Source organism: Anser anser (assembly GCF_964211835.1).
Source record: "Anser anser genome assembly, chromosome: 15".
Lineage (NCBI taxonomy): Eukaryota > Metazoa > Chordata > Aves > Anseriformes > Anatidae > Anser > Anser anser.
The window spans coordinates 16103813-16247991 of NC_139736.1; the positions used below are offsets into that span (position 1 = coordinate 16103813).

The following is a 144179-nucleotide window of genomic DNA, read 5'->3' on the forward strand; positions in this document are numbered from 1 at the left end:
AAGTCTGCATCACTGGCAGGAGGCTCAGCACTTTCTGCACTATGCATGAGCTACCTTTAACCCTCCTCAGAATAGTAGCAGACTCCCCTGACAAGCCCCAGCTCTAGGCTACTCTCAAAATATGAAGGGATGGCAGACACTAAGCTTGGCTGATCCTAGTTTTGCATTTCAAGTCTTTGCTCTTCCCCAGGTTTCCTGTGTGATACCAAGCAAGTTATTCACTCCTTCACTCATGTGAAGGGAATGATCACAATATTATTACACAATTTAATTTGAACAGAGACATTAAATTGCTGCTTTATTCAAAGAGAAATGCTTTGAGTAGATGTATCTTGACAACATTTTCTTAGGGAATGTTTTATTTCTTAGGGTCCACTGGTCATTTCTGTTGAAGGAGAAAGAAGATCACTCCCATGTGTATGGCTAAATACGGTAGGCAATGAAGGATGTTTGGATTTAATGGGAAGATGTATATGAGGTTAAATGTCAAGAGGTATATCTATAATGTATAACTACAATAGGTGGTGAAAAGGTGTTGAAGACGAAATCTGGGATAAGTAAAACTGTTATGGCCTGACTACAGTCCCCAATTCTTACTGCCCTGTGCCATTTGGGGTGGGGAGCAGGTAGATGGGTTGGGAGCAAAGGAGTGAAGTTAAGCTTGGGAAGGAGGAGCTGAGGGAATGAGTTTTAGCTTTGGTCTTTCTCACCATCCAACTCTATCTTAATTGGCAATATATTAAATTAGTTTTCCCCAGGTCACCTCTGTCTTGCACATGATGGTAACTGGCAAGTGATCTCCCCGTCTCTATCTCAGTCCATGAGCTTTTCTATCTTACCTCCTCCCCATGTCCTGTTGAGAAGGTGGAGTGAAAGAGCAGCTGGGTGGGGGCCTGGCAGCCAGCCCAGGTCACCCAGCGCAGAGATAAAGCATTGTTTGCACAGAAAGTCGAGCTCAGACACAAACCTAGTTACCTAGAAGATCATAGCTATAATGTCAATGTCTACCACCCGGCCCAGGTGTATTTGCCGATCTAGGCATAAACACTTTATCAGTCAGAAACCAAAACTGATCACTGACTACAAGAACAAAATGTCAGAGCCCCAGACCCAACAGTACCTATGACTTTTCATCATTCTGTGTGACAGTTTGGTATAAAAGTGTGACAAGTTAGGTTATCCTCTTCTCTCCATTGTCCTCCAGTTAACCCCATATTTCTTCTGATTATCCTCATGTAGGCTTCAAGATAGCATGAAATAAACTCAATCTGATATTTGAAAACTATCTGGGAAAAACTCTGGTGCAAGCCTGTCACGCAACATTCCTTTTCCTGCAAAGCAGGTGTGAGCTGTAGGCTGGGATAATTATATAGTGTCTACCAACCTGACTCGCTGGCTTCTTCAGCTCCATACACTGCTGAGGCATGACGGCAGGCCATGTCAGTGGTCATGTGTGCTACTTTCTTTCCTAGACACAGCTGCACTGGAAAGACGTGGATGAAGTGAACAACTTTTGAAGCATTTTCGCTCCAAAGACTTGCCAGAGCTACATAAAGGTAAGAGCTTTCAAATTACTTTGAATCAGTACTGTGTTTACTCCTTACAAATAAAGAGAGGGATGTGGCAAGGATACGACAGGGAGCTCAAGGAGTATGACAGCTGTGGCTCTGGGCTGTAAATGTTAACTCTTTATAATTACATTGTCAAGCTTCACCAAGCTTTGGAAATCTGGAGGCAAAGATTGTTCCTACAATAAGGATACTTCACATGAAGACGAGAAAAGTAATAAGAATAGAAAGTTAGACTAATGCGCCATAGGAAAGGGCTTAGCTCACACACAAAAGCAGGGCACAAACCTGCTTTCTACAAATTAATGTTTATCCATAACTTTGTAAGAGTTGCTAGTCCAGATGCTATGTCACGTTACTTAAGCTGTTCTATCAGTTTTCAAGTGAAGGACAAGTTCTGGACATTATTTTTACCTGGGTATAAATGAAATGCTGGCTACCCATGATTCAATGCTCTCAGTAGGGAATGTTAATCTGTAAAAGAATCAAATAAAAGATGCAAATACCAAATTTTAAGGTAATGATGAAGTGCTGAAAGCAATTGTGTAAGGCTGCGCTCAGTTCAGACAGCTAGAAGGGAATGTGACAGCCAAAACTGTGTCAAGACAGTACAAAGGCAGAGACTGAAGTTGGTATTTCCTATCTTCTGCTGCTTACTCAAATTTTAAGACAAGACATAACCACGTTTGGACCATGTTACTGCAGAATGGACATCGTGTCTCCTTGATACAGTATTTCTGTATAGAGCAGAGCTGAGCAAAACCAAGACTAATTTGCTCATCATCACTGCTGCAGAACAGGAACTGAACCCATCTTTTTTTCCCCTCAGCACAGGTTAATGCACAAACCACTGGACAGTGCTTCCTTTTGGCAGTTAGTACTCTATTTCTGGAACGGTAATTAGGGAGGGAGAAGGTCTAATGCAATCTCATGGCCCAATCCTCCTCATTCTTCACAACAAGGGCCCTTTAAATGTGAGGCTGGTCATCTGAGGAAGGCAAGGGATTATGCCTCAAACAGTAAATTAAGGAGCAGGTATTAAGAGAGACATCTTGTTTACATCAAAGGTTCACACAGAAATCAGTGACAGATCTTATTTAGTATTTTAATTAATAACCTTCACAGAAATATAGGAGTGACTAATAAAACGTATGAATGAAGACACAAAGTTGGGAAGCATAAAATCTGTTGCACACGGAATGAGAGAGCCTAGACAATTGCCGTGACAGAATTTTATCTGTTGTAATGCTACAAAGCTATACATTTAGAAAATACTATCAGGAATTTCAACTACAAATTCATTAGTAGGAAATTACATCAGAGGAGAAAGACCTACTACTGGTTGATGACAGCATAAATACAAGCCATCAGCACAATGTGACTGTAGAAGAGGAAAAAGTACTCTGGATTATACTATAGACAGCATTTCCACTAAATATAAAAAGACATTTATACCATTATATAGGTTGAGGACAGAGCTCATCTGGGCACTCATGTCCAAGAAGGATAAATTTACTGTACAGAAATGAGAAGGACGCAACAAACTGTGTAGTGCTGTGAAAGGCTGCAAAGAGATAGAAAAGCTCTCTGGGGGAGGACTTTTCTAAAAGGGTGATTCTGGCACAATAACAAGCAGGGATAAGCTCCCATGAATAAGTTTAGGCCAGAAGGTTTGTAAAAGTTTACAATATTTTGAACTGCTTTAGAGGTGAGAGCAGCAGGAGCAGATGCACTAAATTATAGACTTGAACTCCCTTCGAGGAGGAATAACCTAACTTAAACGTCTGACCTGGGACAGGACTGGAAAATCCAGGGAGTCCCTGCCTAGGCAGCAGCCTGGTGAGTCCACGTAGGCAGGGCCAGGCTGCCCTGCACACTGATTTGCATGCATGAATGCTGCAGCTGCCTGTGCAAGCCCAGCAACCAGGCGACCAGCCTTCCGGGTGCACATTACAGCAAGTGCACTGAAGGAAGACAAAAAAAAAGAAAAAAGAAAAAAAAAGAAAAGGTTTCAAATACGTTTGCATTTTTGTAACCATTTACAGTATCATGAAGGACAAAGGGCTTTCTGCAGATCGGTCCAAGAGCCAAGAGCTCTTTCTGAGGAGCTCAGCTCACCAGCATTTCACTCTTCAGTAAATGCTTCTTCCTAATTTTGTGAACAACAGTTATTCTCTTTGTGCTCTAAACTGCCATTTAAGCCACTGTGACTTGGATTACACATAAATATCTCCTTGTACACGAGGGAGAGGAGGAGCAACATCTATCTACACAATGACATTCTGGGTTCTTGCCCAGCTCTCTGGGTCAATAACAAAACCATTCCGATGGCTTCAACAGATGATCAACCTTCTTCCACTGACCACCTGAAGCAGGGCCCTTACATATTGGCTGGTGAGTCAATGCGGCCAACAGACAAGCCAATGGAACCAAGTGAAGAGCTTGCAACAAGCAACATGGTTCATACGCAGCTGAATCCCCCATAGCTCCATCCTCTCCACTTGAGAGAGGAAACTGGTAGCCTGGTACAGGCTTAAAAATCAGAATAACCATAGGATTAAAACTGCAATTCTAGAGTAAAGAACTTGAAAAGGCAGCAGGGTAGCACAGTACTTTCAGAGCATCCTTCATTGATTTCATTGACAGGATGTCTACATCAGACATGTTGAATATTTTTTTAATGTCCAACTTTTTATATGCTGCCTGCTGTCATGTCTTTAAGCTTCTATTTTAAGAATACAAATAAACATATACCTGAATGCTGCTCCCCAACTCTTTGTTTATCTGTATTAGAGCTGGAACTCTTCCTTCCTGAACATCTGAAAAGCCTCGGCACATTGTGAATGTTACCCTAAACAACAAATTCTGGGCTAATGGGAGAAGACCTCTCCACTGAGGAATTCAGTGTTTCATTGCTGGCTGAAAACTAGAATTAACTGCTTTAATAAAGTAAAACAGATGCACTCAATATTATTCAAGCCACAGATGCAACTGCATGCCAACAATGGTGTTTTAATGGTCACTCTTTAAAATAAGAGAAATTGAAATTGTTTCATAAATGCAGCTGGAAGGGCTAATTGCCCAAGGAAACATTAAACTAGCAATGAGAGGAGAGCAAGAACACATCACAGCAAAGTAGTCTTTGGACTAGTATTCTCCAAACCAAGAGATCCCTGGTGAAAACTGCTATACCTCCACACATCCATGAAACCTGCAGATCACTTCCTATAGGATTTTAATGTTAATATTCCAACACACAAAACTAAAGTCAATGTCAAATCCCACACTGACATCAGCTGGAGCTGGAACAGGGAGTAAATATTTTTCTCACAAAGCCTCTTGCTCCTGTCCTGCCTAAGATTCTGGATGCCATCCTGGTACACGACGTGACAGCCAGATAGGATAGCCTCGTGCTGGCTGCCATGATATGGATCCAGCTCTTAATGCCAGCTGTAGTACAGACAGGGTGCAGACAGCTCTTTGCAACTTTAGTCGCTCTCACATAACCACTTCTGCCTACATTTTCTCCTCTACTCGAGAAGAAGTGCTGGCTGTTTTGTGCTGCTATGTCCACAACTAGGTCCTGGGAGTAGCACCACTGCTTCAGTTGGAATAGAGGCAGGCCAATGTGAAGTGCTCTTGAAAACACTTTGGAAACCTCATTTGGAGTCTGCAGTACAAGACCAACAATTAACCTTCTTGCTAAAAAAAGACTCAGTAAAATATGAAAAGGATTAGAAAACTCTGACCAGTTTTCACCACTGTACCACATCATTTTTAATTAGACCAATCTACTTCTGACAGAGAACTGCCACAGAACAGAACAGAGAGGCAAAGGAAGTGTTACCTGGGCTCTGACACGCACACACACCTGCCAATCCCATCTGCCTCTTCTCCAGGCTATAGGTTCTGAATCTGAATGGAGAAGAATTAGTGCTGCAGTCAACTTCAGTTCCTCAAATGAAATCATAAATACGTCATTGGCACAGGCTCATAAGACTAAAACAAAGGTATCAGCATTCAGGCAATGAGATTTCGGAAATGACAGTTCAGTAACTCCCAGTTCATGTTCTGCTGAGCTACACTTCAGTCAAAATGGACACAAATCCCATGGGGTAGACACTCCAGTCTCATGAACACCTCCATTTCAAGTACCACAATGTCACCCTAGGAGAGGTGCTTGTGGGCAACGCGCATTCCCATCAAAATTGGAATCAAGCTGGAAAAAATGCTTTTGAAAAGTGAAAAAATGGTTGATTTTCATACACTTTCATATGACTGCACTTCTGTCCATCATTGCAAATACACAACAACTGAAAACCCCTTCTGCAAAAAATATAGTAAAGACAGGAGGAAAATCTTTGTTCTCTTTGCAACTACTTCACCTATAAATGGGAGGCCAAATGACAATTCCCTCAGGACTCCTGACAAGACTGTCCTCTGTGTGCCTTAGTTTCCCCTTTGTATAGCACAGATGACAGGGCCTGTGCCTCTCTGCAGGCACCTAGAAACGCATGTCAGACTAGTCTCATCTACGGGACTATTTAGCCATCGGGGATGCTCGGGAGGGGATGTGCAGAGGTGTGCGTGAATGCTGGAGAGTGCTCCCTGCCACGGAGTTCTGCATTTCACCAGCTTTGCTTGGCTGTGTGAGCACTGCTCTTCACACCAGAACACAAGGGCCTGGAGCAAACCCAGAGGAAGATGATAGAAACTGCCATTGCCTATTCTCCCCTAGGACATGTCCTTCCTGGAACATAAAGACTTTGCACCTTCCTTACTCTGAATCGGATCTTTGTATATATGCCTCAGGGCAGGATTTGCTTTCTCTCTCTCTTTCTTTTTTTTTTAATACTAATTTCCACGGGATGTAAAGTGAGTTTTAGTTTCCAGTGCAAAATCTGAACCTGCCCACATGTAGAAGAGACTGAGACTTCAGAGTAGAGAAGGCACAGACTTGTTTCTGTGCTCCTCGGCCTGCATGTTCCTGCCTGCAAGTTAGGTAGTTTGCAATTCCTTAAGCCAGTCTCAGGTGCTCCAGACAAACCAAGCCCCCATGTCAGGAGTGCACAGGGCTCTGCTCTGCCCTTGTGGAGAGCTTTTTGCCCAGCATGACTGCAGACAAGACACCTACACCACCTCCCTCTGTATTAAGTGTGGGCCTCCTACACGCTGCTGGGTTCTGGAGGACCCAGATGACCTAATGTTTACAATATGTTTATAGGACGTTTTCCTGTTCTTTCCTATTCCTCTTCAGGAGTTGTTGCCTGATAGTTCTCCTTACCATTTTTTTCTACAAGGTTCCTTAGTAACCCTGCCCATTCTCTGCTGTGCCTTCCTTGCCAGCAGACAATCACCTCCAAGAACGGAGAGGAAAGGCTCCAGCTATAACCCATGGCAGTAACACTTAGAGATTTGGGGGCTCACAGCCCCAGAGGGCTCTCAGACATCACAGGCCCAGTAGCAACCAAAAACTGAGAGTGACCACTTATGTGGTAAATAAAAGGGCCTCCTGAGTTGCATAGAGCACTCCAAGGAACGCTGTTCTGAGCCTCTGAGCTTGCAGTGCTCAGGCCCAGAAGTTAGCTAACCCCGGGGCGCTTCCTCCCAGGGAGGCTGAGGAAGCTCCTGCAGACGCTGGGCCCAGCTGCCCGTCCAGTTGGAATCGCAGAATATCCCGAGTCAGAAGGGACCCGCAGCTCCTGCCCATCTCTGGGGCAGGTGCTCCACCACAACACACGGGGCTACCGGCAGCACTACTAACTGCCTGACGAGACACTGAGGGCGATGCACGTTCAGGGCACCACCTTTATCAACACTTACAGCCTGTGGCTTCAGAGCTCAATGCCTCTGAAACATAGACAAGGTCTACCCTCCGTATTCCTGGCTGCTGCCGAGTCAGACGTCACTGGTTTGTCTCCTGCATCGCCTGCCCTATGCATTTAGCTGGTGCTGTTGTACCAATACCTTGCTGGGTGGAGTAAGCATTAGTCAGTGCTTGCTCGCATTCAGCTGTTAGCTTGCAATGTTCTCACTATGTTAACCATTATTATTATTATTCCCCCCTGCTCTGGGCTTCACGACAGGCCTTTTGCCTGGGCCTGCAGTCACTGGATGAAATTCAAAATCCCTTCCTTCTTTTTCCTGTTTTATGAGTGAGATGAATTGAACAGAAATGTCATCAGAACGGACACCACCCAGTATTTAGTGTATGATGTTTAAGTACCAAGATAGCAATAAGCCAAAAAAATTGAACATACTCCCTAAATTTTTGCCCACTGATCTTTGTCCTAAAGAAACAGCTCATGGGGCCTTCGACACTGGCTAATGCAACATTTGTCTATTATCGCACTTCTGAACCTGCAGTTACTGCTGAGACTCTTCTCCATTGATCATGGCCCTCCCTTGGCTCTCACTGCATCATCTTACCCAAGGCCTCTTGATTCTCAGCTGTTGTTTTTTCTTCTCAGTGAGATCCTCTTGAAGGTTCCCCGTCGGCCTATTGATACATCTGACATGCCCGGTCTGGTTTAGCTTCTCTACACCAAGTATACTGAGATACACTTTTCCCCATCCCTCCTCTCCAATCCATATATTAGCAATTTTCTCCAACTTGCTTGGCCTTAACATGGCCAATATTGTATTTCTGATGTTTTCTCTACACCATCCCACTTATTAGCTTTATTATTCATTCTGCTACCATTTTCACTTCCCTCTCATCCAGATCTGTGACAATTACAGCACTTCTTAGTGATTCTTTTAAATACCTTCTTTTCTTCCTCCCTAGGACTGGTATTTCATTTCATCATGCCAGACTCCCCCCCCCTTTTGCACTCCCCCCTACATCTTGCCCCCCAACACACACTGAAAGCAGGCCTGCTGAGATCATTTTGCCCTGTTCAGAAATTTCCATGCTCCTCCAGTTTGACCTCACATATTCATGCAGCTTGTGCTGGCTTGCCACATGTTACATTTCTCAGTCTCTACTTGCTTATCCAAATGTCTCTTAACATAATCCCTCATGACTGCGTCGGACGGCCACAGCCCCGACCCAAAACAGGGAAGGCACCTGCATGGTGACACAGGACACGTAGCTGGACCGCAAGGTGCTCCGTGGAGTTACCTAAGCCTCTGAGCAGCCAGTAACCCTGTGCCAGACTCATTCAGCAGCCCTCAGAAGCATCTGGTTGAGGAAGGTGATTCTCCCCCTCTACTATCTTGTGGTCTCACCTGCAGTGCTGCTGGGACCCCCGGCACAAGGGGGACAGGGACCTGTAGGAGTAGGTCTGGAGGAGGCCACAAAAATGATCAGAGAGCTGGGGCACCTCTCCTATGAAAAGTGGCTGAGATTGATGGGGCTGCTCAACCTGGGGAAGAGAAGGATCTGGGGAGACCTTAACGCAGCCTTTCAATATATAAAGGGGGCATGTAAGAAAGACAAACGAAAGACAAACTTTTTTTTTTAAAAAAAACAGTGCCTGTATGACAAGATAAGGGGCAATAGCTTTAAACTGAAAGAGTAGAGATTTAGATTGAATATGAGGAAGAAACATTTCACGATGAAGGTGGTGAGGCACTGGAACAGGTTGCCCAGAGAAGCTGTGCATGCCTCACAGGTGGGGCTTTGGGCAACCTGGTCTAGTGAAGGATGTCCCTGCTCATGGCAGGGAGGTGGACTACGTGATTTTTAAGGTCGCTTCCAACCCAGACCATTCTGTGATTCTATCTTTGGTGCTTTTTCCCGCATTAAGCTTTGGTGCTTAATGGAATAATTAACACCTTTCTATTCACAGTAATACAAACGCACATCTGTAGCTGTGTCCTCCTCCTCCCCCTCTCCTGTGTTGTGAACAGTCCCTGCTAACACCTGCAAAACACACATACTTTGTGGCCTGATCTTGTTCGGAGCCTCAGGTAGCACAGTCATATTTAATGACGATCTTGCCCAACAAAAGCATGTCACAGTAGTGATGAGACAATAGTTTCACGGTACAGAACTGGTCATAGCAATGGTGATGATAAGGTTGCACAATAAGCAGACGAAAGATCCAAATTGCCATTGGTTGCACAGTTGCATGCTCTGACTTAATGATACACGAAGGGCTTTTACAGGTGCTCTGAAGTGTGATATTCCCTTCCTTGATCATTTTGACAATCCATAGAAAAAAAATTACAACTTTTCTCTAAAGGTAACACTTTCAGTCCCACTGAACACTTTGCATAGTGTTTTCTGGGTGAACGGTTTTAGCTTTCCAACACAAAGAAATAAGTAAAGAAATATTGTAATTTCTGTTCCTCCTTCCCATCTTCCTCATGAGGAAGTGTAACAGTAACTGACCACACTTCAGTCTGTGAAACACACAGAACATTAGAAGTGCTGGTTTTCCTCTACATGAAATCCAAGTGTAAGAACTACAGAAGGAGGCACTGACAAGTGCAGGGCACTGAAAGTCACTTACAGGAGATGTTTTGTACTGCTTTTGGCAGGTGAACTACAGAGATGGCTAGTGAGAAGGGACGTGTGGAAATTCCCATGGTTATGTATGAACAGCAAGAACCCTACAGGCAAGAACCCTCTGCACCAGAGTACTGCAGCCAAGAGGGTAAGCAGCTTTTGCCAGGAGGGCGTTGGAAAGAGCGCGCTCTCTGTGGTTGTGGGGCAAACACTGATAGCTGTTTTCCAGAGCATAACTAAGCCACCTCGTGAAGGGCCCGGCTTTGCTAGGACATGATGGGTTTAGAAGGTGCCTGTGCCAATGTATAAAATGCAGCTTGGGGTAGGCAAGCTGGTATGATCTCCTAATGGGCACGCCCTTAAAATGGAAAACATACATTTGTGTTGGTTTAGTTACTCATTTTCCTAACAACAATTGCTTTATTGGAAAAGGAGTTGCAAACGTCTTTCTACAGTAATTCCATATTGCTAACAAGCAAGTGTTCAGCCAGCAAACTCTGTACACAGACTGGCTATGTCTTACTTAAACTGTGATCTAGTTTTCCAGAGGACTGGCCTATTCCCAAACACTCCTGTTGCCCGGAGCTGCCCTCCCTAGATGAGTCAGTTTTGTACCTGGGTTGCGTAGCGATGAGCAACCCTTCCCCGGTGCCATCTCACAGGGAACATCACGACTGAAGTGCTGGCATTTCAGCTCAATGACTGCAAGCAGGCACCGAGAGCTGCTGTACTGCTGGGTTGGCTTTTTGCTCTGAAATTAGGCATTGCTCTCATACTGACACTCCTTTGTCTTCTGCCTGTTGGAGCCCATGCCCATTGAAAGACACTCTGGTATCAGTGGTTTTACTTCTTCTGCCTTCCTGCTATTGAGGAAATCACCACTCACCAGACAGGAGTGGAGCAGAAACCAGAAGGGGAGGTCAGACGGTGGCTTATGAGGCTAAATGTGTAAGCACTGGGCCTCTGAACGTCACTCATTTCAGAGCACTTTACTCTGATCAGCACTTTGTACACATTTTTCTTTACAAAGATCTGTCTGGTCTCTTTCTAAACACTCAGAAGAACTTACAAGAGGTTGGGGACAAAAAGCCTCACTTCAGAACTACTCAGCCATCCAAGAGACAGGCACTGATGCACCTAACGCTGAGCTGCACTGTCCTGTCCCGGTGTGGAGAGCCACAGAGGAAGCAGATTCTTCACAAAACATCCCAAGTGATAATTCTCTTATACACAAAACATTCCTCTTTCAGATAGAGAGGAAATTCTTTACTTTGTAATTTCTTACAAATTTCTTTTTCTACAAATAAGCCTTCCGTCTCCCCCTCAAAAAAACAAAAACAACAGAAAAACTACAACAAAATTGAGGTGTCACTAACCAGGTACTTTTTTTTTTTTTTTTTTAAGAGCAAAAGGTATGATGGAATTCCTTGGCTGGAAACTGAAGCTGGATAAAATTTCAGACTAGAGAAAAGATTCCAAATATTAATAGTAAAGGTAGTAATCATTGAAACAACCTAGTTAGAGGTACTGTTGATTTTGTTTTTAAAATTAGACAAAGCGTCACTCTGATGCTATGCTGGAGTAGATGCAGTCAAAGCCTTCATGTTGAAAAAAGTATTTCATTTCTTGGCTTATGTTATACAGAAAATGAGAGCAGCTAGTCATTGTGGTCGCTTTTGGCTTTAAAAAATCTGTGAATCAAATCAATAGCATTTGTTCCCTATCCTGTACTTCACTGAGTCATGTCAACCTCCCCTGTGAGGCACCTTCCAATGCAGCTGCTTTGACTCCAAACAGGGCTTTTGGGAGGCATGAGCAGGATGTATTTTTGTGTTACTGTTTTTCTTTTCATAGGGGGTTATGAATATCCTCCTCCTCCACCTTACTCCTATCATGAAACAACCACCGTTGAGCAACCAGGTATGTGCCAGGGGACTCTGTTTCTGACAACGTTCATAATTCTACTGCTAACAAAAGCAAAATGGTTTTGGTTTTCAAGTCTACAAAGATGGAGTTTTCTGAACAATCACAATCTAAGAAGATAGAAAATTTCCCCAGAAATGTTGGAAGATAACCTAAGATGACAGACTCAGACTCATTTTCCAAAAGTTGCCAGTCTGCAGAAGCACTCTTTTTTTAAACCAGCTAGAACTTTCAGAACAATTATTTTAAGTCCAGATTATTTTATTGTTCCTTTTCTAGTAACCTTTATGTAAGCGGACAAGCTCAAAGGAGACACTGAGGAAAGGCTTCAAAGAAAGTTGAATACCATCTCTTATGGGAGGGAAGGAGATGCATTTGTTTTTTAAAATCCCTAAGACCAGGAGACAAACTCAGATATCATACATCCTACCCGTCTAACAGACACTACCTTCCCATGCCCAGATCTTTGTTTTAGGCTACAGTTTGAACGTACCCTGAATTTGTTTTAGGAGCCTTAAAATGGTATTTTTCACTGAAAATATTTCTGTAAAAAAATCTTTCCTGTAGCTACCAGGTGCACAATTCTCAAGGAGGTATAACATACTCAAATCCAGACTAAAAAGACATGAGGGAAGTTACAGACATTACTAACTGGAGTCATGCCGGCATCTGACTGATGACATTTGTATAATGGAATAATTACTTTTCTGAATTTCTTGTAGTTACTGAAAAGCCGATCCAGAAAGCTCCTCTATATCCTTCAAATCCTTTTCTTCAGGGAGAACACACTTTTTCACAATACGTTAAATATCAGAAGATAAACTCTCAGTGTCAACGCTGAGCAGTGGAGACTGCCTGACTGTAGAGATTTTCCTGTAAGCAGCTCCCTGCATATGTCTTTATCCATGCAGATACTGGCTGGTAGAAGGAATGTGTTGGGATACATAGAACAAACATTACAGTAGTTCTTGTGAATATGCCTTTAGTCGATACTAGTAACAGAAGTGGCTCTAGATTGGTCATTTTAAGAACCTACATTCTACAACTAAGAATCAATAATGTGTAAAATACTCCACATCCTCCTAATTTTGCTGCTTCTTGTTTCCTCTTAAACTCAGTTTACCTGGTGTCTCAGCCTCCGATCATAGTAGCAGGAATCTTCTCAAGCAGACCAACATCCACAATATGTCCTTCCTGCCGCCAGCACATCACCACACAGGTCACCTACAGGCTGGGCAGACTGTCTTACCTTCTGTGCACCAGCTTGTGTATGGTTGGGTAAGCTTTCATGTATACATTGGAGATTCTTCGTAGCAGAAGTTTAAAAAGATAGATCCATTAAAAAATAAAATTCTAGTTAATGCTTATATAGACAGTTAGCCCTTCTCTGTACATCCTAAGAAGTCAGTCTGTCCATACTAGACACAGTCATCATGGCTGCCAGGGATGCAATCTGTTGCTAAATTTAACCAAGTATGTTATTACTTTTCATAAGACAAGTAAAAATTAGTAGATTATTCACTTCCCTACCATAATTCAGAATCAGACTAATGCATAAGATGTTAGCGGTGAAGATGATTAGCCTTTAGGAAGACAATTTAAATATTAAGAAACCTGGGAGTCAAGTGGATTCATACTGTGAAATGGCAGACAGAGTAAGACAAAGAATAGAGGAAGCCAACAAAAAGAAAAGTTAGTAAATCACTTCATGTATGTCCATTTCCTCTTTGCCTGTAGGTGCTGTTTTGGATGCTGCTTTGTACCTTTCTTCGTGAAGATCTTCAAGGATGCAGACCATTACTGCCCATGCTGCCATTTTCATATTTATAGATACAAAAGACTATAAGGACAGAGTTTATGCAACCAGGTGATGCCAAGTTTCTGCTCCCTAATGGTGTAAGTTTCCACACGTAAAACTACTGCCAGGAAACCTAGGAGTAGGCTTTGGTTCTGCAGCTCCCTGGCTAAGTCATCTGGAGTTTACCATACCATGGTTAGACTGACTTTAAAATGGAAAGCCTTAAAGACTAATTTACATTTTCACTTATTTCATGCTCTGTTTGAATAGTTCTCTTGAGTTATAAAGTGACCAGCTAGTGAGTACTTCAGTGCTGCTACTACTACCCTCAGATCTCCAACCCAGCTGGGACACAGACTTTTCAACCCACCAGGCATGAAAAGCACATTTTAGAGAAGCACTTACCTTATATGCACTGAAACTGACTGGTTGGGATCTTCTCTCTGTTCTTTGTATGTGACCTACCCCTGCAGGGCTGTGAGTGGTACAGGGGTAGCTGATTATTCTTATTATTTATTGATGAAATGCCGTTATGAGATTGTCATTGCTGTGTTACATATGAGATACAACAAATATTCCCATTGCTGAAGGCACCCTGTTCATGCTCCGGAAGATCCGTAGAAACCATGTAGCTAGAAGAACCATAAAGCGTCCCATTTAGCCTGACGTTATTTGATGAAAATCTGTGTTTTAGTTCTTCAGGCAATTAAGCCACAGAAAGAAGGTTGTGTTGAGGGACTGGGGTAGAGGCAGCATCCCAGCACTCACCCACTCCACTTCCTAGAACCAGACCCAAGTGCTGACATGCTGACGTCTCCTGAATATCAGGGCGGCTGCAAGAGCCTCGTACCACTGGGGAACAGAGTCCGGCAAGCTGGGGAAACCACCAGCCCACATAGTGGTGTGGAGGAGGCCAGGCCAGAGGCAAGGCAAAAACTTCCCCAGCTGCGACACAGCTCGCAGGGAGCCCATGAGCACGAAGCGTGTTGGTGCAGAGCTGCTCCAACCGACCTGCGACGTGAGAAAACCTCTGGATTTTCCTTGGTCCGCACCAAGCTGTTCACGAGCCAAGCCTGCTTCTTGTGATTCTTTCAGCAGAACATTCGATCTACCCGTGCTCCTTCCCACAGCTTTTATACAAAATCATCACAAATTCAAACTTTCAGTAGTAAAACAGCCAGAACTTCCTAGTCAGCGTTCGCCGCTGGGCTACCGACCTGAGGGAATCCCCGGACAACACCGGTTCTCCTTTCCCGCCTCCCGCTCAGCCGCGCTCCCCAGGCACCTCACGGCCCCTCCTGCCCGGCCCGGCCTCCCCGCTGGGGCCCCGGCCCCGGCCCCGGCCGGCTCTCGACCGCCCCCTGGCGGACTCAGGCCCGCGGCGGGGCAGAGCTGCCCCCCGGGCGCCCGGGGCAGGCCCCGAGCCGAGCCCAGGCACAGCCACAGGGAGGAAGGAGGGACGGGGCTGGGCCCAGCTGGAGCAAGGGGATCAGAGGAGATACCAGGCAGCCTTCGGCTTCCATCAAACCCCGGCTCCTGGGCCCCGTTCAAAACCTGCTCTGCCCGAGCAGAACGCCATTCTACCTCATCGCACTCAGCCTTCTTCAGCTGTTTTACACAGGAGAGGCAGAACAACCCCACAGGCTCTTAGCAGGACTGCCTGAGGGTGCCAGGACTTCCACGAGTCTGTGTCCCACCAGCACCCCCATGGGGAGCTTCAGTCCCCCAAATACAGAGCTACTGCCAATGCCGAAACTGCTGCACTGACCGCACGCATGCAAGGGATCTCTTCTGGATTGAGACTCAGATTTGTTAATCAGCGATGCTGTGATTGCTATCACACAAGGACAGTAACAGCGTGATCATGCTTCTGCCTACTTTTTAGGAGAGCTAAGTAGAGATACTGCTTTCTTTGAGGTTGTGCTCGTTGTAGGAGAGCCACAGGTTTACAAGCAGACTAGAAATGAAGAACAGGGAAAACCAGGTGCAACCAATGCCCTATACACAGCAAGCACATCATTCAAAACTTTTTAGTTTCCTACACTTGTGTAGCTTCTTCCATTTGCTTTATCACCACAGCTTCTGAACAAGTCTTTCCACATCCCTCTCACATATCTGCAACTATATCGATCTGCAACCATGTAGAAGCAACCATAGTCTTTTCAAACAACTATTTTACTGCAGTTCTTAGTGTACTTACAGGTTACTGCATAGCCAGGTTGGACACGCTGTTGTATTTGAATGCAACACCCTCTCAGTCCTCGAACAATAACATCAACTGTGAAGCATTAAGGCTGTGGGGACAGACGGGGTAGGTCTGAACAGGAGCACCCTGTCCTCACTTCAGGCACAGAGACCATAGCCGAAGTGCGTTGTCAGCACTCGCTTACAGGAGCATCTTGACCTGGCTGAGAAAACCATGGGCTTCCTCAGACCTTCCGTGCCTCAGGAGAAAGGAACCGTGAGGCCTGCCCGCCCTCAGATTACACACCTCACCTCCTTTCTGCTGCCCGTGCAGACCGCACATGTCGAGATCACTGGCAGAGGGGAGGCAGCATATGAACACTGCTTTCATGAAGCTGAAAACAAGTAACTTGTGTGACAGAAGGAAAACCTTGAAGCCTGAATGCCTAACAGAACAACCCTGGCCTGCTTTGGAAATAGCAGCCCTCTTCCTTGTAGAAACACGGGTTCGTGTTTTTAACGAATTTTATAACTGCAGCTGCTTATGGGAAGGTTGAATAAAAAACTACCAAGGAATTGAGGCTTTAATTAATAATTTGCTCTCAAAAACTATAGAGTTGTTACAAAAAAAGAAAAAAAAAAAAAGAAAACAAACCCATACCCGGAGCCTGTATTTACTGACAGTCTTAACATCCAAAAAACTGCTAACTTGAAAAAGCCCAGAGAGGATTTAAATGTGACTACTGAGAAGATATTACTGCTACTAATAGAAGGAAGTTCAAAAAGTAAGTTCAAAAAGTGAGTGTTGGGATTTCTTGTTTTCTATAACTAGACCTCCCCACACCCTAAAATTTAGGGACTGTTTGCTTCCACTGGTTATGTACTCCAGATACACACAGGGAGGTCCTCTAAAAAAAAAAAGTGCATTTTTTTTCATAGACATTCAGTTTTGTCTGCGAATCTGATGAGAAAACTAAAACTGACTTTTTTTTAATATGTAAATAAATACCAGCCAGAGTTGGCCTACATGCGTGCATTGGCAATGCAGCTTACTCAATACCACACACATGACAGATAATCATAAGCTCTAGGTAGCATCGACTCCTGATTTTTCCTGAATTTGTGCCTGTTACAGCCTAACACTGCCCCAGTGGCACCCAGTAAGCATTTGCCAGCAGGACGCAGTTTGTACTGGCTGTACACGAGCCCCGATACCCGCGCTGTGCTGCCAGCGCTCCAGCGGGTGGCAGTGTTACAAGCAAAATCAGAATTCTGAAAAGTTAAAGATCTTGAAAGCTATAGGTTTGAAGAATGCATCAGAAATTAGTTCTCAGAGTGGCATTCCCCCTTGTGCAGTCATCTTAAACTACCTGGAGCTCGTCTTTATTACAAATAGCATCTATTTAGCTAGTAGCATATTTTTAAATGGCCACAGCTAAACTAGTGTAGATTTATGCATGCGCTTTTGCTTGAGGAGTATATATAAGAAGTATGAGAACTCCAGTGTTTAAACAGAGAATAATACAAGTGTACTTTTTTTGCTGTGGTGTATGAGTAAGTAAAAACCATTACACAACTATTTTCCAGACAAATCAAACTCGTGTAGCCCAAGCCAACGTCTGTGCTACAGCAAGCAGAGGCTGATGTTTCAGTCTGGCAGACACCACAAATTGAAAAGACACCTCACCTTTTTGATGAGAACAGCAAAAAACAAGAGGCACTGTTGAAAATTGTTGCTAGTAACAAAGCAGGTGTAATTCAGAGTTCCACAGATCATCACCTATCATGCTTAAATTGATGCAGCTGGGCATCAATTAGCCTAAGCTGTGATTTAGTGCCAGAATGATCCCATGCAACAAACCCGTCATTGATCTTCCTCAGGACTTGAGCACAGCAGGTGGTAAATTATGCTACCTGGAAACAAACTGTCCAAGATCTGTATTTGAATTGTTTTCACATTAAACAAAAGCTGATAGAAGTGTTTGGTACAGCCCTGAGGGCAGTAGTACATCTTGACCCCAATGCATTTCTCTTTGTCTATGGCTCCTATAAATGCTTTCATTAAACTGGCCTCTCCCATCCACTTGTTCCCTGTCCCCTGCATCACAGAAACACAGCATCATCTAGGCTGGAAAAGGCCTTCAATATCATCAGCCATCTCCCAGGCTGAACACATCGGTCACCTTGCTACAGTAGGATCTCTGCAGAACAGCACAAGGCTCCAGTCATAGGAATATAGCTAAAAAGGGGGCTCTAGACCACAAAGGGGTGGGTGGGTGTGTGGGTGTGGGTGTGATGGGGTGGCAGTGAATACCAAGCTATTAAACTAGGTGGATGCAGGGAATTTTACTGAAGAATACAAAGGCTCTTACAATATTGACATCGTTTAGAAACCTAGAAGCTCCGAGAGCAGTACAAGCTTGGTAGTAAAATTTCTCTGGTGAGCTATTTGCATACAGGAACCTTCATGGTGACTCCCAGGGACCTGCACGAAGACCAGACCCAGCTCCTCCGGCCTTCTCAACCCAGTGGCAGAAGTAATGGGGCAAGGAAGGCCATTCTAGGGGCTGCCCTGGCTTTCACATGATAACAAGGTCAGTAACTCTGCATCCTCTGGTGACCCAGCCTCCTTAATCACTTTGACCTAACAGGAAGTAACACCACGATGATAAAATCCACAAGCAGCCAGACAGACATCAGCCAGTTTTTTTCCACCATTTCAAATATTTTTAAATGTTAGGGTTTTTTTCTATCAATTTTAAAATCTGTCTGTGAAAGAGTAAGCTTCACCTTTAAATAACAGTGAATACACATCAATTTGGATAACATTTAGAAGGCAAGTGCAGAAACAAATAATCCTGAATATATACATAACAGAAAGAAATGATGCATATGATTTCAGATGTGCAGAGGATATTAGCAAAAGTAGTCAAAACATTTTTGCACCAATATCTGGAGGCACAATAGCTTATACAAGTATTTTATAAGAAAGGCAGACTCCAGCTGCTGCCTGGTGTAGCCCCTTTTTCAGATCCTAAAGGGCAGGCTCATTTAAAAGCAAAGGATAAATGACACCAGGCCACACACATGCTAAACCCTGACTCTCCCTATCTCAATATCCAAATGCTTGCTTAGATCCTCTGAGGAAAAACGGGAAGAGATAAAACCATAGGAATTGCTGCAGAACTCAGCATTTACCCTCTGGCCAAGTCTACTTACATTATGAATGTCATTCTTGACATGATTTAGTTGAATTTTGCAAAATTCATCTCCTCCGTCTAATCAAAATCACCTTGACTTCTGAGCAACGCTTTCACTTTTGTTTCTTTTTGAAAAAGGAACGGACAAGACACAAATCCAGTGTTTACCCTTATCTATTTTATTTACAATATATACAGTTCCTACAGGAAAAAAAAAAAGATTTCTCACAAAGGTTATCAAATAGCAAAACACAGCGTCGCTTAGATCTACGTACTGACGCCTGCAGCCAGCACAGAGCCCGCAGGACTGAGGGCGGTCCAAGCTCCAGGTCTGAGGCTCTAGGGAGCAGCAGGCTGGGTCCCAGCTCCGAGGGGCAGCAGCTGAGGTAGATACAGCACCGGGCACTGCACGTCCAGCGGCACGACATCGGCCTGATCCCTCTGACGTGTCTTGCAGCAGTACGAATTCGTCCTGGTGCTGCTAAGCAAGCCTTCTTGTATAAAGGGTGTTTTTGTTGGCTGTCACTCTCTAGTCAAACTATTTCACTGGTGTGATTTGCTTAGATTTCACAGAATGCTTTGGACTCCTTTAGAATAAAAGGCACTATGTAAATCTACAGGAACAATTCTTGCTATTTTCAAGAATTCAGACGGGCCGCTAACATCATGGTGCTCTGATCCTGTGTACCATGAATTTACATCCTTATTGCTTAACACTTATCATCATTAAGTTAATTTAATGCATTTGCTCTTATCCAGATAATTCCAATATCTGAATTAGAAATGGAAAGCACAGTAGCTTTGAAGACTGTACTCTTGTAAATTTTTAGAATGAGCTAAACAAAGATACTGCACCTGAGAAAACCTCCATTCTTCCTCTTCTCTACATAGCTGTGTGTGTTTCTACATTTGAGTAACAAGTTATTTGTGCTCCAATTTTTTTTTTCCATAAAAAACTTCAGTTACTGGAAATAGTGCATACGGAATGCCTTAATGTATTGTCTTTTCAAAATTGGTGTGGGAATTGCACAAATACTGAAGCATGTAAGAACTAGTCATCTAAAAATCAAAAGGCACCCAAAATTTACTTTGTTAGCAGTATTTTCTTCTGAAATAGGAAGTATTGCGATTTCATAAGATATTCCCTAGAAGCTGCCAGAATCCCATAAATTAGTCCTAAAAGTTAGTGACATTCAGATACAAACTCGATTTCATATCTGTCTACCATAACATTGAATTCACAAAATAGGGTGTACTACTGCTGATCAGAGTACCTAATTTTACGGAAGTATTTTGAATACAAACCCTGATATTTACTGAAAGCCTGTAGAGACAACCCAAGTACTACTAGTAAAAGTACCAGTTGTCTTGGATTGTGTTACCTTTCTCACCAGTTCAATGCAAATACAAGTCAAAGGAAATCTTGATCCATTTAAGGCATGCCATTTAAGCACTTCCCTCTACCTGTAACCTATGTACTCAGACGACAAAAGCAATGTAAACAACTAGTTTGCTTTGACTGGGAATTAGAGACTGTTAAAAGCACCACGGCATATAAATTAAAAAAACTCAGACACACCTAATATTGGAGATTAATGCATTTTTAAAGCTATATGAACAAAATATCTTAAAATTCAATTTAAAAATACTTGCTGGTGTTTTCAGTTATCACCAGCACCCACATCTCAGAAAAGAAAGTATAAAGGCCATCACATGTATACAACCCCTACTAAATGTTTATTGGTAGGTCTGAGAAAAGGAAGCTTCTAAGAACTTTGTTTTGGTTATGAATACAGGGAACACACTACAGAGGGAACCTATCACTCTATTAAGAGAGCTTACCTTTAGAGACTCCAGATTTTAATTTTACACCATGTATAATATTAGACTTGAGAATCTGGACAACAAAATTTTGTACAGGCAGGCAGAGTCAAGTCTACCACAAAAACTCTACTACAAGCTTTACAAACAAACTAGCAAAATAATTTTTCCATTCATTGTATTTGTACATGGTTCCTTCCAGGAAAACCCTTCTATTTGTTAAGCTCAAATGTAACTAGTTAGGAGGTAAAAAAACAAAACACCCAAAAACAGAACAAAACAAAACAAAAAAATGAAAAAAAAATCCCAAACCTAAAACAACTGAACAGAAAACCCCACAAATTTTCCCCCAAACTCCAAAACAACCAATATAAGGGTTATACAATTGTCAACACTGAAAACAAGAAAACACACCTTTAGCAAAACCTCACAAATAAAAGTACTTTCCCAGAACTCTATTTCCACGGAGAAGAGAAAATCTTCTTCAACTTCCATGTCATCACTCACTGAAGAAAAATTTTATAGAAAATTTTATTCAACATACAACATTTTCCAGCAAAAAAAGGCAATATACAGGAAGAGTTGTTGTACACTGCGGCTACAGAAACAAAATAAAATACTGGAAAAAAATGTAAAATTAAGTGTGAATTGCTGATTCTATCTTTACTGCACTCAAAACTAGACACGCGGCTGGCATTAGCTCCAAAATAAAAGGAAGCAGTCTGGGGACTGAAATAAAACTACACACAATGAATATCAACATCAGTGAAATTCACTTGCAGACTCACCCAACAAAATTAACCTCCAAGTGTTAAATTGTACATGTTCATTCATTAAATATACAATTTCAGTTTTTCTTTTTTTCTTTTTTCTTTTTTTTCCTCCTTTTTTATACAAAGTCAACAGCTTACTAAATACTAGTGAGCATGCCCCTCTGTGCTAAAAGGCTATTTCTTGTGTTTTCCCCATCTCTTCCCATGTTAACTAAATTAATGATATTTATAATCCTTTCACTTGCTTTTGCCAACTTTCAGTGTCATTCTATTTCCCAGAAGATGGCATAATAAATTGCAACTGTATTCAACAATGGTTGAAAATTTAATAAAAAGACCCAAATATCTCATTTTAGGAGTCAGGGCATCCACTTGGCAAAACAGGATGCAAAGTAGTGACTAAATTAAATGAAAACTAGTTTATTAAAAAAGATTCTATGCAGCTGGAGGAGACAAAAATCCCGAATAAGTGCCAACAATGTACACAATGAAGTAGAGATTGCTATTTATTGATGATGTGAGTTTTTTGCATTTACAAATGCACAAAAATGTCATTTAAAGTATAACTGAAGGAAATAAATCTGATGTGAGTCTAAACATAAGACTTACTAGCTGCAGTGATGGTGAATACCATACCAGGAAGGGCAGCCAGCCAGCTTATGCCATCTATAAACGTACTACAGACAAATATTTTGCCAATGTCAACTGTTCTACTAAACTCTTCCCTCATTATGCTGACAATTGCCTTGCATTACGTTTACCATAAAATAACTCTCATTGGCATCCAAGCTTTATAAAAACACCTTCATTTTGCTCAAAAAGGGCAGTCAATAGATACAGAGAAGCCAAACTGAACAGCCTCAACAAAATAAAATTAACATCAGCAGCAAATCCTCTTGCTGAAGACTTCAGATATAGTGCACGTGTACCAAAGTTCTACAGTTGTTAAAAAGGTGCACACACACACTTATTTTTGTCCCTTGCCTTGACAATCTGGTTACGTAAGTCAGTTATGGATTTTAATAGCTTTTTCAAGGTAAGTGTAGCGACTTCTCTTTGGGGCTTTATTGAAATGGTCAAGCCCTAGCCATGGCCTTGGATGAGACATGTTGCCTAGAAAAGAAAAGAGAAAAAAAATGAAGTTTTTAAGAGTAAGTTGAAAAGACTCCTTTACACAAACTACTCATGCGTGCCCTGTTCAGTTTGCTAGGAATCATACAGTATGGAAGAGGGCTGCAGAACACTCCTATAGTCCCCAGCCATGACAGCTGCTTTCCTGACCACAACTTTCCTCCCAGTAATATTTCTACAACTGTTTCTGCATCAGGTAGCTGGTTTTCCTCCTCTTCAGTCACTTACGAGAGTTTACAGCAGTGAAGTATGTGCTGAAGTTAAAAAACAAAAAACAACAACAACAACAACAAAAAAACCCCTTGCTTTTGCAATTTATGGCTAGAGGCATGTCAACTGAAGTACCACCTTTCACAGAACTGCTGGGCAGTGCTTGAAAGAGGAAATCATCATCTAAATATGATAACCTATAGTATTTGCCACAGTATAAGTGATTGCTGCTGTATTAAGTTATTCTTATCACCTCGTTATGTAGGAACATTCTTAAGTACATGTAAAATGCAAATCATGTGTTCATTAAGAAATCATGTAACCAACCTTGTATTTATTCTGAGAAAAAATTTAGTCATATTTGGACTATACAGAAAACATACAGAATTTTTCACTTGTTCAACCCCATATTGTTTTACCTGCTGCTAATTTTCATGAAAAATCACATTCCATGTACTTCTTGCAAATGGAAAATACTCCCTTTTAAGATGTCTTCAATGAAGAGCATCAAATGTTCTTTGAAGTGAAATGATAGCGGCACAAACTAAATAGCCCCCCAGCAAGAGAAGCACACTCCTACATTTCAGGACATCAACTGTAATCACTAAAGCATAAAACACTTGACCTTTCTGGTTGCCTGCATCTGCATTTTTGGATATATTTTCTTCAATCAAAATATTTTTTCTTTTTGACGTAATGGTCAATGTCCAATATAAAAGTACTGCCAATCTGGCTGAGATCACCTTAATGTCTTTTAAAGAAAGAAACTCAATCATATGCTGTTAGCACAATTGTCATTAGAGTGCATCTTTACAAAAGGAGAGGGACAGCATTGATCGACACCAACTATGTTGATAAAATTAGTGAAAGCCAAACCTTCAGTTCAGTCAGTCCAGCACATGTTAAAATCTGGTATTTATAGGAACTTGTGAGCCCTACACCTTGAAACACTATTTAGATAAGAAGGCATTAGAACATCATATTACCACCCAACAGGAGAATCTTGTGGGGAGTTAATTCTATCAAAGTCTATAATATCAAAAGGGCAACTCTCAAATGGAAACCCACTAGTCTCAGATTCCCTACAGCTGCTTCAAACACCAAGTTCTCCCCTTTCCAATTTCTTCTATGTTCTGTACTTTTGACCTAGTTACCTAGTCTTTCACATTGCCTCAGCAATACTGGCTCTAGGTTTGCTCAGGAAGTCCAATAACTCATTTTGGACTATTGCCTTCCCTTTCCCTGCACTCAGAAAGATGACTTAGAATAAAATCAGGACTCTGCCTGCTCTGAACACACAAGAGCGAGCTTATTTGCCCACTGACAAATGTCTACCTCTGAGTTAGTCATCCAGAGACCCCTCACAATGTGTGCAGAAAACCAGGTCCCCCCAGTGACACCAACCACACTTCCCTCTGCGCACTGATGGCCTGTTCACATGGAGACATCCAAAGTTTTGGCAAGTCCCCTCATATTCACAGCCGTTAGCCATAAACCTGGCTGTATAACATACCACAATGAGATGACTTCTTGCTAGGTCCCTGCAAAGTACTCATTAACACTACAGGCCTAATTCTCTATGGATTTTGAAATAAATGGACAGTTACAGGAATTCTTTACAATTGTTATGTAAGTCCAGAGCTTGAAAAACATCAGAGCAAATCTGGCAAATTTGGGGGGGAAGAGAACTCATGACTTTCAATACAGCCCTAACTGCAAGTTCAAGGGTGTCATTTCCAGCTAAAACTCCCAAAAGACGACTGTGGTGAGACTCCTCAATGACTAACCTGGTTTCTCCTATGTGTATATTCCTCAGAGAATAAAGCTTTAAATATCAGTTGAGTAAATAAGATGGTAGACCACCTCCACAGACAAATTCAGAGCAGAGCTGAATTTGTAGCTTGGTGAATCTTGTCTGAAGAATCTAAACAGCATCCTAGTCACATATGTAATATTCTTGTTTGATTCTATAGATTCATTGAAGATATCAAGAAAGAACAAGGAATGTCTTCAATGAATATGAGAAGTCAAATACCTCTTTGTGGCACACTTAAGGAGCTTATGAGGATGCACTTTCTTATGTTTTAGGAATAATATGAGCACCTACTCCAATAACAATGTGAGAATCAAATATACAAAGGAGCAGATGGGCAATACAGATACAGTGCAAGTAACATAACTCTCTTCTGTAAAGCATGCTGTATGGATATTTGACCCATTTGGTTGCTCAAATGCTGGTTGTTCAAATGCAAACTTTTAGCTCACAAGCAAACACTATGCAGTAATTCATATGTCTACAGAATATATATTCTCAAGACTAACAGTGAAGTGTGCATGCAAGTATAGGCAAATACTTGCTTAGTTACTATATTCAGTGTACTTGACGTACAAAGAACAACTAATCTGTTTCTGTGTTCTGAGTTAAGGATAACTGCCTTATAACAACTGGCAGACCTGACTTCAGGAGGTCAGAATAGTCAGATTGAGAACAACTCACCAGGTTGGGGCTCAAAATCTTTCAAGTTCACTTCATACTCATCTTCATTGAGATATTGGTGTCGGCCCATCATTACAATTGCAAATTTAAACTATGAAAAGGAAGAAAACTGTTAAGATACTGTACTAAAATAAAGTCTCCAAGTCTAACTTCATAATATAAAACACAGCTGGTTATGAGTGGTATTCTTCAGGGGTTGATACTGAAGTCAATCCTGTTTAAGATCTTCATCAACTACTTAGACAGCAGGATAAAAATGAACAGTCAGGAAATCTTGAGACTGCATCTGGAATATTGTGTCCAGGTTCAGGCCCTCCAATGAAAGCGCATTGGAAACAAACTGCAGGGGTTCCAGCAAAGGCCAGTAAGACAGGGGGCTGTAGCACGAGGCATAGAAGCAGCTAAGGGGAACTTGTTTATCTAGCTCAGAGAACAAAAGGCTAACAGGAACATCCAGTCTTCCACCAACTGAAGGGTGATACTGTGAAGACTGAGGCAGACTTTTCCAAGTGGTGCACAGCATAAGGACAAGAGGGCTACTATCAGAAGCTGCAAAATGACAAATTCTGATCTCAGGTAAGAAAAAGATCTTCACAATGAGTGATACAGCTCTAAAATAACTGTCCAGAACGTGGCAGAACTGCCATTCTTGGGAATATTTAAATTGCGACTAGGTAAAATCCTGAGCAACCTGACTTAACTTTAAGCTAGCTCTACTCTGAGCAGGAAACTGAAGTGCGTGCCCTCTTGAGCTTCTGTACCATCCAAACTTTTTCTAGGTTATTCTGCTATTTTACGGAGTATCTCATTTTACACAGTACAGAAGTACTAGTCCTACACATTTTACCTAATTATTCTCAGAAAGGTCAGTAGGGCAAGCAACTGTTCTACTGATCAACATCTGCACTTATCCCAAATTTACAGTTTTCAAACTTTTTGAAATAAACTTAGAGTCTGCAATCAGCAATAAAACTTCTTCCAACTTGCCATTACCTTTTCAAATTCTTTTTCTTGTATGTCCAGCATTGTCTGAATCCGCTTCATAACTTCTCTGAAGTGTTCACCCTAATGATTACGACATTTTTAACGTCAAAAAATAGGAAGCAAAAGGGGTGCCGTAAATATTTCCTACTTCAAGCTACATCAGAATACATTGCATATCTTAATCTCTCAGCTATTACCAAAATTACTGAAGTGTCAACACTATCTACTACAATAGAGTACGTACAATGTACAGCTTTCTATAAACTCGGCATCTGCAAGTCTTACTGATTCGTCTTTATGCAATCTCTCCCATAAATTGACTTGCTCAATATATACAAGTTAAGAAACAAAGTTAGAAATTAGCAGCAAAATAGGGATTTTAAAAATATACGTATTATTATTTTTAAGTGATCTTTCCTAAGTATATTGCTTCTTCAAACCTCTACAGCTGTGATGCTTCCCCTCAACTGGTAAATTTTATAGTATTTTTCTGCATGTTCTGTATATAAGCTGCTTGAAATATAATACCAGACAGTGTTAACTTAAAGATCAATAGAGCTATCTTAGGGAAATGCAGTGCAAATAGTCTCCACCAAAAATTAACACAAAGATCTTACTCTACATTGGTCAAAAACATGGAAATATGGTAAAATGACACAAAGATTCAGAGGTGTGGACATGTGTCTCACTCCAAAACTTCTATGAAACTATGTAATTTTCGTATAAACTAACAAACAAAAAACAGAAAAATAGTTTAAAAGCACAAGTGCTAACTGCCCTCATAAAAACACTTTTCTATTGAAAGAAATAGTGTGACACTTGGTTAGAGTAGCAATACATAAAAACTTAATATAAACTTTCAAAATTAGCTTTCATTCTTGTATTAACTTCCAGCCCTGGAAGATAAAGCACACCAAATTATTAAAGTTATGAAATAAATTATAAAATGCAGAGTCATCTTAGAAAATGTTCAAGAAAGCAAACTCACTCATTTGTCATAATCATTTGTCTCAATAAGAAGCCAAACAACAATGGCTTCGCCACTTTTGCCAATAAGTTTACCTCGTAATTGCTAACACAGTATTAGAAATCAGATTCTATTTTTATTTTAATATTACATATACAGCATGTCAATTACCAGTTTGATATTCATGACCTAAAAAGGCTCACTGAAACACTGAGCAATCTGTATATGCAAAGGAAAACCAAGACAGCAAGGGATTTAACCACAAAAATGCATATATGGGGCAGAACTTTTTTTTTCCCCTTTTTTAAACAGCAACAATTTTTACTAACTCTAATCACTTTCTTTTACAGTATTTTAAGAAACATCAAAAAGATTATTGCATAAGGAGAAAAGGGAGGCATATGTACCTGGTGTATCCTCAGCAAGAATGGAATTCCAAATGTCCCAAAAACCTCTTTGTGGAAATGTGCCACTGTGATTAGCATCTCATTTTCTTTATCTATATCTACCTGGTCCAGAGGAATTTCCTAGATCCAGACATAAAATTAAGACTGCAATCAGCTAAAGCTTCCACAAAAAAAACCCAACATATTAAGTAACTAAATGCATACTTAACGTATTATTACTGATGCAAAACAAGTCTATTTAAAAACAATTAAAGACAGACCTTTTTTTTGACATAGTGTCATCTCCCCACCCCCATTCATCTCTGTCACAACAATGCTTGAGCTTCCCCTATTCAGTAAAACACTCTCTTGGCTTCCCTGGATGGCTTTTTTGACATGAAATCTTCCATCAGCTGTAGTTACAAAAATATCACAGACCTTCTCTTGTCATCTTCTCATTACAGCTTTACATCGGAAGCTTACTATTCTTTTTTTATTTCTTATCTTTGAGGCAAGTTAACAGATTTGCAAGATGAAATGTTTAGAAAAAATCACACTAAGTAACAAGATTTGGCTCAAGAAGCTCTAACTTAAAAAGAAAAGGAAACAGTCTTCTAGAATACAATTCTGCATATCAATGTGGGTTCCAAGCATGAAAATTTGCATGATGAGTCCCCATACAAACCTTGGAATTAATTATTGCTAAGAAGGCAAATGTTCTCAGGACAGGCCCTTGCCAATTGTTCACGTTTTGTTATATAAACGTATGTAAAGATTGAAAGAATGGAACCATTACAGGGTAGGAGATGGAACAGAGATTTTTAGAAGGATTATCTTTAAAATATATATGTATAATCACGTATTCTTGCTTGCTGCAAGTATCACAGTATTTGAAAAACAGAATCTAGGAAAAGACAATAACCACCTGAAATACTTTCTTCTTTCAAAGGCAAGTTTTAAAGTTTCTTAAAGAAAGTAGTATTTACCTCTATTCGAAACGTTCGACTTGTTGCAGGTGACAAACACTCTAACAGCTCATCTTCCTGATGGACACCAATTATTTTGTAACTTACTATTTCTAGCAGCCTTAAAAACACATGAACAGAAAAAGCATTATAAGGGGAAGGATGGAGGGTGGTGGGGAAAAGACAAAAAACAATGCAACATTAGTTTCTCAAACCTGAAGAAGAATTAGTGTAGTCAGAATGTAAACAGATACTAGGATTGAATTTTCTGTTTTAGCAGTGCAAAGGTTTTAATTATTTTTAAACTCTCTTTAAATGACCTCACTTTTCTCTCCTGAAAAGCGAACAGCATGAATTGGAAACAATTATTAAGTTGTGAATTAATAACTGAGATTGATGAATCTTAAGCATCTCAAGAATTTATTATTTATTTCATAAACTTACATAGCTACGTAAGATTCCTATTTGTATTTAATAAGAACTCTCTTAATGAGACTCCTGAATCTTTTCATTTTTTAACACAGTATTAGACTTCATTTCATAATAATAGTTTTCACAGTATTTTAAGTTCTATGGATACTTTTCTGCATACAATCACATAGAAGAAATCCAAAATCTTCCAGCTTTACCTTAATTTCCCTGAACCTTTTTCAGAGAGTTCTACAACTTTTTTACATTCTTCTAACAGGTCCCGCACACACCCATGCTTATCTGGATATACTGTTATTTCCTAGGTAGTATTTAGAACAGAAAAGTGATTAGAAAACCTGAAAATGTAAACAACCATATTAAAGCACAGAAAACACTGGATTCTTCATCAAAAATCCATATTTAAAAAATAAAAATTACTGAAGTGAACAACCGCTTCAAATTTTTTTTTTTTTAAGAACTGGCATTGTTTTTCTATAAGGTACAGCTCTGTTCTAACTTGGTGTTCTTCAGAGACAGCAGAATGTACAAACTGTACCATAACCACAGCTGTACCAACTTCAACAAAGAAATTATAACAAATAACAGCCAACCTCACTCACCTCTTCCCTAAACTGGCTATTTAGCCATATGCATTTAAAACTTCTTCTGTTTTCAAAATCAGTTATTTTCATTTTGAGCTTAAAGAAGAAAAGAGAAACACTTTAGGCATACTTTGTACAGGGTAATTTTTTTTTTTTTATTATTCACACCAACAAAAACAAAAAACTCTTACCTGTTGATAGTAAAGTTTTTTAGGTTGCCTAGGCTTGAAGAACTGCAGAAGATCTCTTAAAGTACCTTCATAATTATGCCTAAGAGGATTGCCAGGGCCATCCCTATAACTACAGAAGAGAAAAAGAAAAAACACAAACATCTCTTTAGAATCCATTGCTGCTCAGTAAATCAAAGTACCAAGAACATTTTTATTCCTGGCTACTAGTTTCACGTAATTGCTAGTACAGGCTAAACAGCATTGCATCCAATGCTTTACTGATTTTTAAAAACAGGCAAGCACATGGGAACAGAAATACCATTTGCTGTACATGTTAACTCTCTCAGATGTTTAAGAGTTTACCTTTAATCCTGCAGAGTGGCAGACCTACATTCCTCTGAAACTACTAGTATAGCAGCACTAAAGTCACCTGATTCAGATTGTGAAAGGTTAATTTGTGGGGCCATATGACACAGCAAAATTCCAGAGTGACCGAAGCCCAGTAAGCTACACAGAGCTATCCAAACTGGGACAGGCTCCTTGATGAGGAAGGGAGAGACCTGCAGGTTAATGATTCAAGAGCACTCTACTTTTACATACCTACAAAAAGTTTATACAATTTGTGTGTGTGTTATTCCTGCGGCATATACCTATAACTACCAGTATGCTGTTTTCTGCTGCAGTTGCAGTTTCCTATAGATTCAAATCCAGTTTTACACAACTGTGCCCAAAACCACCACTTTAACCAGAAACATCCCTTTTAGCAGCTCTGTGGGATCCCAGTCATTGTATTGGGTCTGGACAGGATGGAGTTAACTTTCCTTATTTGCAGGCTTCCAGGAAATAAATAGTAAAAATAAAAGTCAGAGACAAGTAGCTCCTGCATTTAAAGCTTTAACAGCAGCAAGAATCCTGCTTTTACATATGCACTTATTTCTGGTCTCCTCCATTCTAGACATCTGCATATTCTGAAATAGCACTTCCATTAGTTTAATAACTTGACCCATACAGTAAAGGCTCTGAAACAATTAATCATTTCTGAAATGTTATTTAAACAACAATCCTTTAAAATGCTTGTTTTTTTTTTTTTTTTTTTTTTTAATTTTACTTACTACAATTCTTATAAAATGAACAATTCATGGGGTCTCTAGAGCCAGCCACTGTAATAGTTAGTAAACTGTCTATGCAACTTGCTGTGTGTGCCAGAACGCTAACATTATAATGATAAAAAATTAGCTCACAACATGGAAAAGCTACAAATTAACTGAAACCTACTTATTTTGGGGCTAAGTATTTTAAATAATACTTTAGACACAGAACACCAAACTAGAAAATTTGTCTTACCCTTGAGACTTGAAAAACTGTAATAGCATTGGATCCGTATTAAGTCTTTGTGCAACTGTCTTTGCAACCTGCAAACAAAAATTTGTGTAAGTTCTGATTTTTTTCAGACAGTTGTGGCACTGCTCTACAGTCATACAATCACAGAATGGTTAAGGTTGGAAGGTACCTCTAGAGGTCATTTGGTGCAACCCCAATCATTCATTATTCTACTTCAAAAATATTATGCTAGAGAAATAATGGGAGAGATCTACTATGTCTACTTCTCCAAGAAAAGAAGAAACTACTATCTCTAGCTTCTGAACAGGTGACCCAGAGTAAGAAGGAAAGGGAATGGGAGGGGAACATGTCTCTAATTACAATAAATCACTGTCACCAAAAGGCCACAACAATAGCTCTACTCCTCTTTTGTTTTTCATTATAATATTTATTTTTTTTTAGGAAACCTGTATTCTTTGTTCTTTGAAGATTCTCACTGTTCTTCAACTCACTCATAGGAAATTAGCTTGCTGGGTTATATCACCATGTTATTTCCATCAATATTTTCATGTCACAGCATGAAATCCAATTAATAAATTATTTTTTTTAAAGTATTTTCTTCTCAGAAGCATTAGTGGTTTTCTTATTTTTTTCCTTACCATAATGCAAGAAGCGTACAAGAACATATCTACTCTTCCCTAAAAATATTTATAACATGCTTATGAACTAATGCAGAAGTCACTTCCAGCACAAGGAAATAAATGCAAAGAAACAAATAGGGTACGTGCCTGAAAGTAGTTCATTCTATTGGATAAAGTAACAACAAAGCCAGGGTCATTGGGGATGGTTTTATCACAGAAAATGACATCCACTCGATGATAGAGGTCTCTGAAGTATTCTTTAGCTGTTGGTAGTTCGCTGTTATCATTTTCTGGATCATCCCTACAGGAGCAGACAAATGATAATACCATTACACATTACATTGTTATAGATACACGTAGCTAGGGCTCTTAAACAGGTTCTACAGTAAATCAGTGACAGTTGAGAAATACAGAAATAAAGTTAAGAAACCTTTTTAAAGAGCCACCACTTGTACACAGTAGAACTAATACAGTCAGTAGTGACTCACACCCTTGAATATTTCTGTGCAGTGCAAGAGTCAATGCACTTGCACACCGCGCTCTCTCATTTGGCAATCTGGCAATAGACAATTCCACTCATTTCACAGCAGCATTCTAACAGCTTTCTTCCCTCCCTCTCCACCCTGGCACATTAGTGTGTGTCTTTATTAATGCTGCCAAAACTTTCTGTATACCCCTGTATCAATTGCTTTGCACAGAGGCCAGATGTACAACAGCACTCCTTGAACCACAGAAGCAAAACAACCTGCACAGATGCTGGTTTGGGTCACTACTGACCAGTACCCCTATCTTCTCAGCAGAGAAATAGCACCAGGGTACAAGCTGTGCACTTACCCAAAACTCAGCAGCCAGCCAAAGGTGCATAACACCAACTGGGTCAACAGGGAATGCGAGTTCCAAGGCATGACATGAGAAATACATTCATCTCACATAATCTGGGGTAAGAGTGCTGAAGATAGACTAGCTGGCTTCCACCCACTGTCAGCCCATGGAGAGAAACAGAGCAACACAGTTGGGTGTGACCATCAGGAGTGAGAGCATTGAAATGCTGATTTATAGCCCTGACAAGCTTAGGAAAGATCCCTTTAATGGATAAAGAAGCAGGAGTTCTCCTGTTGCCTTGGAGAAAACTCCAGTCGAAGCACCAGTACACCCATGAGTTGTATACACTCAGGCAAACTGGAAGCATCTCATCACCGCAGACCAGTATGGAACTTAAAGTGAGCATGAATAAAAGGAAAAAGGGAGAGGAGTTCAGTTCTAAGTTGAAAGGAGCTCCAAGTCAAGAGCCTTGTACAGCACTGGTGGTACAGAACCCAAGATCTGAAATTCTGGTAGGCTCTTCACTGTTTGGGTTACAGTGGCTCCAAGTAAAAAGCTGCAGAACTCAGATGTATTGCTGAACCACGCTTTGGTAATAGTGAGACGTATTTCAGTATTTATGAGCATTAGTTTTCTAAACTAGGATGAATTTCCTTAAATTATGTGAAGTTATAATTAAAAAGCTATCAATATATTTTTAATTTCCCCTTTGAATGAACGAATGAGAACTGCTGAGAACATCTACTGCTGGAAAACTATACTTTGCTCCTGTTAGAGTACTAAATTAAAGGAAGTTCTGTTTTCAAAGTGAACCAGGTGATTTAATTGTAATGATAAGCCGGCCCCTTAAAATACATACTTCTGAAACACTATGATGTCACCATCCATGAGTTCATCAAGAGCTTTATCAAGAGATACATCATAGTCCTGAATCCTTTCTGTTAAATTGGGTTTAACTTCCTGCAACGAAAAAAGAAAATTGTTTATCACACAGAATAAACAAGAGACAAAAATAAAAGTCACAATAGTAAACGTAATCAGACAAGGTAACTTTTATTTTCTTTCAACTGAAAGAAGTGTGTGTGTATACTTTTTTTTTTTTAATTAAATGCAATCTTAGCTAAGGTTCACAGCCACCTCATTATTATGGATAAAAATGCTTATTTTACCAATACTTTACCTTAGGATTCTCACTCAAGTTATCTTAATTTTGAAGTATTTTATCATTCAGTATTATCATACCACTGAAATTTTGTAAATTTCAGATTAATTTTCTACTCGTGCAGCTTCCAGAAAGATTGGAGAATACTAAGTATGCTTACTGATTTAATAATGCAGAGCTTTTGTAAAGGAACACGCACAAAAAAGACAACAAAGCCCTATTAAAAATGCTTATACTATAAAATATATATATACATATTATTTTTACTTGTAGGATAACCTCCCGAGATAAAAAGCACCTGCCTATAACTAGAAACAAATGCAACCCTGACCCGTAAAGGAGTACAAATGTTTTGCATATTGCAAGGCACATGTGATTTTTGAAAATAAATACATACAGCAGTACCTGACAAGTCTGCGCTATAGCATGGAACTGCATGTGTGCCCCTGGAACCACCAGAGAGAACTGCAGGACTGCTAACAAAACACACAAAAAACAGTTCCTTGTTCTTACTATAGTAAGAACTTTGCCTTGGCAAGATCTGTACCTTCGGTGCTCAATAAATACAGCAGTTGCAAAGATTTACTATTTCTGTAATAGAAATATGTTAGCAGACAAAGTATTTTGTCTGCTGACTTTGAACTTGTAGAAGGAAGGAGATGATGCAACATTTTCTCAACTCATCTGTCTAAGAGGGGCACTGAAAATACAATGGCCGATAATGTTGGCAGCATAGCTCCTCTAACGCTGAGTTTCAGAGGGTATGCACAGATTTCATACTAGAAAAGCTGCACATGTAGGAGTTCATGTAGAGATTTTTTTGTTTTGTTTTTAAAGCCTCAGACTTCTAGTTTTCTCATTTTAAATCTGTTCCAAAGTTAACTATCTGCTGATACTCTCTTGCAGCACTGTAGACCTCAGTCCTACTAGTTAGAGTACTTATGACTTATAAATTATTGCCTTTTTTTTTTTTTAAACCAATAAAGCTTTTTTTTCCCACCCTCTAGCTACAGAATGTAAATGACAAAAATGTTAAATCATAATACTTTACCACCTTTACTTGATCAAGTCAAAATATTCATCCCTTCAGTTCTCAGGAAAAATGTATTGGTTTGACAGAACCTTGTTAACAGAATCATGCCTCACAGTGTATTATAACATACATGTAACATTATTAGTTGCTTTTATGCACCTTTTAAATATTGAACTTCAATTTGCAAGTAGAGTTTCACCATTTGGTTTCTTTAAAAGAGTTGGGAACACTAGTAATGTACTTAAGTATATAAGATAACAATGAAACAGATGTGTAATATCAAAAGTTCAGAGATACGCATTTTGAATCATGGAATAATTTTCATTTGAAGGAACCACTGGAGGCCTTTAGCTAAACCTCCTACTCTAGGCAGGGCTAACTTCCAGTTTAGAGCAGTTTGCTCAAGGCCTCATTCCTTCAGGTGCTGGAAATGTCCCAAAGATTGCAATTCCACAAACTCTCCAGATGCAAGTGTTCCCTTCTGTGTGAATGACTGGATTTACGAGTGACAGAACTGTGTCTGTGTTGTACATGAGAATGTTAGGTCACAACTGCCATGCTAAGCTTTGCATCTCAACCTACTTGGTTATTTATTATCCACAATTTAGAACATTATCAAACAGTGGTTCATCCTTAAATAAAAAAGACCCCAAAATTTGCTACTGGTACAGCAATAATGATTTTTACAATAAACAAGTCTATCGATCCAAACCTCATAGAGGATAAGGTTAGTTTCTTGTGGAAATCCTGCTCTCTCACACATAACTGGAAGCAAGTCACCTGTTGGAAAAGAAAAGGAGTGTGAAATGCATTGCACTGTAACTGCTTGCAAGACCTATCCGTAAAGTAACAGACAATCTATTTTCTTTTGTTCTGGTTAAATAGTTTTAAAATGCCTTTCTAAGGAATGGAACCTTCTAGGCTAAAGCTGCCCATATTGAGATTTAACCCAGAGAGAGACTTTAAGGTTTCCTTTCACTTCATCTGAACAACAAAAAAAATGTGCAAGGCCATCCAAGATCAAGGAAATTAAATTACAGTGTTCCTTCTTCAGAGATGGATTTTATTTTAATTTTATTTATTTATTTTTTTTGAAATCACATGGATAAAACACAAAAACATAAAGCATGTACAAATCAACAGAATGAGATATTCAAAATGATAAAGTATCTTAACTTGGTGGCCACTTGTTGAATTCCTTAAATGGATCCATATGAAAACCAAGGCTCACAGCTAAGTAAACCCAAGCAGCTATTCTCAGGCTACCAGTGTGAAAACGAGTACAAGAGTACTCAAATTGTATAAGACTACTTTAAGAGTGATTGCAAAGGTCCATTCTGAAAAATAACCTGAAATAAAAGAAAAAAACTGGGGAGCAATATCATATCACAAAACTTTACAGTAAGTCTGAAACAACTTTTTATGTTCAGCAACACCTGAAGAATACTGTAAAACTAAAAAAACACCTGACAGCCAATGCTGTGTTAAGGCAAAACTGTCAGCCTCGCAGAAAGTTTCACTGACAACATGGGAAAGAAAAGCGTACCAGAGAACCTGCACTGGTGTTGGGAGAAATCAAAATTTCACTGTGGCCTATTTTTGACTTCAATAGAACAACTAATTGTTAAAAATAAATTAGATATACAATACATTGTCTCTAAATTTTTTCAATTATAATAATGAAATTGAATTTTAGAACTCACGTATTTTACAGGATATAGGTGTGTAGATATGTCCACAATAATTCAAACTCCGAGTCTTCGGATCATACATTTTCAGGAACAACATTACATCATCTAGAAATTAAGACAAGATTTATTTTTTTTTCTAAGGAGTATTTGACTATGTCTGGAAATAGTCACCTAGGTACTTTTCTTTAAACAGCAAAGTAAGTGTCTTTCCTTTATTCATTTAATTAATGCCCTTAAAATATTCTTAAATACTGAATTTATATATATTTACCTGCATTTATGAAAAATTATTCAGTGATTCTAAAAGCATTTGAAACACACCTTGCACTTAAAAAAAGAAATGAAGGGAAAAAAAATGCACGAGACAAACTAATTTCAGCACTGTAGTTTGATGGGTACATCATTGACATCATCGAAAAACACAAGTACACAAGGTTTCTTGAGATAATAACCAAAGTATTTTGCATTTACTCGAGTTTTAGCATATATGCTTACGATCTTTATCAAACTTGGGTAATGTTGCTCCAGTAGCAGCCATCTCTGGATCTACTGTTTCCAAAAATATTGTCCATGGATTTTCATTGTCACTGAGCTCAATCATCTATGTAGATGTGGAAGAAGAAAAAAGTCTCTAGAGAACATAATACTAACATCTATATTTTCATCAGATATGAGAACTTTCTGACATACTTTCTGAGTGGGATTTTTTTTTTTTTTAGCTGCACTAGTGACAGAAAGTTTATGAGAAGAGAAACAATGACAGAAAAAAATTAAGAGTTTTAATGAAGCACAAATGATAGGTTTTACTTAAAATGGACCTATTTCTTTTTCATTTAAAAGTATACCTACAGTTATCTCTATTATAGCAAGAAAATTACTTCACTCTAAAAAAAAAATAGAGGACAGTGAAACCAATCCCCTTCTTGTGGTATTTAAGTACAATGTTTTACATCTTCAGCAATACATTTCATTAAATCCATTGTTTCTGCCCAAATAATGGAAGACTAAAAATATATTTATGTTTAAAATCTAGGATATAAACCATGATTATGTCTTTTCTTCATGGAAGAAGAATCATACACCACAATCCTCCTTTCCACCCCAATCAACCCACTACAGCCCAAATCTTCTCAAATATGAAACTTTACCAGACAAAGGCTAAATTAAAACACTTAAAGATCTGATGTCCCAAAGTTAGGATCTGAAATCTAAGAATCACGGACGACATACATGTTACTTATCAATGAATACTTACTGTTTTATTGCCATCTGCTTCATTATCTAACATTGCAGGTCTTTTCGTTCCATTACTTCTAGCTTGCATTGGCCATAATCTGATCTGATCCTGCGGAAATCCCTGACATAAATAAAAGTTGTGACAGGAAACAAAAAAGATTAAGATATTTTTATTAAAAACAAACAGAACTTCTATTTTAAAAGGTCTAAACTATGACTGCTGCTAATACCTGGAGAAGATAAAAACTAACATACTAAAATAAACACACATAGCCAGCTACAGAAAGCTTACCATTGTTTGAGAGAGGTTTTGAACAAATTCCGTAAGCGTGGAGTTTTTTAATACTTTGAAAACAGTATACTTCACTTTTTCTTCATCGTACATATCATTGCCTTGGTGGCCACAGAACTGATCCTCTGCTACTATCTGAAAAATTACATTTAAAGGTTACTATTTATATTACTCAGCTCCACAATACAATATTTTCTTATGATGCTTTCCTATGCAGCGTCATTGACTCTATGGTTGGCATCACACTGCTAACGCTATTTGTGTTCTCATGAAGAAAATTTGCAAGTACACAGATTATAATGGAATTTAAAAATTGTGAATCAAATCAGTGTAAGTAATTAATGTACAGTAATTCTTACAAATCCTGAACAATAAAACACCAGTTGCACTTAGATCCCAATCTTGGAAACGTATTCTAAAAATGTTGGCACTTAAAAAAAAAAAGGCTACATAACTATTTTGTGTAATGCACAGAGGATGGCCTAAAACATTTCCTGCATCTGCTACAGCTCCCATGTATTTTTTTTTAACTGAGAGAAAGACCACACAACTCTGCTAATCTCTCCACTGGAAATAGCTCTAGTGTAAATGTAGTGTGGAACAAGCTAACCTTTACCAATAGCTCTACATAAGAACTCTAGAAAGAACATGCAAAGAAACATGGAGGCAAATGGAAAATGGGTTTTATTTTCTTCTGCCAGATGGGCTCTGGAAAGAGCCATAAACAGGGTTCCTTAAGGCAATTCATAACAATCCAGTCCATCTGGCTTTTCCAAAGAGATAATTGCAAATATAAGCACTCTCTCCTTCTGCTTCTACTTGATGAGCTCAGTTTGGCAGAAGTCCAGCCTTGCTGCCTATGGCTAGATACATTCTAATTTTAGAAAATAATTCCTGAAGGAGATAAAAGTGCAGTGGCAGGGCAGACATTTAAAATAACCTAGTCCTTTTCCTTTCACCTGAACTTACTATTTTTCCTTGCAAGTAACTTTTCACAGCCTTCTAGAGAAAACAGAAATGCTTTGATTTTCCAGCACAGTACAGTTTGTTTCATCAGTACTCAGTGCACATGTAAATATACTTACAAGCACTGAAATTATTTCAGTTCAAATGCTACTTCCAAAACATATTCAAGAGTTGAAAATCTAGGTTTGTCTTAGGTGGCTCAATATTCTGAATTTATTTGGAAGGCAATTGCAACTTGGTCTATTTCAAAAGCTGACCTGCACTTGCATGTAGAGATGAGCTTCCTGCCTCTCCTTCCTCTTCTGAGCCTCTATTCTTTTCTCTTCTTGTAGCCTTTCTACAAGTTGTTGAGGAATATCATGGTCTGTGACAGGCTGCAAAACTTCACCTACAAAGCAAATTTTGTGATGTCATTTTGAAATTTACATCAAACAGGGTTTTCATATACAGTTGACTTTCCTCTGAAGAAAAAAAACCTGCCTTTTTCATCTTTCAATTAAAAACATTATTTGATATCATCATGTTTTGGCAAAAGAAGTATTTTCTATCCTGAGCCAAAATGCACTATTTCCATGAAATATGTATCACAGACTTCTGAATTAGATATTCACTTCAGGATTAAAAAAACATTTACCACCACCCAATTGTTTTTAATATACATATATCTACATAGTTATAATGCATTTGATTTAATTTCCAAGAGTCACTGATTTTTCATCCTATAAAACAATTAAGGCTAAAGCACTTTGCTGATACACAGTCTTGTATTACTGTGCTAAGACAAGATGCCGGAGGATTAGAACACACTTTCCAGAAGTGAGAGAAAGGCTGGTCGATCCCCACAGAATCTATAGATGCCATCTATAACTAAGGGAGCCCCTTTGTATAAGAAGGCTGTCAATAATTCAGAAATCAAATATATCTCTAAATCCCTCTATCCCGATCTAATTTGGAACACACACAGGGTATACATACTTAATTTTGATTCCCTGATGTAAACCAACATGTACGCATTGGTACAGTGTCGTACAGATAAGTCATCATCATGGCCTCCATAGTTGTGTTCAATCGCTTCTTCCTTTGTACATCTTGATACAACATCGTCATCAAATTTACACCACTAGAGAGAAAATTTTACATCAATATAACGTTTTACACAAAAACATGTTCTTGAATGAGAAATTAATCCTATTTCTGGCATGCCTTTCAGCTCCAAGTAACAAATTACAATTTCTCTTCAAGCATCATAAGTTTAAAAAATTCTACAGTTCGGTGTTTAATTTGTGCTACCTGCACTCAGCATAAGGGAGGTCACAAGTACCTCCGACTCATCTGAAAATCTTACACTGAATATCAAAAGCTTTTAGCCAGATAATTATACAAAGAATTCATCTCAAGACTATTCCTGAAGTATTTCACATTTCTATACGAAGTTCAGATAGCTGGCCTTATTTTTATTAAATAACACAATGCAATGATGCACCAGTTATCTGGTAATTATTTGTAAATTTGAAATAGTTTACAAGAAATTCTAAATAAAACCGATTAATAGTGAAAGACAAATAGAAACAAATTCACAGTAAAACCTGAATGCTCCTTTTACTGTGAACAGTCATTGACACAGAAAACCAGTAAGCTCAAGGGAAGAGGCACCTGACCCATAAACATCTAATCTGATCAAGTCACCTAAACCTGTAACAGTTGGACATGCAAAGATACTGAATTTCTGAGTCACAGAAACATTAGGAAGACTCATATTTGCTTCAGCATGAAGTCTGAGAAATGTTGGATAAAATTTGCTCGCTGTAGAAATTCAACACACAGACAGAAGACTGAAGGGCTTCCCTTAGTCTTTTTGCCAAAAGCCAACAGCAAATATGAAGGTGCTCTCTTAATAAGGCAAGTGATGCCTCCAAATGCAAGCTTCTCCCCTAAAGAGCAAAAGAAAACTAGCCATGAGGGCTGCTGCTTTGTCTTTGTAAATCCAAAGCAAGTTTCCCAAATATGTTAGAACAGAAACAACAATGACAAATATCAACCTACAAACTACATCAAACAGAGATTTGACTTCTCTAATTGACCATGCCAGTACTCTCTTCTGTTAGGGAAAGAACAACTGCAAAGATTTGCCCATTATGAAAACTGCAAGTATCTATTTACACCACACAAATATGTTTAGTTGTTTTTGAATACTCACTTTGCCATCACCCTTTGGATTTAAGTAAACAACGTAATGTCCACCATGGTTATCTCCACTATGTACTAGAACTGCATGAAGAATGTAATTTGCAGGATCTTTAGGATCTGTTTTTTGCAAAAATTCATCTAGTGGCAACTGTTCAGGAAACTCAAACCTAATTTTGAAAAAGAAAAAAACTACATTAAAAAACTACATTTGCTTGCATTATGTTTAAAACAACAGCTACAAATGGCAATTGAAGTTCTGAATGACAAATTCAACACTAACGTTCAATTTGGGGACCTCTAACATATGCCTGTACACACACCTTCCCCTTTGGAACTGATTCAAAAATAGGATTTTGTCCTTTTTTAATTATTATTTATTATTATTGTTTACAAAAATACATCAACTGGTCCAAATTCTACATCCAAAACCAAAAGCACACGAAGAAAAAATGCACCAAAAAACCCACCCCAAACTCACCTATCATTTATCTTGATGTTCTGGTCAGTCTGAGGATCATACATAAATCTCATGAGCTGTAGGTGTAGCACTGGTGGCAACGTGAGAAACTTTACACCCTTCTCTGCCTCCTAGACATTTTAAAGGAAATAGAGGGTTGAAATTGTAAGATTTTTAGCAATTCAAAATACCTGTCTGCTGCAGATATTTTTCTTTAAACTTTTATTTTATAGACTTGACACTATAATGTGCAAAGAATAGTTAACTTCCACCCCAGTTTTGAACCATCTTAATGCTGCAGTCCTCCCAAGAGCTACTCAAAGTAGCATCATACAAGAAAACATTTCATTTAAATTTAGGTCATTCATGAAGCACATGTGAACATAGCACTACGTTACGAGCAACTCAGATATAAATGAAATTTAGAGAATGAATTTACAGAAGAATACTGAGGCAAAATCTCATTTCTGATCAATTAAGGATTTCATGTCCACTGTATCCTGACAACAGATATTTCACTATTATGCTGCTTTCTGAGAACAACTAAGAATATATAGCACATTACTGACAAAAACTGCTATAGGGAAGCTGCAAAAATAAGCTCTAGTAGAAAAAGAAAAATTTTTAAAGGACTACTACTCCCTACAGTGGATGCTGCAAAGTACAACTGAAAAGCTCAGAAATGTGCACATAAACAGTTAAAATTCCACAGGTGCATCTAATGTTCTTGATGACAATATAGAAATTGCCTCTCTAAAGTAACTTTCAGAGCTTTTTGTTGTTTTTTTGTTTTTGTTTTTTTTACTAGACACAGAAGACTGGGCCACTCTTAGAGGAAGGATTTGAATAAATTCTCAGTCTTGAAAATCAGTAAAGAATTTAACTGTAAAATCATTCTAGTCACTAAAACTGTTACAGGTACAAAATCAAAATTCATTGCTGAGTAGACTTTTAAAATCTAAGCTCTGTTTTGAGAAGTCTAATAGCAATTTAGAGGAGCTACGTACAAGCTTGCCTGAAGAGAAAAATGACCAAGATCAGTTGTTGATACAATCTAGAATGGTTGTATCAGTAGCAAAGTTTTTTGGCCACTGTAGCTTTGTTTCATCAAGGACACAAAAATAAAATTTAAAAATCAAATTAAAAGAAAAATACCTGCAAGCCATGTTCTCCTGCATCATACTTGTTATCACCATCCAACTGTTCCACTGCAACATAGTCAATGAAGGACTCAAAAACTAAATGAAAAAGATTGGGAATAATACAGAAAGAGGAAGAAAAATTTAAGTTTACTCTAGCATAGGAGCTCAACAATATATTTATCAAATAACATTTTAAGACACCAGAACTTGTACTTGAGTATTTGTCTTTATAAAAATTAAAATTAAAGTTTTATATTGTTCAAGAATATCAAGAAACACACCAAAATTGGAGGGGCATACATAGGAATTTCAAGATTTTAAAATCAGTTAGAATTGCCTGCCAAATGTATTCTCTCTACAGCTGTTAAGTATCAAACTAGATAATTTTGTTTGCTTGAGTCTTACGCATCCTTTTTCATGTCTTGTACGCCAAATACTTGGTGACCACCGATAAGTGATCAATGTTACGTTAATCTGATTAGTTTATTCTTTTTTTCTTATTGCTATGGTCAGGCATAAATACGAACCTATTACCCACAAGTTCATCTCCATGTATAAATTATAACCTACGGTGATAACACTACTGTTATTAACATGTCACTGATGCACTTCCATGACACCAGTAAAATCTCTAAATTCAAAGAGTTTCATGAAAATATATCTCAGAGAATTAGGCGGGAAGGAACAGCGAAGTGAAAAGGGAGAAGGGAAAAAAGGGTAACATAAGCAAAGACGTTTTCTACAGAAAATGTTTTCAATGAGCTGTCAAAAAGTAAGACCCATTCCTCTGAAATTAAAACAAGGATCTTTCAAAGTGCTGAGCACCATCAAGCCCATTTGAAATCAGCAGCCACTAAACAAACAGGTACTAAACCCATAAACCCATCCGGTAACAAAAAAAAAAAAAACAAAAAACAGCCCAACATGTTGAAGTATTTGATTGGTGCATATCATGACGTATCACTTACTATTTTTCTTTCCCTTTATACTTAGTTGGATGTCATAATAATCTTCTATTCGTTCAGATCGATAGTCTACGTGTTTGCATTGGATATAAGACTGTAAACAAAAACAAACACCATAGAATTTCAATGTACACAAATAACAGAGTTAATTTTAAAAATTACTAACAGATTAAATACATACCACCATCTTCCCTCTGAACAATTTAGGAATAGTGCCTTCTACACACGTGCCTTTCATTTTATTTTCCACGTTATCAAGCAGCTGAAAGAAAGATTAGTTTTTACATAGGATAAACATGCACAGTTGCTGAATTCAGTCATCACATACAAATGACTATTATACTGATTAAACTCTAAGCCATTTGCATAAAAATGAAGTTTTAGTCTATTCATACTGGCATCTCCTTTTTTAGTCCTCCAAATTCTCTTCTTTCCCCTAGAAAATGTTTTGAGGGCTACCCCAGCTACCATCTTTTGGGTTTGGAAAACCTCACAAATTAAGTGATGCACCTGCATGTTCAATGTTGCATTCCTCTCTACAGCAATATAAGGACCACTAGAATATATATTTTCTATTTATTTTCAACCTTCCCTATCCTTCACAAACTCCTCACCCTCAAAAGTCACAATTAATCCCATTCTTAAAAAAGAGAAATAAACCAAGGCAAAAACTGCCTCAATTCATATAGACTTAATTTAATCAGTTAGTATCACTATTACTAGGAATGTTACTGAATTGTATTATATACACACAGTATCAAGAGACAATACTATGATACATGAGTAAGAAATAGCAAAAACATACCACTCGACATAATTCCTGGACATCATGTTGCATGAAGCTGTCTAAAGTTTCCCACCTTTGTAAGGCAAATCAATAGAAAAATTACCATAACGAAAATTTACAGCTCAGAAGTCATTTTCATGATTTCTTCTCATACCAGGAATTTAATATATAGTGAGATGTATAGACTCTAAGATTTAGTACTGCCTGGTGCGCATGCTTTTTAGTTCTGTAGCATTTACTCGGCCTACAGCCTGCTTCTAAAACCATTTTTCCTTTCAGTAAGCCCAGCTCAGAGGAGGAAGGGGCAGTGAACCTGTGGAACATTTTGGCAGCTGCTTTGCACCCTCCTGCCTTTTCTTTCTGTGGTACTGGTACCAGGAAAGCAGCCCATGCCACTGGAAGAGGCCAGGGTCAGGCTGTTGACAGCAGAATTCATCTAGTCTAAAACCTCTTTGCAATTCATGTCAAAAAACTCAAGAGGAGGCCTCGGACCAACTCACTGCTGTCGGAAAAGTTCCCACAACATGCTTCTAGCTGCCTCTGTATGGAGCGCCCTTCAGGTGCAGCTAAGTAGCGTTCAGGGCTTATTTGCGCACATCAGAGGAAGCAAATGGACTTATCCTGGCTCCTTTGTGCTCATCTGAACAGTTAACTCTTGGATGCACAGTAAATCCAAGGACGCACCCAGCTGCCTGAACACCACCTGCACTGTATGTACATTTGTAAGCAGTTGTGTGAACGGAGGGGCGAGTGCAACATAGTCAAAATGCCTCCACAGTAGCCGAAACGGTACACTGCAGCAAAGATGTTCAGTGCTACTACCTTAAATAAAAGGGAAGAAGCATAAAGGAGCCGTTTTTAATTTCACCATGAAATACTTGCTCCTAGAAACTCTTTATATTTAAAAAGCATCCTTGAGTTCAAGTCTCTGACAATTCCTTTTGCAACAGCCATCACTCCCACTATATAAAATAAGCTATATTTACCATAGGCTTCAGCTCCTGTGTGAGCCAAAGGTTCAACCCCGGCTCCTGAAGCCAGAAGTACAGGGCTGATCAGGAGCAATACTAACTTTATTTTCCCCTCCCACTCTCTTCTCAGTGACTCATCAGCATTGTCACACTGCAGCATGCTGCTCCCAAAAGCATGCCAGAACAACTGTGTGGGGGTCCCCACTGGAACAAGATCAATGAAGTAATCCATTGGGCAATTAAGAATGGAAAATAGCTTCCTGAATCTCCAGGCTTTAAATGCTTACCAGCTTGAAGGACAAAAATCAAAGAAAAGGTTACATACTAATATAAGGATTTTTAAAAAGGAGCTCCTTCAGACAGCATCACTTTCTACTGAAAAAAGCCAAACTTATTTAGATTCTACAGAAACTCATAATACCCGATAAATATACACAGCATATAGCTACGTCTCACAAGGTCAGAACCCTCCCTCTCTGACTTAAAGGAGGAAAAAGAACAAATCTTCAACCACATTCAGAAGTTCCTTCCCAAGAACAAAGGCATGCATGAGCACATTTTCAGAAGCTTACTCTCAGATACAAAATTAAGCATGTGCAATACCCTCAGGAAAGATCTCCTCATGCTCTTGAAGATGACACAGTTAAGATACTAGCTCAAGATGAAGTATTTATGATATCAACAAATCTTTATAGTGTAACAGGACAGCAGGAGTGCTGATAAACTAAGCATACAGTGTACCAGTAGGAAGAAGATACCACCAGATAAAGATACAGCACTGAGGTTACCAATTTCATTTTAAAATCGCCTCAAAAGGTGAAAAGAAAATAAGAGTAGCTGTAAGGTTACAAGAATCTTATGAGGACAGACCCCTTCTACAAGTTTTAGCAGAAGCTGCAGGATCAGAGACCTCAGAAATGTGACTGTTGTGCTAAACACTAGGACAGCTGTGTGATCATGTAAGATCATATAATTTAATTTTATAACTTGTTTTCAAACAAAAAAACCTTTCAATACTATTACAAAAGGTTAGTTTATAAATACACATGTAGCAAAATAATGCAAAAACCAATCTTTTAGAACAATTTTTAGTTAAAAATCCTCTGAATTCATAGGATGTGCAAAGAGAAAACTTGTAGAGGCTATGCTAATCTTCATCTTCTCTCAACTTCTGCCCAACCAAAATATCAAACTAGTGTAAAAAACAAACAACAAAAATATCCTCAACACAGCTATATCGTGTAATTCTGTCTTCCGCATATTTGAATATTCTAGATTTAAAAATATACTTCTTAACACTGTCTCACAAGAAGTAGTACCAGACCAAAGAAATATTGGGCAACAAACTGGATACTGGGGAAGAATGAAAGTAAAAAACAAGCTTTTAATAGATGTTTTATGGAGGAAAAGAGGGTGCAAGAGCAAAGAAAATGCAAAGAAATATTTTGTGTGTGTGCTCTGACACCTTTACTTCACACCACAGGTATTCCTTTTAAGCTTTAAATCATGAAACAGAATATGGGATAAATGTTTCTAAACTGTGGACAGGCAAAAAGACATGCATCTTTGATGTATAATAACAAAGTGTTACAACAGTCATCAGTGCTGAACTAACAATCTGGAAATACAAGTTACTGTTATTTCCCTAGATTTAAAACCGAAGCAATTGAGACACAATATATGAACTGCAATATTTCAGCAATGTGTTTTGTTCTCAATCTTACTTAGACAAATGTGTCACAACTTTCAGGTAACACGAATCCCAATCCCACTACTGATTTGTTTGATGACTGTGTAGCCCCACCAATCTGACTTTTGAATCATCTGACTTTAGGAATGATTATTACTAAAAACCTATGAAAAACTAGCAATTAACATGGCGTATTAACATTTCTCTGCACCTCTCTAAAAAGTCTAGTTTAAATAAAGCCTTTTTAAAGAAATGTTATATGAGAACAAAAAATAATTGAAATTTCTGAAACTTACCCAAAAGATTTTGTTAACTTTTTAGTTCCAACTGGTTTGTCACTATGTTGCAGCTCATAAAACACTCTTTGCAATGCTAGAGGAACACTTTTGGATGAATCATCTCCTTCAGTGGGCATCATGTACACCGCCTGAAAAAGTATTTAGTTCAATTAGTATCTAAGGAAAAGTTCATTGCTCATATCGTTGAATGCATCCTTTCCTCTTCAGTGACTTACTTCATATAACTCCATTTAATCACTCCAAAAGAGTCTGAAAAAAAATCTTTTACTGTAGTGTAAAAATATTAATTGTCTGGAATCACTCTTCTTAGAGCACAGTGGTTAAAATGATCTGAACAGACTCCATTCACAGGAACGTTATCTAAATAGTTAAACTCCACCCTAGAAAAGTAAATACACTGAAGCATTCAAAACACATGAACAATTGATCATGCCTTGTATGCCTATGCAATCATCACAGTAGGACCAGATATACCGAACAACACTATAGGATTTTAAAAATAATATCACTTTTGTGCTTTAGCTTGGTTCTGTGTGAATACTGTCATCTCCACTGGGGGAAAACAACACATGAAAGCACAAAGGGCGTCAATCAGGAACACAGAAAGGGTCTACGTGCAGGAGAAGGATGTCAAAGGACACAGATTCTCCGATACATTCCTTCCTACTTAACATCACCACTGGTAGCAACTGAAGTAAACAGCTCAACAATTCAATTCACTGATTCTACCAAACCAGAAAGGACTGAGAACAAAAGTTACACAACCAGACCAACAGGCCTTAGGAAAGTTCGAACTGGCAGTGAAATGAGATTCATTGAAGAAATTATACACCAATATATCTAGGGAAAAGTAACAGCAAAGAAAAGGTATTGACTGAGAAATGCTCGTTTAAAAATTGTGACTGTAAAAAGAAAATGGAGGCAACTTCAAAAGGAGATAACACTTGAAATAATAGACTCTGATGTTAAGTAATATAAGAGAAACATCCTGTTAAGAAACAGAAATATTGCCAGCTGAGCTTTTGCCTGTGAAACAAGAGAAGTGTACAGCTTTGTGCGCGAAGCACTGAACTGGACCTCAGCTCTTCTCACTCCGTTTCTGTGTCAGCCTAGATTTCAGATGTGTCCAGCACATCTACCCTGTGCCTTATGTTCCCTGTGCACAGAACGAGGTTGGTACTTCCAGCGGGTTGCTCAACTGCTGGGGTAAACGCATTCGTTGTTACATGAATGCTCAGTGCAGAGGTAATGGGAGCCACAAGACAGACATTAGATACAGACACGGCTGACAGAAAAATACAAATTAATGTCGAACAAAAAAAGCCAAAAAAAAAGGCAATAAAATATGTTAAGATATTGACTGGTCAGTTAAGAAGATTAAAAAAATTCAGAACATCCACAAAATAAGTTTTCAAATATGCAGAAACAAACACTTGGAAGGATAAGAACTATACGAGGCTATCAGCAGACCAACCACAGTAGTAAGATGAGATAAAACAAACTAAAGTTCCTTCACAACTTTTTACTGAAATACTGATTAGTTTGGCAAGGAAAGCAAACCCCTGACATTCAGATCTTTTAAAAAAAGTTAATTATGCAACAGTAAAGCAATGTGATAATTCACATCATTTTATTTCCTTTTGAATTTTATATTTAACTTTCAAAATTTAGCAGTAAACAGAGATGATATAAAACAGAATCATGACTGGACACTAGTAACATTTAAATTTATGTTTCTACTTAGTTGTGAACTACATTGTCAAGAGCAATATCTACAGACCTAAAAGGGAAAACATGCTCAGGCCCCTACCCAGTTGAGTTCCAAGTATCTCCAGGAACGGAGACCCACAACCTCTCCACACATGCTACCGTCAAGTTTGACCACCCAGACTGTGAAGCATTATCAGCATCTTGCAGAATTAACCTCTCCCTAACTCCAGCTTATGAACCCTTTTATAAGCTGGTTGTCACTGGCCAAAAGAAGAAATGGGAAATATCTGAGTGACCAAGTTTCAAATCTTTCAAATCTAACCAGCCTGTATTAATTGTTTTTCATAACTTGTAAACAAGCACTCATAAAAAGCAAAAATTTAAGAAGTTACTTGCTACGTTTAGGCAAACAGGATTTGAAAATCACATATGGAAAAAAAAATCAAATGTAACTAGTGCAGATACATTTTCTTAGAATACTTTTTGTATATATTTATCAATAATAAGTATTCAAATGCTATTGTCATGAACATTCTTTGTGACAAACCCAAGATGGTACTATAGCAGGCTAAAAGTCAGCTGTAGTGACAACCACTAGGTTATCTCCTTGCAAAATGAGATAAATGGGAGTTCAGAATAGCGTGATGATTAAACAAAATCAGGTTCTTTGCATTTAGTTCTAATTTGGTTTCCTCATGTACCATCTGGATGACTAAATCCTTTCCTGTATCTCTCAAATAATATTAAATCAATTATTTAAAAATTTATATAATGACTACATTCCAGATGCAATTGAATAAAAACACCAGTTTTATTTCTTCTGAAATTCTAATATTTTACTACAGACTGACATCTAACATACAGCCTGCCTTTGGTTTTTCCTTGTGTGTATATAAGCACAACTGAAGACCACTTCTCAAAAAGCTTAAGTGTTTCTTCAAGCTAAAAACAAACCACGATCCTTTACAAACCTTTATTTTCACATTTAGCCCTCCCAAACTTCGAAAACTTGATCTCAAGATCAAGGAGTCAGGCATTTTGATCCATTAGAAAAAAGCAGCATCTTTAACACCTGAGAAGTTCCCTCGGGAAATGAACACACAAGAATGACAGGAACATGTAGAGGCAATGGCTAAAAGCAACAGACAGGTATACAAGAAAAATTTTTAGATGTTTATGTGGTAAAAGAATGCTACAGACAAGCTTGAAGACAGTGCTTAGAGTCAAAGACAGTTACTTAAAGAAGGGAAGAAAGCACTGTGAATGAAATTTGAAGGTATGGTAAAAATATATTAGCTAAATTATTAGCTAAATTAAGGAGAGCAGATCAGGGAGAAATGTATTGCACCTATACTTACGATATTAGCATAATTATGTAAACGTTCTGCTACATGCTCACAAACTGTAGAGAATTTTTCCAAGAGAACCAGCAAAGAATTTTAAAACTGACTGGCTGAAGCAACACAGACTGACTGGCTGGGGGCACTGATGACAGACATGGGAAGCAACATGAAGTGGTCTGAGATCATATCTGGACTCCCCACTGTCCTTTGCCAGAGTAGACTGTGCTTAGGCGTGCATTTACCCGTCACAAAGATATGCCCTGCTTTATTCCCTACCACAGAAGCCACCCGGCTGCTAAAAAAGGGAAGTTTCGTTTCAAGTACCCAGGAACCCTCCAACCGCTGTTTGGAAACAGAGCAAAGAAGGAAAGATGTCTGCATTCATCCTCTCCCATGCTTCATCAGAGGGTTTGACGTCCCATAAATATACGCTTGCACTTGATATTGTTCATGCTTTCCCAGCTCTATTCCTGACAGCAATTTCTCTGTTAACAAACCTCTGAATAACAGCAATAAAAATAATTATTTATCCTAAGTATGGAGGATTAACAGAAATAACGGAATTGGTGATAATTAACTGTTTTAAAAGGAACAAATTTGTTCAAAGTGAAAATAAATATGTTGTAGAAATTCATTTTTTTTTTTCAGACCAGATAGCTAGTGATTCTTCCTTATCTGTAGTAACAGCAAATGAGTACCAAAACTGCCTAAAACAACCACTATTGGTTCTTCTGGTTCAGGGGACTCTGAAAATCTGAAGAATAAGCAGAGAATTAGGCATCCAGTACCGTTTCCATTAAAGAATCTGCAGTTACCAGCTAGTAAATTAAGCTCTCTCATATGGTTGCTATCCAGATATTAACAATCCCTAACAGCTGGTATTTATTTAGGGCCTGGGGAAGAAGTGCAGGGGAATGCCCGAGAAGACTAGTTCAATTGAAACAGATCTGTATCACAAAAAGCATTTCTTCACAGAACAAGTTTTCTTCATGCTACATACTGATTTACCGACTGCAAGACATTCTAGAAAGGAAATACTCAATTGGATTAGATGTAGCTATTATAAAAACACATTTTTCTTTCAAGAAACGTGAGGTTGTCGAAAAGAATAAAATGCACAAACATTACGAATGCTGAGCCAAAACCAGGCATTATAACAAATGATAAGCTGAATGGGTAAATTACACTTCTTGTAAAAAAGAAACAGGTGCACCACATAAAACAAGTCAAGTATTTATTTCTTGTGCATGGCATTGGTAAAACCTCAGTTACAGTCTACTGAAGCTCAACATGCTATTTTTTGCAACTCTGAAGTGTAAGCAGCACATTGTAAAAGAGAAAAAAAAATCCCAACTGGGGCTCTTACAGGCCACTGTGATACAAATAATAATGATAAGACTGGAGAATAGGTATAATGAAAAGTACTGAAGAAAAGAAAGCTTAATGGAACAACCTAGTATACACACAAGAAAAGTCAGAATTCTTCATATTCACTAAGAGATACAAGTGCAAATGGCAAGAACACAAAAAACTTAGGTAAAACTACAAGAACAAAATACAACAGAAGATTAAGAATGGCAAAAGAATCTTCAAAAATCTTTGAGTGAAGAGTTTTTTTATTATTATTATTATTCCTAAGGAATAATAACAACAACTAATAACAGTAGAAGGATAAAGTAGGATCAAAAGGACTCTCCAATAAACTAAATGGTACCAAGTAGTATATATCTAACTAGCTATGCTTCAATAAAGTAATTTATGTTTTTTACCCCATTAAGGCTATTGCACTATTTTAAAATTACACATTATCTAGTGCATTTCATCCTGTTTCAGTGAAATATTTATTAAGCGCATACTCCAAAATTTTACTCCTTCCAGCAAAGAAGTACCATCTGCAGTAAATAAAAAACATATGAATGAAGCAAATATAAAAGTTGTTTAAATTGCTGAAATTATAATGCTTTCCCATCACTACAAAGATGCAAACCACAACAGCAGAAAATTCAGCTGTGCAACATAAATTAAAAGACAGAACAAATGAACCTCACAGGACGTACTTATTTATCTTTTTATGTTGTTTATGGGCTGAGAAGTCATAAGTGAGTTTTCTAGTTTAACTATTTAAAGAAACGAAAATTACTTTCCTCACATCTGCAAGAAGTAGAATCAGTCTTCTTTTTTCCTTCAACAATTCAAGCAACATTCACACATAACAAAGCCTAGGAAACACCCCTTAACTCAGGTTTTTCCACCAGGTATTCTGTCTACTTTCACAAAAACCAAGAGCCTATGCTCAAACTAGAAAAGGAAACTTGGGGCTGAAGTGCAGGAAGCAAGACGTGCATCAGCATGTCACAGCTTCCGTAATAGGATAAAGGAGGCAAAAGGAATAGAGAGACGCATTCTGAAGCATTTATATATAAATATTCTGGATATTTCAATTAGCAATCTCATTTTTTCCATATACTAATTACCTTTCGTAGTTGATTTGTGAAAAATAAAGTCTGTAACAAACTGTTCATGTAACAAGTTGCTCCCTGGTTCTTCAAGCCAACATATCCTGTGTGCTTCTTTGAATCCCACCTGGAAAATAGTGGTTAAAAAAAAAAAGATTTTATCAACTGTAAAGAGCACTTGTTCTAAGGTAGCACTGCTGGTAGGTATCAGCTACTCTTCACTATTACTTAAGGTTCAAAAAACCAGACTATATATGCTTTCCTACTGCCTGCCAGTATATCTTTGGAATTAAATGTTTTGATATTAGATTTTCTTTTTCAAGATGTTCTATATGGCAGAAAAAATATTTATTATGAAAGTGTACTGAAATCCAAAGCTATCCTTTTAAAAGCAAGTCTGCATTTCAGTAGAACCTATTTGTTTAGAAGTGACACAAAGCAGAATGACTCAGACAAGGCAGTTTTAAAACTGTAAACCAAGGGAAGCTAGATAGAAGAGTCACCTGACTGTATCTGAAACTCCTATCAGTTGTAAGGTCAGATATATTGAGGCTACATTAGCAGACGCATTAAATCACAAATTAATTTGTACAGAAGTAAAAGTTCTACAACATCGTAATATAAATTGAAGTTTAACCTTGACAAAAATGCGTTATGACTGATGAAAAATATTGCTCGTGAGAAATAATCAAGTAAACATGATAAAGTGTCTAATAAGCTACAACTATTAATAACAAAGTACTTGAACAACCTCAAGTGATGTAGAAATATTAAAATTAAGAACTATATTTAAACAAAGATACTTACGCCACTCCATGTGGAGCATCTGCTTGAACGTAGACTTCAAAAGTAACTTTGTCCTCTTCTATAAAGCCTTTTTCAGGATCAGTAACTTCCTGTAAAACAAGAACGACACGGGAATATGAGAACTGCAAAACTTCTCTATATTACAAGATGACTGTTGTGAAGCATCCAGTTAGACATTGCTTAATTTCCAAGTCAGACCTACCAGTAATAGTAAACTGAAGGGAAAAAAAAGAAGGACATCGGCAAGGCTGTTTTTCAGCTCAATACACTTAGTTCTTTTTTAATGTCTCAATACAGGAAACTCGTTCCTGGCTTTTAAGGTTTTACAGTACTATTTCAATTTCCTGTGGATAATAAGAATCGGTAATCAGAAGTTGGGCTTCTACTTGAAGAACATTATTCCAGCCAGATGAAAGATTAGAGGGCCAACCTTTGAAAAGGCTTAAAAAGCTGTCTCAACTTAAGATAAGCCTTAGCAGTATTATTAGTACATTAAAGTATCTATATACATATACAAATAACACATGGAAACAGAAGAAAGTCTGCATAGCTTCAGAATGATGATGCCCCTTCCCCCCGCCCCCAATGACAGGCATTCAGATACACTGGAAATAATAATGAAGGAATGTTTATGTCATAATGGAAATAAAATCAATCTATAATAACTAAGTACAGGAATTCATAAGAAACTGAAAATAAATCTTCAGCAATGATTAAAAAACAGCTTAAAAAATTCTATAGGTATCTCAGGATCCAGGAGTGCAAGTTCAAAATTGCATCTATAACGTAATAGATTAATGTATGTCCAATTACTTACACTCCAGGCCATAAAGTTGGAAAAGCCCCAGTCATTTTCCTTATGAAAGAACAAGTGACTAATACGACGGCTGAATGATTTTTCATCATCTTTGTAGTTTATTATCTTGAGAACTGCTTGCGCATGACAAGACCACGACCTATAAACACAGAAGAAACATTTGAAACTCATTCAAAACCAGCTTTTTATAGTCATTAAAACATTTTGTTAGTTAGTTGTGGTTTTTTGGTACCTTACTTTCACATTTTTATTTTTTCTTATTAGATGTTAAGATTTGGTTAATTATTTTCAAGGGCATGAATCCCTGGGGCCTTCTGAGGGTGCATTATGAACCTGAAGCTGGAACAGAGGTTCTCTTAGGGCAACGACATTATTAATAAATTACTGCTGGGCAAGCACAGGTAACAGTAGTTTAAGAAGCTAACTGATCTCAAGGTAAGCTATTTCTAACCTACTTCAGCGCAGATGGGTACGCCAACTGAAGGTGGTCTTGGTGTCTCCAAAGTGTGGTAACTCAGCCTCTGACTAAGGAAAGGAGGAGATTCCTCTGCGTTCCCTCCCACTAGATAAATTCCCCTACCCTCTTAATCTGTCTTCAGTAGCATTTCATTGTGACCAGTCCTGTTAAAATTCATCTCGCTTGTGCAAAACGATCAGACTGAACAACAGTTCAAACAATGCCTTGTCACTGTCTCATCCAGTGGCATGACTGCTTTCTTAGCTCCATCAGCTGCACTCTGTTTGATATACTTTTAAAGATCACATTATTCTTTTCCTGTGATTAAACGTGCGTGAGATGAGCATTCACCTTTTAGGTTACAAAAATGATGTGAAAAAACAACTGCTGTTATGCAGTGAGCTGCAAACTGTGCAAGATTTCATGCAAGAATGAAATTATCTTACTGGAAAAGATACCTTTGAGACATCTGCTCTCTAGCTGGATAAGGTACAGTAATTCCCCAGAAATTTGTATTTACCTTTCTAATTTCCTGCATTATTTGCCAAAGGGGTAAAAGACAGCCAATTTTGTTTGGCATAAAGGAATCTAAGAACATGTCCATGTCCTCATATTGGCCAACGAGTAATGAACTCTGTTTAAGGAGATACCTCAATGCACTGTTCTGCCTTAGCTGCTAAGAATTACCTGCTCATGCTCTTTGCAGGCAGGATTTATAGCTCAGCAAGGCTACTGAAACTCCAGAAGCTCTTCAATTTGAAGTAAACCCAGGACTTCTCACATGCTAAGAGAACTGTCAATCAAAGACTTCCCTCCAGCAATCAAACAAATATATCTAAATTCTACCACAAACTTGCCTAAAGAGAAGATTACTTATACGCCACACTGCCTAAAGAGGGGATTACTCTTTTTTTTTTTTGATTTTTGAAGGGGGGGGGGGGGGAAGGGGACTCAAAATCTCGCAAGAATTCTTTCCTCTCAAAGAAAGATTGGTAGATTTTTTTTTCCATAGTTGACTACATTTCTTGCAATACAGATTAACTAGTATCAAATGAAGACTTGTAAAAAAAAAAAAGTGTCTTACGTGGAGTCAGATTCAGCGTTGCACTGTAGGAAGAATCCTACACTTTTTTGGTGTGGTCTGTCCGGGTAGAGTCGTGGCATAACCATGATCTTCCATGGCAAATTCCGTACAAAGCAGGGAGGACTGAGAACTGACTCGCTCAATCTGTTGAAGCGTTCGACTGTAAACTGAAATGTTGCTTCCGATCGCCAACTCGTATCTGTAAAGTACACAAATACATGCAGAGAGCATTTGAAAGATCTGATGGTTTGCCCTTCAAAATAATTTTCAAAAATCCTGCAACATGGGTGTGTTTTATGTAGTGAGATTCTGGAAGCAACCAAAAAGAAGTCCAAAATCCACTGTCATTTAACTCTTTAGCAACTGAAGTTTCAATTTTCTCGTTTTGAAAAACACACTGCAACAGCATTCTGGAAAACAGAGCACTGAAAGACACGTTCTTTCTGTACTGTTTCTTAAACCATTTTATTACTAGAATTTGCTACCACTTGAGTTTCTTCTAAAGCTATAGGTACAGTAAGACAGAAATATCGAATGCTTTACAACAAAAATCACAGCCCACTACCTCCTCTTGTTGCGCAGTGTCTTCACAGATCAGTTTAAGTCAGTTGTCGGCATGAACCAAGACGTTTGAAGGATTTACACAATCTGTTCAACTGGCCTGTCAATATCAAGTCACTACTTAGCTGGTTTCTGCTTGCAAGAGTATTTTTTCTAAAACAGATCAACCTCATGCTTTTCTTTTAATTTCCTATCAGATAAGTGAAGAATTTTTCAAGACTAGGGTCCTGTTGTTCCTTGTTGTATGCAAGTTTTAGAGATTTTTAGTGGTCTAAAACAAAGTTAAATAAGACAGTTTTTAATATTGCTTATTTTGACACACAAACTAATTTTGCCTTCTTCCCACATCCCTGCTTCTTCATATACCACAATCTGTTCCACTTCTGTTGTACAAAGCTGTAACAGGGTGCTGGAGACTGCGACAGCTTCAGGAAGGCACAAGACTGGGCTCTTTTTTGTTGTGACATGCCTCATATTGTATATAGGGAGAAAAAACTTGCAACTTATCTCAACAATTTCACAAGGCAAGGAACACGTACAGTGCGCGCTCATGATGCTCCCCTCTTTTTTTCATGGCTCCAACTTAACATCTGCAGAACATGGCAAGATTTGCTTCTGGGTGTGGGAAAGTACGAGCAGCACAGGGTGGCACATGGCATGCGGGGTCCCAACGTTAATCCCACGTCACCCACAGGGGGTGCGGAACCGGAGCAGATGTGTCACATGCAGTGACACCCAAAGCCAAAAGCACTGAGGTACAAGGACAACGAGCCAGAAACTGGACCATGAAATTAGTGACAAGGTGTACAGTATACAACAAAGGTCGGGTTTTGGTACTTGCAAAGCAGTCTTTTACTTGGAATGCTTTGTGTAACACCAAAGATTGTGTTGAATGGTGCTTTTTTGTTGTTTTGTTTCTTTTCTTTCTTTTTTTATTTTTTTTAAAGCAGGCAAGTCCTAGTTGCTGCCTTGTTTAAGAAACTAAACTCTTTTGATTACAACATGCAACAGTGTAAAGATTATACACTTCACAAAGAAAATTACAAATTTTGTCCGTAGCTGTGCAGAAGCTTTGACAGGTTTCATTCTTCGCCCTTGCAAAATGGTTTTCTTTCCAAGCAGTTATTCTACTGCTGATTTTGATCTTGGCAACACAGTTGGTCTTATTATCCCTAAGCTTTCCTAATTAGCTCTCAAAAGTAGCAGCACTACAACAGAAACCAGCCAACCGATCTGCTTCCTCTCCCCTCCACACCTGTAATAATCTTGGTAATATTCAGTGCTGTCAGCTTCCTCAGCAACAGAAGAGTTCAAAGGATTGCCTTCTCCTCCTTTTCCCTACGTGCTAGTGTAGCTAGCCAGTAGTTTATCACCTACTTTGCACCTGTTTCCTACCCATTTTACTTACTGCTTGTGGAGAGAATTCAGGCAGCTGCTCTTCTACGAGCAAAGGAGCTCCACGCTTGCAAGCTTCTTTGCAGACACAATCAAAGAAGATCCTTAACAGAGTTAACAATTTAAGAATCAGCCTTGCATCACATTTCTCAGAACAGCTCGAGAACGCCTCCCTGTTCACCACCAAGATCAGTCCTTCTGGACTTGGTTTAGGCGTCCAAAAAATGAGCAGACCAAGTTTGCTTTCTGCCTCCTTTAATGCAGCTTTCAGAGCACTTCAGTACAAGGATGCAGCAGTGTTGCCACGTTATCTGCTAAAAAAAGGCAGCCCACGCAGCATCTGCAGATGCTTCAGAGCAAGTTTGCCTGTATTTCTTGATTTCTTTTCAGGAAAGCCTGTGTGTGAGACCTCACCAGGGAAGGGCACTCTTCTCAGTAGAATATTTGAGCAATCACTAGAAACCACTCCACAGAAATTCAACCTCGCAGCAAAGGTCAACCCTAAAATAGAAGTTTCTCTAAGAATACAAACAATCCCTAGAAACAACAACCTTCTTTTCCTTCCAGAAAACCCATATTTTTAAGAAGTGCAATTGATTAAAACAAGAATTGTGTTTAAAAAAAGTTTAAATACTAAGTCTGATTAATATACTGAGCACATAGGCAAAACCTTTACTCACCATCACAAACATATCCAACAACTTGTAATAAAAGGCTGCAATTGGCAGCAGGATAATTTCTTAGTGACTGGCAAGTAAGGCTTTCATAAATCATTGAAATACAAATATGACACATGAACTTAACCACAAGACAAAAAGAACAGACCCAGCTAACAATGCCTGGTGAAATTCCATGCAATGGATTGTGTTTGCTAGGTGGAAAAGATTTGGTCACCAGTGAGATGAATGTCACGCTTAACATCGTGATACAACAAAGATCCTTCAGATCAGAGATCCAAATACAGAACATGATGCATTTCAAGACTTTGTACATGTTTAAGTATTTTTACCTTTGAGAAAAGCAGATTTTTCTCTTAGTAGATGTTGCTACCTTTAAAGTACACTGGGGTTATTAAAATATTTTGAACCTGAATTATTAATGGGGAAATTGGCTGAAAATTCTTTGAATATTTCAATAGTGATCCAAATACAGCATGCAACATTAGCATATGGCGAAGACTTATGCTTCTGAAACCCTCCTAGCCACTGTAATTCTTCACCAAAATGAGACTCAGTGGGTAATTCCAATGCTGTGATTTTGTTTTGCTAGGGACCTTCTGCTTGAACTTCAGCTTCAGAGGGAATTTACTCTATTTACTGGTTGTAATGCTGATGCAGTTACAAAACAAATTTGATCAGAGCTCCCTTTTTATTGTTTGCAAATATATATGTATATTTGCAAAGCTGCTATTCCTCCTCACAAGGCTTGGTTCCTCGAGTCCTTCTCTGTACAGAGCATGGCACACTCCTTCAGCTGGTTCTTTTTAATTGCCAAGACATCATACAGGGCAACACCAGGTTACAGTCAAACCACTCGTAAGAATAAAGCTGTCTGAAAGTCCAGTTGGCGGTCCACTGCTGCCCCCGTCACATGGTACAATGCCAACAGTGAGCCACCTAGCAAAAGGGATGAAAGCTGCACTTTTCCCACTTTATCAGCCTTTTTTTTTTGTGGTCTAAGCAGGAGGAAAAAATCACCTTCAAAGTTTCTTGAACTCAGAAATTCACTAGGAAGTTGGTCTCTATGATCCAGTAAACAGCATCAACATTTTATCCTGCTTTTCACTTCTTTTGCAGAAACCATTAAACTCACTTGTGAATATTCTTACTGAAGCAGTGTCTGAATTCAAGCATTCTTTTTCAGCTCAGATTGGTCTCACTGCTACGAAAAACAGCAGTGGAAAACAGAGCATGTTTAAAGAGGCCAGTGCCTCCCTGCATTTTTCCTATCTTGTGAATCTCCCACGCTGTCCATTATGCATATATACCATGCTGCAAACCAGGACAGCCTAGGAACAAACAGCAAGACAGCAACTGCACTGACGTGTAAGTAATGCAACAGCAAGCAACTCATCTGGTTTACAAGGCTTGGAAAAGGCATCATTCACTTATGTGATGCAAGTCTTCAGGAATGTTTTTGCAATTACAACATTTTGCAATAACCCTACTTTCTATCTGTGTCAATGTAGAAGTACCATAGCACCAAGATGTATCCAGACACTCCTTAACTAAATATGATAGTCAAGAACTACCAGAGTATTGCTAAATCATCACATTTTACCCCTGAAAGGTGTCCCACAGCAGAATGGAGCAAAGCTCTTGTAAAGTCCACTAAGACATTAGTACTGCCACAAACACAGAAGCTTTCACAAGCCTTTTGCTGAATGCTTTCAGATGCTTCTTTTCCTACAGCAGCATACTGATTGTCTGAGATGACTCAAATATTTGGTAAATGACAAACTGTGTTACTGTAGCTTTTTGATTAAAAAGTCAACGTTGTTCTGAATGAAGAGAGGTGTATGTCTGAATACTTGCCATCTTTGATGCAGCCTGGGCTTCATCAGCTGCTTCAGCAGCTTAACTTCCTTTTGCTTAATTTGTGCAAGTATATGTGGTCGAACATCTGGACAAATTTTTGTACTAATTGACCAATAATATTAGCTACTGGCTACACTGGTTCACTGCTATCAGGTTTTCTAGCTATAAATCCTGTTACCAAGAGCATGAAATTCAGAGCCATCCTTGCCAGTCAATCCACTCAATCTCCTCTTGCTACCATCCAAATACCAGGACCCAAAAAAGATGCTTAACATCTTTTAACAGCAGGTAACTTGGTTTTGATCAAGACAAAAAAATCCTCTTTTAGTCTTGGGTAATTACTCTTGAATTCCTGATTTGAGAAATCAAAGCCCCCCTGAATGATGATCAACAAGAACATAAGCTAAACAGACATCATGTTTACTTTCTTGCAATAATCTGATCTTAGGAAACTTTATCTTTGCCAGTGTTACAGAGACAAGTCAACCATGAGATGTTTCTGTCTTGAATTTAAACCATATTCTGTTCATGGAACATTATCATTTTCTATCAGCATTCCATCTGTTATTAGGTTCCTTGAATACATGACAGCAAGCACTTTTTTGCCCTTTAAACTCAGTTTGTGGTTTTTCTCAAACAAAAACCACACAACACTTTCCACAAATATTTAAGCATATCTTTGAGTACTTCCTAACTCTCACAAGACAGCATGAGACAGAGAATCAGAGGGGAACAGGTCCCATTCAAGTTGTGTCTCCTTTCCCCCAATTTAATTTTTAGTTCTTCAAAACAGGAGCAGTTTCTCCTCCTAGTATTTTAGGATAAGAAATAGTATTACATACTTCCTTCACTAAATATAACAGATTTAAGTGAATTACAAATGTGTTATCTTTCTTTAAATAAGCCTATACATATCTACTTAAAATTATTTTTCTGTAATAGAAAATAAAGTTTACCCCCTAATTTTTATTTAGCAAACCAAACAACAACAACAACAAAATCAAAACCCTAACTGTTTTCCCCTTTCATTAACAGGACAATAGTACAGACTTTTTCCCTTGCAAATCACAAATAAAAGTGCATCAGAGCTGGGGGGAGAAGTGTTCCTCAGACAAATCGTTAGCAGTGACTTATCATAACTGATCACAGCTGCCACCTGACAACAGAGTAGGACAGATAAGGACTCTAAACGTCCTGAAGGGATTGCATAACTGACAAAATCACAATTCAGCAAAGCACCAGCTGCAGTATGTTTAAAGGGATATATCACAAAATGTAACAACAAACAGTAACACTTTCTGCAATTTTTAAATGAATAAAAAAAAAGTAACAAACCCTCAGATGCCTAACCCTACTGTATAGCTAGGTCATAAGAACACCTAAACAGAAAAAAAGCTGTAACTATTGAGGCTTTGATTTTCTAGTTAGCTGCAGTTTAGAGGACACATAAGACATGGAGCATTTTGTTCTTAAACTCCGAAAAATAAAGAAATGAGCAAGCTGCAGGTTTTCATCAAATATTTACATACCATCTTCCATGTCTTCTTCAGTGTTGTTATGTCCATCAGCCATTGCTACATTCCCATTAATGACAGGATTTTGAGTAATTCTTGGAGGATCATCTGCATCTCCAGCTAACACAGAAAAATAAAAAAAAATATATTATTCAGCTGTATTAACATTTCTATCTCCAGCGATGTTTATGAGATAACCAAGACACAAAAGGCACGCTTTTTCCTGCAGAACAGTATCCACTGAAGCTGTAGTACAACTATTGTACAGGTGTACATCCAACTGTAAAATTCCTCAAAGAGGTAGACACTTAGGGATTGAGCAAAAAGTCCATGTTAATACAGAACACATATAAAAAAGCAACTTGATTCTTAAACTGAGTGTAAGGCCATTTGCAAGTATCTCATAATCATGTCTTGTAAAAAAAATGAACCTTTAAATGGCTTTTTTCCTGCCATTCCACCTTTTTGTAGATATACTTCTAACATAAGACATAAATTAACAATCTACTTCAAGACTTCTTCAGTGCCACTGCTCTTTAAAGTAAAACTAAATATTTAATCAAACGTAAAGTTATGTTTTTAAATCTTACTTGGAAAACTTTGGAAGGAAAATCCTTTCCCCTCTCAGGACCATATTAGAGGTAACATTTTCCAGTTTCTAGCCACTATTGCTACTAAGTTTTGTTACGATAACCATTTTAAACACGTAAATGCCACTAAAACAGGAGATGTGAAACAACTCTGTGAACCGTAGAACAGAGTTTCAGAGATGAATTGCTTCAGCATCTTCACGATGAACCCAACAACAGAACACCACCTTCTTGCACTGCTCTGCACCAGAAGCTGACTGATCACTTCAGCACAATTACTGCCACAATTACTGCTTTTCCTCCATATACATTCTTGAACAAACTCTTTCCCATCATGGAACCAAAACCCGGACCCCCTTTGCCGCCAGCCCAGGGGCACACATGACCCCAGAGAAAGAAGACCGTAGGCAGCCCCCCAGTCAGCGCCTCCCTGCGCCCCGTCAGCACCTCGGACAGCAGCACCCGCTTGGCCCGGGACACCCGCAGCCCCCAGTGCCCATAGGAGAAGCGGGGCTGGGGACTGGAGGATTTGGGGGATTGGGACAGGGGACAGCTCACTCGGGACCCGCCTCCGCCCGCTGCTCTTCCTTTGCCCGTTTAGTGCCAGAGGAGCGACAAGTGGAACGCGCACTCGCTGCACGACGGTCACCAACCCTGTACGTCCTGAGAAGCCAGAGTGGAGGCCAAAGCCACTGCCAGCTAGGTGAGAAGTGAGGTAGCGTCAGGCTGCCTCAATCCTCCTGTCACGTTGGGTGTTGCAGCCTCCTTACAGTGCACAGTACTGAAGGAAAGAGACACAAATGATAGGCGTTCCTACCCTGTTGTTACTGAAGCAGCAGCTCTGTGAGGAAATCCCCAGAACAAACAGCCTCTGCCTCGGGTATCAGCAGAAACCCACCTGAGGTTTGCTCCTGGACCAGACACAAATGACCGTAAACTTCATACTGACCCATGCCTTTCAGAGGCCTGCTGGGTTAGAGCACATCTCACTGAGGCGCGAGCGCTATTTAAATGCTGAAGACACACAGCATGCAGTGCCCACACTGAAGCGTGTGCCTTCCTCATCTCTCCTTAGAAGGGCGATAGCAAAATCAGCTACGAAGCAAAGTTTGGGTTGCACTAGACACAGGTATGCAGAACATTAAAGAAGCCCATGCTGGCAGGCATCAAAACCAGCAATGCTAGAGCACAGAAAGTTCAAATAAAAAGAGCCCAACTACAACAGAATCAGGGAGGGAGAAGTTTAAACTGCTGCAATTCAAGAAGAGGGTGACAAAAAGGAGAGTAAAAAGTACAGATCACTATGTTTATGTCCACAGCTTGCTTTTTTTTTTTTTTTTCTTTTTTTTTTTTTTCCTCCCTTTCTTGTTTAACAGCATGAAACAAGCCTAAGAAGGAAGCCATCCATCCTCTGGGTCACTTTTCCTCCCCGGGAGCACCCAGCCTGCTCGCAGCAATACCGCTGCTCACACACCGAACTGGTACAATTAAAGCCCAGTATTAAAGTTGCCATCAAGCTAACTTGATATCCAGAAACAAACTGAAGCAAACCTTTGAGGAATATCTGGTTCTTCACCAACAAACTATTTTTCTCACAGAAAATTTAAATGTTGAAATCATGTTTTATTGGGAAATATCTGTCCTTAGCTAACTCTAGAGCTTTCTATGAGATACCGCTCTGCGATCCGCATGAGCAGGAGCAGCATGCAGGGAGAAAACACAAGCTATCACAGCAAAAGCAATCAACTTAAAAGATACAACAGATGCAGCTCCTGAAAGATACTACTTAGTGATAAGATAAACTGAATCACAATGCGAGCTGCTGCTGCTGCTTCTCCTGACAGATATTGACACACATTTTGTAACACAGCCTTCAGATAGGGAAGACAGATAATAGAAATGTTTTCGACTGCTGTGAATAAAGGAAGTTTATGATTTCTAATAAAACTCAACAATTACTGTGAATGCTTTGCACAAAGCAAACACAGACCTTGTTTAACAGATTTGCTAGCAAGCAGTACGACATTTGTTTTTGAACCAAGCATTGAAAATTGAGAATTGATGTCTTCCTCTGTTGCCCTTAAGAGGAAAGAAATGTCAAATTGCACCAAGATTTAATTAAAAAACAAAACAAAAACACCACCAACAAGAAACAACACTTTTCTTAGCCTCAAGCCAAAGAGTTCTTAGCATTATACAAGGCAGGATGAAGGAAAAAAACCTGTCCGCACAGGTCAGGAAGGCCTTCCTCCCAAACACACTGCTGTCTTCAGCACAGCTTAAAACCACGTTGGGTCAACACCACCCAAGTCATGTCACCTGTCAGTTCCTAGACCAGAACACCCAGTTTTAATTGTATCCTTGAAATAAAGGCACAATCTAATAATCAACCAAAATTTAACATAAACCACATAAATGAAGAAGGTAGTACAACAAAGCATAAAATGACCTTGTGAATAAGGAGTGCCTTCAACTCCTGAAATACAGTACTACAAAATACTAAATTACTGTAGCCTCCAATACTTCAAACACTGTCAGTAAAGAACACTTTTTTTCTATCTCCTAAAATGCAACACTTACAACTGTTTAGATATTGTTTTATTAGAAAAAGAAATGTAGGACATGATGAACAGTGATGACAAGTTAAACATTTAGGGTTGTATACAGTTTTCTATCTATTCATGCCACTGCACCACTAAGAAACCAAACAGCTCCGAGTGTTTAAAGAGGGTTTCTACAGTTTGGAGGTTCTGTTAGCATCTGAAGAGAGGCACTTCAGATATTAGCAAGTTTGAGCGAAACAGCTTTTGCTTATTTTCTGAAAGATCATGAATGCTGAAGTGAAATCAAGTCTAAGAAACTGGCGTATCCAACCAGAAAGACACTGGAACATGACAGTACAGTTTAGGAAAGCAGTGAGAAGCAAGTCACCTTACACAGATAAATTACTGGATCATACACAAATTACTGTGCATCAAATTACTGTGTACTCCTCATCACTCATTAACAAAGTCTATCACTGAAGAGTTCAGATGAAAGCCTGAAAGCAAAGTGGTTATTCGAAAGTCAGAATTCTCTGGAGCTAGAATTATGCCAAAGGATGCCACCTCTTACAGAAAGGTTTTTTTAAAATCTCCTCATTATGGACAGTGACCTCAACATTAACATAGGTAAATACAACATTAACTAATCAGAATGAAAATAGCACAATGATTGAAAAAGCCTGGACTCAAAAAAGCTCTTCAGATGGATTCAGCTGGTTTAGTAGGATGAACTCAGTGTCACTGTAAGATGTATTGCTCTATTGTTTTACTGTTCACAATAATTCAAATCTACAGGGAAAGAAAACTCAAAGAACGCTGTAATTTCTTTTCCTATTTTTTTTTTCCTAAGATAATGTGGCCTCTGAAACAATATGAGGCCTGTTATATTCGTACTGAAAAAATACTGGAGAATTTCACGCATCTCCAAGATATAGGATAGGTAGCTCAGCAGCAAATTGTGCTTGCAGTCACAGGTAAGCAAAAGCCACAGACTGACCCCTCTACAGCAGCAATTAAACTAGTAGCAGTATTCTGCCATAGTTTAAGGCTGACAGCAGCAACCTACTAACCTCACAGGTTTCAGTCATGACTTCTGTCATACGATGTACTCAAATTTTGAAAGATTATCTACAGTGTTTCTCGTTAGCTTTTGGATCTGGCAGACAGAGAGGAGAAACGGAAGCAGTCTCCGTAGCAGGTTATGAAAAAAATCTGTTTCCTTTTCAGGTTAAACAGACCACAGTTTTGGAGTAACAGTGACGCTAAAAACTTATGATTTATCATGTACGGCTGCCTCATGATGGCAACCATCAGCATTGAGGACTTTCCCGTGTCTCTACGGTTCGTACAGACCTCCATGCAGAACCTCCACGACTACTCCAGAAAGGACGAGCGAGAAGCTCCAGCGTTCACAAGGCGAAGGGAAGTCTTATGGCCGCTTGCTGCTGGCAGCAGCCTCAGGAGCTGCCCTGCAGTGTTTCAGACCCAGGATTCTGCCTTTATGGAGAGAAAGGCAAAAAGACCAGCCTTTCTCCCCCACTGCTGGGTGTTCCAGAATCTCAGCCTTTGTTACTTCACTGAAGACTTTAAAATGCCTTTTAATGCCTTTTTAAGAACATATATATAATAGTATGTAGACAGACTATGCAAATCTCTCTGAAAAATGAGTGAAATCAGTCTTGCAGCAGTCAAATTACACCAGCATCAGAGGGTATCAATCACATGCTGAACATAAAAGCCAAGGCCAACTTTCCATCTCAGTGCCAGAATTCATTGGACCACTTGAAGTTGGAAAAGGACCTTCTGAGGCAGCTTTGCTGAACTGCTGGTCCGCAGGGCTTATCACGAGTCCTTTTCAATTTAGCGAAATACAGCGTCTTTACAGGATTTTTTAAAGTAGCTATATTAAAATGCATCAGGGACTACATGATTCAAAATACCAATACCACATTGATAATACCACACAGCTGAAAAACAAAAATAAACAAAAGCCACACCATTGCTAGAAATCATCCTGAGACAGAGCTCTGTGATTTAAAGTGCTATTTTAAATAATCACGTCATCTGCCACCACACTGACCTTTACTAGACATTGATGAGACTCATTCCAAAAAACTCAAAGAATATTACTTCTTGAAAGCAAACAAGAAACTTCCAACAATGTGGAGAAGATGAAAGAATAAATACCCACCTTCAATGGGAAACAATTGTGCAGACAGGTTCTTCACAGCCCTCTGCAGCAAAGATTCCCCAAACCATAAGTAGTGTGCAGGAAGTCTACTGAGTCAGTGGAACTGGGTTTTATACAATTACACTAGAAGTTTACAAAAAAGCCTGCGGGTTTCCAGCGACTGGCTCCCCAGGAGCTCGGAAAGCCCTGCTGTGAAGGCAGAGAAACAGGCACCACTCCCAGGAAGCAGCAGGTTAAACACACAACAGACACAACCAAACAAGTTGTGTGATCTCAAGAAACTTAACTTACAACACCCAATCTTTGAACAAGTAGAACTGTTCAAAGAAAAGATTTATAAAATTCTTCCCCTGATGGAAGAAAGCAACCAGCTTGCTCTGGAAGAATTCAGCCTTTCAAAAGTGAGAGAAAATATTTGGCCTCTAATCCCTACCTGCAGTTAGCATACAAACACTACTTCTTACCTGCACGAAGGGACTTAGGAGAAAGGAAATTAAGCAAAAAGTGTGCTACAGTTCCATTTTTTAAGGCACTCTGAGGTTGCTGTAATGAAAACATGAAAATGCAACAACCAATTTCTGTACTTTGACTGGCTTTCAAAAGGCATCCAAAAAATAAAGCAGGTGCCACCCCAAACATTTTCAAAAGATGGAATAAAGAGATGGAACTCAAGCTGGCCGGGTAGAGGAGGAAGGAAAAAGGAAGTAGCTAAATCAGTAAGATCCTGAAGACTGATGTGAAGGTACAGATTGTTGCTGCCACAGATGTTTCCATGACTTGTAAAAGATCATGCAATTACAGCAAAGAGTTAATTTTCATATTAGCAAAATGGTGGGTGATTTGTGCCCCCTCCCCCAATTTTCTTTTAATTTTTCTATTTCTTTTTCCCTCTTTCATTACTTGATCCAGTGTCAAACGGCACTGTGTGCAAGCCCCTAAACTAGAAAGCTATAAAGGACACTAAGTAAACTTAAGGAGAAGCATCAGAAGGCAAGAGGCAAGCTTGCAGGTGAAGTAACAAAGGTGTTGTGGTCACAGGATGAGAAATGACCTGTAGCGAGGGAGGGAGGCATGGTTTAATGGTCCTTGGTGCTTTCAAAATTTGCCTTAGCAAATTTAGTAGAAAGAAAATAGGAAAGACATTTATTTACTAAAGAGAGAGCAAGTAGCCAATGTTAGTTCTTTAAAAAAAAAATAAAGAATTATACAGGAGTCTCTTGCCCTGTAGCTGTCATCTGAAACAAATAATTATTGCACTATTGACTGAATTGCAAATCCCCCACAGTCAGAGACGATGCTACACAAGACAGTAAATGAAGAAAACATTACTGGGATGGGAAAACTTCCTGGAAGCAGACTCATCCCTGCCATGCCTACAGAACATTTAACAATGACTAGACAGACAGTAATGCTGTAGCCACCACTTATTACACTGATCAATCATTATATTGCTGTTGTCTTGTATTCCTATCATTACGTCCGCCTGCTAAAGAGAACATTTTGACAAAATATGGGATGGCAAGAGTGTTTTTATGTTGTGTCAGTGTACTTAATGAATCCAAAAAGGTATGATCTTAGTAAGTTACAGGACTATTACATTCTCAGATAAACCAGAGTTACTCCCCTAAGAAACTTCTGAACACCAAATGTGCATGAGAGAGACATATCATGGTAAATAGTATCTGAAACGTCATCCTACTAAGAAAGCTATCATTACTTGAAAATAAAAGGGAGGTACAATGTATCTTCACGAATAGAAAAATAGCTGAGAACAAATAGCCTACACAGAAGCTATTCCCTAAATTAGGCAGATAAATGAGTTGCTGCAACAAATTGCTTATCTTTAGAGATAACATTTTGTTCTGTAAAATGCTTATCAGAATGCTGAAGTCTTGAAAATACGACTAATTTCTTATAGACATATATAAATCATTTAAAGGATTATCAATACAATTACTCACTGGACCAAAAGCTGCCATTTAAGAAGTCACCCCACCTCCCCAAATTTACTAAAACAAGCAGTGACTAAATTACTGCCAGCTTTCAGCAGTTTAACTCATTGCTTTATGAATAATTCAGTGTCAAATGAAAGACTGCATGAACCAGAGTTCAGTTTGGACACTAACAACACACCTATAATTATCCAACATATTTACAACTTTATACTTCTGCTGGAGCAGTTTCTATAGATTGCTTTCTCAATGTATTTTAAGAAAATTTTCACACACTTTTAAAGCTTAAAGTGTTTAATAACTTGGGATACGCAACAATACCAGCATGAGTTTTTTCTTCAATACAGTGATGTTATTTCTCTGAAAGATGCCAACCTCTCACTAACCTGTTTTTACCCATTCCACAGTGCCACAAGCTCCTCAGCAGTCATCCGGGCAAGAGAAAGTCTGCTGAGAATCATTCCATAGTTGTTTTTCTTAGTCTGCTGAGCTTTGCTAGCTTAGGTTACACGTGTAGAAAACTACCAGACCCGGAAGAAAAAGGAAAGACGACTGCTTCTGGCTCCCATGTAGTACTCAAAACAGTAAACGGAACGGTTGACAAGACAAATAATTTTCTTCCACGACAGGGGAAAGGCTGAAACATCAGAAGTGTCATGACCCATTATAGCAACAACCACCGGACTTGCACTGCCTTCTCTTCACTGCATCTAAAGGAGCACGGCTAGAGAGGCAACCATCCTAACTCGTTAAGTCTTGTCTCTGCGCATTCCAGAGATGATAGCATGATTACATTTTTGCTGAAGACAAGGCACTTGGTCCCAACCTACTGAACACACCCTAAACAATGTGTTTTTCCAGTATCACACCCCTCTTTATGTTTTACTGCTCTACTGACTAATTAATTGACTTATCTCTTGCAACAACAAACACTAAGCTCTTCGGCAATCATCACTAGAAAGGCTGAAAAACTACTTACAGCAAAGTGAACTTCTAACATACGGAAAATGATACATTCTCAACTGGAGCCAGGGCAGTCCAAGCATCACGGAGCACTTCTGTTTACCTGTGACGCTACACTCAGCATGCTGCAATGCTGTGATCACATTCTTTGTGCTTTAAAGAGAGAGAAATTAATAATTAAATAAGCTTATTTGGGTAGTACTATGAACACGTTATGGGGCTGGTGATTATGCTCCCTTTAGCCTGATACACTTCTCTTTCAAGTATAGAAAAGCATATGGCTTCACCACCTGAGCCAGCCTAATTTTGACCTGTCAGTCAGCTACGTACATACCCAGAACTCATCTCTGGATCATCTTGGCTGAGTACACTTCTCAGATTCTAAAGTTTTGGGGTATTAAAGCAAAATACCATGGCTGAATTCTTGCTACATACTTAGAGCAGCGAAAAAGCTTTTCACTTGTAACAATAATATAAAATATTACTTTACCCTTTCTTAGAATGAGGGTTAGTATGATTATATACAGTACTTGTACAATGAGCTCTAAAGGTAGGATGATTTTGTGTAGTTACTTTTGTAACCTAGTTAAAACATCATTAGCCATTACTTTAATTTCTGAAATACTTGTTGAGAACGCTTTTGTGCTTACAGGAATCACTAATTATGCTGCTCACTGCTAAATGCCGCCTGGGCATACACTGAGCTTTCCTGACACCAGTGGCAGCATGGAGAGGTAGCATGGGCACAAGAAGTCTTCTTTTGTTGTAATACTGACATGATTTTCTGAAACTGAAAACGTAGTTCATCTGCCCGTGTTTAAATGCAAACCCAATTTTCCAGCAGAGAGCATCAGTGGATAATAAAGATTTTGCACTGCAATGACACTAGCACACAGGACAGGGGGGAATGACATGACATAGACCACTTTTAGCCTCATACCTTGTCTGTAAGTAGGACTAACAGTAACTTCTTGCGCAGGGTTTGTTTAAAAAAAACACCACCACCACACCATTAACAGATCACTCCAAGCTAGACAAAGTGTGGTCTATGCACATTGGAGACTTCACATCTGAGATCCAACACCATCAGCACTTCTTCCTGTGACTTTTGCAAATGCTTTTAATGGTCTTCCTTTACCATCACAGATTTGCTAGCATTGATCTGGTTTCATCTCTTCTTTACGCACTGCAACGTGCAGAAAAATGGATACACAGGGCAGGACCACAGAAATCTGACGTGCTTGTTACAGGCAGTCTCTCAGTAGTTCTGAGAGCAGCCTAGTGAAAAGGAAAGGCAAACAAACCAGATTCAGGAGAGCAACTTTAAATCCTGTTACGTGTTTGCAAGAAAGAAAGAAAGAAAGAAAGAAAGAAAGTGGAGTTAATGGTATTTCTTTCTCATCAGAGAACACAAGCAACTCTAAATCCAGGCTTTTTTGCTCTACTGCGAAGGAGTCTAAATCAAATGTGCTCACAAGAAATGACTCCTCTTAGCCTAATTATGCAACTACTAAACCTGTTTTAAAGGTAACTATTACAGCATAGCAGCTATAACCACAAGTCAAGTCACCTACAGACTTGGTCTGGCAGTCCTATGGCAAGTCTGATGATGTGAAAACACTGCTTGGTACCCAGAGCATGGGGATCTAGGGCACTAGGCATCATGCACATACTGCTCAGTTTGGATGCACAGGTAGGAGATCTTGGGACCTGCTAACCACAGTATCTGACTGCATTGTTCTTGAAGTGGTAGGTACTTGTATAAAAACCAACTGCCACGGGCTCTAATTAAGTGTGCTGAATGCTACAATGATCTGAACTATTACATGGAAGCAAAGAGATACGCTTTGTTTTACAAGGGAGAACTGTAAAGGCTGCTGTGTGTGCTGGTTTGTCTTGTACACTTAGCTTTTATTTTGTAGTTAAAACGAATTCAGAATGAGGGCAGAGAAAACAAGAGTAGATATATTCCTTCCCTGTACAGAAAAGGTGACTAAATGAGGGTAAGGAACATGCCAGACAGAACCTGGGGCAGGGGGACAAAGGATGCCCAAGAAAACAATTACTTTCCACTTGCAATGTAAGGGGCATTACTTGAAATTACATGAAATTTAAATTACTGTCCTGCCAGGCCCCACATCTTACAGCTCTGGGACGTCCTGGCCTGTGGATGGTGCCTCTGCTTTTGAAAATTCCCTGTGAGGGTGTCCCCCACTTTTCAAACCAGCATACATCACTGGTGTTTACAAGATCCCAGCAAAGAGTGCCACTGTTTAGCTGTCTTATAGAAAATAACTCTTTTTGTTTTCAACCTACCCTCTGATGTTGCATTTGATATTCTCCAGTTCTTAAACTGCTGCTTCTGCTCCTCCTCCTGCTACTTGTGCCTTCCAGGCTTTTATCGTATCTTTCCTCAGTTATCCATGAAGGTAGTGCCAGACAGCCGCTTCCTAGTCTATTTAGTCGTTACTGCTACAACAGCCATTTAATACCTTTGATGATTTTTATTTTCCTTGCTGCATTTTTTTTTTTTTTTTTTAACTTCTCCTGGACCTTTTCAAAATGGAGAAAAAAAAGCAAAAAAGCAAGGCTGTTAAACCAGGCTGCACTCAGTATTCAAGATGCAGTGAACTTATACAAAGCATATATTATTCCCATTCACTTCCAAAAGCTAAGAAATGAATGGAAGATGACTCCATCAAAAGCTGTTAAAACACGAGGAGGCAGCCTAGGGAGTCTCAGAAAACCCTCAGGGCGCAGGCAGTGGAGAAGTGAGTGCTCCATGTCTTAACATTCACCATAGGCATCTGCTGCTGACAACCCTCAAGACACAAGGCACCAGGTTAAACACAATGTTTGCTTAATACAGGATGCCTAATCTTACGGAGATACGTGGGGTTTCCATAAGAAGCTTTTGACCCGAAAAATCTCTAAACAGCCTAAACAGGAACAGTGTAGGAAAAAAAAATCCAAGGTTCCTAACTCAGAAGACAATTTTAGACCGTCTATAATCCTTAGTGTGAATACAAATTTGGTGTTCAGACTAACAGAGCACTTGGGTCATGTTTCCCTTCCACTTCCAGAAAAACAATCCCAGCTGCCCCGCGGGGAGCATCCATGCAATGTGGAAGGGCTTCGGGGCGCAGGCTGAGCCCCGGCTCCCCACCCAGCCCTGTACCCAGCGCGGGGGCTTCACCTCCCACGACTCCCTCCAATTCCCTCTGAAGATTTCCTCCTCGCTCGACCTGTGGCTGCGGCGCGCTGAGCTGGGCCCGCGGGTGTCCGACCCCTACAGACGCAGCCTGTGCCAGGGTCATGGTTACACTTGGGGGTTAACAACGACAAAAAAGCCCTGAATGGTTTCAGTTCTTTATGGGAACTGACATAAACGCACACATCCACATCCTGCCAGAGGAGGAACTAGTAAGATTTCCTCAGAGAGGCAAGGAGCATTGCCACCAAAAGCATTATTTCCTCGTGGAATTCAGTTTTCAGCATGTTTAGGTTTAATAACACAAGTTGCAAGCAAACATAATGGTAAATGATGATTTTAAGAGATTCCTACTACAAAAATCTACGCTTTGGGTTAATTTCACCATTCGTTTTCACTGTAATTAACAAAAAGTAATTATGCTGTCATCTAAAACTAACAACCACAGAGTGAGCAAAACAAGAAACGTTCCTTTTTCAAATGGGATGCTTTACAAAGGGCTAGAACAAAAAAGCAGTTTCTTGTCCAAAATGCAGATTACAGAATTTCTACTTTCCACCAGTTTCCCAAATTCCTGAAAGATATTGTTCCCACAAGTTTTTGAGGTTGTTATTTAATAAGCTAAGTTTCCCGATCTCCCTTGTTAGCACTTTTTCCATGTTTGACAAAAACTTCAGCAGGCCAACGACGACAAGCAGAGAAGGGCAGGCTGAGACCTGGGTCTGTTCAGCCTTGAGGAAAGACGACTGAGGGGGGATCTTACTAATGTTTACAAATCCCTTAAGTGTGGGACACAGAGGGATTTGGCCAACCAATTTTCAGTGGTTTGTGGGGACAGGACAAGGGGCAATGGCCACAAAATGGAGCCCAGGAAGTCCCGCCCCAACATGCGAAAGAACTTCTTCACAGTGAGGGTGACGGAGCACTGGGACAGGCTGCCCAGGGAGGTTGTGGGGTCTCTTTCTCTGGAAATATTCAAGGCCCATCTGGAGGCCTACCTGGGCAGCCTGCTCTAAGGAACCTGCTTTGGCAGGGGGGTTGGACCCGATGATCTTTCGAGGTCCCTTCCACTCCCTACAATTCTGTGTAGAAAACCCATCCTGCATGTCAGAAGTGGGCCCATTTGGGCAGCAGTTTCCACAAAGATTTTTGGGGTCTGGCCACTCCCAAGAAACCACAGCCATTACACTTCTGGCCAGCATTAATTTAATGAATCATCTGCCAGGTGGCTGCTCTGCCTTTTCAGTCGTTGCAGTATAAATGCCAGCAATCATTGAAATCACTGAAAAAGCCTTAACACGGGACTGAATCCAGAGTCCTTCTCGGTCTTCACAACAGAATCAGTAGGTCCCAGTGCAGTTTAGGCTTTGCTCAGCGTTCACTTTTACATAAGATTTAAACTTGATTTTCCCTTTCATTCTGACAGTAACCTATTTTTTCCACTGCAGCGCTAATGCGGGCAAATAATTACTTGGGCTCTGAGAAAGAGGTGGTTATTGCTGGAAAGGGTTCTGAACTTCAGCTTCTCCTTACTGCTTCAAAAATGGAATTTGCTACACTGAAAACATCCAAACGCTAGCAGGCACCAAAATCAGTATTAAACCATGTTAATTATTTCATACTATTTACATGAAGAACACCTTTCTTCAAACAAAGAGAGTTAAGCCACAGCTCCAAAACCCTTTCCTGCAGAAACTTAAGGACTTGCCGGCATTGGCTTCCATTATTTACAGAGGAATTCGTAGAAGACTGCAGGACAGGAATTTTCTAATTCTCACTTAAACACTCCACTGACAATTTTATCGCTTTTTTTGTCAGCAACTTGAAGTCTTTTTTTTTTTCCCTTTTGAATGAAAACATAAGAAAACTTTTAAGAAGTGACCGAAAAGTTTTTCCTGTTTGACTACTCAAGCGTTAAACATCCAACCAATTGTTCTGGTGCCAAAGAGCTGCCACAGGACCACGTAGCCAAGTTCTCATATTAGTTAAGCAAACACAATTGAAAAAGAAGTATACTTTGTATTTTAGAGAAAACAATATACGTACACAAAAGCCACAACCGTGCAGACATTTTGAGGCCAGCTTTCTCTTCCAAAACCTAAGGTAAATGCACCGAAATCAACGAGGCAGAAGTACTGCTGTAGATTCCCCCGTATCTGCATCAGCTGAGAACAGCTAAACTCAGGTCTCCAAAAAATCGAGCATCTTGGAAAACAAACAAGAATGAAAAGAATGCCTACTGATAAACACTGCAACACCTGTAAAGCAGCAATCATTTTTTAAAGTGATTCTTTATCACAGACACAGCTTCTTGAACTTACACATCACACAGTATCATTTGCAGCTGCAAGCCTCAAAAATACATGGTTTATGCAAATCGTGCAAAAAAAACTATTTTAGAAACAGAAATTTGAGACAGACGTTCAAGAAATGAGACTGTCCACCTATGTAATTTAGATTTCACCTTGCAGTGCAACCAAGTGAATGACAGGTGGGGAGATGATGCTTCGGACGAACTTTGTTTTATATGGTGGGGCTCTTGTATATTGCAGCTCTCTCATTAACGCCCTGATGTGTCAGAACCCCAAATAACTATTTCTCCATAACCCTCTCTCCAACCCATTCCAAGGTTAAGAGCACTTTTCTCCCCTGAAAGGCATTGGATTTCCCTCCACTAGGAGCCACCCCACTCCACCTACAGCACCCTCTCAGTACCTCCAGCTGACTGGAGGCAGCATTTCCAAGTGTCCATGCCACATGCTGAGGAACATTTAGCTCTTTACCTCAGAGCCGTCCTGATAAAGCTTTAGTTTAGTTTCCTCTGAGAACAGAGAAAGAATACCAAGTTGGTCACAAATTTCATCCTTTTTCCTTGAAAAGCCAGTCACCTCACATGGGGCAATGAGTATAACTAGCACACTGCTGAGCAAAAATGCGTTCTGAAGAGTGAGTTATACTTTACTGCTTACAAGTTTGTTGTGTATTTGCTTTCTTATTTATTGCATATTTCATTTGTTGCTCCACGAGCCAAGCCCTCAGACTGTATTTCAATAGCTTTCTGGACAACCATTCTCAGAGCACAAAGGCAACAAAACAGACTTGAAAATGTGTTTTAGAGCAGCTGACTACTGCGTGTCAGCCACTGAATTAAATCTTTCTTATGCTCTGCAAAACACCCTAATTCCACAAATACACTCCCAATCTCAATACTCTATTCTTTCTGGCAAATCTTCCTAACTACTGCTATTTTTGCTCCATTACTTGCACCACTCATCTGAAGCAAATTTTGAGGACTTCCAAAATTAATTACCGCCTTCCTGCTTTGCCTCTGGCAAGACGCTGGTACAAACATCACCACCAAATTAAGCTGCATCTCAAGTCCCTTATTCTATTGATGATGAATGGTTCTTCCTTTGTCCCAGGAAACCCGTAAGTCCCAAAAGTCTTCTCCCCACCCTTTATTTTCCTCTGGAATGATGTATCACTTGTGGCTTGTGTCATCATCAGACATTACAAACGAGGTGACTGCTCACGCACCGCTGGTACAGAAACCCTTCTGGTCGCACTCTTCTTTTGATCTATCTAGGTCACTTACACTTCTAGCTATACCTTTTATCCCACAAATGCTGTCAGTATTTTATGTATACCCTTGGAGCATGAAAAAGCAGATTTATTTTTTCCAGTCCTCCCCATTACTGGATCCTCAGCTCATTTCCTCTCTTCTTCCTGGACTCCTTTTCCATGATTTGGAAACCCAACACTTTTCCTTGGAGGAACGGAGAAACAGTGAGCGTAGGACAGGGCAAGGCAGCTGATCAGAAGAGAGGACAGAGAAACAAATGCAGAGGAAGAGGTATACCACAAACTGTTCAGAATGAAATTCCTGGCACTTTTTTTTTTTAAACAACATATTATTCAGTTAAGAATCTATACAGATTTATTTCTCCTTTCAGAAGCAGTCAGGACACAAATTAAGAGATCTTCCTTAAGAAATAAAGTTCATTAAAAACATCGACAGCTAGTATGAATCCTTTGAAGGTTTCTCATCTAAAAGTTTTTTGTTTGTTTGTTAACACCGTGAACTAACAGAATTGAAGCAAAGAGCTCCAGTTTGAATGCCATTACATTCAAGTTTGGCAAAACGAAAGGAAAATAAACCCAAATGTTATGGGTCAAAGTCAGAGTAAGATACGGATTTATGAATGATTACAGAGAGTCAATTTGCAGAAGAAGCAATAGTTTAGCTGCAACTTCTATTCATAGTGAAATACTCTTCCATTTCCATGGAATACTCTATTCCATTTCTGCAAGGAAAATATGTGCCATGCTATGCTTTTGCAGTAAAGAATAAGAAGATATAAGAGACAAAAAGAACTAAGACAAGATAGACTTGAGGCTGAAAAGAGAATGCTTTTTTTGCTGGAGGTTACTGGGGGGAGAAGCTGTATTCTGGGGCAGAGCACTCAGACCTGCAAAAGAACCAGCCAAAGCAAACCCTTTGATATGATATTCAGTTATTTCACCTCCTTGTAAGCACCTGGGTTTTTGTAAGTGGCAATATGTTGTGTTTATTGGTGTGGTAACACAACACTGGCATACTTTTAACAGCTAAGCTACACAAAAGGAAATTCATCTGTGCACATGTAACAGGAGAGCCTTTCTTTACCTGTTTAAGCTTGTTCACTAACCCCATCAGACACAACACATTGTCTATAGTTTTACCTAGCAGATACACTTGTTTTTTTCCTACTACATCATTTGACCATTAAAATGTTAAAAAAAAGAAATAAACACACATGTCGTTTGATTTGCTCTAGCTCATATGGCTAAGTTTATGTATTTTAATACTCCTGTGGATGCTTTACTCCTGATGCATTTTCAGCACATTTTAAGATCAAAGAAACCCCTGAAAACAAGAAGAGAGAGACAAAGAATGAGTGAGCAGATGTCTCACTTGGGCTTGGATAGCCTTGGTAAACAAGAGATGGTTCTAAACATCCAAATGATAACCTGTGGGACGCTAGACATCTCTCGGATTTTATTAGGCTGTCTACTGTGCTCTAGGTACTTGCCTCTCTAGCAAGGCCCTGGGATTTATCCCATACACTGTTGTATGGCAGGAGAGAAGTCATCCATCACAAGGACCATGCTGCACACAGAGATATCCTGCCCACTAGTACTGCGCTGCACGATCCAAGACAAAAAAAATATGCCTTCATCAAAAAAACTGCTGCCAATGCCACCCTCTGTCCTGTTAAAATATTTGCTAAGTATTGACACAGAATGCATGACCTCAGAACACAGAGGAAACCCTTCCAATATAGCTTATAGACACTTTGTTTCTAGATTTTATTATCGCTCCTACCATCATCCCTACCTAATAGACGCAGTGTTCCCAGCCAATTTTTTTTTAAAGTCTTTTATTTTCATTCTTCCCTCTTCTGCAAATATCAGTAGCAACAAACTCCTCATGAGTTCCGCAGGCAAACAGAAACACTATAACTGCAAGAGCACTTATTTCCTAGCACTCAGTCCAATTCAGCATTCTTCAAGTCCAACTGCACTTCAAGTCACCACAACCTTCCTTCCTGGATCCAGCGATTCCCAACTCCCCCTGAGCTTTGGCTTCCATGGCAAGCATCCACTTGAACATGGGAGCCCAGCTGCAGGGGAACCAGAAAGGTTGTCCCAGATCCACCCACTAAATGCCTCCCCTTCCAGCCCAGCCCATCCATTTGCACACATGCAAATTAAAATTCACGACACTGGTGTCCAAAGCACTCTGGCAAAATTATGGGATCCTTCTATGTGGGAAGTTAAGAACCTGTATTAAGTGACAAACTCCAGTTACACGGTAGCATTGCATGTGCTGGATTAATTGCACGATACAACCCCTGCTCTAGGGATGGCTTTATATGTCATTTTTCTATCTAGTTTATTGAATGTACTTTATTTTGTTTGTTTTTAAGGAATACCATTTTGAGCATTGCTGGGCACGCAAAGTTTTCATTTGATTTATGTTACCGATTTTAATAAAGATGCAAGTAAGTCAAAGACTGGAGCAGATAAGAAGTAGCTTTTTCAATCTGTTCTGCAAGCAAGGAGTAAAACCAGAGACAACATTTTTTTCTTTAGTATTATTTTACTATTACTACTATTATTCTTGCAATTGTCCTTTACATGAATCCTTTATCCAGGTCGAAAGACGAGACCGCTACCCTTCAGCTCCTGTGCTGGTGCACTTGGTTTGTCAGGTTTCCAGGAGAGCTCCCCCGCAGCAGCTCAGGCACCAGCCAGAGCTTCTCAACACCCAATTCTCATGCACCCGCTTATGTGGTTCCTAATCCTTGTGATTCCTTATCTTAAGGTGAAAATGGAGTTGGGGGGAGGAAAGCAGTGGACAAAAAGCACATTAGTCCTAGGTCATTTAAGTATTTTTGAGACCAGATTGTATTTTCGAGCTTTGATAAGAAAGGAGGAGAGGATCGGTGGAAATCAAGGCATGCACACATCCCAAGAAGAGCTGGCACTGGCAGCCGCACGTGTTGCTGGCTACAATGGTACTTGAAACTTCTTGCAATAGCAACCTACATTTCAGTATAGCTCTAGCAGCCTAACTCCAATCCTCATATTTGATCATTGCTTGAAGAAATGCATCCAAGATAACCAGTAGGGCCCTGGAGAATGGGAGATGCATCTCTCCCCACTACAACAAGTGGAACTACAGCTTTTTTTGTTTTTTAATTTATTTTCTCTTAAATCTCACAAGACAGTTAAACAACCTGGCTAGGCCAAAAACCTAAATTATTCAGGTACGTCCAGGTATTGAACTACCATTAAAATGTTATTTTAAAATAACTTGTGCTGCTGGTGAATAAAACAGACAATCCGAACACTTCTGAGCAGACCCAGGAGGCAGCTGCATACCCTCACCCACAACACATGACCTACAGTTACAGATCCCAATAAATGGCAGAGAAATGAGGTAGTGCGAGGAAAGTGTTCCAGCTCCCAGAACACTAATGCCTAAGCCAATATAATCAAGAGTCTTTTAAATATGTTAACTTGACAAGTTGGGTTTCTATAGCGCTAGAAATTCTGTGTTATCCGTCTGAGCACAGATGCCACTCCTAACCTGGCAGGGGATCAAGGCGCTATCTGAGTGGCAGCAGGGGAAAAGGAACTGATACCCCTCTGGCCTCTTCTCTGTTTGGGTCTGAAGAGCATCTAGACAGGGCCACCAAAACCAAAGTACTCTGCCCATAAAATAAAAGCAGGAGATCCCAGGCTTCCCACTTCGCCAGGCACTCTTCTGAACTCAACCAGGATATAGGCCAAAATTATTTTTTTCAAAGTAGTGACCTATTTTCAGAGCTTGTTCTCCCAAGGCACCCTCATCTAGGAAACAGTGGCTTAAAGTAGGCTTCTGCCATCCCCAGAACAATTCACCCAGCTTAGAGACTGCTCCCAAGGAAAGAGTGCTGCCAGTAGCAGGGTGATGGGCAGGTTAACTGGTGTTGCACACCAGGCAGCTATGGGCAAGCGAGGCACCCCCAGCTGGAGAGCCACGTTACCAAATTAGCCCCCCATCAAATTTCTGAGCATGATATAGAAAACAAAAGTGCAACACTACCACCAAGAATGGGTTTAACACTCAGAAGTTAACTAGCTTCTCATGGTATACAGCACTCCGATATTTAGGGCAGAAATGACCCATTAATTGCTCAACAATTCCAATAGCTTCAAAAAATGTCTTAGAACAAAAAAAAAAAATCTCTATTTACAGAGTTGTATTCTGCCAAAATTTCAAATACTTTTACTGTAAGCCTATCCTTTGATTTAATAAAGCATGCAGCTGAGGTGCTTAATGTGCATTTCAAGGTATATTAAAACAAGAGATCAAAAATGAACATTAGCCTAGTTAACCTCTGCCAATATTTTACTCAAGCTACACTAACTAGACTCAGTCTAGCATTAAGATGTTTTTGTATTCCCAAATCTAACCTGTGAATAAGGTACTAACAGCAAAAGATACTTAAATTAACTTTAAAATGATCAAAATTACATGCATCTCCTCCAATAACCTCTTTATTTATGAAAAATGTTTAACTCTGAAATCTTCTAAGCAGCCTGCTACAAACTTGTACGACCCAACCACATTTCAGAAACTGGCGGGTCTTGTTTAGATGAGGACAATTAAGCTGGCCAGGGAGCTTGGCTCATAGAAAAGCCGCAGTAAGCACTAACGCCAGGTCTGAATATGACCTTGAAATTTTTTAATCACTGTATCAGAAGAAAAGCTGGCTTGGGCAGGAGGTTTCCCTCCTTCCCAAATATTACACTGTGATTGCTGGAGATTTTAATACGTACTTTAATCTAAAAATAGTAACCCATTTAGTATAGGTGAAAAAGCTGAAGATCCTTCAGATGTAGGTTCAAGTTGGAGAATTCAGGAGTATTTTTAGCTCCAAGGAATACCCTTGTGCAAAAAAAAAAAAAGGAAGATATTCAGAAGCAGACCTATAATGAGAACAATTTCATCCCCAAAAGTGGTTCGCATCTGAACAACATGCAATTTTTGTAATGGTAAAAAGCCAGGTGTCAGCAGTAAGAACTAAGTTTTGATTTGCTACTCATCCTTGTAACCTTGCTACAGCCCTGTCTCCTAATGCATTTACTGGGGGAGAAAGGTCCCAGTGTCAAACAAAGATTCTTGGGAAAGTTAAAGAAGTTATGGAAGTTATCAACAGCTTAAGAGTTCTCTCTCCCTCTCTCTCTCCTGCCTCCTCAGTCAAGCTGGCCCACTTGTTTGCGAGGCCAAACAATAAGCTAGTCCAGTGAACTGAGCTCGGTTAAAAATAAACCCAGAATAAGGAAGTTACTTTAAATTTCATTCTCTTCATTCATCCTACTTACCACATGCTCCCCCAAACAGTTGTGACAGTGCAAGTGAGGATGCAAAAGAGAGGCGTAGAGGTGAAACACTGCTCCAGGAGATACCTGTTCTCTGCAGGAGGGTCAGCATGAACTGTACACAAACTCTTCTCCTGGCTCCCAGTAGCAAATAAATAGTAATCTTAAAAAAAAAAAGTCAGGTTTAGTGCCCAGATGAAAATCCAAACCTTTCCCTGAAGCTTTTGCCCAGTACTGGGTCGGGCTCCTCATCCTTATAGACACTGGTGTCCGGTGGGCAGCTGCACACAGATGTTTGACGTTGCTGACTGCAGCGAGGCATGCACATCTGCTAACTGTGAGCAGGCTTCTGCTGTGCTCGTTTAAGCAAAAGTTAGGTACCAATAACGGTATTTTTGAAGAAATGGGCCTTGATGGTGTGCTCTGTGTTGAATTCAGTGCTACCAGTGTAGCTCGGCTCGCAGAGGGATGTGTTCACACTGAGGCTCACACTCAGACCTCGACTACTTTGCATTGCAATCAATCCAGTACTGTGATTCCACATGGGTTTTGTTCTTCACAGGTGCCACAAAGTATCTAAATGTTGATTCAACGTGGACTCAAGTTATCAAGGTCCATTTATACAAATGATTCCAGTGCAGAAGTACTTTTGTAAGATGACCAGCAGACTCTTGCTGATGAGAACCACTGGAGGCACAGTCTCTCACTGCATTAGCGTCAACACCTCTCAGTTTGTTATATTGAAGGCTGACGAAAAGGTCTTAAAGAATTAGTTGAAATGTCTTCTTAACCCAGCAAGAGGTCACTGACCACTGCAGCTGGGGTTTCACACTGAGACTACAGGTCTGCAGATACACGCTGCGGTTCCGCACGCAAAGACAAGGATGATTAGGGGTTGCTTATGGGCAGCAGTAGGTGAAACAAGATCAATTTCTGCACTTCCCACGTGTTCTTCCCCTCCCTCTGTGCCATTACCAAGATCAAGAGATGGCTTCCCCAGCAGAGATCCATTGGTAGGCAGAGGAATTACAGAGCACTCCTTCATCCAGAGAGAAACCCCAATAATCCCTTCCCGAAACAGATCCTATCCCTCCCGTGCCAACCCTTTCCTACTTCGGAAGCTACATTTCAGGGCAGAGGGTGTAAGCCAAAGCATAAGCTGATGAACAAAAGCTGAAGAACAAGACAAATCTGCTGAGAACAATAAAGTATCTTAAAATCAGTATGAAACTGAAGTGACACATTTGAAGAAACAAGCAGTTATCAAATTCTGTGGTCGAGATTTTAAAATACAATGCTTAAAAAAAATCAGAAAGTTGCTATTTCTGGCCGATTCCGGTTTGATTGAACTGCTACTTAATTCCTCAGCTGTGAGGACACCTTAAGGGAAAAAAAAAACAAAAAACAAACAAAAAAGCACTTATGGTTACCACCTTTGTGGCACGATTGAGATACTGCACAGCACTGTACTAGTTTTTAAGGGGATCGCTTTATAGGTGCAGGGTTCAAATCCAAGTAGCATCTGAAACAGTCACAGTGAAATAGAGGAGCTGAAAACCACACAGGAAGAATGAGCAGAGGGAAAGGAAAGCAGAAGAGAATTGTGAAACACCACTGCTGCAATTGCTACTAGCAAGGAGGGCTTTGCATGTGGTTTGTGACCCATTCTTTAATTCATATAATTTACAGACGCACTTGAGTTACCTCTGTGTTCGAACTGTGAATAGTACCTATTCTCCTCCAGAAATTACCTTCGACCTTCAATGTCATTAAGTAACACTTGACCTGGTGAACAACTCTTCAGAACAGGTTAGCTCTTTCCCAAAGAAGAAGGAAATCCAGCTTTCCATAGCTTGATTTAATGAACAATTAAACAGCATTCACACAGCCTGTGCAGATCCAGAATTCAAAATTCCCTTTAAGAAAAATTACATCTCATGCTGTCTTCAGATTTGAAGCCTGTAAACCTATATAACAGCATCTGAGTGTCTAGACATCTCTAAAATCTATAACAGAAGCAAAACAGCCATTTATCTAAATAGAATAGTTAAGACATACTGTGAAGGCAAACTTGTGTCTAAAAACTGTTAGCTGATTACAGTTACCAGAAATATCCTGGCAGTACGTAACTGAGATGTATTGCATGACTATTAAACAGCAACCACGAGGAGCTGGCTGGAGCAGAATAGCCTGGGCTTACAGGCAGGAAGGAAGAATGCAAGTTTTTCCCTACCTCCAAATGTAATGCTTCTGTTCTTGAAAAAAAACAAATACGTAGAAGATGCAAAAACTACCTTGCCTACCAGGACTGCCAACTGTGCCTTGACTGCCCAAAACAAAACGTATTTCTATGCAAGAAAAAAAAAAAAAGGGCAACTGATCATTGCCCGACCAGTAACCTCTTCATTCTTTTCCAGTAATCAGAGAGCAGTGAGACAAAAAACCACAACAGGTCACTGCTGAAATACTGCAGAGTCCTAGCTAAGTGCACTTCCACACAGATACCCATCTGGTCGCAGGGGCTGCGGCACCCGAACAGGAACAGGATCAGTGAGGGTCAGCATCGCAGCTGCTGGACAAAACAGCGATGTGCATCCCGTGATGCATGAAAATACAGGTACCAGCAGCAGGGCGGCCAGCCTTCCTGGTCCTGCAACCTGACCTGCACACCAGACCGTCCAATACCAGCACAAGCCACAGCCATGTGTTACCCCACATCCAGCGCACTGGAGAGGTGCAGAACACAAGCTGAAAGCATCCTCCCTGGAGCAGAGCAGCCCAGACACACCACTAATCCCGTGCGGGAGATGCTCAGGAGTGCAGAAGGATCACCGCATGGCCTAGAGGTGAGATCCTGCCCGCAGCCTCAGCGCAAGATTCACACCAATAACTTCCTATCAAGGCAAAGAAAAATGCATTGATCTTATACCGAGACTCTTAAAAATATCATTTCCTAAATATCCTAAATTTCCATCATTTCTTAAATAACGTCTCTGCATATTAAGTGTTTTACCAATGCATTTACTATAGATGTAAATTCTGTGCCTTTTTAATTGAAGAATTAGCCATTTTAACAAAGAAATATCCACTATTGACCCCTGATCCATTTAACAGGAAGAATATTAACTCACGGAGGTGGATTTGGAATTTAGAACTGCCACTAAGTTTGAACGGACTTTCGCACACACCTGCTTTTATCCAAACCTCCATCAAAGTTCTGCTGATCAATGCCAGTGATGTTAGAAAACAGATCTCTGAAAAATACAGAAAGCAAAATCTCTACTGGGGAAACACAACTACTCCTTTTTTTTTAAACAGAGCTCAAAAGAAGTCCATCCAATTGTTATACTCATATAACGTCGCAGTTAGAGCCCTAAAGAAAAGTTTTCCTTAGATCTTTACAAAAACGCACACGCACAGCTAGAGATGTATTTTTTAAGAATACTCTTTCAGTTGCACCTTGCGAAATCACTAGATGATCAAGCTTAGAGCTATGGCAAACACTATTATCAATGATACTCCTACACATCCTTTCAGATTTACAGAAGGAAAAGGGAAATTCGGAAAAATAGCATTAAGAATTTTCACAGACTTCTACATTTAAATCAAATCCTATAGGAATACAATCAACCCCTTAACATACAAAAGTTCTGTTTTCCACCTCTTTTATGGAGTTATATATAAAAGAACTGACTGTATTTAAAAAATAATATTAATCCTATCTCCTAGGCTGCAAACTGCTGTGGAACTGCTATAGACCTGCTTGGAGCTTTCCTCTCACAGGACATTTCAGCTCCTTACTCACGCTGTCTTCCACTGGCTTGCAATACGCTTTGGAGCTGTCAAGGTGCTGGTTTCGATGTGGGACCCCAGGTGTTCAGGCCACCTGGAAGACCACCTCACACACCAGCATCCATGCAGGAGCAAGCTGAGATGCTGGCACCCTCCCGTCCCAGGTCCAAGGGATGCTCCCGGCACATCTCTGCAGGGCAGCGCTCCAGAGCTCGCTTCATGGCAGCAGGCAAGGAGAACTGGACTTGCCGATGCTGAATGTCCCATCCTCCTGAGATGCTTGGTGCAACAAACTGTCATGGCTTTGCTTAAATCTTCACAATTAAACATGTCAGGAATGACTTATTGCACTAATGCTTAAAACAGCTGCCAAATACCAATTAAAACCAAACTGAGACATGTTATGCTGCTTACATCACAGGATTTTAGTTTTACCAAAATTTACCATCTTTTTATTCAATGCTATTTTAAGTGATTTTGCTTGACAAATACATGCGTGCTGTTACACTGAACAATCAAGCTGTGTTATTCTGGATGCACATTAAGTCCAACACAAACCAGTCTTCACATGTGCTTTTGTACTCTGAAAAGTACTCCAAAAAGCACCTAGGCATTACAGTGCGAGATGTAAAAGAGTGAAATGGCCTTCCCCAAACTGCAAATATTCAGTACAGTTTAACTGTTCTCAAAGTCCATCCACTTATTTCCAGCTGAATTGGTTCTGGTTGACAAACGCTCAACCACGTAGTGAAAGTACGCAATATAAAGCAGAAACACATGGGATTTCCAAGCTGACCATTCCTCATTTTGCTGGCAATTCATTCAAAATCCATTCTGATCTCTCAGCGTTTCTAAACCCACAGAGCTTGTTTTACTACAATCAGTAAGCATAGGTGAAAAAAGGGGTCAGCGGAAATATTGAAATGCAAGTGTTAAGTTCAAACCTGCAACACCGTGCACAGATACATTATGCTACAGCTGTTGTCACTGATTATGTGCACTTTTACTCTGAACATACAGCTTTTTGCTAGTGTATCAGGCTACAATACTAAAACTATCTGAGCAAAATACACTAAATATCTGAAGTACTAATAAAGAAAGTTTTTTAAGAACTACCCTGCGTATTTAATAACTTGATAAATAACGTAACCAGCCTACAGCCCCCAATCTACCCGCCAAGGCATTTTATATTAAATGTTAATGTGCTGGTTACATCAAACTAGCACATAACAGATTTTCTATATATGCTAATATACATACATCTGTGTTTGAAAAGAAAAAAATGCTGTAGTTTACTAATACCTTCTATTGCAAGCTACCCAATACTTTTCTCCTTCACAATCAACATTTTACAGCCACGAGATACGAAGTTAAGCTAATACAACTCATCTAAGACATCTCAAAGCACAAACTAAAGCAAACAATGCCCTGTTTCAAATGTATAATCATTTAACAAAAAAGTGGGTGCTTCACAAGCTCTAAACCAGTTCATTTTCACCCTTAGCCCAAATATTGAATGATGTCATGCAAGATGTACTGGCTGAACTGGTTTAACTGCTACAGGCTGGATGCACTGCGCAGATTTTGTGTGATAAATTATTCTGCAGCTCTGAAACCGATTCAGTTAGTCTCAAACAACCATCTCCATCTGCGGTTCTAAAGTTCGGGGCTACGCTGCTTTTACACACACAACTTGCTCCATCACTTAATACAGCGACCGAGTACAATAGGCAGCAGATTTTACGTCTGTTCTGAATTCAACCAGCAGCAAGCAACAGCTGGGATAGAGGAAGGAGGTCTGATACGTATTGGTATGTACTGCATCAAGGAGGTCTGACACGTATTGATATGTACTTCATCCTGAATAGCACTACCTGTTTCCTTCTGCATTTTACATGCATTTACCACTACTTGATTTAGTTCACTTCTCCTTCACAGAAAACTTACTAAATCTGAGAGCTTACTAAGCAGTTATTTGACAAAGAAAGCACAGAAGAGAACTAGAGATAGTTGGCACTCTTCTAAAGTCCCCTCCGTGCCGTTTCCTCAGCTGGCACGGAGCAGCTCTCCAAGAGGGATGCAACACACGCCACCTCCCAAGGCCAGGCTCGTTGTTTCCAGAGGCACTACACATTATCATTACAGGACATAAGAGACCAGGCCTGGTTCTTCACTCTAGCCATAACCTCAGAATTAACTTAATTTTGCTCGTTGTCTGTTGCATCAGCGCTTTTATCACCCCTCACTTGAGCATCAACCATTTCTTGGAAAAACGTGAAGGCTGGAGAGGGGAGGGGGCAGGAAGAAGAGATAAACGAGCAGGTACCCGTGTTCATATGATGAACCTGGCCTGCGTATTCTCCTTCCAAATGTACAGCCCCCTTCCTCAGCACTGGGCTGCGTATTCTCCTTCCAAATGTACAGCCCCCTTCCTCAGCACTGGGCTGGAAGCAGTGCCGAGGACAGTGGAGGAGCTCAGGGAAGAGGGATACGGGCCTTCAGGAGCAAGGCACACCAGGGCAGGCAAGAAAAGGACCGAGCCCCGTACCATGTAAGCAGCTGATACCAAAGTGACAGGGATGGAGAACACTAATGAGGACAAAATACTAGAGTATTCAGAAGACGGGCAAAGAAAGTGTTATGGATTTGTGACCAATCTCCTACAATGGGACAGAAATCCAGTAAGTGCTGTCAGCAGCCAACAAAACACGGATGAACAGCAAGGGCCGCAAACTTGCCATCGTGTGGACGCTGCGAAAAAGCGCGATTTTAAACTTTTCTCACACACACACAGACATCTCCTCCTTTCTAAATAGCTTGCATCGTTTCACCTGGAATCCAAATCTCAACATTAAGCTAGCCTAACTAGGGAAATGCTCAGAGGACAGCAGCACCAGGGAGGATGCAGGGCTGCACAAGGAAAATACAAGCCTGCAACCCCAGCTACCCATCACCATGCGTCCAAGGGCTACACTACGCCTGCTACATCTGAAACGAAACAGCCCTAATGCGAAACATACGTATGTATACAACTACAGGCAGAGGCTGAAACTACAAAGAGGCAAATTCAAACTATAAACAAGGGAAACCTCCAGTTATTAAGCTGCAAATGAGACTTTCCATGGAGGCAATGAAAGAACTTTATGAAATACGTAACTGTAGATTTGTATTAAGCCAAGTTCTTTGAAGCTCAACTAGACACATTTGCGCAAAGAAGTTCCCGAGGAGGCATACAGAACGTAGGGGGATTTGGGTTCAATTACACCTCACAGAGCAACTCACCAGCAACTGAACAGCCCTAATTCTTTGCATGATAAAGCAGCCTACATACCCCACCTTCAGTACAGAAAAACTAGTATTTATTTTTTCCACTAAACTTATTTAGTATATAAACAAATAAAATATGCTGTGGAATAATTGACTAAATTAACATCTTGAGAGGGTAATTATCTCAAAGTTGGGCACCGATGGCTAACGTGCGCACTCCCAGGCTGTCTCAGTGCAAAGGGAGCCGCTGTACCAGAATCACATGCTTTATGCAGCAGCGGCTGAGGGGTGCTGGCAAAATCCATTACTACTGACATAATTTGGTAAAGACAGGCTGCTCGAGGTGGCAGTTTTCTTGTTCCTTCCCATCCCAATGCCAAACCTTCACCGTATTAATATAACACTAAACAGGGCTGCAGGGGGAACCAAGTTAAAAAGTAAAGAATGAAGCTACATTTAAAAAAAAATCATTTCAATGATTTCAATGACTCAAAAATTATTTCAATCACTTTATGGTGACAAGAAGTTGCGCTAGCACAAATGTTGGGGAAGGACACAAGAAGAGAACCAGCAGCAGCAAATGCTGTGTTTCCTAGCTAGGGAAGCTATCATGTTCAGCTGAAGGGACAAAATGTTTTCCTACACTTCTCATAAATTCAGAGTTTCTCTGTCCATGCATCGCTACCACTGTACCTTAGTAAGGCTAAAACTGATTTCAAACACAACATCCACAGGAAGACTAAATATACAAAGAGGTGGTTCACAACATCACATTCTAGCTAAATCAGAAGAAAGTAAGCCTGTATCACACATGGTCATATGGAGTAGATACCTGCCCCTTATCAAGGCTGTCATCGCTTCTTTAGCTCATGATGCAGAGATTAAGCAGCTTTCCTTTCTAGAGGGTACGTCTCCCTCACTCCTAAAGCCTGACAGCCCCGTGCACACTACTCTCACTTACGGTGTCCGCAAGATCATCAGTGAAGAGTACATTAGTTACAAGGGAAAGGGAAAGGAGAAAAACCCTGGACAAGAGAGCAGATGCTCAGAATATCATATCCGCTTAATCCTAGAGAATTTAGTTCCATGCTTTTATTACTGCTTGATAGTTATTTTATTCATTAAAATTGTTCACCTAGTATAGGCGTATAGAGAACAAGCATGCCTTCACATAGCTTGAAGCCAAGAAGTGCAATTTTCCACTGTGCATTCTTCACATACCTCCTAAATCTAGTGTGATCATTCAGTGAAGAATGGCATCTGACACTGTTTTATGCACGTTAAAATTAAGCTAACTACACGCTATTAAATATTTTCCTCACTGCTTGAAAACATCTCCCCCATGGAAGCATGAACACCCATACATAAGATGGTAAACACTGTTTCACACAAAATAGAATATATACCCATGACATCTACTTTTAATAAAAGTTAGCAATAACCTGATCTCAGCAATTCGGTAAACTTCACGTTTCAAGGGGGGAAAAAAGCATTTAAAAAGAGCCTCCAAAGGCTGAACAATTTTTGTTTTGCACACAGACAGGTCAGTAAGCTGTCACAAATTAGCGAGCTCATAGTAACATCCTGAATCAGCTGAGTGCAGCCTAATAGATCACAAATAGACTTCTGAGGCAACACTGCATTCCCAGGGATGCTGTGCTGATGTACACAGACTCCCTCCTTGCCCCTCCAAAGTAGGTGGCCAGCAGCATAAGGTCTGCACGACCATCAGAAGGACTTCCACGTGTATTTTGGGCTTCTGTTTCCCCACTGATAGAGGGGATGCAATCCTGAGAGGTGCAGGACACCTTTAACTGAATAAAGGTGTTCAGTATTTCACAGCGTGCCCAGCATGGTAGAACACCAAGCCCATAGAAAAATCAAAATAAAAACATTAGATAGTCAGTAGTATTATGAACTTGAAAAGGATTTTGAGAAAGCAGATTGCTAAAGGCTATCAAAGTTTGCTGGAAAATATATCCCACAAAATGTTAATGTGTGCGTACGCATGCACAAAAACAAATATGAAGCATTTTAAAAGTCTTTTGTATTGGTCACTGAGTATATAATTGCCAATTTGGAGATTTTTCCAAAAAAAAAATCACTCCAATAGCAAATAGGTTTTAGCTATAATTTTAGGAAATAAGATTTACATTCAAAAAAGCAAGGCTTCCTGTAATGACCTTTTAATCTTGAAAGGTAACCACACAGTTACTGTGACAAACTTCCACCAAAACACCTTTGCTACTTGTAATTTCCAGGCCTGTTATTTAGTAGAAACATACATCTGCTATGTCAATTTCCGTGGTTCACAAGTGAAATACCCTGTGTCGATTTACCTTACTGCTAATCCAAATATTTATAACAAAATGTGTGCATTCATGGCCAGCCACCCTAAACGAGATTTAGGCAATATTTTGACCTCCAAGCCAAACCCCACGGGCACGCTCAGCGCCGTGCCTGCCCCTCCTGATGAAGCGAACCCCCGACGTGCCGTTTGCCCAAAATAACTGCACGGGGCTGAGTTCGTAGTTTGGAAGGAGGGAGGGAAAAAAAAAAACAAAAACAAAACCAAAACAACAAAACCCAAGGACAGCAGGCGAGAAACGCCGAAGGGACCGCTCGGGAGCGGCGGGGAGCGGCGCGGGGCAGCAGCCCGCACACGCAGTGCCTCCTTTATGAGCGCGGCGCAACTGCATGACGGTGCAGGATGAGGGCCGGCGGCTCGCGGGCGCTACACATGGGCAGCGCTCAGCCCCCGCCGACCCCGCGCTAGGCCCGGCCGGGCGCGTTTGCTGTAAATAACCCCGGGATGAGGGTTAATTAAAAATGGCGAGCAGCGTGGCTGCGCGCATACAATGAGCGGCCCCGCACCGGCCCCGGCCCGGCGCTGCTCAAGCCCGCCCCGAGGGGGGCGGCGGGGAGGCCCCGGCCCCCCCCCCCCCGTTCATCCCCGGCCAACGCGGACCCCCCCCGGCCCCCCACGCCCCGCTGGAAAACAGGGCCCGGGCTGCCCTCCCCAGCCCCCCGCCGGGCAGCGGCGTCGCCTTCCGCGGGAGCGCGACCCCCCCCCCCTTTGCCGAGCTGCAGGGATTTGGGGATCCGCTGCCCCCCCCCAGCCCCCGGGAGCCCCCGACCCACGCGGGAGGCTCCCGGTGCCCCCCGAGCGCTGCTGCGCGCCCCGCCGAGCCTCGAGCCCCGCACAGGCGGCCCGGGGAGCCGAGCCCCCTGCCGTACGGCCGCTCCCCCCCCCCCAGCACGGTTCGCATTCTCGCAGAGAGCCCCTCCCGGGCCGCCCCCCCCATCCCCCGCTCCCCCTCCGCCCCCCAGCCCCTCGCACGCTGCTCCCAGCCTCAACTTTCCTCGCTCAGCGCCTCCCGCCGCCGACTCGCCCGCCCGAGCTCCCCCGGCCCCGCAGCACGGCCGGCCCCGGCCGCCCATGTTTGCAGAGCAGGAGGGAAAGGGCTGGCTGCCTGTGCACCGGGGGGCCGGGTGCCTGTGCACCGGGGCTCGGGGGGGCTCCGGCCGAGGAAGGGAGCTCCCCGAGGGGGGGCCGGGCTGCGCTGCGCCGGGGGCTGCGGGGGAGCCCCGGGAGCCCGCGGCGAGGCTGGGGGAGAGCGGGGGGGAAACTCGGCGCGGAGTAGAGGGCCCAGGGGCCGGCCCGGCCCCGGCCTTACCTTCCATCTCCATGTCCTCGGGCTCGCTCAGCTGCTGCTCCCCGGGCTTCTGGTGCTGCTGCTGCTGCTGCTGATGGTGGTTCATGTCGGGCTGGGCTTGGGGCTGGGGCTCGGCGGCGGCGGCCTGGGCCTTTCCCGCTGGGGGCTGCGGGCCTGCGTCGGGAGGGGAAGGGGCGGAGGAGCGGCGGGGCCTGGGCAGCGGCCGGGACTGGGCACCCGCCTCGGGGGGCTGCGGCTGGGCTCCGGCGGGCAGGGAGCGGGCAGCCGGAGGAGGCAGCGAGACGCGCACGTATTTGCTCGCTATTCGCCCAATCTCGGCGGCGGCACCCGGTCGGGGGAAAGGGGTGGGGAGGAGGGACCGGCCGGGGGTGGCGGCTTCCCCGGGGGCCGGAGGGGAGGGGACCGGGACGAGGGGAGGGGGGAGGGGGGGGGGCCAGGAGATCAGGAGTCAGGGCCCGGCGGCTGCGCCCGGCGCTTCCCCCTCCCCTGGCGAGGTGTCCCCGGCGCTGCGAAGTCGGGGAGGCGCCGCGGGGCCCCTCCTCTGCCCTCCCGGCCCCCCCAGCGCCCCGGCACCGCCGCTGGCCGCCGCCCGGCTCGCTGCTCCCGGCCCGCGGGCCGCCCCCGTCGCCCGTGGCCCGGCGCGCTGGTGCCGCTCGGCCGCCGCCAGCGCTCTGTGCCTCAAAATGGCGGCTGCGGTAAACGCCGTGAAATGTCACATCCGCATGAGGGGCAGGCAGCCCAGCGAGCCGGGGAGGGGGAGGCAGCGCCGCGGCCGCGCCGGGAACAGCAGCCGCTGCCGCCGCCGCCGCCGCCGCAGGAGGCCGGGGAGGCGGAGCCACAGGGGCCCGGGCCCCGCCGCCACCTGCGCGCAGCCCCGCGCCCGAGCCGGGCCGGGCAGGGCAGGGCCGGGCCTGCCGCCGGGCCGCGGCCTCTCCGCGGGCATCTCAAGGCCGCCGGGGCTCGGGGGAACCGCCGGGCGCCGGGGTTCGGAGCTCGGGGCACAGCCGCACGCGCGGGAAGCTGTGGCCGAGGCCGTGGCCGGGGTGGGCCCGGCTCAGGGCTCGGCCCCCCGGCCCGCACGGCTCCGGGCTGCGATGCGTGGGGAGAGCGGGCAGGCGGGGGAAGGGTGTTTGGGGGCGGCATGGGGGAACAGGCACGGGAGAGATCCTGTAAACAAGGCTGTTCCCTGCCTGGGTGCCATTGCTTTTCATGGGCCCTGTGTGGGGGATAGCCCCTCCCGTGGACTATGTTTTTGTACACTGGAAAGAGCAGGGAAGGGTGCAGATGAATAGATAATGCCTGGCCAGTCCAGAGCTAGAGCGACGAAGGAAGCAAATTCATTTAGGTATGAAAGAGTAGGTGGGAGACTGCAGAGAGGGCCTTAGTAATGCGTGGTGTTAAACAGTGCAGTATTTAATTCGCGGTAGTGGGAAAACGGGGCAGGAGGATAGTCTGAAGGGAAATGCCCAGGACGTGCAAGACTGGGCCTCCTGAAGGGACTGAAAATGTACCCTAGCAGACAGTGCTGCTCTGACTGCAAGTGGATAAGTAATCTACAAGTTTATTTATTTTTCCAGTTTATAAAATGAGCAAATCACACCCAATCTGGGGGACAAACCCAGTCTGTCTGGGCTCCAGCTGGTCCCTTTTCAGCAACACAGGAGTCTGCAGGGTGGGCAGGACAGGAAAATAATGTCCCACATCTGAAGCCTTGCCTTAAGTAGCAAAAATCCAGAGTTAGAAAGTGGAAAAATAATGGAGGCTGAAGGTATTAGTGGGAAGATCAGCTTTTAAAAACAGTTTGATAGTTTGCCTTCCAAATAGGACATTCTGATGTTCCCTGTTGTTCCTCTCAATTCTCAAAAGCTGTTTAAAGAAAAATCATTTACAAGCATTTACTTGATATTGACCTGGGCAAAAACATGGAAATCTACAAAACCCGGGTTTCCAATAAAGATGGAGATGGGATCCGGTTTAGGACAGAGATTTATGCACAGATCTTTCATTTCTGAAATTCATTTCTGTCCTAAACTTTGAATTGCACACTGCAGCCTTTCCCTATCGTTACCTCCCTGAACAATTGCTCTTTCCTAATGACTTCCATTCCAACCTCCTAAATCATATGCAGGTTTAAACTCATCCCTCTGTCCTTCCTCCACAAGTGATTCCCAATACAGGATGAACGAGTATGTCACAACGAGGAGATAGCTACAGATTATTACCTGATTCTTCAGCCACAGACGGTGAGGTTGTAAGCAAGGATCAACTGAGGAAAACAATTTCACTGTTTAGGAACAAGTCCCTAAAGACAGTCAAGCTAATTTATCATAAGCATTAAAAACTTTTTTTTTTACATATGAAAATTTCTCAGTTTCAGTTATTTTTCAGTCAGCTAAGTTTTCCAAAGTCATTGGCTTCTCCTGCTGTTCTAGGGGAGCAGAAATCGGCAAAAGGCATCTGCACAAATCCTTTGCTGTGGAGAGGGCAGTGTGGAAGACAGGCAGGAATTTTTGTCATCAACTGGACAATGCATAGTCAGCTTATGAAGAATGCCACAATCAAGCAGTGCCATTTCCGTATATTTCTAATTTAAGTGAACTTTTCGGGGTCCAGATACAATGCAGACTTAAGTATCTTGTAATGTTTTGAAGAAAAAAAAAAAAACAGTTGAAAATATATCATTTACATTGTGTGAATATAGCTATAAGTAAAAAAAATCTATTGAAAATTGATTCGGGTACTCATATTTAAGAGGGAATAAATTTTGTGTGTATAATGATCTCAAATGCATTTTTGAAATAAATGGTAAGCATTTTACACAGCCAGCCAGTGGTTGTAACACTGCAATTTGATTGGTCTTGGACAGGAAATACAAATTTTATCAGTTGCCAAGCCTAAGGTGAAGTCCAGATCTCAACATATGCTAACATTTTATCCCAACTACATGAAGCATACTTCTGCAAAGTACTTCTGGCCTGTTGCCACTCCCTTCTGAAACTGCTGTTCACCTCTCCCCAGTACAAGACACAAAAGCTCCATCCTTTAAAGGAAAGGATGGTCACCTTTTATGTAACCGCTTGTCCATAGCATCGCTGCCAGCATTTGGCTTAGCCTCCACCTCAGCAGTGATATCCAATCACTTATTTATCCAGCTGTTCCATAAATACCTTCTATTTTCATAAGAAATCCATTTTTGCACTGCACGCCCCATCTTTAACAGCCACATCCCTCTGCAGATGATTCCAGTCTCCTGCAGTTCTGATGGTAAATTCCGTATGTGGAAGGGTGGGCAAACACCTGACAAGGGTTACTGGTACTAAAAAAAAAAAAGAAAAAGAAACAATTAAGATCATGAGTGGGGACGTGATGAATACAGTCTATGTATCCATTGCTATCAGTTTTATTCTTGTCCTTCCTTTTTCACTCCTTCCTTTCATTTCCTACGCCCACTTATTGAATCTTATCTAAATTTAGGCCTCTATCCTGTAAGCTAATCCAGTCCCTCTTGGCCCTTATGCCCACACAAAGCACTGGGGAATTCGGTAAAGCTGCACCTGAGCAAAGGATTTTGTCCTCCAGGCCCAAGCTGTATATTAGTAGGCAAAGGAGATTCCCTGTTTTGTACTGGCTGGGTCAATAGGGCTGTCAGACAGGCTGCAGCCTCCCGGCATTCCCTCCACATTAGTCATCGTAATGAGAGATGAAGTTAAAGAGGCGCTATCATCTTTAAAATGCCATTGAAGAAATGGGCTTCACTTCGTGAAGCTGACCTGCTCCTGAGCCTCACTGAAATTAAAAATAAATCCAACTCGGTCTGTTTATTTTTAAAATACTCGCAAGCCAGTGTTTGGCTGCCTGAGTGCCAGGCCGAGCGCCGAACCAGGCAGCCCCGTGTCTCTGCTGCCTGTCTGCCCTCCAGGTGAGATCCTGGCTGTGATGGAGTCGGGGAGGCTTTGTCCTGCCCTGCTGCTGCCCCCTCCTCCGAAAGGCCACGTCGTCTTTAGCAGGCTTCAGGTGCCCACAGTGGCCACCCATGGCTTCAGATGGCCACCACAGGGTAAACTGTAGAGGGGAACACCACAGCAAACCGGGCAGAAGGAAAGGAGGATGCTGCCCCATGGCACAATATCCTGGACCAGGAGCACTTGTGCCAGTCTGCTGATTTCCTCCCAGATCCTTAGCTGAGTTAGGACATCTCGCCTCCCACTTGGCTCTGTTTGCTGCCCTGGCTTCAGCGCAGACGTCCTCTCGTGGCCAGGCTCTACACTTCCAGCACCACTTATGGTGCCCCATAATGCGTGCAGGTGGCCATGTCTATAATTAAGGAAATTTATAGCTGTGTAATGACAGAAGGGCAACTACACCAGCGCACACCCTTAATATAGATGCACTAAACCAGCAAAACTGGGGTTACCACTTGTGCAGCTTATTCTACCATGTTTCTGGATGAATATATATTAATGCAAACGTGCCCCTGTGCCAGCAACGTGCTTCCTCAGGATGTTGCGTTTGCATTCGTGGGACCATATGCACAGTTATACCATCCTATACCTCTTAAAGTTATGAGTTAAAGTGTGCCGGAGGCTGCCTTCCCCACTCAGGCAGCTGCTTCTGGTCTCACGGTTTTGCTTCTTCCACGATCAGAGACACTTAGTGCTACAGTGATAAAAGTAAGTGAAAATATTCTCACTGTTGCCAGAAGCTCTCCATTCCCGTGTTCATGGTTCTTTTGGTGCTTTGCCACATTGCTGATACTGCACTGCATCTAGAGAGTGAAAGGTGGATCCCCGGGCACCTTATGCAGGGAGTCAGAGTCAAACGTCCCGAGCTCTCTACATTAGTGCAGACAATTTTGAGAAGAGACCTTCCAGCTGAAGCAGGCGATCAGCTGCTCTTGTGAACACCTTCAAGCTGAGTGTGGGGAAGAAAATAATCATGAGGCTGCTGGAGCACATGAGACAGGAAGGCAATAGGCAGAAAAAGTCATTAAAGGTACAGAATTGGATGCAAAAACTGAGTAATTTCTTTGGCTGCAGTGCATGTATTTAACTGCAACAACTTAGTGCACAGCTAGTGGGATGGAGAGCATCTCATGTCCTATGAACGTATTTTCCACATTTTCTAACCCTCAAAATCCTGCAATAACTCTGGACTTTTGTATTTTTTTCTTTCCACAAAGTGACAAATAGCTCCCAATAACCCCAGTATTTCTCTGTGCTGGATCCAACAACCTCTGGAAATGCCTTCCAACTGAAATTATTCTGTGATTCTTTAATTAGCCAGCGATTTCTACACAGTTTGCAGGTACTTAATATTTCAGTCTTCTACCCGTTCATTATTTATTTATTTTTAGTATCTGACAGACAGGCAGACTGTGCCATAAGTTCTGCTTTCACAGGAAAATAGGGTAAAAATACATAATGACAAAGTCTATTTTAGAGATTTTTTCAATTCAGAGATCTTTGATTTGATGATTCCTCTTTAACTGAATAACAATTATATTTTAAGGAGATATATAAATCATTATTCCTTAATAATAAAAGGTGGGAAATCCATTACATCTGAATGCATCCCACAGTTTAAAGTTTTACATGATTTAAGGTATACTTTGAGCGATTCCCAAAGCCACGTCCTTCGTATGACTTTCACAGGGTCAAGACATACATACAAAAAAACAAAACAAAACAAAAAAGCAAAAACCACGAGGTTTAATTTTTACATTAAAAACTAGCCTGTTATTATAAAGAGGTGTGTTTACATCTGAGCTGCTAGGTGGTGACCCAGTCTCTGTTTACCATCTTTGAAAAGTCAGATGATCCCTTTTTCGCATCAAATTTTGTTGGACACAGTAAACTGTGAAGTTAAGTGTTACCAGTGATATACATCCATAGTGAAATAAGGAACGGAAGGTACTCTACTGGTTCATCTTTTTCTGTGCAACTATAATTAATCAAATAAGTCTAGCCATAAAAATTGTGTCTTACTCTGAGTAGAAGGCAGAAGGTGAAGCTGAAAAGTATCTATGAAATTAGGTATACTTGCAACAGCCCTTTTTAAAGTGAATTCATTATTAGTGGAAGATAGGGACTGCCAGTAAGAAAACCGATGCTTCCGTGCAGCTTGCATTGTTATGCTGAAGCGCCTTGACCCACAAAGGTTCTCAAAATGCTTGTAATGCCATGTTTGAATAATCCGTACAACTCCTTCTCTGTAAGGGAGATGAGGTGCTTAAGATCACCATATTTACAAACGGGCAGGAAAAGATTAAGTGACTTGTTGTACACCACAGGTCATACACCAGCTAACTCACTGTCAGAGCCAGAATGTGAGCTGTGAATATATTAAAGCAGAAATGAGTTACATGGTCTGGGTTTTGCTTGTTTCTTTGTTACTTTCTTTGCTTTTAGAAAAAAAAATAATGATGGTTTCTTTGCTGTGGCCATCCATGTATCACATATGTAGTTACAGGGGCAGGTCCTTCCAGCATGTGCCCCAACAGGCCATGCACTTGCAGCTTCATAACCCCTGTTCACATTGCTGTTGTGGGACTGGACACATCCATGGAAAGGTGGCACAGAGTAGCGGGATGAAAATCAGGTGAATTCTTCTGCCATGGCGTAGCAACTGATCACCTTTGAGCAATTTTCCCAAATTTTAAGTCTCTTCACTTTTGGCATCAAAAGGCAAATAGCACCTGCAGTGGTATTTGGCCGCTTGTCCATTCATCTGTGGAGGATAACAAAGAATTTGTTTCTGTGCCATCTTCCCCGGGGGCTCTTGAGGACAACAAGAAGATAAACATTCTGGTTAAGGTATCAGGTTGAGACTTATGAGAGGACACTTGAGTTCCTGGCTTTGTCACAGACCTCCTCTGTGACACCTCCTCTGCAAAGCACCAGGCGGCTGATCCAGAAGAACACAACACAGATTTAACTTCGGTCTTGCTAACATAAGAGTTAGTTTTGTATCCGTAAATGTCGATTTGTTTGGTCAATTTAGTGGAAAAGGTCACAGACACGGGCAGGTACTGTCTCTGCTAAATAAGATGTTTCCTGACGTTCACTAGGTCTGCCAGGAGTTAGTGCTCCTAAGCAAAGGTAACTTACTATGTTCACATGAAAATAAACATAAAATATAATATGAGAAATCAGAGTGCTTAAAGATTTAAACTACTTCTCCTTCCTGCAATCACCTCCCTTTGCCTGGCTGCAAATCACATCCCCACTTGGATACTGAGTTTAGCTTTTGTACACCCAGAAGCAGCTGTCAGCCCAGGCATAGGCTGGGACCTACAGTGCCATATCTCCAGTGCCATTTCCTTACCTCCTTACTCTGTCTTCCTCCTTAGAAGAAAAACCCACACCCACAAATTCTTTCTTTCTTTCAGGAGGCCACATTAACAATTACCTCTATTCTGATACTGATTCTTCTTCACCCCGGTCTTCACTTTATACTGATGGGTTAAAAACTGTGAAAACAGGTCTGGGGCAGCATAAGCATAGGTGATGCTAGGACTACATTGAATGGTTATCATATTAGAATTATCTCTCATATAGTAAGGAGTAGCTATGATTCCTTTCTATGTAGCATGTCTGGCAGAGTTCAGTACGAAGGTAGGAACTGATCCTGCAATTTGATCAGCCTGGGTAAACCGAATGAAGTCAGTGGATAGATCAGATTCCAGTATTGAAGATTAATTTTTTAACCTGTTTAACAAGCAAACCTCACAAAATCTCTCAGTGATTAAATAAAAAAGGCAATTGAGATCTGCATTGTCATTTTTACTTCAAATGAATGTTCTAGCATTGGTTGAATTAATCATTTGTTTTGAGTGGCAGAGAAAAGATCCTAGAGAAGGAATAAATTAGAACAAGTGAATTGAATAACAGAAAAAAACTTTTTAAAGATAAACTCGGGAAGATACACCTTTTGCTTTGCAATGAACAAAACCAGGTCCTAGAAGACATGTCTGTTTCTATCACTCAAATGTGAGCCCTGATCCTGCAGGGAGCTCTGTGCAGACAGATCCAAGAAGCAATGTGGTGTTCTTCGGTGTCTTGAGATTTGATTTCAGGTCAGAAAGTCCCAGTAAGATAGACAAAAGTGTTTTTCTCCACTTAGTTTTTGTGTGTATGTGAAAGGAATATCAGAATTATGAAGTTTCATTGTCCCTACAAGAAACTGCTAAAGTGAAAGCTCTCTGGTTTTTGATAAAGATGTGACTGTTGAATTTTTCCCAGATAAGGCTGTCTCTGAAGTATTATTAGGAATTTGGGTTCAGCAGGAGGAAGAAAAAGTTTGATTAGAGACCCTTGACCTCTGATTGTTCAGATGTCAGACCCTATTGTCATTGCCATCGTTCTGGTTTTCCTATGCTCTGTGGCAGCTAGCAAAGCTAGAGAGGTCAAAGTGCAAGCAAGCCAAAAACCCAGGACAGAATAAAAAAGGTGTCTTTGCTCTTTCTTCATAAATCCATAACAAATAAATGAGATGTGGGATTTTTTTCTCCCCTTTAAGACAATTTTCAGAGGGCTATTTAAACAGCAATGATCACTCCAGATATTTGAGTAGAGACAGAGAATTCATTGCTGGAAAACTGCCGCTATATGTGGGGTCTGTGGAGGAGGAGTTCCTAACACCAGCAATGGCAGAATTGTGCTATGTTGCAGCAAGGAGGAAGACACCAATTAGACTAATAGGAAGAGCAGGGCTGGGAGCACAGAGATAAACATCTGGAAGGCTCCCTGGGGCAATTCCACTTGAAGACTTAAAAATAGGAAGGATGAATTTAACTGCAGTCCTGAAGTGGAACTGAAACTGGGAGATTTGTTTGCAGGTGGAATCACATAAGTGTACTTCGTCCTATTATCAGCAATAGTTTACATTTAGGGGAGTTTGGGAAGCTGGGCTTTTAAAGAACATGGAAGGAGAACTGACAATAGGCCGTGGGAGGCAAGATGAGAGCCTGGATTAACATTTCCACGGTGGTGAAGTCAAAGCCAAATGTGGCACCTTTATTTGTTCTCAATATTTAGCAATGAATATTAATTATATTTAAAGCAAGCTGTTTTGTTATTCGAATATGAGCATTAAGCATTAGTTGGTGCTAACATCACAGCTTAAAGCAGCTGGTGCTAACATTGCAGCTTAAAGCAGGCTGGCATTCTTTCGGAATGCCTTGCTTTCTAGGCAACCCATCCCACCTCCAGTGTAGTGGAAGTGAAGGATCCTTTCACTCAAAGTAAATTTTGGCTAAGGTTATTGTTGTTGGTTTTTTTTTTTTTTAGCAAGATTAAAGCATTTAATTTCTTTGAGAAAGTTTGGGGAAAATGTTCTTTTGGGCTGTTTTGGATATATTGCATTTGAAATAAATCTGGTGCATGGTGTGTTAGTGGTAGGGTTTGGGGAGAAAAGAGAGTTACAAGCTTATTTTTTTTGATATGCTATGCTTAGAAACCCTTAAGTTGATAATTTATAAAGATAGCCTATGGCCAGAATTCTTGGTCTGAGATCCTTAGTATAAGATAATTTTCAATAACTTTTTTGTTTGATCCTTGATGTCTGCAGTTGCTGCATTAAGCAAAAAGCAGGATTCCTATGTTCATCATTTACCTTTTCCACCAAACATATGTTTATTTATATTATATATATATTATATACCCCCCATTATTTCTTCCTGATTGTACCTGGCAAAGGAGGCCCTTGCAGAATCACCAGTACTCTGCCAACGTCGAAGGCTGTTGCCTTAAGTGATGTGATGCCTGTAGGAACCTGTTTTGACACAATTTGCCTGGCTTCTCTGGAGGCTACTTCAGTGTTTTGGCAAACTGCAGTTATTGGTACTCATTTTACTTTTTGCCTCAATGCTCAAGGTGCCTTGATAAATTTAAGAAGCTTTCCTTTAATATCTTTTTAAGCAGTATCTTCTACAAAAGCATTAATTTGGTGCTCAATGGGTTAGCTTTTTCATATTTCCATCCATAGGCCCAATAAACTATCACCATCAAATTGGAAGATTCTGCCAAATATTAGCTCACTGACTCATCCGAGTGTTCCTTTCATGGCAGAGAAAATGAATTCTTTTTTATTAACAGGATTTCATGCTTCTGGATAGCTTCAAGGAGATCAGACCCAAAGGTCCTTCACAGCAGAAGCTGAAGGTGCAAAAGCCATTTTCCAACACAGACCAAGTCCCTAGAGGCTGGAATATTTAACTCACCTTGTCAGAAGCTTTCTAACAAAGGCAAGTCTTCTAACTCTGGCCTCAGATCAGAACAAGTGGAAGATTTTGAATGCTCTTAGCTGGTTTTCAAATCTGGAAAGACCTACAGCTGCAAGTACAGGACTGCCACTTTTATTTGATGATTCTTTGGCAATTCGCTCCATCAGAACCTAAAGCTTGAAGCACTAACCTTCCCCAATCCACGTGGGAAGCAGTATATCCAAGTAGTCAGGCTTCTCATAGTAAAAATGCCAAGTTTTACCTAAACTGAATTACTCCAGGGTAGACTCTTGAGACTTTTTATACGTTCATATATCAAAGTGTATTTTTGAAACCTCCTACTAAAAGCTCTCTTCTAGGATCTTTATGGAGTCTTCCATCACTGACTTCCTTGGAACCACTCACTTTGTGGTTTCTTATATACTTTCTTGGTGGCATCAAGTGAGATTCACACATCAAGCAGTTATCTTTTAGATTTTACATGGTAGAGTGCTGCAGAGGACTCATCTGAGAATCACTGCAAAGACGAGACTTGAGCTACTTTGCCATTTCTGCCCTGCATGTTCTAGTAAAACATTATTATTATTATTGTTGTTGTTGTTGTTATTGTAAAAACCAGTTGTAAAGGGCTTGAGTGAACTAAAGCACTTGGAAGGCCCATCTACCTTACTGTCTCACTTGGTATCAACACAACAAGCAGCTTTGCTACCAATACCTTGTCTAACTGCTAAGCTGCTCCAGTACATTTTGTTTTTATAACTGTCTGGTCTGAAGTTTGAAATCATGTCAAAATGCATTTGATCTGAAGCAAAGCAGCCCCCACTGTGTTTCTTGGGGATATTTTCATCCAAGACAACTGCAAGTTAGCTACGTGGTGCATGCTCCATGCATTCACAAAACCGCTATGATTTAGATTTAGTCTACAGCAAGAGATCCTATTTTAGTCATCCTGTGCTGTGGAAGTTGTTTCCAAGATTATAGGAATCAAGCTGTTCAACACAGCAGAAACTTCATCTGTTGCAGGATAACATTACTTGACTGAGTTTTGCTTTAGTCTTGCATGCATCGTTCAGAGTTGGAAACGCTGTGCTGGAGGTTGCTCCGAGTTGCCTCACCTTTTCTTTTAAATATGACTGCCTTTATATACATTCCTTTCCCCTATGAATTCCACCTTTACATGGCTTTTCTTATTGTTGTGCCTTCTTTTCTCTCACCTCCTGACACTCCAGGGGTAAGAATCCAGACAGATCTCTGGAGAGGGCCAGCCACTCACCGGAATTTACTGCTCTGAAGAGACTGTTCACCTCTGTCCTATTGTTGGAGAGTCTCTGATAAGATATTGATTTTGTAACTTCTGTATTGCTCTGTTAGACTTTCTTCCCCTTCCCATCCTCTTTTATTTTTTGCCCTACTTGACTGGTTTATCTCACTGGTAAAACATTAATGCCTGCTCATATTTGGAGCTGCACAGAGCAGCCGATCCAGATGTGGAGACCACCAGTTTGTGCTTGGCACTAGTACCAAGCCACCACTATATGGACCCAAACCTCTCAGGATTTCAAAGAGTTGCATTTATCTCATTCTGAGAAGTCAAGAAGTAGGACTGAGGATCTTCAATGAGATGAGAATCTGAATATTCTTTGCAAAGGTGAAAATTACAGGTTAGTAACTTTTTTTAGGCATTTGCTTGATTACACAATCAGTTGTTTTTGACATGTTGCTAATATAGTGTAAGATGCCATTAGGTATTTGCAGCATTAAAGCTTAACCAAAACCAGAGAACAAGTCAATAACTAACCATGCATAAGTCAATGCAGAGATGGATTATTATATGAAATCTTGATTATTTACAGAAATAAAAGAAAACAACAACAACAACACTGTTCTGAGAATTTGAGTAAATGTAAGAGAAGTGAGCACATTTTTCAAAACCTTTAGGGAGAGTATGTGAAAAATGTGTTACAAGAGCTACTTATTAAATCGTGGACATATCTTTTAAGTAAAAGGGTAGAAGTCTGTCCTTTAAGCAGTTTAAAATATTAGGAATCAATCCTGCACTAGCAGATTGGACAGACTGAAGTACTGGTGACCCAGACACTTGGAACCGGAGGAAGGCAACAACGGCTGTAGCCAGCACAGCTGCAGTTCCAAGAGAATGAGTTGCTAGGCCTAAGGCTCATGCACACCTTTTCAGTGGGAATATTCCCATGCATAAATTTACACACACACATTTGCAGACTTGCAAACCTAATGTGATTGATGTCTTCCTCTCTGTATGCTATAATTTGAAAGCTGAATACAGTTTATAATAAAGGGAGTGTTATTTAAACATGAAGGTAACTTGATGTTTAAATAGGTTACATTTTGAGGATGCTTTCAACCTGTTACCGATCAGTTCTCGATACAATAGCTAGGCACTAGTTTCAAGGAAGTCGGAAACTTTTTCCAGTCCAGCGTCTTCATTTCCTATGTTTCTGAACAGAAATTCATAGCAAGGTCACACAGTCCCAGAAACATTACACTGAAAGGGTCACTGCACTTGAAGAGGTCACTACTGTTAGTCACCATTCCCATCCTTTTGCTGGACGTCACTGCCCTCAAAGCAAGGACAGCTCACCCACCTGTGAATTAGCCCTCGAACTACTGCAGTTCTGTATTAAGGCCAGCCCAGGCTTGAGTTATTTTCCTTTAGGGTACTGGGCTGACCACAGTGGCAATCCAGGACCAGGCTCCCTGGATAATCAGATGTCTGCGCCTTGGAAAGGAGTAAGGCCACAGGCTGGAGGCCATGAAACCTCTGGTTTTAATCTGCTGCACCAAGTGTGTTGGAGCATTGTTAAGCATCAGGTAGTGGTAGTGATGGAGAGGGGCTGTACTACGTGAGAGGTACTAGAGGCCAGCATAATCTGGAATAGCATAATTTTACACTCCAGTGCTGAGTTTTGGGGGGTTGTGTAGCACTCGGATATACAGATAGGCTATTTTTGAACCTTGTTAAGCTAAAAGTTGAGGATTGGCTATTTAGAAATTAATGGGACATCCTAAATTGTCTTCAACCCCAACAGACGAGACATAAAAGTAAAGGAGTTATGTGATACACACAGCAGAAAGACAGCAGAGGAGGAGCTGCAGGTGGAAAGACCCTAGCTGGTTTTTAAAGGATTGCAAGAACAATGCAGAAACAGCTGCAGATTGTGGGAGTCAGAGCCTGAGTGGAGGGAGCTACAGTTGAGTGTGGTGGTGGAGGAGGTATGAGTGGAAGCTCGGGCATACCCACTGCCTGAGGGGAAGGGAATTTCCATGCGTAGGCAGAAGTCCTGGAGGGGAAGGGTAAAATAGCACAGATGGGGGTTCCTGAGAGCAGGGAAGCCCACACGTGTATCCAGATCCTGTGACAGGGTGCAGCTCTGAAGAGAGACACACTTATTTCATGTGGACGTCACTTTGCAGTGTGATGGTGCATGCCTAGCACATGGTTTTCTGCCACCTGGTAGTTGCTGTGGTCTGAAGCACTGCAAGGAAAGTGCTATTTCACAGAGACATGTGCAAACACATGCTCCTTGTGCAATGCTTAAGCTCCCACATTCACCCTCAGTTCTTTCTTTTGGGTTCATTACTTTTTCTTCCCCTTTATTTCAGGAAAAAAAATAACTGTTTTTGCAAAAAGATTATACCACCATGTTATAATCATAAGGAAAGCCAGACCTTTTCAAATCTTAATTCTTCAAGAGCACTTTGAAAATTCCAACCAGAAAACATTTATGAGGAAACTGGAGGAAGCAAGAGCTGGTTAAGGAGTCATTTCTGAACATTTGAGAATTTGAGAAGACAAATAGCAATAACCTGCATGAATGAGAAAGGCCTGTTGGTCCTTATTTTGTTGTTCTTCCTGTTCTTCTGGCTCCATCAGCTCTGTGCCAGTCCCTGCCTGGAGGAGCTTCCTCATTCTTTCCCTGTTGTTTTTGAATCCACCTCTTTCCATTTCCCAAAGACAGAATGTAAAACTGATTGATCAATGAAATAATGAATCTCATGTTTCATAATGCCAAACAAACATTTCTAGAGCAGAATCAAGGATCATTGTGGAAACACCAGCCTGCACCAAAGGCAAGAAAGAGATGGCCAGACTCAGCAGCAGCAAGGCATACAGAGCTCATTCGCCTTTCTTGAGAATTAAGTCTTTTTAAAAATCTTTCTGTAGAAAATTTTATTTTCATTTGTTTTCCTAGATTGATGATGTATGATTCTTCCTGCGTTATTTATGGAGAGATTATTTGGCCACATGATTAACTAACACAACAACCAATTACATACTTATTGTACTAATCGAGAGTTTGTGTACAGAAAAATTACCATAGAAATTATATGAAATAAGCTCATCTCAGTGAAACAGAGGGAGACAGAGGACGACCTGCTATTAGAGCAGGAAGAGCATAGACCATGTCTTTCCATCTTGGTCTGTCATCTTGTTTTGCATTAGCAGATGCAACGATTCTCTTTCAAAAACCACATTTGGTGACATTTAAGAAAATCTGTAGTTTACTAGATGCTCATGTATGGCATTTCTTATATTAAACAATGACATGAATAAACTCCTTGTGGCCTGTATTTGTTGCTAAATGCTTTTACTATGCAAAAGACACGGAATGGGGATATTACAAACGGAAGGCGCATTTGTGTGATGTTTTGCAGTCAGCAGCCTGGTGTTGCCTCTTCTGTTTGGGACAGTTCCTTAACCCTTATGCTAGAAACACAAATGTTTAACTATTGCAGGAACGGTTCCCAAGAAATTACGTTTGTGAAACATCTATGGCATTCCTGTAGGGAAATGTGAATCTTACCTTAATGGTTTAATGGGGAAGCAGAAAAATAGGCTAAATAGGTGAAAGAAGCACAAAAGTATAAAAGCAACCTGTAGGTAATTTCAGTTTGTTCCAGGGGAAGAAAAGCAAAATGGTTCTGCCATGCATCTGGAATTCAAAATTCACGATTTCAGACTACCAATCCCCAAATAATTTGCTGCCAGGGTTATCACTCTCTTAGAACATTGCTGGTGAGCTGGAAGAAATGCCAGCTGCTTCAAGAACAGAGGGAATAGGGCAGTGAGGTAAAAAAATGAGTTCTGCAATTTGTTTCCCTCTCTGATAAAAAACGTAAGCACCAAAATAACAATTATAAATTTCTTTTTCTTGTTTTTCTTTTAAAATCAGTTCCTCAAACTTTACATTGTTGTATACCAAACAGGACAGTATTTCAGTATAGATACACTGTTACTTCAACAGGTTTAAGAGAAAGAAGGAAAGACAGTCGTTACCATCACCAAAAATATCAACACAGAACTAAGGTTAAAGGAAGACACTGAAAAATGATAAAGGGAACCAAAAAATTGCTTGGGACTAACCTGTTAACATTCTGGTCTTTCACAGAGAGTGCTGTCTGGAGCAAGCCCCCAAACGTGAGCACACCTCAGCTCAACTGCCAGCACCAGCTCGTCCTGCGGGGAGAGCACCGGGCAGCAAATGGGTGAATGCAGGTCCCTCTCCGGGGGAGCTGTAAGGTAATCAGATAACAAAATTACCAAAATATCATCTTTAACGTGCTATAGGCCTTGCAAGCTAAATCCTCAACTGTTGTAGAACTGAGCAGTTCAATGAAGGCAATACAGACACGTCAGTCCAGTCCACTGGAGGTTGTTTATGCAGCATAGTGTATGAATCTTGCAAATCTCAAGTGACACTACATTCCTGGAGAAGCACAATGAAGTGGAAAACAATGTGCCATAAACGCATTTGTAGTAATCCAGCAGAGTCAGGTGACTTTCCACATAGCCTCAGTGGTAGCCATAAACCCGGCCTGCACTGCCAGTGAACACCGAGCACTGTCATGAAACACAGAGGTGGTCGTTGCAGGCCAACTCCTGGTCACTTGTCTTTTCATTATATTTTGCATATCACAAATGATCTGTTCACTAAGAGCTTTATAAGGGCAAGTTGCGCTTGGGCCGATGGAAGCGCAGCCGTTGGTGGTATTATTTTGGAGGTTTGAGTGCAGTTCAGTGGCTGGGGTGAAGCTGGTATGCCCAGAAGGGCCCTCTGCCTCCTGCTGCCCATGGTGCCTGCTATGAGGTGCTGGAGAACGGCCCTGGCCCTGCCTCCCTGATCCCACAGGCACTGCGGCTGGGCAGCGCGTTGCCGTCTGGCAATAGGAGGTGAGATGGTTCCTGAGCTGGACAGGCCGCGTTACTTGTGACTGCCTGTGTCAAAGTTAATATGTGCCCACCTGCTCTCAGCGGTGAGGAGGTACCCTCTGCACTGGCCTATGGCACTCCTGTGTGTAGGGCCAGGCTGAGCCCCACACGGTGCCAGCCGGGTGAGGAGGGAAGCCCACCCTTCCTGCCGCCTCCTGCCTTTCTCCCCTGAGGAAAATTCACTCACTGGTCACAGGAGAGGCAAGATCAGTCCTAAAACCAGTGAATCTGCGATGCTCCTAGGGGCTCGGGGACAAGTTTCCCCCCAAAACCTCATTCTGCAATGTGTATGTGCACACGTATACATTTGTGGTATGCACTAACTCACAGCCAGCCCTGATTTACCCATTTGAGGGGCTCTGAATGTCCAACACAGCCACATGTGCTCCTCACACCTCTGCCCAGCCCTGGAGCCTGCTTCTCAAACTGCCCCAAAAAGCCCTGTCTGTATATCATTCCCCAGCCAAAACTCCAGGGTATTTAACCCAGTTCCCTGTGGAAATAAGGCACACATGTGCCTCTGTTGCCAGGTTCAGTCAAATTTGACAGTGAGGCCCCAAAGATTAGATTTTTTTCTAAATTTTGCTTGAGTAGAGTGCAGCCATCTCTTCCTTTACCATCTTCCTTAGCCCTAATTGACTATATTTTAACACCATTCTTGCCTGTCTTCCCTTATTTCTCAACGGGTTGCCATGCTGCAGAGAGCAAAGGAAGCAGCCTCCTCCATGCATTCCCTGCTCCTCCCCTGGGGATCGCTCCCTTCCCAAATTGCTGGCAGATTGAGATGTCTGGCATCCAGAGGAGGGGGAAAAACAAACAACTTGCTCTCGCAGTCCCAATGCCACTTTTTGCCTCCTCTTTGAAAGCAGGTTGGCTGAGCTCGCTGGCTGCAAGCACGCAGTCAATTAGCTGTTGCATGGCTGGGTTCAGATGTAAAGAGTTGGGGACCATCAGTTCAGGATGCCACAGTGAATTTTGTTACTGTGCTGGCATAGAGAGGCACCTATGTGCTTTTACACTCAAACTCTGGCTCACGTGAGGGAGGTTAAACTTCTGAAAAACTTTATTATATACTTTTTTTTTTCCCTATTCTACAGGCTGCAACACAGTGAATTAAACTTCTAGAAAAATTGGCTGTGAACTTTTTTTTGCAATGTTCAATGGTTCGGGCTCAGCAAAACAATCAAAGGGCAAGGCAGAGGCATGCCTTTTCATTGCCTGCTATAAACCATCAAACTCAGACTTTGCACCATGTAGAAGTCTGTGTTATAAACAAGCTCAGCTGCTATCATATTACCATCCTGAGGCTGATTTATATAAACTGCCTTTGGAGATCTGATTAGGCTCAAAAAAACCCATACACCACATAGGCAGACCAAATTGCTGGAAGTAAATATTCAGTAACACCACTAATTATTCAGGTATCTACTATTGGGAAATCTCTGGTTCAGGAAAGCTGCATGCACTTTCTGGAAAGCTTTAGGAGGTAAATAATCAATAGACTATTTTTTTTCTTTGAAGAGGTTGTATCTCTATTCTGTACATGCTGTATATTCAGGAGCAGTAAGTTCAGTTCAGTAAATTGCTGGAGGGACAAATAAATTTATTGTAATGTTAAGGTAGTATACAAGGAGATGTATTGGGTCTTTTTAATTTATGCCATGGAAGGAATATTTATAGCTGGTGAAATTCAAAGAATTTTCAGGAATACTTGCAGAGGTCATGATCAGGACTACTTTAAATGAACATACACTCTTCATCTTCAACTATAAAGAGTTTCTATCAAAGCACAGAATAAAAAGAGCACTGTTTCTTCTACTCAACATGATATATATATTTCCATGATATAACTCCACCTCACAAAGATTTTTGGGGAAAAGACTCCCTCCTTATTTACTTGGAGATCCAGACATATCTATGTCTGAGAATATATTAACTCATACTTGTTCAAATGGCAGCGCAGTGACAAAAATCAAAGAGACTTAGCTGCTTAAAAAATGCTGAAAGCTGCCCAAAATTAAGTTCCAAAAGGTGCCGCTTCGTGCATTGGTTCTAGCCCAGTGTCACTCAAAAAGTAGTACAAATGTGCTAACCTTTATCAGTCAGAAGTCTCTGCTGTCCTGGATTCCCATGCAATTGAAAGCAGAATCATCTGCAACAATGGGAGCTTTATTTATCCTGCACAATTGCTGCCAAAGCAGTCCTGGGACTTCCATGAGACTGCTATGAATATGTTTGGAGTGGGATGAATCTGGCAAAGCGCTGCTAAACTGCTGTATCACCAGTCTCAGGTCTGCCGGCTGGCTGCACTGACGGGCAGTTTTTGTGCAGGGTTGCTAAGGAAATTTTAAAGCTTTTGGGAGACTGAAATAGCAGTGTTCAGTCTGCCTGCCCTGGTAGAGACTCATGATTGCTCTACCCTCTAGAGGCAGTGGAGAGGATGTAATTGCTGCTGCTACAACAGATGATGAAGATTTAAGGTAGGGACTGTGGTCTGCACCCAGCCCTGCATCCGACACGTACGACTCCCACTGAGGATGCCGGGAATTTTAAGAAGTAAGGAATGAAGAGATGAGGAAAGAATAAAATGTGAAGTATTTTGTATAGTCTTTCTGCTGACTCCCTGGACCCCATTATGAGATTGTACATTCTTTTCATTCTTCAAGGTGGCAGCAGGTGTGTACCTGAGGAACAAGAATTTAAGTCTTGTTTTTGTCAGGGACGTTCAGCACTTTCAAATATGCTGCAGGGCATTTGTCAGGTGCAGCATGGGAGAAATCTGTGGCCTCCTGAGTGTCCTACTGAACTGGTCATAATCTTGTTAGCCTCTCTAATACGACCTACTTCTTCCCTGGACTAAGAGTTACCCTGTTTTCATAGGAGACGATAATGAAACTAAATCTGCTTTCCAGCGTGTAGGACTCCCTAAAGAAGAGTGATTTGCTGGCAAGTCTGGGCTTGGTAGTAGAGGCAGCTGTACTGATAAGTTCACACAGAACAAGCTCCACAGTTCAGAAGCCTTCTCGCAGGACATTATTACCAGGCTTAGGTAGCAGTGAGAATTTAGGAGCATCAAAGTGATAACCTACCTAGAAAGCTCAACTGATTGCATCCCAGAAGATGGAGCCATTACAGCAGAAGGACTCAAGCCCTCTACATCCTAAGACATCTTGGCATCTTTAATCATACAATATTTAACTGCCTCACAGCTGGGAAAAGCTCTGGGTCATTCTTATAAGGAGTATATCCAAATATTCACTGAAAATAAAGTATCAGTGTGAATTTTATGGAGACTAATATAATTCCTCTTTTGTGAATGTGCCTTTTTGTTTATGTACTCTTCCTGGCTCCTCAGTAAATGGACTCTCTAGACCTGAGGCTGAATCAAAGTTCAGACAAGGACAGGACTGCTTTTGGTGACCACAACTTAAAGAAATAGGGGACAACAAAACAGCGTGGAAGTTATTCTCTGAGGTGATTCTGTTCTTATTTTTTAATGGGCTGAAAAGGCAGAATCAAGAAGCAAATAAAAGATAAAACGAAATTTTTTTATTAACTGTAAACATAGTTACTTGAACCCTTGCCAGAGTGAAGGTGAGAACCTTTTAAACAGCCAGCTTCCACGCATGAGTGCTTCTGCTCACGGACAAACATAAATGATTGCTCATGAAACAACCACTCAGCTCTAAGGTTAGAATTTGGATAATTAAGGATTCTGAAGGCATATTTCTTAGCATATAACCCTCTGTGTGAGAAAAACACATAGAAACTTTGGTATGCCAGAGCAAATGTGAAAGGCAGGTGCATGCCAAGCCTGAGAACTCGGGAAAAACAAAACAACAACAAAAAAACAGCATATATTCTGCTACCAGCATTAAATTTGTGCTTATTTTTAAAGATGCATATTGAAGTGAGGGGTTGTTGGTGAATATTTACTATCAGGAGTAAGTCTAGGCTACTTATTCGGATTGGCTTGCAGAGGCCAGACAGAGCAGCGAGGGTGAGCTTATGCCAAAGGATTCTTATGCCAGATTTTGAAGATTTCAACTTGGCTTTGAAGATACAACCTTGTCCTGATGTACAGTTGCAGTATCCCAAGATAGGGTCCCCCATGTGAGGCAATTGGTGTGGGTTTCCCCAGGTAGTCTCCGTTATTAACTGCACCGCACTCCAAAGGCAGAGTTGATCACAAGTAAAGTGATGGATATAAAGGCAAACTTTGAGATGCGCTGCCCAGGCAAAAGGAACTTGTAATTGATCCAGAATTAGAGCCCGGTGTGAAGCCCAGAGTGTTGCTGTGACAAACCCCTAACACGCTAACTGTGACAAACTTCTAAGCAATGTGTGTAGATAGAGCCAAAGTTTGTGTGCAACATTTGGCTGTTATTTCTATCCTGAGGCACATTGCAGTTATTCAGGAAGTTCTGTATCACAGCTTGCAAGACCATATATGCAAGGTAGGCAGCGCATGCAAGGTCATAGGTGTAAGAGGAGGATTCTCCCTAGTTATCAGATGCCTGGGAGAGTCTCTGTCATCCTGACACCAAGAGCAACAAACCCTAGTGTCATAAGTCAAAGGAAAGCAAAGCCTGTAGATTGACAGTGGCTCAGAGATGTTTAGCAGTTCCCTAAACATTCATTTCTCCCTACCGTCATCACCTAGGTTTGCTTAAGGTTGTTTGCTTTTCATTTTGGTTTAAACCTCCATTAGTTCTGGCATAGCGTCAAAATGTGAGGCCCTTAGACAACAGCTTGTTCACCTTCTGCCTCTAATCCCAAATCCCAAAGCGTAAGACATCTTTCAGGGGGAAGATAAAAATGTACTGCCATTCTTTATGAAGAGACTGTAAGGTTCAATCAGGCTCTAGTGAAAAGATAAGATGCAAACCTCAGCAGTAAATAAGGGTTAAAGTGCTCACAGGAGGTGATGGAATGGTCTACTCAAGGAGCTCAACTTTCACCTTCTCTTGCTTTGTTTTAGCCATGTTGCTCTCTAAACGTGTATAGTAGTCTGTGTCCCAAGAACTTTACACTTCTACAGTTCTGCAACTATTACAGGCAATTATAATACAATGCTTAAATATTAGGACAGTTGTTTTACAGTGATAACATTGATCGGTGTTGGAAGGCTTTTAGTGGAGAAATGGATATTTAGAGTGCAGCTTTATGAAAGATAAGAGGTTGCCAGTGATGAAGCAGAAGTATCAGTATTAGTGTACAAAATGATATAAAAATTTCTGTTAGTGTGAAAAGTAATAAAATAATTGTCATTGAGCAAAGTAACACAAAGACCAATCTGAAATATTTCTTCAGTCCTCCCAAATTCAGAAATATCAGATAAGTAATTTTAATTCCTTCATTATGAATAAAACAGCGTAGTCTACATCCTCTCTCTTAAAAATATAGATTAGTATTTTTTCTCATGTTTTGGAAGTGTAAGCATCCTGATCTCTGACTGACATTAAGCATCCCCAAATAAAGTTACAGTAATGTCACTGGATATTACCTCAAGAGCAGGCAGGAATAGGAACAAAAGTTCAATTTAAGCTGAGTTGACAGAGATGAATGTGGAGCTGTGTCTGAGGAGTACTCAAGGCCAGAGCAATGCACGGTTTCCAGGTTTTATTTGAGTTCTTTCTGCGGGTTATAATTTCTAGTAATACATTGATATGGTGGAATAGCATAAAGTATCAAATGAAAATAGTCTTTCAGGTAAAATTTGCTACCAGTCTTGTTACACGTGAGGTGAAAGGCTTTAAAGAAACATTTACTCATCAGGTTGAAGCTGTCTATTTTCTGCCCAGAACTTTCTTTTTAAGAAACTTTGCCAAAACTCCTGATTTTTTAAATAATATTCCTTATTTTAATAAAGAGCATAAGCCCGAATTTCAGGCTCTGATACAGCAGGATTTCTTCTGTAAGTGTGCATCATGTCTACCCAGCAGCCACACATGGGTCTGGTCTTCCAGTGCCAGCCCCTGCTCTGAATCTCCCATCCTATTCTGAATAATATGACGGTGCACAAAGCCTCAAATCATGCTGCCAGGGACAACAATGTGAGATAAGCATTATGACTCACTCTTGTGATCTGTTAAAGAAGGACATAAATATTACACAACTTGTCTCAATTCTGAAATAAAAAAGTTGTGAGTTTTTAGGGTTTCTGAATTCAGTGCAAGGCAGTGCCACAGGCAAACTGCATTACATTTCTGTGAACTGGCTGTTCCACTTCTTTTATGGTAGGTATTTTTCATTCCTTTGACCAAAACTGGGGAAAGTAGTCTTTCCATTCACCTCCTATTCTGCCTCCCACAAAAAAAGTTTGAGTAGAACTTTTCTGATGCTGCCAAAAACTGATATAGCACATAAAATACAGCACTATCACAATACAAATCAGTCATAAGGCATCTCATTCCTGGTGCACGCGTGCTGTGCAATGGTGAAGTGACTGCACTCCTCAGGTTCCAGAGGTCACACAGGTTACAAACCAGGTGGTGCGCTGCTGTCTGCCATCCTCACCCATGGAAAGTACAAGTGGTCATGGGAGTGAGGTGTTATTCAAAGTGAATATGAACGAGTGAACAGTTCTGATCTAGTGTGTGCATTTTGAAGAATGAAACCTTCTGCAGGTGAGTTCCTCCTGACTGTGTGCCCCCTGGAAGCTGAGACATGCTCCAGAGGTGATCACTGGGAATAGAAGCGGAGGGCTCAGATTAGACTTCAGTCAAACATCAACAGCTAGGAAACAATGGAGATCTGTATTTCCTACCAGCAATACTGCATTTGGGCCAGAACACAGCACTGGACTCAAATTCCTGTGGGATTTTCTGGAAAGCTTCAGCCTCCCAACCTCTCTTGCTGTTATGCATAAAACAAATAGCATTTTTATTTGTGGTACATATCAACTTGCTTAGAACAATACAAGAAAAGAAAACACAGCCCTGCCTCCTTTTTTCAGTAAGTTTTCAGACCAGTATGGTCTAATAGTTCATCCAAAAAAATACAAAGGAATGTGACACTCACTCCCTTGGCGGCAGGATGGAAGGCTGATTTAACTGGGAAAGCCAACTCTTGACAACAGAGAAGTTCCTTTCCTGGGCAGTACCAAGCATATAGGTTCACATCCTTGGCTGTTACAAAGGAGATTTATACTCTACCAGAAACCATCCCTATCTTTTCCAGGTTGACTCCAATAGGGAAGATGAAAGGCAAAAACGTTGAGGAGGAACCAAGATACTAAAAAGGTTAGTATTTATAGCACTGACCTGTAACAGATTCAGACAGATAAACTCCTGCCATCAAATGGCTCGGTTATCTGAAGGGCCTATATGCCGACGGAAGGCCACTGGCATCAGACACCGGAATTGTTTGTGAGCGGGAGGCACAGCTTGTGATCTCAGGAGCCAAGCACACCCAGGGCACTCATAAACCACCATCCTTACCTGACTTCTCTGTCAGACCGATACGTGGTGACTCCTCAGATCAAAGGTAAGGCCCCACTCCTCATTTGCATAAAATAAAACTAGTTGCACGTGGTCTATCAGGAAACGTACAGTTAGAAGCACTGGTGATAATAGATAATAGTGCTGTGTGCTGAGCATTAAGCGTAAACCAGGGATCCTGGCATGCTGCCACCACCAACTGCCACACCGTAAAGGTGCAATAGTGCTGGCTATGGTGGTGAGCCCTCTGAGCAGCACTGCTGTCACCGGTGCCGTTACTGGCAGATGTGCGGCTAAATGTCTTATGCGATATCAGTCTCACTTGCAGTCCTCTCCTCTCCTCTCCTCTCCTCTCCTCTCCTCTCCTCTCCTCTCCTCTCCTCTCCTCTCCTCTCCTCTCCTCTCCTCTCCTCTCCTCTCCTCTCCTCTCCTCTCCTCTCCTCTCCTCTCCTCTCCTCTCCTCTCCTCTCCTCTCCTCTCCTCTCCTCTCCTCTCCTCTCCTCTCCTCTCCTCTCCTCTCCTCTCCTCTCCTCTCCTCTCCTCTCCTCTCCTCTCCTCTCCTCTCCTCTCCTCTCCTCTCCTCTCCTCTCCTCTCCTCTCCTCTCCTCTCCTCTCCCCTCCCCTCCCCTCCCCTCCCCTCCCCTCCCCTCGCCTCCCCTCCCCTCCCCTCCCCTCCCCTCCCCTCCCCTCCCCTCCCCTCCCCTCCCCTCCTCTCCTCTCCTCTCCTCTCCTCTCCTCTCCTCTCCTCTCCTCTCCTCTCCTCTCCTCTCCTCTCCTCTCCTCTCCTCTCCTCTCCTCTCCTCTCCTCTCCTCTCCTCTCCTCTCCTCTCCTCTCCTCACTCACGGATGAAGCAGCGTGTGGTGATCTTCAGGCCAGGAATCCTTATCCTCGTTCACCTCTTCCTCACAGAGTAAAGAACTGACTGACTTCCATCTGATGACTTAAGAAGTAATTTACAATACTTTGATTGCCTAAGATTTTATATTTTGTCTATTGATATCCTCACAAAGGAGAAGAAAATACAGGTGGTTGACAAGGGAAAGCACCTTGAACCAAGCAGAAAGACTTAGTGATAGCAATTTTATCACACCTATTTCAAAAGATGCTTGAATATTGGAGAAAATGGTAGAACAGAAGTGAGAAGACACAAAAATGCATTGCAGCTTTATGGATGAACTGCAAACCACAACATCAGGACAGCTCTATCCCAAAAAAGAAAACCCGTCCCCTAACTGTTCTATGTTGCACTCAGTGCAACTGGTCTGTGTTGCAATGTTGCACACTGATGATGGTGGCTAAATTTTACCTCTGGTCAGAATAAAGCACACCCCAGCTGCACTGCACAGTTCATTTTCCTGTCCGTGTGTGCACAGCATGCACTCTATGTAATGAAGGATAATTATGTCAGTACATAATTACAGATAAAAAAGCAGCGAGTGAGATGCCAGAGATGAGATCAGTATGGCAATCCTGAAGAGATATATATCCACCTGGCATATGGTTTAAGGTCAGGCCTGGGACTAGGGTCAAGAAGCTACTTCTCTCACCAAACTGTTGCATGACCATGACCAGGAGGAGGACATTTAACTTTTTTTTCCTTTTTTTTTTTTTCCCCATTTCCCATGTGATGCAAATTAAGGTGATTTTTCAGATGAACATCACTTCTCTGCAGAGGACCTACGAAAAACTCATGCAATGTTTGAATCATTTAAATGTTCTTTCCCAAGTTTACAGAGCTGTACAAAGACTGGGAGACTTACAGGAGTTTAAAGGGAGTATTTATAAATCGACTAAGCATTGATTGATAGACAGTATACAGATATTCAGAGGCTATAACTCCAAAGACAAAGCAGATTTATAGAAGAAAACATAATCAGAACAGGTCTACTGGAACTATGAGAGAAAAAGCAAAACATTTTCCAGTTTTTCTTTTGTTGGGATATATGGGTTTTCATATTGGAATGAGCACTTACTACCTAATAGATTTAGAATATGACCATATAAAACATTTAAAGGTAATTTAAAGGTAAGAAAAAGTCACAGTATCACAGTATCACAGATTTCTAGGTTGGAAGAGACCTCAATATCATCGAGTCCAACCTCCGACCTAACGCTAAGTACTCCACTAAACCATATCGCTAAGCTCTACATCTAAACGTCTTTTAAAGACCTCCAGGGATGGTGACTCCACCACCTCCCTGGGCAGCCCGTTCCAATGCTTAATAACCCTTTCGGTAAAGAAGTACTTCCTAACATCCAACCTAAAACTCCCCTGTCGCAACTTTCGCCCATTCCCCCTCGTCCTGTCACCAGGCACGTAGGAGAACAGGCCAACCCCCACCTCGCTACAGCCTCCTTTAAGGTAACTGTAGAGAGCGATAAGGTCGCCCCTGAACCTCCTCTTCTCCAGGCTGAACAAGCCCAGCTCCCTCAGCCAGTCCTCGTAAGACTTGTTCTCCAGACCCCTCACCAGCTTGGTCGCCCTTCTCTGGACTCGCTCGAGCACGTCCACGTCCTTCCTGTAGCGAGGGGCCCAAAACTGAACACAGTACTCGAGGTGCGGCCTCACCAGAGCCGAGTACAGGGGGACAATCACCTCCCTAGCCCTGCTGGCCACACTGCTTCTTATGCAAGCCAGGATGCTGTTGGCCTTCTTGGCCACCTGAGCACACTACTGGCTCATATTCAGCCGACTATCAACCAGTACTCCCAGGTCCTTCTCTGCCAGGCAGCTTTCCAGCCACTCATCTCCCAGCCTGTAGCGCTGCTTGGGGTTGTTGCGCCCCAGGTGCAGGACCCGGCACTTGGCCTTGTTGAACCTCATACAGTTGACCTCAGCCCATCGGTCCAGCCTATCCAGATCCTCCTGCAGAGCCTTCCTACCCTCGAGCAGATCGACACACGCACTTAGCTTGGTGTCATCTGCCTTCAACAATATGTGGAGCAAGGCAACCTCTCACCAAGTAAGGACTTGGTGAGAGGTTGCCTTGCTCCACATATTGTTGAAGGCTAGACAGGAACATCAAATCATTTATTAGACCAAATATATTTTTTTGCATCTGAAAAGGCGTTAAATTTTGAGCTGATGCCCCCCTACTGTTAACAATTGGCTCCTTGTTTCTCTTTTTGAAATTGCTTGACTTTATCTTTAAACAGTTTGCTAATACACATTTTTCCTATGTCTCTTTCTGTGATCTATGGTTTTGAGACCTCATCCAGTCTTTTAAAACCAGTGGAAAATCCACACTGAGTTCAAAGCACATTGAATCCTTATTAAAAACAATTTTCTGTCTACTCAGACCATTTATTTATGAATGAATGAACAAAAAATACCTCACAGGAGCAAAAAGCCTACCCCAAATAGGTTCAGATACCTGTAAACATATGGGACTGCTATATGGCTATCCATTCACAGAAAGGGTAAAGCACATCTTCCCTCTGCTCTCTCACCAGGAGGCGAGGAGATCACAGATCTAGAGGCAGCCAGGAGCAGGTTGCCCAAGGAGGTGGTGAAGTCACCATCCCTGGGGGTGTTTAAAGAAAGGCTGGACGTGTTTCTTAGGGACATGGTTTAGTGGGTGATATTGGTGGCAGGGGGACAGTTGGACCAGATAGTCTTGGAGGTTTTTTCCAACCTTAATGATTCTATGATCAAAAGGAGGGCTACAGAGGAACACGTTCACCCCTGCACGATTTGCACAGAACTGCACTAACTTTCAAGGGAGCTGGCTGAGACAAAGCAGCCCAGCCACACAGCTGAACGTGGAAAAAACAGGGGCATTGTTAAAAGCCATTCCTTTGTATGAAATTCCTTTGTGTTTACTTCTCCAAAACACTTTTTAAAGGCCATTCATATAATGCTGGAACAAGAATGGGAAATGCCTTGCCTCAGACTTCCTGTTGTCAAAGCGAAAAATAATCCAATATCCTTCTGCCTGCGAGCTGGCATGGGCCCAAAATGCACTTTGCTGTGGCACAGGGGCCTCCAGACAGGCTCCTGATGGAGCAGGACCATGGTACTGGTGTGGCACGGCTGGGAACACACCCTCTGCGATGGGCACCACGCCTGCTCTTCCGGGTCATCTTTTATTTTTAATTCACACAGTCAGAGGAATGGAGAGAGGAAGAGGTGGGTGCTACACTGGGTTGAAGTCCAAAGAGCATTGTTTTCTCATTATGAACATTGTGTTGCCATCATGGATAATTATAATCTGACATCTCAAATCTATTTATTTTTTTTTAACCGCACCAAGGCACTGAAGCCAGAGACTCCTTGGTGACAACCCAGGAGATGTCTGTTGTTCTTCCTGGCTGTGTATGTTATTTTATGGGAATTCTAGGGTATTGCTGTGGACATGCCAGATATTAAAACTTCATTATATTTGTGTTTGCAAAACAGATCTCAATCACTCTCCGTCCTAGACAATTACCCTGGCAGGCAGATTCTGGAGAAATAACAGCCAAAAAGAATGAAAACACTTTTCAATTGCTTTGTTGAAGAAGTAAAATCTGATGCAAATTCACTTAGACAAAATACTCTAACACAGCCATATTCCCAGGGAGGCACTTTTCCAACTTTCTAAAGTCAAGCTACTTGTTCCTCCTAAACCTTTTTCCAACTCTAGCTATATTATGAAGGGAAATGTTTTACCTGAAAACTACACCAGCACATAGATCCTCAACATGAAGCAGGGAGGTGTGTTCCATCCTCACCCTTGGCAGCCTTTCCTGTGTGATCGCATGCTGAAGGGAGAAGCGCGAAGCACTGCTGGTCCCGCTCCTGTGAGCAGAGGGCTCAGGTGGTCAACGCTCGAGATTCAGTGCAAAAACCTCTTGACATTAAGAATTAACGAGGCACTGATGATTTCTGATATCTTCTAGTCCCATGGGAAAAAAAAAATCATGCAATTTGGCTGGAGCTACTAATTGATTCTCACTTCCCAAGCTGATAGCATTAATGTGGTAGGGCTACCATGAATTTACTGCAGAAAAAACCTAGTGATATCTACCATAATTGTCTCAATTTTATGGACACCATGGTCTGGTATTTCTGTCATTTTGCAAGTCTGAATTCTTTGGGCTGTCAGTGTCTGCTGAGGCCTCCTTTACCAAAGGACACCAAGTGCAGATCTGTCCTAACTGCCAGCCAGTTCTGTTTGTCTTTGCATTATCTTTCCTCATGCATTGTGCAGGCACATTTATTTCATGCAGGTATTTAGTGCAGATCTTGGAAGCAATTAGTTTTCATAGTGAGTTTTTCAGCCACTGAAAACAAGACTAGTCAGTGGTGAGACCTTTAACTTGGATCTACCTTCTGTGATTAAAGCAAGACTCCTTCCAGGAGGTTCAGGAAATATCACTTTTATGACAGCTATTTCACTAATTAATATTGCTGGAACATTTTCTTGCCTCGGAGAAGATAAATGCCTTTTACTGTTTCTGCCCCTAAAGAGGGTAGTAACCCCTTGACTCTGGAGAACTGACTTCTAAAAAAATTGGAACTAAATGGGCTGAGTTCTGCCAGTGCCAGCCAGCTCTTGGGCATCAGATGAATTCCCAGATTAGCAGCAAAGCATCCCCAGGGCCACCTCATCTAGCATCTCTGAAAGGGACATGTGAGACTTGCTATGCAGGCTAATCCCTAAAACTGGGAGAAGGTGTCTCAGCCTTCAGTATCGCATGAGTTCCTATACCAGTTTGCAGTTCGCCATATTATCAGCGTGCTCCCTGTACTAACAATGTTCAGTGTCTGTCAAGCAAACATTGTATGGGCATGTAAGAAATGGGTCTGCAAAAAGTCATTCCTCATATTTTGTGTCTGCCAGCAAGAGCTCTGCTGAAAAATGTTTCCTTGTGAGATGGGGGAGTTCATTCTGACTTCCTGGAGAAGGGTGGCTTCAGTCCCTATGGAGCTATATATGACTTTTGAGTCCCTGAAGGTAGCTGAAGGCAAGCACAGCGCCAGAAGGCCCACATTCACTACAGAGGGGTCTATTCTTCCACTAGGAAGTTTTAGGGCCCAACAAATGAAAAGAATGATATCTTGGTGAATTGAAGCCTGGGATTTGTGCAGATAATGCATGTGCACATTGCTGTTCTGCTATTGAGAGCCATCTGTCCGTCACGCAAAGCCCTTGCTCCAGGCACAGGTGTGGGCAGGCACCACCACTGTACCCAGTCCCAACCGGTAGATGGTCCTGGGAAGATGTGTGCCTTCCCTGTTTTTTTTATCAAGAGAATCCTGAGGTGGGACAAAAGCTTAATCACAACCAGCCCATGTCTCAGGAGCACGCGTTTTTGACAAGCGGATATGATCTGCCTGTCCCCGTGCAGGTGACCTGCTGTGTCTGAGACCACCTCCCAGGACCACAGCCCCACGTGGCACCCTGCAGCCCTGGGGCTGGTTGCCGCTGCATGGAGAGGGATTTCCTCTCCTGGTCCACCTGATGTAGTGCTCCATATGGGAAAGCTGATGCTCAGGTTTCATGCCAGATTTCTACCCAAAATTATTCAGAAACTTTTTTTACAGTAAATAAATTACAAATTTACATTTACTTCCCAGAAAGCTCCACTCCAATCATGGGGAAACCTTTTATTAAATCTCGTCATGGAGCACTATCATGTTATCTCACTAGGATGTAACACAGGAATTCTTTTTGGTTCTCTCATTCTCTCTGCAGTAGGATCCCACTTGCCCAAAAACAGTCCAAACAAGACCCTAACTGCAGCCAGGTCCGTACATCTGTCTGCTCACAACCCCCTTCCCAAAGACAGGTGTAATGCCTGCTGCCTCCTGCAGAAGCAGCCCTCTTTCTGAGGTTTGCAGGGCAGCTCCCAGGGGAGCAGCCTCTGGTTTCACCAAGCGTTCATCCCAGGATGAAGCTTACAGGTGGGGTGCTTGCTTCCCTGCAGCCACCCACAAATGCATATCCAAGTGTGACCCTTAGCGCCCAGCTGCAGGCCAGGAGATACCACCAGTAGGACCAGACAACAACCTGTATCACCAGCAAAAGCAGTCACTGCAGCTGCCTGGACAGCAGCAGGCCCTGGCATCGTGTCCTCCCATGGGTGCTGTGCCTTTGCCTCCCACCCTGCATCTGTCCTCCCTGCTCTGGGTGTGCAGCTGGGTACAGCAGCGCTGCCCCATGTGGGGCTGCCTGGGGAGGGCCACCCCCAATCCAGGCAGCTTGGAGGCAAAATATCAGGAAAATCCTCACAGAGGTGACCTAGATGCTTACTGTCATTTTCTTAAACACTTGCATCACTTAAAGAAAGTGCTGCTGGTGCCCAGGCTGTGGGTCACCCCATTTGTAGAGCCACGTCTGGGGGCCTCCTCTGCTCTTTGCTCTGGGCTTTGCAGGACTTTGCACCATCATGGTGGCACAAGCTGCAGGGCAGGGAGGAGAAGCCCCTTCTCCCATCAGGTATTTACTTAGGAACCTTGCTTGATCTGAAATGCATGATATTTGAAATTCCTGAAAACTAAGAGTACAGAAACACCCATAGGCCCATGAGATATAGAGGGTGTGAGTGAATTACTTGGTTTAGTTTTGGTTTAGTGGCATTTAACATATTGTATTTTAGGACTGATGACTGGGTGACATGAGCAACAGTGACGTAATTCTCCCATGTCAGCTGGCTTCGTGCCTTTGCCAGCCTAGCAGTTCACCACGGCGCTGACTTCAATGAATTAGGAAATTTATGAGAGATCACTACTCTCCCTTAGTGGCTGTAATTTTCCAAAACTGCAAAAAGATAAATCTACATCACAAATGGCTTAATTCCACATTTCATATCTCAAATCTCAGTGGCCAATAGATGTTTATTTATTGAGCAGAGTTGAGCGCTTGAGCAGAGGGTTGAGCGCAGGTGTTTGACTGCTACAAGCACAGAGCCAGCATCTCTGCGCTTGCTAAACCCCCTCAACAGGACAAACCAGGCAGAGCATCACTGTATAGGCAAAGCTTGGTTGTGCTCCCCATAGCTGGGAGCAGATCTGAGTTTTTCAGAGGCCTCTGGGCTCTGCTCTAGGGTGGGATTTAATGACAGACATAATCTGACCTAATGGCAGTGATTTCCAAAGCACTCAGCGTTATTGTGCATACCTTTTCAATCTTCTTTCTTTCCTAAATACACATGCTGCCTTTTACATTTGTTCTCCTGGCTAATCACACAGTCCCTGGAGCAGTCAGGGAAAACAGGCTGTCTTTAAAGACAATGCATGGCTGAGTCATTTTACGGCAGGGCAAGAAGACAAAACCGCAGAGCTCGGGTCTTAGCCCTGTGGTCACCCTTTTCAGTCCCCAATGCAGCACTTACATCCTCAGTGCCTCAGTTTCTCTGTCCATGAAATGGAACTTATCATAATATTTGTCTAACATCAGACTGTGAAGTGGCTTTAACGATGAAACTAGATTAAATATTATCTGAACTAAATGGATATTTTCAGGTGAAATGAAAAATCTTAATATGTTGATAAGACGTTGTAACTTAGTTGAACCTGAAGGTGCTGGAAGTCATTGGTTTAAGTGTTATTTAAATCGACATAATTAAAAAAATTACATATAATTGGAAGATATTCCCTTCTCCCAACAGGTAAGTAGAGTGGGTTTTTATGTGGAAGATCAGCATTAAGGTCTGTGAAAACTACTTCTTCCCAGAAAGCATAACTTATCCACTGGTTATCCCAAGAATATCTTTTTTGGAAGCATTTTCAATGTCATTTAGTCTTTCAGGATCATATTTTAATTTTGTTATTTCCTCAGAAAGACATAGAAGCCAGTTGTAAAGCTGCACAATGAAAAAAAATCAAACTCGGGTTAAAACTATAAGTAGCTCCACTTGGATTTTGAATATTATTCTAGATATACCATATATGGAGCAAGGCACTAAGATCCTGAGCCACGGGTGATGTAGTACCTACAAACACACTGGATAGAAATATTTCTGGTGAGGAATTGTCCTTTGCTTAGGCCTTTCACACTTCTTTAAAGTAAAAGAAAGGTTGTTGTAACAAACCAGTCCTGTTCTCAACCCTTACCAGATAGTTCTTGCAGCTCTCCAGTGCTGGAAAGCTCACAGGAGCTTGCTATGGCAGGAGGCCATGGGACAGACCCAAGTGTCTGCTGCCCATTTTGGTCTGCAATGCAAATACCTCACTGAAACACAACATCTCTGGTGTAAAGAGATTTTCTGTTGCTGTGACCATGAGGAAGTGGCTTTCATCGAAACGTGACAATGACTCTGTTGTATTAAACCTGCTCTTGATTAACAGCAGGCAACAGCATCACAGTGTGACAATGGATGGTTTCTGCACGCCCTGTTCCCACAAAGCACCTGGCATGTAGGATACAACCACACAGACACAGCTTGGTCTCCACTGCTGGCCTGAAGTTCTGTTCCCCTTCATTTGATGGCTGTGGGAGAGGACCAGCTCCATCCTTCCCTCCAAGCTGGTGCTAGTAGGGAGCTACCAAACATCTGGCAGCAGCTGCCATGGATGCCCCCTTTCTAGAAATCCTGCTGAAAGATAAAGAAAAGCTCTACCTCAGCACAAGGTTTTTCAAAGGTGAACCCAGTGATGCAGGAAGGGGAACCTCCTCAAAGCTGCTGAATTCATCTCAAGTTTGCAAAGTCAGCTTTGATGTTAGAGTCAAGCTTTGAAAGGGCCATCTCTCTTCTGGCCCCTGGAGAGAAGAAAGATTCATTGTTTCGGCCACAGGCAATGGCACCAATGCAAACAGTTAGTGTGTGCAATGACAAATGCTCTGTGTCTTAGCACATTCATACTTCAAGAGTCACCAACAGGGATTTAAACACATCCGAGTGCTCAGCAGGCACTGGGAAGGACAGAAGATTGTGTTTAAACAAACGTTTGCAGTCTTGCTGTAACAAGAATCACTGACAATTAAAAAAGTCAGCTTGCAAGAAGCCTGGTACTAGGTATTGTATGCAAGTCCCCTTTATACGTGAGGGTCCTAGCCCCCCCAAATGTTGTTTTATGTAAAATGAGTGAATGCTACCAACCTGTGCATATGTGCCACTGTCCCAAGGACATTAATTTCAGAGAACAAAGTCAATCGTGGTCCATCTTTGCAGACGCTAAAAATAGTGCATGTTGAGATTTGCAGACCTAAAGCAGTAAATAAAAGCTCTCCGTCTGGAGCTCCTGTAATTAAAAGGTGACTTTTGGTGTATCCCTGCTGGGGAAGCTAGCCGGGAGGAGGGCAGCTGTTTGCCCAAAAAGTGTGAGCTGAGATGGGTGGGGGATGTCTGCTTAACAGCCCGCATTCCTGGGCTCTGCCAGCTTCCTTTATCTTCCGATCTTAATGTTGAGAACAAACAACCATTTGTACTTGAAGCAGGCTGGCTGATGAGACAGGCAGTTCAGGTGTACAAGTCCTACAGCGCTGCCAATTTGTAATTACCGCACCAGGCATTTCACAATATTTTGCGTATTTTTTTTTCCAAAGCGGGAATCTCATCAATTTGTGAGAATTTCAGCCTAGATTTCACATTATTATTAATATTTTTCTAACCTGCAGCTTGCTGTTTCAGAGGAGGTGAAAGTGATTTCAGAAGACCTGTGATTTTAGAAGCAGTGCTCTTGTACTAATCATTATGGACTGAGACAGGGAATTGCTCTCCAGATGACCCCCACCAGCCTGAAGAGCAACTTCCCCCAAATTCCTCCCTGGGAAGCTCAGGGATGAAGTGGACACACAGTGTGTGGTATCACTGGATCACAGCATCAGAGCATGGCTGAGGTCAGAGCCCCCCCGGGCCGTCTGCTCCCCCTGCCCCAGCAGGGCCACCCCGAGCAGGGGGCCCAGGCCCGTGTCCAGGCGGCTTTGGGAGATCTCCAGGGAGGAGACTCCACAGCCTCTGTGGGCAACGTGGGACAAGGCTCAGTCATCCTCACAGGAAAGAAGTGTTCCCTGAACAGCATAAAGTTTGGAAAGCAGGAAGAGAAGAAGAAATGTACTGCTCCACTTACAGAAGCGCTGTGTACAGCAGCCACTTTGCACAAGAGCAGCTGGTCGCAAGGTTTAGTCCAGCAATAGGCCCCTCAGTATTTCTTTGGATTTTCATGTTGCCTTTATTGGCCTTTCTCAGGAGGTGTTTCTGGGTATGTGTGCGCTCTCCACACCAGCTGCAATGGATGTGAGGTGGTCACACAACCCCTGTGACCAGTAGGCGCCCTCAAGGCGGCTGCGCCAAGGCGGGGCTCCAGCCCCTCCGGGCCTGCGGCAGCAGCACCGGGGCTGCTCTGGGCCTCCTCGAACCGGCAGAATCCTCCAGAGCAAAAGAAGTCCCTTGCAGTCACAGCTATTTTTTTTATTTTATCCACTTTCAGGGTAAATGCTACCGTACGAGGTGTTATTTTCCTCACTGCAGCATTGAAACGCCCAGCTGCCAGAGAAGGTGTTGGGAAAAACTTTGGTATTTTGCCACAACCTCACAGAATTGGCACTGCCAGCACTTTCGGATACAAACAGGTCAGAGTACTGATGAACATAGTGTTAGAAACAAAGAGATGAGTGGAAGCTGCAGTTCAAAATAAGATGTTGAAAAAATGTGGTGCTAGAACTTGTACAAAAGATTTGTTCATATCTGCAAGTGTCAGAGGATATGGAAACTCTCCTCTTCCGCAACAAAATTGGCATCAGGTAGGGACATGTTCCTGTATGCGGTGTGTGGCTGTGCCTCATAGGACACAGGTACTAATGAGGCTGACCAAAAGCAAAGATTTACATGAAAATGCCATCAAGTACATAAGTAAAAGCTGGGTAGAAAGCCCACTTTTATGGCCCACCTTGACACATTTATAACAATGCTGAGAAACTGCCTTCTTGTCAGGGTACCTAGAGCATACAAATTTTATCTTGGTTTCTCAGAAAGAGGTCTGAGCTTCAGCTGTAGAAAGGGAATATGGAGCTTAAATTACATGAGATAAGAGGTGGATAAGCAAAGATTCCCCATCGTGTCTCCTCCAGCCAAGGGGCGAAGGCAGGGGCACTGAGCTGAGAGAGGCTGCAGGTGCCTTTGGAAGGCCGCAGCTTCCAGACACTGAGGCCAAGTGATGCAGGCATCCCAGCCATTCACTCCTATGTCTTTCATTATTAATAATCATTCATCCTGTGCTCAGAAGTGTGTTAGATATGAAGACATAATAAGTACAGGATGCATAAAGCTGTTTCTATAGTGAGTACTATTCTTTTCCAGTCATCTAATGTAAAAATAAACAACTCTTAGACTGAAGAAACTCTTTCTCCATAGAGACCTAAATGTTGGCAGATGCCACAAAGTATGCACTGTGAACCATATTTCTCTATAGAGAAAGTATTGGGCTAAAGTGTGTCAGCTCCATCAACCTAGGCTGAAAAAAAATTGCTAGGTTCATAAGAGAAAATTGACTGACAAGATGAAAATGCAGTAGGTGGAAATTAGCAGCTAACCGTGCTCATACTCATGCGCATGGAAGATAACTGGCGATCACTGTCCAGGCAGATCTGTAAAAGGAGCTAAGGAGAAGGTGCAGGCAGAAATGTATTAAAAAAGAATAAGGATAGGAGTGAATATAGCTAGAATAAGACCCAGGTTATCAAAGAGAAGAGTACCCAAAGGAGATCCAAAGCAGTGTACAAGCCCAAAGCAGTGTGCACATCAAACTGCAGTCCATGGAAAAGATCACAATATTGCAATTAATATCTTTTCTTTTTTTTTTTTTTAATTTTGTATCTGTGAAGGGTGTTAATGGCTCCACTGAGAAAGGGTTGAACTTTGTGCTGTGCCATCCCATGATGGTGTGGATGGGCAGTGAGGATCATGTCACTGTTACTGCAATTTTATGTTACAGGTGCCAGAAAAGACACAAGTGACAAGGAGGATGTTGTTCTTCACAGGGCTTTAGCTTCCTTTATACAGCATCCAGTTTTTTTTAGAGTGAACTTCACTTACAAACATAATTATCTGAGTATATGTTTTATACTCAGATCTAACATATATAACCCCTACATTTTTTCCATTTTGTCCAAGCTTTGGAAAAAAAAAAAAAAAGCAATAGTCAAGTTTCCCTTAGCAATAGCATCTGTACCTTTACTCTCATAAAGGAATAAATTCATCCTATTAGAAAATATTATCACAATATATCTTTTAACTGGGTAACTTAACAAAGTTTTTGAAACTTTCGTTTCAACCTTCGTATGGCTAAATACTATCATCTGTTTTCCCAGAAGCAAGACGTACCCAGAAGTTGAGTTATTCCTATCTTGAGAAAACCAGCTGCAAAATAACCAGTTTGGGAGCTCACTTCTGGGTGCAGGGACAGCAACCCACACTAGTACATGGCCACATGGCCAGAGTGCAGAGCTGTGACAGGCTTGGCCAGCAGAGCCACGTGCAATGGACATCACCTTTTATCAATGAAACTTTCTGAAGTGCTCTCAATTTTGAGATTTTCCCCTTATTGTTGCACTTTTCCATTTGAAAAAAGTAACAAATTTTATATTTTTCCAGGCAGAATCACTGCTGACCTCACTGAGATCTCTGCAAAGGGGCTGGGAGGCATTACTGGGCCTTTTTAAATGACTTATTTTGGATATTCAGTTATTTTTGCACATGCACATACACACTGGCACTATATATATATATATATTTAATTTTGGCACAAGAAATAAATCTAGCAATGGGCTCCATTATTTCATAGTCCTTTTCCCACTGGCTAGTGTGTAGCTAGTGTGTAGCCCATGGTGTTCTGTGTCCCACCCAAAAGCCAGCGCCCTTTCCCTACTAAGAGCTAGTGCAGCTCAAGTAACCTGGAGGAGAGGCTCTGAAACTGCCCTCTCTTTCAGGATTTCTCTCTGTAGTATTTCTCTAATTCACTTGTTACATTACTCATGTATTATTTTGCTGATGTCTATAATGTCATTAGTGCTAAAGTCATATTTATGTTTAATTAATAAATTAACTCATACATTATTTATTTTCCTACATTGAAGAGCCTGGGGGTGCTGGTGTAATAACCCATGTAGTGCTATTTATTTTAGAGCAGAACTTAATATTTTTTTTTGGTTTATTTTGTAGTCAGAATTTATTTTGGAGCACAGTCGCTGGAATTTCTGAATGTATTTTCAGTCCATTTAAAACATAATAATAATACAGCAAGTGACCACCACTCTCCTTCTCTATAGGTGGCTGTTAAGCTAAAGTAATGAGAAGGATTGTTAGCCTAAAGTTACCAGAAATCATTTTGAAATGGCCAGAGAAATGTCATTTTCTTCCGCAGCTCCTGCCCCGGGGGTGCACGCTGGGAATACTCCTCTAGCCTAGGGAAGCGCCGGCTGCGCGGTTTGGTGCCTGGTTTGGACACTTGGCACAGCTTCGCGTCACAAGCATCCCCCCCGCACCTGACTTGTGTCCGCGCTGCTGGAAAATCGCCCGAATTTGCCCGGCCGGCCGCGCGGGAGCACCCACGGGCAGGCGGCGGCAGGGGGCAGCAGCGGGCGGCGGGCGGCGGGGCCGCGGCAGGCCCGGGCCCCAGCCCCGATCCCGGGCCCCCAGCCCCAAAGCCAAGGCCCCAGCCCCGACCCCAAGGCCCCAGCCCCAAAGCCAAGGCCCCAGCCCCGACCCCAAGGCCCCAGCCCCAAAGCCAAGGCCCCAGCCCCGACCCCAAGGCCCCAGCCCCAAAGCCAAGGCCCCAGCCCCGACCCCGAGCCCCTCGGTAGCATCCCAGCCTTACGCCCCGCGCCCGCTGCTCCGTGCCCGGCGGAGCCGCTGCTGCCGCTGGCTTTGAGGAGCGGCACCGCCACCAGGGCTGGGTGAGAGGGATAAAGGCAGCCTTCCCTAATTGTGCTCAAAAAAGCCGATCTCCAGGAAGTTTCCTGTAATATTTTGAATGAAGCAAAAAGGAAAAGCCCTCTAAAATATTACGACATAGCTTTCACAGGGGACCCTTGTGTTCAGGAAGTTTAACAAAATCACATGGCTATGCAGGCGATGAAAACTATCAACTAGGAGTTTGTTTGATATCATATTGTAAGTCTTGCAGTTCAAAATCTTAGTACTGTAGGAATACCTGTGCGAAACGCACTTGTCCGATCTTTTATGAAGGAAATTACTGAGAAAAGTAGGAGAATGTAAGTGTAATGAAGGTTGTGAACTCGGAAGCTGTTTGGTACATGACATACAAAGAAAATGGCAGACTTGGGAGCAAGAGTTCCCCTGGTAAAAAAAGAACGTCCTAGCACAGATTAAGCCAGCTTCTTGAAACCAGAAACCCGCAGAGCAGAGCTTGCCTCCTGAGTCCAGTCCTGCCATCTCATTCTGCCTGGGGGGTCACCTTGCCACAGCCACCAAGCAGAGCTCCTCAACGCACCAAGAGTCACAGGTGTAAGTGACATTGCTGTGGGAAACAGGGGCAGACCCCTGTGCCACGACTACAGCGTTCAGAGAAACATTCTGTTCCTTACAAGAAGCAGCAGATTTTTGATGTGTGAAAAAGAAGAACCTTTGCTGAGGATTTGAAGATTCACTGCCAAAAGTACAAGATGAAGGTCAGCTCCGGTTTGGGCTCTTATCTTCTGTCAGCGGAGCTGCTTGGGGAAGTAAAGGCAGCAGAGCAGTGTATGAACAGAGCAGGGGAACGGCAGGCACACAGCCGGACTGCTAACACACATGCCCACCCTGTGCATTCAGAGCAAAGTGGAAAAATAGCTTGGTTATGAAGCTTTGTGCCCGGTGCTCTGAAATATTCCCAGTCTGGGATTGTGGACATTCTGGAAAATAGTGAATTGAAACAATCTGCTTGAAGTAAGACGACGAGTTTGATGCAGGTTGTAGGATTGTAAGCTTTAAATGTAGCTTTGGAGGAAAGTGCAGCAGCTATTGCTCTGTCACTCTGGCAGTATTTCACCTTTCCCATGAAACATCTGTCCTGTTGTGACATGCTGCACAAGTAATATCTGGAGATTTTGCTCAGATTTACTGTGTGGATTTTTTTTTATTATTTTTATTTTTTTCCAAAGGATCTGCTCTTCCAAGGAAATTATTTGGGAGAAAGTGTGGTTTCAGGCTGGGCACAAGTTCTCTATTATTAAATCAAGATTATTGCGTGAAACCATTGCTTCGTGGTGTCACACCACTGCTTCAGAAGTGTCAGCCGGCATGGTGCTGGTGGACCAGAGGCTGAAGGCTGTGTCTCTTTCTAGGACTATGCCAGCTGAGATCAGGGGAAGCCTAAGCAAACAACTGTGTGTCCCAGCTAATGTCTGGAAATGAATAGATTGCTCCAGGAAAAATGCTTTGAGATCTTCCAGCAGAAGACAATGATCTTATCCCTTTATTAAATCTGCAGTTTAAAGAAGGATTTAGGGTATAGCTACTTAAGAAAACATATGACTTCTTACATTCTACAAATAGACAATTCGATTAAAATTATTACTACTATTTTTTTTGATCTATTTTGTTAGGTGGCTTTATGCAGTCTGCTTCTTTCTGGGGAGCCATTCTGACTTCCCTGTGGAGTGCTGCAGTGACACCCAGAGGGACCGCCCAAGACTGAGGCCAACACCATGCAAGATGCTCATGCTGAAGTGAGCTATAGCACCTCGTAGGACTGACCATCTGAACAGGTGATCCACATATAATGAGAAGGTTAACTACATTTTGCTGACCCCTAACTGAAATAGAGGCCTGTGGGTGTGTGAGCAGAGCCACCCTGGATTAGAGATGTCTGGAGGCTGCCCTGTGCGTGCATCAGCTGTTCCTGGTGGCTGCCTTGAAGTAAGGAGGCTGGCGGGCACTGGTGAATCCACTCATCACACGAGTGGTTGGATGAGCACTAATGGCAGCACAAAGGAGGGGCTAGGTGTTAGATATAAGATGCTGCCGATCTGTTTCCCGAGAGCATCAGCCTGATAATTTAACTGTGAGGTCAATGAGGGCAGGATCTGTTAGGACATGGTCACACTCCTCACAGACAGTGTAGGACATCCCACCAGGACAGGGGGCTCTGCTCCTGATCCTGCTGGGCAGTGGCATTCCCTAGTCATGTCCCGAGGGACGTCACCAGCAGGGGTAGCTTCCCCGGCAGTGGCGGTCAAGGAGTCCAGTCCCGGCAATTCCCACTCTGGGCTGTTCCCACCCTGCAGCCGCTGAAGTGGGGAGGGAACATCTGCCCGGGGGCAACAGGCAGCCCTCTCCTCTTCACATGCTGCCAGCAACCTTGTGAAGTTTGCATCAAACACCGGGTAAGGCGTTATCTGGAGTACAGAATGTACCTCCGACAATGGTCTGTTTTAACAAAAATCTCCCCAGAACAAAACATGAACTCTAAACTGTGCAATTGCTAGTGCTCCTTCCCAGAGGAACCACTTGCTCCAGATGCCGAGGACCTGGCAGCGGGACAGTACCCACCAACTGCTTACCTTCAGAGCAGAGTTTACTCAGCTAAGGCTGCTCTTCTCCCGCAGTTAGCAGCTTGCAAGGTGGAGGGACTTTCTGCCACTGATACTGTGCATCGAATTTATGGTGAATGGCATGTTCTCCATCCCCTGGAATTCAGCTTTGTAACACAAGCAAGCAGATGATCCGCTGAATCCTTTTCTCTCCATTGGCTGTCTGTGCAATAGTTGGAGTCTGCATTATTTCCTTCCTTGAGTTCCTACTAAATAGTTCGAATACTCCAGGACCCAGAGCGAGCTCAGCTCTCTCATATTTTTATCTATCCAGCCTCAGTAGATTTAAAAACAATGGGCGATTTTTAAACTGGCAGAATAATCATTTCTTGTTTATTCTACCAGCGTGCTCAGGAGCATGGTCTGAGCCAACAACACGTCACAGCTATTCTGTTGCTAATCGAATTAGGCACGCTCAGGTGGTGCCAATAAACTACACCATGTAGCCATGTGTGCTGCTTGGTAAACATCAGTAAAATGTAACATCAAAAATTTACACTGGCCCAAGTCTGCTTTGGTTTCACAGGAACTTCCCTCAGGGCAGAAGGTGTGCGTATCTTGAGATTTTCAATCAATGCTGGTGATACTGGGTGGGCCGCCAGCCGCACCTTCAAGCAGCCTGCCCGCCAGAGAGCACCTGGATAAACGTGGTGTGTGTCTGAAACACAGTCTCACCAGACTTGTGAGCAGTTTTTAAATAGGTCAAATAATCTTTTAGCATCACGTCTCAGATCAGACCTTCCTGTGCAGGAGGTTTTATTTATAGCCATATCTGTATCTGTATAGATACAGATGCAAAGGTACAGATACAGCCTTCAGCATTCACGGGGGAGTGGTTGATTCTCATTAGACTCTTGGACCCGATTCCTTTGGGATTTCTCATCTTCAGGTGTTGCCAGGGGCTGTTGTATTGTATCCAGATGGAAGGTGACAAGCACTATATAACCAAATTATAAAATGAATCAAGTCATTTGATATTTGAAAGAAAAAAACACTTCTCCCAGTGCTCATCATTTATTAAAACCTGAAATCAAGAGCTGAATATTTATAGTTTACTTTTGTTCCCCTTTCTTGAGCTCTCTAGACAAGCATTTTGTTCAGTTGGCCTAAAAATTTAGCTCCACATGCAGAAAGAACAAATCTGAAATGCTTTTCCGGATTTATTTCCTCTTGGAAGAAACAAAGAGTTTTGCCCACTGAAGAGCCTGTTTTTTTTTTTTCCAGTTCACTACCTTTCTGGCGCTTCTTCACTTTGGGTTTTTCTCTTGCACTACAACACTGTGATGCTTGGGGCCCATGCGAGCGGGGATGCTCGGTGCATCCCTCCCCTGGGGCTGTCACACATCGGTGCAGGACTTCTCAGCCACAAAGACACGTGCATGTACTGCAGAAAAAACCTTTCCTGCAGAGCAGGTGAAGACCTGGAGATGTCTTAGAGCACAGAAGGGAGTTTGAAGTTTTGTCACCTGTATGTCCAAAGCCCAAAACATCCTCACCAGAATGGGCTTTGGGAATTCGGCACTTCTCTGTGAGCAGCCTCTGAGCCCACTGGATAAAGTGTCCAAGACACACATTTAGTCACAGAAAAGCTCAAAGATTTATGATTTCTGACACCATATTGTGTAAAGCACATCTCAGACTGTCATGCTGGAGTCACAGCTGTGTTAAGCTGCAGAAGCACCCAACACTCTTCTGTGTCGATGGCTCTGTGAACACAGAAATGCTTGTGAACAATTAAGCTCGGGATACTTTTCCTTTTTATTTTTTTCAGGATTTTGGCAGATCCCATCCCATCACGCACATGCAGTCACACCTATTCTGCACGTGCTGCAGCTCTGCGTGCTGCCAGATTCAATCCCTTCTTCAGTCCTGGCTGACAACCATAAGAAACAACCGCTGCAGCAGTCCAATATAAACAGCTACACGTACACACGCATCCTGCTGTGCTTTCAAAAGGCAAGCAGCTGGACAGAGGCTCCAGCGAGGATCTCCCACTCGCTGCATGCACACCAACCTGCCCCATGCTCCAGCACTCCTGGGCCCCCTGAGCACCTATGGGGCAGGAGAGTGGCCTTTCCTCTCCAGGTGGGGAACTAAGAATCACAAGGTGAGCAGGAAGCTTGACTAAAAGGGGGAAGAGGCCAGTCGGTGAGAATTCATCTCCTTAGCATGGGCCGTTCCTTGGGCTGCTTTCTACAGACTTTAATAGTAATTACTTCATGCTTTTAGTGACATGCCAAAGCACAAACACTTTTGTGCTTGCAGTTACTGCATACTGATGCATGCAGTCAAGTTTTGGAATGGAAACAGTCTGCATAAAGGCACATGCCTGGTAGGAAACCCAGTGGCAAAAGGAAAAGCTGAACCGCTGCTTCTCTGCACTGCTGCAGATCACGGGTCCTGGTGCAAACCCCACCAAATGAGTTGTTTTATTTACACATGCAACAGGACAAAACCCTGGCATGTGGGGTACTTCAGGAACCAGCAATCAGTGAAGGCAGCAGCCCCAGGTCAAAACTGGTACAGGGAGAGACGAGGTGGGAATGCTGGCTCATGTGACACAAAGCAACCGAGTTCCTCGCTGTTGTGCATGTTCGTTCGGAAGGGCTCAGCACTGCATGGCAGATAAACCAGACATCCACAGACCTGACCTGCCAGCTGCATGTGTCAAGAGCACAGCGGACTAACATCATACATGCAAGGACTGCACTCCTATGGGAAAACATACTCCAGAGGCAGGGTGTTGATCCTGATGGAACAGCTTGAAGCTTAGCATTTTCTTCAGGCTGTTGAGATGGAAGTTACTGTCTTCCACACTTTTTTCTCTGCTTAAATTATTATTTCAAGTCAGAAGACACCATTAGGAAAATCTGCTTTGTGCACAGCGGAGAGTTTTACACAAGGAAGCATAAACTGCCCAGAAAAGCAGAGTATCCACACTGCGCTTTGGCATAACAGGATTTTCCTTCCGGCACTAAAAAGAACATTTGTTCATCAGCGAGAAGCAAGCAAGTGGCTTGCTATACACCTCCTGCAACATATACAATTATACAATACAGCAATGCTTTGCAATTACACAGCCTCTTTCATTCAAATGCAGCAAATCATTTTGCAGGCGTTCATTAAGTAACTGGCACAACACCCTCACTGATAAAACACACATGTTAATTGTGTCTCGACCACAGGCTGAGGCACAGAAAGATTTGGGGACCTGCTCAGGGCCACACTTTGAGGATCAGTAGGAAACACGTCTTCCCTCTCATTATCTAATGCCAGTTCCTATATGCAACTTTCTCTGTTCAGATTTTAAATACAGATGACTGATGCCATCTTTCTATTCCAGTTGGAAAAACCTTACGTGTCAAATTTTGAATGTGAAAATACCATATTTGATACAATATGTACCATAAAAAGAAATTATGCTAGTAAGAACTTGCAAATTCATAGGCCTTTAAATCCTGAAGCATCTCAGAGTTCTTCCCTGCATATTTATGATTTTCTCTTTGCCACCTCTGAAGTGGAATGAAACCTCCCCTTAGTAGCACACAGCAACACTGCATGGGAAGTGAAGAACCATATCCGAGAACGGGGATGAGAATGAGAAGGGATTTAAACCCAGAAACAGGGTAGTGCTTCAACGGAAGGCTCGACTGAGAATTCCAATTTATTTTTCCTGCTTACCTGCAACACTATTATGAAAATCTGCCTGATTTTCCACTTAGCACTGAGCAAAGAACTTCAGCCCCAAGTTCTGTATGGGGAAGAACAAAGTGTCTGGTCACTTCACCTAACCGCGTCCTTCTGGAGCACAAAGCGCCACACGCTCCCAGTCAGGCAGAAGGAAGAAAGCTATGTACAGTGCAATTTGCTGAAAATGATCCTGTAATATATCATTCCCCAACAGCTTTGTTTTTATTTATAAAGGGACAGATGAGCAGTATTAATTAACAAAGAGTCATTATTAGAAACGGATGAAACCTTGGACTCGGAAAGTCCACAAACCGCAGCTTGCTGGAGCTTGGGAATGTGCTCCAGGGCAGAGCTGCTCTGTCCTTGCCTTGCTGTTAGAGGAGGACATTAACCTGACCAGACCTTTGCTCTGACCTGCTAATGCAGTTTTTATAGTGGGAACTTAAGGGATTCCTAAGTCAAAAAGTATCCAGACCACTGTGTCCATCGGCTACCAAAGAACCCAGTCCTTTTATTTCTGTTTCCCCGTATTCGCAGTGAAATTCTTCATTGTTTCAGTCGCCTTCGGATGATCAGGTGTTTTTTTTTCTAACATATGCAAACATTTACTGCCAAAACAGCTGCAGCACTCTCCAGCCAGAGGATGGCAGCCCCACAGCAGGGCGGGAGGAATGGATGGAGAGGATGTTCCTCATCTGCTTCAGCGCTAGGTTCACTGTCCCAGCTTCTGTCCCCAGTGGATGCCATACATATTAAACATTTTGACTTTTTACTGTGTGCATGGGTGAAGGATATGAATGCTCAGATGACTGGGTAAGGTGAGAGACAGCGTCTCAGATTGCATCAGCAATGTCTGGAGGGAGCACCTAATGAGACCTTATTGCTCTGCTGCTACTGGCTTGTGTCTGGGTACAGCATTGTTCCCAGTCTGTTTGAGAAAGACAATATGAATTCAAAACTGGTTCAGATGTGGTGCAGCACAAATCCCTGCTGTCAGTGGCTACACATTAAGGAGTGATTTATTGTAAAGTATGACTTACTCCATGTAAAGCAAAGACACTGAATTTCAAAGAGCAAAGGTCATTGTGAGGGCTAACCATCATCTTCTCCGGACTTGAGCCTCCACCAGTTACATGGGCACAGCTAATACGGAACATGCAAAAAGGACCAGAAAGAGATGGAAATCCCCTCATTCTGCTTCCTCCCAAGTTCTAGTCCTCCAACTGAAAACACCCCCAGGGAAAATCAGTACAGAAGAATTAACCAAGCCACTAGAGGAGAACACTAACAGTCCCTTTGGCATCCAATTCTTTCTTTTCTTTTGTTACTCTTTCCCAATACTTTGGATTTACTGCCTTCCTGCTCTCTCTGATGAGCAACCTCTTTCAAAGACAAGTGTTAGGGAAGGACAGCAATTGCTTACTGTTTCTCCTTTCTCTTTTTACGAGCTCCCTGTGTGACCCTGCCTGCCACTCAAAGGCCTGATGAAGATAACTACTTGACCTTTCTTCTGCACCAGAGAAGGAGGAATCGCTGCTCAGTTCTCCTCTCCCATGCACAGTCTGTTTAAATGTGGAGTTTCTCTTCTATTTTTTAATTCTGTGTCCTCTACTGAAAGTCATCGCAGCTTGTAATTTAGGCAAATAAGTTCTAAATTTTCAGATCTTGTTAACCAAGGCTGGAGTTTCTTAATGAGGGAAGTTAAGAGTAGCACTTTTATTTGATTTTCATTTCAGAGCATAGAAGAGGACTCCAGAAGTTAAGTGCTAATTTTATTAGATTATTATCCATTGAAATACACTGAGATTGGTGTAATAATTCAACTAATGGCATCTGTAATTATTTGATTACTGTTGCTGAACTCTGGAGCTGTGAATATTAAAAATATTCTACACTAAGATAAAGCCAAAGAATAGTCTAACTGTCATGAATTCAGGTAGAACAGCTATAAAAAAATGTATTTGCAGTATTAAGCCTTCAAAATGAAAAACATCAATATATCTCCTGCTTTCCCATCTCTAACTCAATGTGATGCTTCTGGGCTATTCAGAGAAACATATTACTATTTCAAACAGATTAACTTCTTTTTTTTCCCTTCTTTTTCAAAATAGTTAAGTGTCTGTATACTGAAACAAATCTCCTGCACCATCCTCATTCCAAACACACTTAGTTTTGCCAACTGTGGCACATCATGAGTCAAGACACTAAACCTGTTCTAGACGAGGCATTTCTTTACCCATATATATTTTTATGTGTTTTTTTTTCTTTTTTTTTTCCCCCGCTGATTCACAGCTAAGGACCTGGCACACTGCTGCTAGACAAGAGAAATGAATACAAATACTCATTTTTAAAGGAAAAGATACACGATGATAATTTTCACCAAAATGAAGAAAACATTATGTAGAAAACATCATGTGCCATGTGGACTAGAAAAATTCAGTTAAAAAAAAAAAAAGAGCAACAGCAGCAAAGCTTCAGAAAAAAAAAAGAGCAACAGCAGCAAAGCTTCAGAAAAAGAACCAGAGGAATTCACAGCAGGCAGAGAAATGTATTAAACAGCTGATCACATTGTTGCTCCTCTGTGATGATTTGGTCTAAGAAAACCCCAAATCCAAAGCTAACTCACAAAATATCTAACAAGACCAAACGGGTGCCACTGGAAACACGTCACAGGTACCTTTGAGCCAGGTTTTACTCATAGTAAACACGAAGCTACCAAACTTGTCCTGCCAGGAGTGGTCAGGTGCAGGCTCTTCAATACTGGCAGAGCTAAGCTGGCAAAGAAAACCAACTAAACCCTTCAGATGTTACAAAGCACAAAAATTTCCAGTGTGAGCAGCCCCTCCAGGTCCTTCAGGCTGCCATGCCCTGGGCTTCCAGCAGACCTTCCTGGTTTTGCACAAGGGTATTTTAATGAAGATTGGGAGTTTCCTGGATGGCAAAGACACATACCCATGGGGCTGGCAGCACACTGACACAGCCTTCTGCAGCTGTGCTCCTAATAGGGACACAGAGAATTAACAATAAATTTGAACTGAGTTGTTCAAGCATGCTTGTTCATTCTACATGTTGTACTTAGGATTGTATGCATTTATGATTATATATTTATGATTTTCCCCATCATCTGAGCAAATAATTTCTCCTTAGCAAAGGCCAATGTCTAAAAAAAAAACCTCCTTCCCTTCCCTTTCCTCTGTTTCCTCCCAAAAATACAATCTAAAGGTGAAGGGGTTAGTCAGCTAATATTTCACCTACAGAAGAAAAGAACAATTTAAACCATAATATTTGGCAGTCGTTTCTTAATGACATGACATTGATTCAAGCCTGCTCTGTCACCAGGATGTGTCTCACCACCTCCACATCACGTGTGAGTGGTGAGCCAGCTCAGGGAACCGATCGGACTGAAAACTAGTATTTTTCAAGTACAGTAAGATAAAACAAGTAGTTTTCAAGCTGATCTAGTTTGCTGTGGGGTACATGATTGTAAATGCTGACATAAGAGAAAGCGGGGGTAAGTTTGTATGGGAGAGGACCAGGTGACTGCCCTAACTTTGGTTAAATGTGGCTTTGTTTTTTCACTGCCCCCATCTCCCAGGAAATGAAATGGGGGTGAGCTTGAAAGCTAAAAGTAGGCAGAGATGACCCAAACTGCCTAGAGCTGCAAAGCCAGAACCAGAACTTCGAATGTGGAGTCAAAGGCAAATAAAATACAGGGGGGGAAAAAGATTTTTTTTAAAAAGAAAGGAAACTTATCCCATTTCCATGTTTATTGGATTTAAGGGTCTGTTTCTGTTCTATTCCCAAGAGTAAAATACAGGAAGAGTTACAGAGCATTTGCTGACAACAACGGACTATAGCTGAGGGGGGGGGGGGGTGGAATATGCTCTGGAGTAAGCTCTCCAACATTCTCATAAATCCACACTGGAACAGACTATAACCATTGTATTTCCAAGACTGTTACCACAGAGCACAGCAGGACATACTCTTACCATAGCAACTCAGAGAACTGCCCCATCAGAGTGTGTTTCCAGTCTATGCAACACCAATCTTCCCGTCCTTGCTTCTCAAAGAAAATTGATATATTTGGGTCTTTAAATAGCACTTGAAGCCTGAGTCCCAGCTCCAATGCCACTTAAAGTCCTCAGTACTCTACAAACAACAGCAACAGGAAGCGTTAGTAACATCTCTCTTATGCTGCAGAGAGGCATTGAAAAATGGGGTCAAACCTGGGAAAGAATCCTTCAGATTCCTTCAGTACACATCGACCCTGGGGGGCCCAGCGCTCTCTCTTTGTAGAGCCTAGCGGAGAGGTTTAATGACCTGTTGGGGCTGCATGGGATGTGGTTTTAACTGTGCTCCTCCCAATGTTACCCTCCTAGCTAGCCCTTGACAAAGGGGTCCCAGTTCGGGGCTTACCCTTGATGGAGGTGATTTTGGACAGACAGTGGCTGGGACGGTGAGAGATGACATTCAGGCTCACGCACAGCCCTGCTCCCCCTGCCCCTGCTTCTGGCACATGCCAGCCAGGCAGCTGGAGGTGATAATGCCATGTTATGTCTGTTAATCCAGAACCGGTCCGTTAGACTTCTTATTCTTTAGTATTTCAGTTGTGTTTCATTCTAAAGTTTTTGTTAAAACTTCATGACAAACACCTGTTCTTGTGTAATTTTCCTGGGGAAAGAAGACATTTCATTGCGTGCTTATGGTGTGAATAGGACACCACCCTTACTTTCCTTGAACTAGAAAAAAAGCATTCCAGAAGAGAAACTGCATACATCATCCCCTGAACCTGATGTGCTAGTCCTTAGTTCCCACAAACTGGAATTACTCTGTTAACTTCCCCAGCTTACTGTCATGTCCTGTTTACTCAGGACAAACAAATAAGAAGATTTTAAAGAACTGGCACTATTGTGATTCCCGAAGGGATGGTTTTAATTCCATGCTTGTTATGGAATAGAAATGTATTATCTCCTTTACATAGGTGGAAAATTTAGCAGAGAAGCTAAAAGACCCATTTTTGGGAGTGCTGTGCATCCTACTCCCACACAAACTAAATGAAGTCTTCCCTGGCCAGGGTCCCAAGAGATTACTGGTATTCAAACAGCTATTGAATCCTCCAACAGCTGAGCTGCAGAACTGCAAATATTATATTTAGCACTTAAAATGCTTTAAACTCAAACAGTCAGTCCTTACAACATGGGAGTAGGTGGTTTGATTATTTTTTTTGTCTACCAATTAGAAGAGTGTGGGGAGAGATGTGCCTTTTGAAAAAATCTAGTCAAGCAAGAAAGGACATTGCTGCTGAAGTTGGGATTAGAGATTTTGTATCTATCTCTGTCTGTATTACTGATCACCTCTAGGCACAGCTGTGCATGATAGGCATGCTTGCTCGTGTAAAGAAACAGTTCAGTCAAATTCAGATGTCCTTGTGCAAGCAAAACACCGGTAGCTTCAGTGGGGTTCTGCTGAGCCTCAAAGTTTTATCCAGGAGTTTGCTTTTCATGACTTATTAAGCCTCCTAATCCCACTGAAAATGCCTCCTACAGAGCTCTGTAGGCACAGCTGAATCAGGCCCTCCTGCACTCCTGTTCATGTGCATCTAGTCCAGTTGTGGGACCTGTGAGTGCGGCTGAGA

At 41.6% G+C, this 144179-nt stretch overlaps 2 protein-coding genes across 2 annotated transcripts; one reads left to right on the forward strand and one right to left on the reverse strand.

Moving 5' to 3' along the window:
• The first annotated feature begins 414 nt into the window (after positions 1–414).
• LITAFD (LITAF domain containing) lies at positions 415–14288 on the forward strand. Its single transcript, XM_083800675.1, has 6 exons — positions 415–432; positions 1473–1556; positions 10056–10171; positions 11878–11943; positions 13065–13224; positions 13684–14288. The coding sequence occupies exons 3-6, from the start codon at positions 10069–10071 to the stop codon at positions 13790–13792; spliced, it is 438 nt and encodes a 145-aa protein (XP_083656801.1). The 5' UTR covers positions 415–432; positions 1473–1556; positions 10056–10068; the 3' UTR covers positions 13793–14288.
• A 7922-nt stretch (positions 14289–22210) lies between these two features.
• USP7 (ubiquitin specific peptidase 7) lies at positions 22211–94183 on the reverse strand. Its single transcript, XM_083800659.1, has 31 exons — positions 93487–94183; positions 62403–62507; positions 56381–56579; positions 54840–54978; positions 54023–54111; positions 53234–53342; positions 47704–47834; positions 44765–44819; positions 44141–44221; positions 43963–44053; positions 43008–43090; positions 41874–41983; positions 41406–41562; positions 40184–40328; positions 39466–39596; positions 38243–38377; positions 37970–38071; positions 37210–37315; positions 36727–36819; positions 35736–35803; positions 33688–33788; positions 32154–32307; positions 31390–31457; positions 30067–30175; positions 29894–29971; positions 29492–29592; positions 28884–28983; positions 27919–28038; positions 26554–26625; positions 25561–25651; positions 22211–22835 (listed from the first exon to the last, which is right to left on the reverse strand). The coding sequence occupies exons 1-31, from the start codon at positions 93569–93571 to the stop codon at positions 22729–22731; spliced, it is 3315 nt and encodes a 1104-aa protein (XP_083656785.1). The 5' UTR covers positions 93572–94183; the 3' UTR covers positions 22211–22728.
• Positions 94184–144179: the final 49996 nt, after the last annotated feature.

Bases quoted from the DNA above. Each gene is read 5' to 3' on its own strand.
- LITAFD (XM_083800675.1), top strand. From the start codon at position 10,069: ATGGCTAGTGAGAAGGGACGTGTGGAAATTCCCATGGTTATGTATGAA. The intron at 10,172-11,877 runs GTAAGCAGCTTT...TTCTTTTCATAG, and splicing joins AGAGTACTGCAGCCAAGAGG to GGGGTTATGAATATCCTCCT. The intron at 13,225-13,683 runs GTAAGCTTTCAT...CTTTGCCTGTAG, and splicing joins ACCAGCTTGTGTATGGTTGG to GTGCTGTTTTGGATGCTGCT.
- USP7 (XM_083800659.1), bottom strand. From the start codon at position 93,571: ATGAACCACCATCAGCAGCAGCAGCAGCAGCACCAGAAGCCCGGGGAG. The intron at 39,597-40,183 runs GTATGTATACCC...TTTGCTTTGTAG, and splicing joins CATCAGGGAATCAAAATTAA to GTGAAGTTTTGCAGCCTGTC. The intron at 37,316-37,969 runs GTAAGTATTCAT...ACATCTACATAG, and splicing joins AAGCAGATGGCAATAAAACA to ATGATTGAGCTCAGTGACAA.